The sequence below is a fragment of the Perna viridis genome, chromosome 14, assembly GCF_037379345.1.
Source record: "Perna viridis isolate PV_CMFRI_1.1 ecotype Kerala chromosome 14, ASM3737934v1, whole genome shotgun sequence".
NCBI lineage: Eukaryota > Metazoa > Mollusca > Bivalvia > Mytilida > Mytilidae > Perna > Perna viridis.
This window is the reverse complement of record NC_142458.1, coordinates 33328968-33447508: the sequence shown is the minus strand read 5'-3', so window position 1 is coordinate 33447508 and position 118541 is coordinate 33328968. Positions and strand designations below refer to the sequence as shown.

Here is a 118541-nt window from a genome sequence, read left to right as displayed (position 1 = left end):
CACTTTCTTCCGAAAAATCAACATTTGAATTAACCTTTTATTGTTAAGAGGTTTAAACGTTGAATTAAATACGACTGCTATTACTAGTCCAGAGTATACAGATTCTTATCTATGTAGATTCATTGATCTCTATTGGCAAAATATATCTTGGTACTCCTTCTGAAATATTAAGGTCATGAACCGCAATTTGTAAAGGGGCAAAATAACTAGGGTCGTATGACTAAGGCCATAGCAATGTAATTTAGTGTTATTTTTTTCTCGTGATGTGTGTAGGTAGGAGATATATTATTCAAACGCATTTTAGATATACAAATGTAAGATACTCATTTGATATGGAAAATGAACCAAATATTGCAATGGTTGCTGTCAAATTGACATAACGTAGTAAACACTGTATTACACTGGCAGGTTTTGAAAATATGTTGCAGGAATAAATAATCATACTGGCATCGACTGCCAGGCTAAGGCGACACATCTAGAAAAAGCTCAGTTCAACTGCCAAAACAAAATCGGTGTGAATGATGAAAACGTCTGTACATGTGTGTAAATTTTATTATCCATTTATGGATCTGATACCCTGAAATTCTTATTATTCAGGTGAATTTGATGTTACAACAAATGTTGCTTGCGCATTTGCAATGACGCTGTACATACTTTTATCAATGATGTATTGTCCTTTGACCTTGACAAAAAATAATGTATGCTTTAAGACAAATTTCGCTCAGTTTACACAAAATATAGTAAAAATAGAGTAAAAAATGGAAATAAATTGATTTTAAGGGTAGTACAACAGGAGAAATCAGACTGATATGTATCTGGTAGTGCTTTCAAATTGATAAACGGTGACATTTTTACAACCGAAATCTAATTCTGGACAAACAAAACTTACAACAAATTATTAAACTGGCCATTAACAAACAATACACAGAAAGTAATAAAATAGCGATATTTTTACAAAGAAAAAATTTCCCTATAGAACCTGAGTTAAAAACATTCAAGACATGAATATTCTTTAAAAACTAGAAATTAAATGTTGATTTCCTAACCGTTATTGGTTAACCTAGGTAAACACCGATTGGTATAATTATCGTTTTGTGCACTGTCATTGGTATATTGTTGACATACAATTCAAATATTAAATATTTTTACTTCAAGTGAACGGAGCACAAATAAATACAAATAAAAATATTACATGGAATTTGTAAAAGCTTGAAATGGTTCTGATTTTTGGACTAGCTGTAGTACAGCTCTATAATGGAGGATGAATAAATCTGGTTTGAAACTTTGTTTTTCCTTTTATTTTCAAAATGTTATTTTAGAACAAACAAGAATAATAAAAATACATACACATTTACATGAATAGCATGCAATATTGAAATTTTGAATCTCCTAAATTATGGCAATAACGAAAAAATGAACAGTACAGTGTGATTCAAGAGTTTTGATTACCAATGCAAAATGATTAAAAAATCTATAAAAACAGTTAATAAAATACAAAGATCGGTAAATTTCGATTGCAACTCTATCCTTGTTTTAGACCACCCAATACACTAATAAAATTTTTACAATGTAACAATTCTCCTACTAAACAAGTTAATAAAATAGGAAAATACAAGATAAAAAATAAAATAAATAAATAAATAAATAAATAAATAAATAAATAAATAATAATAATAATAATAATAATAATAATAATAATAATGATAAGAAATGAGAAATGAATACAAATAAAAATAAAAACAACAGAAAAAAAATCAAATTAAAACAAACAGATCAAGACAATACAATGCAAGACAAAAATATAACTCTACATTATGCTATCAATAACCAGTCATTTTATTCCCAATATTGATCAGTGTCCGGCCAAGGTTCTAATATGAATTACATTTTTATAGAACTGTGATTTACATATCCATTTATAATGCTTAATCACTTAAAAGTTGCTTATTCGTTGTTTAGATTAATCTTCGTGAGATTATTTTTCTAATTTCTAACGATTTCTTTTGAAGAAAAAATGTAAAGGTTCCGTATAAACAAACAAAGCGCAAACAATATTTCCGAAATTTCTGTTTAATTGCTGATCTTGCTTTAAAAGTTTGACGAGAGTTTCTACCCTGGACTCGACTTTTAATGAGCAACTTATGGGCGGTTATTTCTAGAATAGCAGAGGACGCTTACCCTACCGGTGCACCTGGTCCGTTCTTCCAGTTTTAAGTGGAGTCCCAGTTGCTTATTTGCTTTTTTTTAATTTGTATATATTATTTTGGTTGTTTTATATTCTTTGTTGTAGGTGACTCTTTTCCATGTCTGGATTACATTCTTTTGATTTCTGCTAGAATCTTGATTCCTTTGTTTCTTAGGTGGTCTTTACGTATTGTATTTTATGTTACAGATCACAAATTTTACTAGAGCTTGCAAAGACAACACGTATTTGTGTACTGTTCTAAAACTCTGACATTTAAGCAATGGTAAGAGTAATCAAGGGAACCAAGGTTATAGCGGTAATCAAAAGAATGTATTCCAGGGACAAAGACCAGACATGGAAAACAGACATACACAACAAAGAACATAAAGTAACATAAAATCATACATACAAAGTAACAAAAGTAAATGAGCAACTCGGACTCCACTAAAAATTGGGAGCATGGACCAGGTGCACCGATAGGGTAAGCGTCCTCTGCTTTTCTAGAAACACCCGCCGAGTTGCTCATAAAAAGTCAAGTCCGGGGTAGACAAACGAGGAAAGGAAAACTATGACCCGTTGAATAAACCAGTTTTCATGGTGCTGATGGATACACCATAATGATCCGCGAGTTCATGATGACGACCATAAAACGTCTGTAGTGATGACTTCAATCTTATAGCAACATGACCATGTTCCAGAAGCCTATTTGTTAGAGTTCTAGCGCGATACAAAAAGTCTGCGTAGTTTTGGCAAGCTCTGGCATAACGTATGAGTTGTGATATGAACACTCCATACGCAGGAGCCGAAGGGATGTTGCCACAGATGAAAGGAAAGTTGACAATTCTGAATCAAAAGTCATCACGTTTGTCGTAAAGTTTGGTCAATAGTTTTCCTTTACCATCGATTTCTAAGTGTAGGTCAAGATATGATGCTGACTTCACAGTGTCTGTAGTATCCTTTATCTCAAGTTCTTTTGGGTAGATGCGATGTATCAAATCCCCGAAATTAGGATTGTTTAAAGATAATACTTTATCTATATAGCGGAAATTGAGATTAAAGGATCTAGCCAAACGATATTCTTTCTTGCTGATCAGATCAGCTATAAAGTCAGCCTCATAAGAGTGAAGGAATAGGTCAGCAAGTAAAGGAGCACAATTTGTTCCCATTGGAATGCCGACCGTTTGTTGAAAAACACGTCCACCACATTGGACAAATATGTTGTCGATTAAAAATTCCAGCATTTTTTATGCATCTTCCTCTGTATATTTGGAAGATGATTTGGAATTATTTCTTACAAAGTATGAGGAATCTCTACCAAGAACTATATATTTGTATCTAGGTGTACCATCTTTTTTGGAAAAAACAACGATGGAAAATGTTTTTAAGTCGGATTTTAACTGAGTGTAGGGAATAGAAGTATACAGTGTTGAAAAATCATAGGTTTTAATGCTATTATATTCAGATAATAGTCTCTAACTGATTCTTTCTAAAAGATCTTTCGAATTTTTCAGGATGCACATTGAATTAATACCACTACGGGAGTAACAAGTGTTGTGGTAGGACTGCAGGCCCTCTTTGACAGTTGTGAGTATAGAAGTTAAAACTTTTGAAAGAGGTTTGGTGGTACATTTTGCAGATCCATCTATGAAACGTTGTTTGTATGGATTCTTGTGAAGTTTAGGAATCCAGTACATAGACGGTTTTCCACAATCTCTTCTTTGGAGAGAGTGGTAGCAGTACAGGTCTTATCACTGCTAGTATTTTCTACTCTGATAATAAACCTTGGATATAAAACGTTTTGTAGACAAAAACAATGTTGTCATATTAGTAGACAATGTTTTTGCTACATCGGCCATGACTCCTTTCCCGTCTTGGATTTTTGTCAACAAATTTTATTACATTTATGCTATTGTGACAAATTAATGTTGCATAACAGAAATAGTGGTTACTTGAAAGAGTTAATGCACGATAAACGAACGCTCCCAGCGTATATGTGTATATGTGATTGTGTTTTATTTTGTATCTATTTTTATTTGTTGATCTTCCTCATCTCTGTTTCCCCCTTGCCCGTTTTTGTCATGTATATGGGCGCTAGTACCTCAGAAAGACCTTCTGTATTGATGCTTGGTATTTATTTGCGAATATTAACGACACAGCCATTAAATCATACTTTCAAAAAGATGGGTAAAGCATGAAGATTATAATTAATTAAAGTGAATCAAAAAGATTCAAAAGTTTTTTTTAATATTTTTTTCAGTAAGTGATCTAAGTTAATAAGAATTACATTTGATCTGATATCGATGTTTCCATTTTCAGAAGAAATGATTGTTCACATCAATTTCTTAATGTTTTACGTTATTGTGTTAGGTAAGTGCCATTTATCAACCGGATTTTGAAATGTTTTAATATTGAAACTGTTTTATTGTAAAAATTGATATCATTTCATTTGCTTAATTGAATATATATAGACACTTTCTGTATGTTAAAAGGGGTTATATTTCTCTACACTATTTTCTAGCTAATGTTCGTTCGGAAGATACTTTTATGAATAAATACAAACGTAAAGCAGTTTTGAGTATTTGAATGGAACTTTTCCTTTTTTTAAGATATTCTCATGATCAAATGAATTTAATAAAATATTGCCCTTTAATAACCTTTTTCAATTTTTATACAAGTGCCATTACTGCCAATGGCGGAGCAAAACATTCCAAAAAGGGGGCACTGACTGGACTAAAAATTGGAACCCTTTCTAAAGATTTCCACCTTTATTCCACCTGTTTACTATAAGTTTACATAAGCAATTAAATGTATATGAAATTCATTCATGGCCTTCTATTGAAAATAAACAGAAAAGCAAATCGCCTACATATGTCACAGACACACACACACACACACACACACACACACACGAGAAAATATAGACACCACAGGGGCAACAAAGTTGAAGTTATGCATTATCATGCGGTTATAATAATGTGCAACCTTTTTAAATATAATGAATGACAACAAAATAGGCAATGTTCTTGACTTTACAAAATATGAAATAATATAGTATACAATTAATCTTTTGGTAGATCCGACTTTCTCACCGCTTATCGGGTGGTTTTACTTCTAGAGTATTCATCAACCAGTAGTCAGACTTGTCTGACCCCGAATTACACTATAATTTATATACCCTATTTATGAAATCTTGCAGTATTCCAAATTTAAAAATAGGTTAAACACTGAGACTTCATTCCTTGCATTGCATATGGTAGAACCTCTTGGTTATGTATCTGGCTTCCTCCTTCGATAGTTTCGGTTTTGAGTACTTCTTGTATACAACTAATATTTTGATTATGATCATCCTAGATATTTGATTTTAATGCTGCTGATAAGGGGGTTTCTCCTTGAAACACACGTGTACAGCATATCGAAAATTACAATATATAAAATTGGCATTTTTTGTATATATCACAAAAAACTATGAACTTTTATTCAAATGGCTATGTCGGTGTATAGAAAGGAGGAGAAGCTATGAGCAATTCATATTGTTTGATGTGTTATATCATTATTTAACAGTTGACAATAACTTTCCATCTCAGCGTTCCTCTCTCTGCATGTGGCCAATAATGTCCCACTTATTCCACACACTCCATTTAACGCGATCAAACGTCCATTAGTCTATTTGTTGGTAAGAAATCAATTACAAATTAATATCCTATGACCTATAAATCTTCAATGAAAACATGTTTTATTATAAGGTGTTATTGCAATGCACATTTTCACACCTTGTTGATCAAGTCCACCTTGACTTTTTCAACTCGTGTTTACGTCTTAATCCTACCAACCAGACAAGGCCGCTATGTGTTAAGCTGATTTCACGATTTTGTTTATTGATCTTTTTAATTTAATTTGTGCACTTTTCACTGCTATATCCATAACTTCATAGCGTGATGATTTTGCACTTGTTTGTGGGTGGCTTTCGTTTATATTAACGTTGCATATAATCGAATTACTTATAGTTCAGCCTGCTTAATGTAGTGCATAGTTATATAGCAAAACAATAATCTATTTCTGATTACTACACACTAAATTTCAATAAAAATCATTATAGCTTTGAAAACCGTAGAAAAGTTTGCCTTAAAGTTTGAAGGACAAACATTTTGTAATAACGCTTTTATTAATTTCATCTTAAATAACACTGTATAACTCCTTCATAAATGGACAATTATCAATTCTTTTTCTTTAAATTCTGTTTCCTTAAACTATAATATCTTATTTCTTACTCATGACTCATCAGTTAAGAATTAAAACTGCATCATATATTTTTAACAAAATTTGCAGTATCAAAAAAGTCCCGAAAAACATCGTGGCACCATTTCTTGTATTGAACACGGGAAATTTAAAACAAGTAAATCATACTCTGACGTGGTCGCTCTCATCACTGAAGTATGATATCTAGATAATGTCTAGATATTATACTTCCATGCTTTCATAAACTCGTCCATTTCGATCGCACAAACATAGCCAACTTAAATAAATCTAACATTACCATCTGTATTCATTGGAGCTTAGAGAGACGATATTTCTTGTACGTTTTTCTCCATTGCCGGGAACAGAAAACTCTCCCTCCTGTACGAACATCTAACGTTGTTTTGCGGTACTAAACTATTATTACAATTACGGGTACGTTTGTTTTGGGTATGTGACGTATTACCGGACACGTTTATCAAATTATCAAAGCGGAAATGATTGTGAAACCGGACATATTTGTGACAAATACTTTGAACAGACAGAACATGAAATTATAAGGTTGAAACAGTATATTTCGTGAGTAAGTAACAGGAATTATGAATGGAGATAACATGAAAATTATATGATGCCCTTATTTCTTTAATAATAGACATTAAGTGGACTATTGTATATTTAGATAAATAAATTTAGATAAACAACAGATACCTGGAGACTAATGACGGCACAGACGTCTGGACACTGTTATGAATGAACCATACCTGTTATTTGCATAATGCGTTTCCTCCATGTGGTGGTTGTATATCTAGTATTTGAACATAAACGTTGTCATCTCTACTGAAATATTTTGTATTTCTCCCGTGTGTTCTTACAAATGTTTTAAACAAATTGTTAAAAAATTGTATTGGATAAAACAAGGTTTTAGTATATAATCAAACTAAATAACCTTCCGAGGAAGAACAAAATTATGAATTCACACGACAGGTGATCTGAATATACAGGTTTATTCAACCCAGGGTATTATCCTAGCATTTTAAGATACTGTGAAAGTATTTTAGATCGTGGATACCATTTTTTTTATTAGGGAAGAAACACAAGTCTGTGGATTCGTGAATTCGTGGTTTTGAGGTTTTCTGTTAACACATCTATGAAAGTCTCCTTTTCGTTGTGAAGCAAATTTCGTGGTTTGGCCAACCCACAAGAAACACGAAAATAAGTATCCCACAAACAAAAGTAATTTCACAGTAGGTAATGGTTATTACGAAATACATGAATGTGTAGTCTCTAAAGATGGTATACACATGTGTAAGGTTGTGGACAAAATACAAAAATCATCAATCAGTGATACAGCAGACGGGTAGTTACATCCAAACGGTACAGCATACGATGATAATGCTGTCTAATTTATGTTAACTTACACTTTGTAAGAAATTGTTTACACAACTTACAACTTTAATTAGATATTAGATTTCTTGTACCGCGCTAGAATTCTTACAGTAAGGCTTCTTGAACTGGGTTGTGTTACTATAAGTTTGAAGTCAGTAGTTTTATGGTAGTCATCATGAACTCATGGATCGCTATGGTGTATCCATCTGCACCATGAGACCCGATCTGTTCAAAGTGTCATTGTTTTCCTTTCCTCTTTCTTCTACCCCCCCGTAATTTACTTTTTATGACCAACGCGTTTGGTGTTTCTAGAGAAGCAGAAGATGCTTACCCTACTGGTGCACCTGGTCCATGCTCTCGGTTTTTTGGTGAAGTTCGAGTTGCATACATACTTTTGTTGCGTTGTACGTATCATTTTGTTAAAAAAAACAAAAAACAAAACAAAAAAACAAAAACAAAAACAAAAACAACAACAACAATATCAACATCAGAACAAAAACGATGGGAAAACAACAATGAACAATAGAAAAACAAGCATAATTCAATTGAATAAAAAGTTTACAAATGTTTTGTAACGTCAAAAACATAATACATGAATGAATATGGAAGCCAGGAAGGTTGTTGAAGCTTTATTTTTAGATAAAAGCACATTAATATGATTATTCTATTTCTATGATTTTCTGTTTCTTTTTTACTTAAATTGTATATTAAAGCAACCATTCAAAATATCCATGTAGTTAGCTTTGAACAACGTGTAAACTTCAACGCGGAGCGGAATAAAACCATGATATATTGACATGAAATATTTTGTCATGTCTACTACTACTCACTTAAACTCGTGGGGAATATCAAAACATGTTACTTACGTGGGAGGGTGGACGGAAGTCAGAAGGCTCTCTTATCAAATACATGTACTTAACTGAGAAGGTGGTTGTAAGCCATTTGGTTCTTTTATCAAATACTTATATTATGTATACAAAATTATCTGATGGTTGGTGATAAATATAAAACAAGGTTCAACATGACATTTTCTAAATATAAAAGTACAACAACTGTATTTTTCAACAAAACTGTGTAAAAAATAAGGAAAGAAACCTTGCATCTATTGGAGAATTCAAAGAACAGTCAAATCAAAAGCCACAATAAGACAAACCTATTGCACAAAATTTAAAAAAAGTAACGACTATTCAAAACCTAATGAAGCATAAAGAATGTCGCATCTCGACAAAACCAACAAACAATAATTAGCAGTCATACATAATTTAAGTCCAGTTACATTATTTTAAAAATAAAACCGAACACTTTGATTTTCGCTTAAGCGTTACAACTATGTATTTTTTGTAACCAACTATGAAGCATACATCCAATACTTAACTTGTCGAAATACGAATTAAAATATCAAATTTGCATATTTATGATTAGCGATGTATACATTTTTACACTTTTATATTTTTACGGTACATTTTATAAGTCTATTTAGCTTTCCGTATATTTTTATTTGTTTTCTAAAGTACAAAACACTTTATCGAAGTTATAATTTCAATACATCAGGCCCCGTGCAGGTCCGGGTGTTAAAAGAATAGGCATGCAGCAGCGCTAAGCTTGTCGTAAAAGGCGACTAAATAGTGCTAAGAACCCTAGCCGGTGGCTAGGGCGCTTTGCCCACAGAGCAACTGGGGTGTATGCCCCAGGTGGTAGAATGGGTACCCCTGGCGTGTTACATGCTGGGGTTGTCAGGCTATAATACGGAAAACCTGACCGCAAACCATAGTGGTGCACCGTGTTTGGAAAGATGTCACGTTCCTCGCACGTTAAAGAACCCTACTGTGATATTCTCCTGGAGTAAGAACCATAGGGCTCCGCCACAGGAGGCTAAATTGCCCGACCCTACCAACCTCTCCCTATTTCCAGTGGCAATCAAAATTTGTCGACCCCATTGTCCTTGTGTCCCATCTCTATTTCATTTCATCATCATTTCATGTTCATTTTATCATCAATTTCATGTTCATCGTCTGAATATAGCTGAAATATTGCTGCTCGGACGTTAAACCCTAACAAACAAACAAACAAAATCAATACATCAGAAATGACAGGAAACTTAAATAAACTATTTATACAAATGACATATTTCTTCATTAAAGTTCTCTGACCACGTGTTTGTTTTTGTCATTCATGATTTCTATGTCCTTTTCCTTCGATGAAGTATATCAAACAACAGCTTTAATCAAGGTTTGACTGCAAAAAATAAAAAATAAAAAAATCTAAAAAAAAAAAAAAAAAACAAAACAAAACATTATTCTAATATCTCAGTAGTCTTTACGAGAACAGGAGATCGTGAATCCAAAATAACTTGGTAGACACAGCTTCGCCACCAATCGCGCAGAGTTACGACGTTTTTTCTCGGAGTTCACCTGATTTGAACGACACAACTTGCTGCTGGGTGTTGCTTCTGTGTGACATTAATCCGGTCTTTTCGATCAGTCGAAATAAATTCTTACTCAAGATTAAATAAAGTATATGTCAAAAGACTTAAATCAATCCATTAATCAATCAACCAATCAACTATCAATATTTCAATCATTCACTTCATCATCAAATAAACAAAGTAGTTTTGATCAATATGAATGATGTTGCATAAGGAACCTTTCATTTTTTCCGTAAAAGCAAACGCTATTCTCTTGGTTCAAATTCAAAATCTGTATATGTACCTTTTTTCATTATTGTTTTCATTCCGATAGTAAATATTAACATTACCCTAAATTTCAATATCGCTATACATGTGGTTGCACCTATGTTTCCTTGAGGAAAGACGTCATTACAAAATATCCACCTTTCATGTGGAAGAAAAATAAAAATGTTATTAATACAAAATTGAGTATTTACATATATTGGTGAGATTTTATACATTTTCACTATACTACAGTAGAATATAAATCATGATTTGTAGTGCCGTTTATGGTATTTTAATCTAAAACTTTAAGGGTGCGACTCGTTTATATTTTCAATTGCCTGAACCTATCATGAACTTGGCCGGGAAACGACCTACGTACTCGTCATTTATTTGCTATTTTAATATCTATACAACAAAGATTGATACCCAAAAAGTAATTAAAAGCTAGAATTGTTTATTGAAATTTACTAACACAGGTGGCATGACTTTTACGTAACACATTTTATGATTGGTTGCCAAAGAGATTAACATGAGAAAGAAAATGGAATGTTTTGGGTAAGTGAATCTTAAATAAGGGCCTCTACAAAATATTAGTATTACAAAGTAAAACTGAAGTTGTAAGGTCAATTCAAAATACACAAGGAATGAGCGAACGACTTATGAAACGAATGTCACGCATACGATATAAGTTAACATTTGCATGATATCAGACAGTTTACGTTTGGGTTTCTGAGTACTGAACACACGAAAGAACTACAATCAAAAGCTAATCTTTCAAATTCAATGAAATATAAAGCAGCATGATTTCAAAACACATTTATCAACGAAGAAAAAAAGCAAAAGGATCTATCAAACCTATGACTTAGTCATGTACTTGAAAAAATTAGAACGTATCTTTGTCAATCAAAATATATTTGTGCTTTCCAAATAATATTTATCTGTTATGCATTTCCACTAAATTATAACTTATTGATAGGAATTCCTTCCTGTAGCTCTAATTACATGCGAAAATCTCCTCTTTCAATTTATTTGAAACGTTAACATTCGCTTTTCTCAAATATGGAAGTGTATCCGTTAAGGATCCTCCAGGATTCTCCTCTGACACTATTTGATCAATTGGAACCAAGCTCGGTATTACTGTTCCGTAGGGTATTCCATTCCGGGGATTTTTTATCCGTCCGTCGAAAATGGCATGACCGCCGTGGCTAAAAAAACATAGGTGGTAAGACATTTTTTAACATACACTTCAAAAACAGTCTAGTTTAGCAAAATTCTACCATGGGTTAAAGTATTCAGCAAGATAAGATCTATCTGTGGTCAAATGTTCGTGTAAATTCTGTTCAGCCATGTTGGATTTGTTGTTTTCGAAAAACCTCAAAGGACACTCTTTGGGTATGTTTAATTTGTTTTCATAATACAACTGAATTTTTAAAACTACATATAACGAAAACTTAATCACTTCCAGTATACACTCCCAAAAGCAACAACAAAAAACTACTGGGATTGTCATTAGACGCTCAGAAAAGGGTAAGCATGCCACTCGCATTGCAAGTGCGTATAATCCGCCATATAAGGATCACGTTCTGTGGATTGCAAATCCAATAAAAGGTAGAATTAAAACAAAAACGTGTTGCAATTGTCCAGTTGTTTCCTATCCTATCCATATTAATAATTAACTTTATCTTGTTTACGTAGAACTTACAACATGGGACATTTCCTCTTGCAATGGTTCGACATTATCGGAGTAACCATTTGCACCAAAAGAACAGATTTGTTCACCGTGTCTTAATTTTCCTTTCCAGATTCGTCTATCCCAGACTTGACATTTTGAGCAACAAGGAAAGTAGAGGATGCTAAACCTACCGGTATACCTGGTCAATGCTTCCATTTCTATTGTGTAGTTTGTGTTGCACATTTACTTTTGTTTTTTTTTTGTAGGTGTTATTTGATTCATGGTCTTTGTTTTATGCATCTTTTTCTCTGTATAGTCTTTATCCTTGAAATATAATCATTTGATTTCTGCTCAAATTTTGGGTTCATTGATTGCTCTTACAAAAACTGATCTAATGCATCCTTAAATTAGCCTTGATACTGTCTGAAATTAGAACACTTCCCAGTTATACAACAGTACGTTGACCACTACCCATCAGGTGCCTAAACAAATAAACACGATAACAAGAATCATTTAAATGATTTATATTTTCCAATAAATCGATGTTTTTCAGCTCGATTAATGACTGAGATTTTGGACATGGCCACTTTTTGAACTTTTGACGCAGGTACAATAATATACTTGTAAATCTTTCTAACAGCATTATATAACTTAGGTTTTGAAGGCCACACAAAGTCATTTTACGTTTTGTACATATCCGAACAAGAGACCATAATTACACCAGGGAACATTATATCCACAACACAAATTAAATAAAAAAAGACATAGGTATAGAACACTTACAGAAATAAGTATGGTTAATATACATCTGCAGGGAAAACATTTAATGCCCCGTTTAAAACATCTGTCCTTTTTCTATAATGATGTCAAATCTGTTTTTCAATAAAAGAGGAAAACTACCACATTGTGTGCAAAACTCTTTTCTTATGGTGGATACTGTCACACCATAACGATCAATGAAATGAAGACTTTTAAATATAAAATTTTGGGGCAAAGAAACACAAAACAATAGAACCATAAAAAGCCATTACAATGTATGGAAATACAACAAAAAAGGCAAGAAATTGATTATTATGTGGTTCATATGTTTTGACATCATTCATCAGTTTTCTTTTCCTGTATATATGTAAACGTCATTGTCTGATATCGATTTGTAGCGTTCTGTCACTTTTTACAAAGTTTCATTTTTTTTAAACAGGAATACTAATGCTGGGCCTGAAAAATGTTACAAGTCATAAATGAGATCGTACAGTAGAGTTGTAACGTATTACAAAATTGGATTTTGAAAATTAATTATTCTGTACCTTTTTGTATAGTTGAAATTATGGAATAAATTTGGGTGTGAGATAATTAAATATTCGGAGAGTTATTACTATTCTGGTTTGAAGGTTTTTAAAAACTTTAAAACCTTATTTAGTATACAGTTGACAAAGCAAGATGACTTCAGGAACGGTTATATAACTTGATAACTTTTCTTTACAAATTTAACTAAATAAAATCAGCATTTAACTAAAGAGGGGACTACAACATTGTGAACAAAAATCTGTTATCATTGTAGAGATTGTCACACCATTACGATTTTGATGTTGATCGTAGAACGTTTCAAAGGAGGGTAACGTTAACTTTATGTTATGGCGAAGACACAGAGGAAACAATAAAAATATATAACAATGAGCAAATGGTTGTACCAATTACTCACCAAAATATAAATCCTAATTTTTGTACGATGATCCACAATTTTTAATGACAGTGGATGTTATTTTTGTTCCTTCCATACAAAAAAATAAAAAAAAAAAATAAAAAAAATAATAAGAATTAATTACTATAAACGGAATTTTAGAGCCGATTACTGTTAATCACACATGGTTAATCGGCACCCAGTAATGCGACAATGACAACAGTAAGTTATCCATTGTACAGTATATATGAATATATAAGTAAACAATCTCCACTACTGTGATAATGACTATATATCTTTTGTTGGTTTACATTTTTTTCTTTGAAAACGCCATGCACATTTCGTTTGTTTTATATGAGGCAAGTGCAAGATATAGGAGGACGAAGTGGAATATATTGACTTGTTAAAATGCAATTATACGTAAACTATAAAGAGAAAATAATTTTGTTGTTGTTAAAAATTAGTATAAAAAAATCTAATGATATATATATATATATATATATATATATATATATATATATATATATATATATATATATATATATATATATATATATATATATATATATATATATATAAACATGTGAAGCTAAATATTTATTATAGATCCTCACTCGGTATTACATGTCAGGCTGAAATCGTACTACCAGTATATAAATAAAGTTGTGACATAAACAATTCTTCAAAATGCTTAACCATAATTATGATATTTATGATGTTTTGTAATTTTGAGATAACTTACAGGTAATTACATACTCCAATTGGTCATCTTTTTACATTTTTTATACCACACAAGTAAAAAAATCAATTGAGACACACGGATAACTTGATGTTTAGAAAAAAAACGCACAAAAAATATAAAGCGATTCAATATGTGGTTGTTATATATTGACATCATTCATTACTTTTTTATTTTCTTTACTATGAAAGTCATTGTCGTTATGACCGTTGGTCGTAAATTATTGACATTTTAACCAAGCTTTGTTTCAATCAGAAATGTGGATCATGATATATACTAAAAGTCACAAATCAGACCGTAAGGTTGTAGAACGATTTGATTGCATTTAGTTTATCCTAATTCTGTACCTTTTATCTAGGTTGAAATTGTGAAATTAATTTGGGTATACAACAGTTAATCAAAAGGAAGTTGATATCAATTATGTCCTAATGGGTTTTTTTAATGTAAAAAACCAAAACATTTTAATTACACAGTTCACAAACAGGAATGTCAGGGATGAAGATATAACTTAATTATATTGTTTTACAAAATGAACAAAATGAAGTAAATAATAAATAAAAACAAGAAGTGCATGTTATGAAAATAAAAAAAGTAGTTTTTAAGTATTTCGTCAGTTGAGGAAGGCGTCAAATACCTTACATATTCTCGTATTGTTACGTCTTCATTTTTCGCATTGACGTATTACCAAAACATATGAGGTCACTTTTTAGTCCCAGCAAAATATAAACAAAAAACGTCAATGTTAATAGTCAATATCTATGTTCAGGACAAAGACAACATCATTTCGCATTATTTTCACAAGAACGTCACATGTTTTTCATTAATTTAGCTAATGAGTTTGTGAAAGAGTTCCCGTTGAATTCCCATGAGTCGAGTCTTAACGTAAATTTCAGTTGAATGTTCACATACATTTTACGTTAAGTAAATTCCCCGTAAAAATCACCTTGATTTCAAGTCTAGTTCGTGTGAAATTTGGTCATATCTTTGCTTCAAATACACTGTTATGAATAAACTTTTTATAGTGTGTCTTTGTATAAAAAGCTATTTCCAGAATAATACTTTGTATACTATATCTTCCCCGTGCAGGCCCGGGTGTCAAAAGAATAGGCCTGCAGCAGCGCTCAGCTTGTCGTAAAAGGCGACTAAATAGTGCTCAGAAACATAGCCGGGGGCTAGGGCGCTCTGGGTTGTGTGCCCCAGGTGGTGGAATGGGGGTACACCTGGCGTGTTACCTGCTGGTGTTGTCAGGCTATAATACGGAAAACCTGACCGCAAACCATAGTGGTGCACCGTATTGGGAAAGATGCCACGTTTCTAGCACGTTAAAGAACCCTGCTGTGGTATTCGATAGGAGTAGAAATCTTTGCACTCCACCACAGGAGGCTAAATTGCCCGACCCTACCCACCTCCCTTTTTTTCAGTTGCAATCAATTTTTTTCGACCCCATTATCCTTGTGCCCTATCCCATTTTATCATCATTTCATGCTCACTTTATCGTCCCTTTCATGTTCACCGCCTGAATATAGCTAAAATATTGCTGCTCGGGCGTTAAACCTCAACATTCAATCAATCAATCAATATACTACATCTAAATAGCGATGATATAAAATGAAAAAAAAATATGATTATAAACATTATAAGAGAAATAAAATGGTTGCTGAGTGTGGGAAATTTAGCTTGAAAATCTTGAAAAATGTATTGTAAACAGTGATGTTTTAGAAGACATGTCGACCTTTCAAATATTCATTACTAATATTTGTGACACTAGATAATTATAGATGGAACTGTTACGGGTTTCCTCATTGTTCACTGAAGACCACTTGTGGCCTTAAGCTGACGTTTTTCATCTCGGTGTTTTTTTTTATCTTTTTGACACACTCCCATATCCATTCACCATACAATATTGATTTTCTAAAATTCTTTAAAATAATAAAATATAAAAAGACACGAACTAAATCGCTTATATTTTTTAAGAAAGAGATGAATGATGTTGAACTTTGATATGCTTGTACATTTGCCTCGGTTGACAAGCATTTTACGAAATGGTGCTAAAATACCTCTATACTTGAATAGATTATAATTCTTACAATGAAATATCAAATATCAAACAATTCAAATTGATTTTAATCATGTTAATGAAGCAGTAAAAAAAAAAAAAAAAAAAAAAAAAAAAAAAAAAAAAAACATTCGTTGGGATATATAAAATTGCCCATTTAAACATTATATTACGCAACATCATTAAATTCACTGACTCTGCCCAGATTTTACTGGAGTCCGAGTTGCTCATTTACCTTTGCTACTTTGTATATATTACTTTGGTTGTTTTATGTTCTTTGTTTTGTTTTTGTTTCTGTTTTCCATATCCATATTTTTCCATATAATATATAAGCTCCGAACTCCAAAGATTTTATTCCTCTTTGGATATTCATTGACCCAAAATCAATAAACCGCCGATTTCGTGTAAAAAAAACATGGTTTTTTCATTTTTCTTATGCAGTTAAGCATGTTTATTTTTTTTTCTGATTTTAATCTTTTATTTTTAGGGGGTCAATTGTAGTTTTAATACACCTTTGTGTTTTTTAGTGTTCCTTAGATCGTTTTATCCAATATCCTTTTCCCCATTTTGCTTTCAGAATTGCCAATTTATCAATGGCATTCAATGCTTTGCAATTCCTTGTACTACATTAACTATGCAATTATTAAATATAGATGTTGGTTATTGATACTGAAGTGAAAGTAATTCATACATTATCAGAATATCAAATTTCATAATTTTATCAAAACATCTAGAGTTGTCCATTATTAATGTCACTTGATTTTATCATATGACTTTGTATACTTCTCGCACTAAATGTAATAAATATTCTTCTTGAATTGACAATCCGTTTTGTAAATTCATAAATGCTTTGAATGGTGAATGAATTTGTCACTTTGTTCAATGCCTACCACAATATAAACCAATGATATTACAATGAATCAGCATATGCATTTGATAAAGGACCTATGACATATACGGTTATCATATGTATAAATACAGAAATGACTTTTATTAATTTATATCATGGTCTAACCATCGTTTTGTATAATTGTTTTGTAACTGACAAAAATGCACTAAATTTTAAATAGATCGAATAGACAAAAAATAATTTCGCTTTATCTATTATTATTCTTTCCAAATGAAAGTCGTTGCAAATGCATTGAATCAGCAGAACTAATTGATATAGCAAAAATTTGTATCGTAGTTAGTTTTGCATTGATGATTGAAAGTTTATTTTTATTAATTAAAATAATTCTCATTGTACAACCATGTTGGACAGCATCGCAAACTACAACAAAACATAATTAAAAGAAAAAAGACATAATTCTTCAGATAGATAATGAAATCGTTAGCAGCCTATCTGGTTGTACATAACGTCCTATACAAGTTGATTACGTGAGGTCTTGATTTGTATAGATTTGTGTGATACCTTTATAAGGGATAATGAAATTCAACGCAACATCATCCTGCAAAAATGATGGACCAAAATTGCCAAAGATATCTTGAAAATGACTGGGGGAGCAGGGAAATACCTTAGTTAACAATTAAACCAATGGATGTCACGCATAACCTTCAAATTGTTTTGCTTGCATCGAAAGCGTTTTTTTTAGAAACAATCTGTCTCCGATAATCACTTAAAATTTGAAAAAAGAAAGTTGTTTTCTTCATATTCCCACTAAAAAAAATATAACTAATAGAACAAAAGCGGTTATTGAATCTGCCATATTCCTAACATAAAGATGGACCAAGATGAATGATATCTTATTAAAACCAGGCGTTTTATATACCAACTGAGTTAGCGTGTTTTAAGGAGCACCTTTCTGTTATTATCTATTATGGGATTTCATTCGATTTTCATTATAATTATACATAAAATCAAATGATACGGAACGGTGCACTGAAGATATACAAATTTGTTCCACCAGATTGGCACAGAATTGTTTGAAAGTTGCACCATTTTTATATTACACTAAGGTGATAAACAATGATTACCATTTCTAAAGTATCTCGTATGTCAAATGAACATTTCTCATGCCTTCTAACTACAAGACATATACTTTTCTCCCATTCTAATCTATTCTTAATGTATCATCTCAAGCAGAATAATTTCAACCACTTTCTAAATTGTACCTATGACGACATACATGTATGCATTATTTAGCTTCATAACGTAAGATAGTATAATGGCACCACAAACTCGTTGTCATTTGGTTATTATAAAATGTAAAATTAGTTGTTTTAGCCTTTGAAAGTGATAAACTGTGGTCTAGAAAGGCAGGTGGAAAAACATCCGTGGTCATTCTTTGATCATGTTTTTTTACGGTGTTTTAAATTATATAAAAATGTATTTGTTCCTGCGATACTGGTTGTGTATCAATTTATGTAGTCTTATTTGTTTTTAAATACATGGAATGACCTCTCATCAGCAGCATCGGGACAAACTTAATCCAAAATTGCATTATATTCACAACAAAACTTTGAGAAAATAGGCGCCAACGCCAACATCAAGACGTTGTACCATATGTAATAAAGGGATGAAATTTCAGTATTTCTAGTTTTCGATTGAGTAATACCTAATACTTTGGTAAATAACCTAAGTTATAATACGAGTAAGACAATTCTGACTACTAGGTATGGCATGGTTACGTGTAAACACTTCTGTAATGTTCGATCTTTGCCTTAGTAATAGCAAATAATTGACACTTCCCATTAACGATTGTATGCAAAATGATAAATTCAAAATATCTTTTAAAGATCTCCATTTATGTTAACTACAATAAGACCTTAAAGAAAATTTTAAATGCTCCCACGGAAAAGGGTCAAAGTTATGACACACTAATTTGGTAAACGGTTTCTTCAAGATAAATTACAAATTATGTCAATAATTCATACATTCAAAACAGTATTTCATTTCAATTGAAAGTCAATGCCAAAAGAGTAAAGATACGTTTACCCCCATTGTAGACCTTCTGGATGGTAACGTGTGTTTCGTCGTCAGAGTCACGTGAACGTGATATTAAAACAAATATATTAGTAGCACTAGTGCTAGATGGAAAAAAGTACCACTTAGTCTGTATGAAACGTTAAAAAGTCCCTGCTTTATACTTTTGTCATCTTTCTTGCGTGAATAATAAATTCTGAAGTGAATTTGACAAAAAAAAAAAAATAACGGTTATGAGTTTTAACCCCAAATTGCGTTTCTTGTTTTTTTATTCTTTTTTTTTATTATTTTTGGTAAATTTAGGGAAACTGGAATATTTTTATGTGTGTCTAACTACAATAACAAGACAATCATTAGGTAACCTATTAATGTCTTTTTGTAATGTGTCAAGATGTTACAAGCAATGTACTGGATACCAACACCCTTGAAGTATACATGTGTTTGACACACTTGTGCCCATTGAGTTACAGAATGCACGATATATATTGCAAAGTAACATGATGAAAAAAATGCAGTCATCGAAAATAAAATCTAATCTTAGTCTTATCATGTCGATACCAGTTGTAGCCCTATAATTAGGCTTACAACGGGTGCATCTTAAGTTTATGTGTATTCATACATGTAAAATGCAAATGATGAATAAAAAAAGAATATATGTCATATCATATTTTTGTCTGGTACAAAAGCTGATCAAGTTGTGACAACTCATCGCATAAAGAATCATGAAGAGAAGATATATTTTAATTATCACAATTAGCTTTATGTTTCACTTTTAAGATATTTGACTCATACTACTAATTGCTAAAACATAGCACCCAAAGGTCAAGTCACGGTAGTGGTTGTATATTTGTCTTATGTTTGGATTGAACTCATCATAAGAAACCTGATAGTCATTGAAATATATGTCTATCTATAATTTGTCTGACATTTAAGGTTCTTATATTACTTACCATATTAAAAGCTCCATTAATTATAGTTCCAAACACGTTTTGACTTATACTTGCTCTCCTCGGGTGCTTTTGGGATGACTTTGTGTTGATAGAAACATCTATTGTCATGTTTTACTATTTTTGAAAGTTAAAACAGTCACGTACAATTATCATTGGAGAAATAGTACAAATTAAGAGTTGCCAATGTAAAACTGAGGCAACCTAACAATACCAATGACAGTTAAGTTGAAAATTAGTTTAACCCCAGTGCGTACTGTGGGTACCACAGTAGCATTGTGTTCCACGAAATTTGGTTGATCATGTGTTTATCACTTTTTACCTGGTCTGTGGTCTAATGAGCTTTGAAGCACGTCATATTAGAATAAACATTTCAGCTTGCCAGTCTGGGTTTTATAAAACTATCAAACTGATGTTTTCATCAAATCCTTGACCTCAAATCTTTGATTTCAAGTGATTTGATTGGTCAGTGTTTGAGTTCAGAAAGGATTTGAAAAAAAAAATCTCAATATAAGATTTTTTTTGTGAAACCAGGTCCTGGTAGTATTGGCCAAGTTGATGACCATTTTTGTAGATTACTTTAAAAACTTAAATGTACATTTATGTCTTGATACTTTTTTATCACTAAAAAAAGCGTTCTCATTTCCATTAAAACATATGCAACAGTAAGAACCTAACGTTGAACAATATTAAAGATGAAAAAATATATAGAAAAGGAATAACTTTCAATATATGTAAAATTATATTTTACTTGTCGGGGACATCAATGACATCAAACCTAGAGCCTTAGGTACCAAAATGATAAACCACGACGCTTAAACATATCTTGTTTCTATGACTTTCGAATAATTATTTGAATCCAAAGAAGTTCGGTTTATGATAATCACCAGCACAGAGTTGGCATGTGCTAATGGTACGTAACCCACTGGCCTCAATAAAAGACACTCGTTAATTAACTGTAAGTGTTTAAATAACTATTTAAAACCTGCAATTGTATACAAATATATATATCTTGTAGATCACTTTTGTATCTGATTTCAGTCGAAAATGTGGTAGTGAGTGACACAAACTACACGTGGGCCTGACAAAATAAATAGAAATCGTCGAGTATCAAATTTCTAATATAAGGTCATATATATTTTAAATATGAGCGTTATAAAGTGCCATGATTTATAGTACTGTATCGTAACTGACTGTGGCAGTATTGCGAGTGATAAAAATGAAACAAAACTCTGTAATTGTTGTCTGTAATAATGGCTTGTTCCATTAATATCTTCTGTGAATATACTCATGTCATCTGATAAACCTTTTCACTTCCATGATTACATGATTACATGATTCTTTGATTATATGATTCCATGATTACATGATTCAAAAGGTGTCGACTCTTATTGATGAAATACAGATTGTCCATCATTATATTTCATTTCATCTGTATTTCATCAACCATGAAATACAGATTGTCCATCATTATAGCCCCGTGCAGGTCCGGGTGTTAAAAGAATAGGCCTGCAGCAGCGTTAAGCTTGTCGTAAAAGGCGATTAAACAGTGCTCAGAACCCTAGCCGGGGGCTAGGGCGCTCTGCCCACAGAGCAACTGGGATGTGTGCCCCAGGAGTTGGAATGGGGTACCCCTGGCGTGTTACATGCTGGGGTTGTCAGGCTATAATACGGAAAACCTGACCGCTAACCATAGTGGTGCACCGTGTTGAGAAAGATGCCACGTTCCTCGCACGTTAAAGAACCCTACTGTGGTATTCTCCCGGAGTAGGAACCATAGGGCTCCGCCACAGGAGGCTAAATTGCCCGACCCTACCCACCTCTTCCTATTTCCAGTGGCAATAAAAAAATATTGATCCCATTGTCCTTGTGTCCCATCCCTTTTTCATTTCATCATCATTTCATGTTCATTTTATCATCAATTTCATGTTCATCGTCTGAAAATAGCCGAAATATTACTGCTCGGACGTTAAACCCCAACAAACAAACAAGCAAACAATCCATCATTAAATCTGACTTGGCCGTTTTTCAAACCTGAGCCTCTTCACGATGAGAATGGAAAATATCTTCACATTCAACTTCCCAAAAGGGAATAGATGCTGCAGAGGTGTACATTTTCATGATAATTAGTTTCATGTCTAGATAAGCATATTTTGATTTAGTCATTGTACCGTTAGTCTTATATACAGAAGTTTATCTTAATTATGATTTTAAGTGGTTTCTTATAGGAAAGGTGATGAAGTACAGTATCATGTTACCCATGTAGGATGTTGTTTTAAGTAGTTGTCAAAGTTTTTGATTTATTGGAAATTGGTGCTGAATTTGTGCTAAATCTAGGTCAGTTATGTAAGTTATGTATGTTGTATTCCCGACAATATGTTTCGAGGTTCCGGCCAATGGTCCGAGGTTATTGTGAATTATTGACGTTAGTATAACTTGCCTTAACAGGAAGTCCACGTGTTCCGGACAATGGTCCGAGGTGCCGGACGATGGTCCGAGGTCGTAGATTGTATGTTTTAGTGTTACTTGCCTTTACAGGAAGTTATCGCTATATGGAGAATTCCTCGATTGTTGATGTCTGTTGTGTTGCTCCCCTGCACCATATGGATACCATCCGTGTTAAGGAATTTGAGAACTTTCAGATGATAACTTGATTGAGCGCACCGTATATGTGAGTTTTCGTAATTTTCTGATGTCAAAATAAATTTTCATCCTGTAACATGTACTTTATGTGTAGTCGTAATAAACTGTTGATTAGTGACAATTCTCTTTATTTTGAAACCGCCTGGAATATCAGTGGTTAAAACATACCAGCCAAGAGCTTTGCACATACTCGGCCGCCATGGCAATGCTATTAACATCAGCAATATTCTTCATCGTAAAGACGTGGTTTCCAAAATTTTCAAGTATAAAAAGACATTGCATAATCTAAACATTGAGCAATACTTTAAGTCCCCTCTGACATGTGGCTGTGCTTCTTCTCTCGTTAATCACTGTCCTTCTTGTCATGTAATTACCGGTGATTTGAATAACATTGAGAATGAACTCCTACTAAAGGTAATTTCTCGTGGTCAAGAAGAAATAAAATTCAACGATCGTAAAGCACTTGAATGCATTTTCTCACTACATGAAAAATATGTTTTCTTCTTTGTGGATAAAGCTTTAAACAACATCGTATTTGTATGTAAATCCCATTACCTCCATTGCCTTGTTTAGGAATTGGGTATTGATAGTAACACCCCAGGTAATGCTGCATACAAACGTACTTCTTTTGAGTAAGATGAAATCTTAATCAACAATAAGTCATTCATGTCTTCTCTCAACATCCATGCAAAATGTGATGACTTACTTTATTTGTGCTGAATTCCCAAACTTCATAAAAATACATGCACAGAAACGTATATAGATGGATCTTCGTCTTGCTGTACGAAGGAGACGTCAATTAACCCTACAAAAAATATTGACCACAGTGAAGGATGGACAGCAAGCTAGTTGCAATACCACCTACACTTGTAGTTGCATTTACATGTATCGTATTTAAAGATTCTGACGATTTACTTCAAAACCAAACATCCCGCAGTTTTTCGGAAAATTGTTCTCTTCAAACTTTTGCCTTTTTTCTCGACACTTTACACTTCGTTGCCATATGGTATCTTGAAATCTCTTTTTAAAAGGGCTTATTTGTAAATTCGAAAAATTATGTTGTTCTTGATTACAAATCCTCACATTTTTTTCTAAAACATCGCAGATCAATTAAGTGTGCTAAACAGAAAAGTAGGTTTGCAACATGCTTATTTTCCTTATTGATACCATATTTGTCACATTTGGAGGAGCTTTTATTCAACAACAATTTGGCATTCCAATGGGCATTAACTGTGCTCCTCTCCTTACCGATTTGTTTTTATATTCATACTACAATCTTTTTTTTCCCGAAATTCGTGAAGAATATAAATTTAAAAGGTTCTTAGTCCTTTAACTTTACTTACACATATATTGATGGTGTATACCTATCCATTCACAACCTTTCTTTTGATAAATGGCTACCTTCAATATATCCAAAAGAGCTCGAGTCAAGGGAGGCTACAGACACGATTTGTTCTGCATCTTATTTTGGGACCTACATCTCGAATTTGACAATAATGGTCATTTTTGCACTAAGATTTATGGTAAAAAAAGACGACTTTAATTTTATACCTTAATGTTTAAATGTCATAATTGATTCGCTATACTAAAGCAAGTACCTCTCTCATTTCCTTGAACGCCATAAATATTTGCGTAACAGACTCCTGAATCAGGGGTATAAGGAAATGCGTCTACAAAATGGCTCTTACGAAATTCCTTTTTAGATATCAGTTCTTGGTTGTAAAATACTCAGATTTTTTCCTGAAATAATGAGTAATGATTGTTACGGTTTGGATCACTTCTAACCTTCTTTCGATTCTGTCACGATTCGTTGTCATAGAACAGTTCTAAACTAGAATATGTGAAACCTTATCAGGATCTGTCAAAATTTGTAACAGTTTTCCTGACAGGCTCTGACAGAATTTAAGAAAGGTTAGAAGTGACCGCAATTGTATTTGTAAATTGTTCCTTGTGTGGATGTAAAAGCTGGTTTACCGAATATGACGAAATAGCATGCAAATGCAATGAAAGAGGGAGGTTTAGCGCACTATAAAATTCTAGATTTAACCCATTATTTCATTTGAAATGCCTGTCAGGACTATTGCGATACCAACTGTTCCGGTGGTGAAATTTCTATTTTGCCAGATTTATTTTTAACTTGACTTAATTATGGATCGGATTTGTATTCGGTAATTTTGTTGTTAACCTCATCTTAATACATGTACTTTAATTTCGACTTGTCCATTATAAAAACTTAAACGGCACTCGAATGAAATGAATTACAATGCTTCTAGGAGCTGACTTAACAGGAAAGACGGATATGACGTCAATGCCGTATAAGCGATAATATTATAGATACTCATACGCTACAGATTATTTATGATCTCTCGTTTGATGCTACATTTACATTTTAGATAACTTTCCTTAAATATTGAATCATAATAAAACAGAAACAGTTTTTCATCCTGTAAATTTGCCAAAGCAACAAAATTCGATACGAAATTATCAGTTTTAATTCCTAACATTATATTGTTTATACGTTGAACAGCTGATGTTTAGAAATCCAAATTATTGAAGGTAACCGGTCTGATCTGGTATTGACGGTCAATACCGAAATACCGCTACATATTGGTACGTTATTCTCATTATGAAGAAGGTATTTGACATGATTAATGTAGGATGTTTCAATGCGATAAACAAAGATAAATGATGATAATATCACAAAATATGGACTACACTTGTATTGCAATATATGGACAAAAAAAAACTGTTATTGCGATTCGCCTACGGCTCGAGTAATATCAGGTCTCTTGGTCAATATCTGCTTTTTAGGATTCCCCTCGCAATGATTAACTATTCTGTGAATAGCTAATTATTTTAAGTTACATACCACTAATTGAACCAATGAGCATTTGGAACGTAAGCAAAAATTATCCGACGCAAGTTTTAATGAATGCACTTGTGTTATGTTGCTGTGGAAAAAGTGTACATCGTGATTAAATCTCCAGAAGTGAGCTTGTGTTTGGCAGGGAAATATATTTTCTTTATTCCTACTTAAAATCGTCTCTGTAACTTACTGAATTAAATATTTTGTATGAGTTCTGCATGAAGACCCCTTTTGTGAAATGTAGGAGAATTCCTATTCTATTTTTAGCTCATTGTCTTCTAGGAGACGCTGTGGCACTGCAAGGTAGTAAACCCCACATATTTTCAGGGCTATTAGTGTACGCATTCAGCTTTCAGTCTTCTTCAGGTTTAACTTAAGGTAGAAGCTCCATAACTCATTGAACTTAGTGAAATTAGCATTGAAGCCCATGGGAAGTGACATTAGTGGTTTGTAGCCTTAAGTCACAGCATAGTTTTCAAATGTATCTGTTCCTCAGTTAATAATGCAAACACCAATTTATTACGAAGTGGGCTCGGATCTGTAAAAAAATAATCCATGATATTTTAGATTTTTTATTTTTACTCCTCCGTTTGAAATTAAAATGATGATTCTTTATTTGCCCCATTATTAGCAAAGCTAATTTTAAATATAAAATATTGATTTTGTTTGCTGTTGAAATGTTGTGCTTGCGCGATATTTTATATATTCTACGTCAAATCCCAATTATAATGAAATAACAGTGTTGTTTTTGAAGAAAACCGCTCATTTAACTTAATTTTTGACCATTGCATCCATGATAGATGTCCTTGAACCCCCAAATTACAATGTACATATATTCAAAACGAGTTGAATGAGTGCTTCACATATAGTTTGTGCAAAAAGAGTTGAATGAGTGCTTCACATATAGTTTATTTACCTCGTATTATTAATATATCTGTATCAACTGAATAGCCTCCCATTACTTTGTAAACGTTCTAATTTCCGGATTGAGTTCTGGTATACGAATATACGTCATTCATATATCAACACTTACATGTTAATATCATGAGAATTTTGTAAATGTTTGTTTTTTGAACCGTTGTGACCTCAAAAATCTTACTTTCAATGTCCATAATGTTCCGCATCATACTATTGACATACGATTATTTACTCAAAATGTACTGTAGATTTCAAATAAAGGAACATAACTTTGTACATGATACTGAATAACAATAGAAATTATTGGATTTTGGACGTGCATTATTTCCTAAGAACAGACAGATTTGTATGATTAATTATAAATTTCATCATATAGACCCGTAATGTAACTTTATGATAAGAATAAACATGTGTAGCCTTTTTACGGGTGTATCACATATTACAGATTTTGCATGATTCTTACAAACACTTTTCAAATGTGAAAAGACATACCACCAACAAATCACTTATTTTCAAACATATCATATACAGAAACTTTTATGAAATCGTTTTTGGATGGGATACATGTATGAAAGCCTAACCTTAAATTATATTAATAAAATGTTATCAAAAAAAACGATTGGACTTGAGGTGTCCTTAATACAGAACATCCTATCTGTGTCGGCAGTGAAACTGTTTACGTGACTCATGAGTAAATATTTTCATACGAATTAAATGAAACTTTGATTGTATGTTTATATTTTACAGTGTCTCTTTACATTAGACATGAAAAGATTTTCACACCTTATGTAAAACGGATAGTCTTTTGACAATTAATGTTTTGATTAATATTTATGTTTTTCCCATTTGTTTACAAGACCTCGTAATTTGAAAATAGGCCAGAAAATATGAAAAAGACGAAATTATAGCTGAACATGTTAAACGTTCAATGATTATAGTGTTACCGGGAATAAGATCAGATTCGACATCTATTATAATAGAGTAAAGCAAGTGTTGAACGCAATCGTGAACAGTTTTCGTTACCGTTTATTTCAATCTTGAAACAGTGCAGATGGTCAAAAAAGTTGCGCAAGTTTGAAAATATGCATGTACATGTACATTGTAAATACCACCTGAAAGACCCTCAATTGGTCTCCCATTTTTATCCCGAAAATCACACTAACGAAGAGCACAAGTGTCTTGAAGGGAAAAAAAGAATTATTATTCATCCTTATGAAGTAGACAATTTTTAGGGTGCATTCTCTACATGTTTCTAGTGGAGGTCCTTACTCATCTACCCATATGTACTACTTGTTTTTATCTGTTGTTTTCATGGTACGTATACGTGTGTGTTTACATTGTTCACGTGTATATCCCATAAATTAAATTTTTCGATAATCTTACATTTCATTTCTCTTAAAATTTACAATTAATGTATGATCTTTCGCTTCATGCAAAGACTGTTGACTACTTTTTTCAGCTACTTACTGAGAAAATGTACTCCTTCAATGGTCGGTTTAGTATATTCACAGGGACGTACATATTTGCATAAATGCTCTAAATTTACTAGTGACCCCTTGATATATTCATCGATTTATATGGTTATGTTGAAAATTGGGATTTTTGCTACATGTCTTGAACTTTAAATTTATATGAAGTCAGCGTGCAGAGAATGTGGACAACGACCAACCAAAACCGATGCCGATTTCAGTTCAAGTCCGTAAGGCCATTGGGAACGATTTATCATGAACTTTCACGATTTCATCTTCAGTTCTTCCTTCCTTTTGACTTTATCAAAATATATATGGTAGTATTCTAACTACACCATTCCGATATATGCACATTTAGCTCGTATTCATTCCAACTGCTTGGAAGTTTACAGTATCTAGTACAGATATTTTGCTAAAGCGAGCTATTGGTAATTACAATATATATATAGGAAAAAGAAGTAAGAAGTATCCGAGTTCAGTTTTCTTTTGTTTTTTGTTTTAAGTATTAAGACAAATTGCTCTAGATTTTAAGCCACATATTATATAATTTCACGTTATGTTGTGTCTCTAAGTATCAATGCGAATATGGAAACAGTACCGACACACTCTTTCAATTGGTGAATGGGGAAAGCATTGTTGGAAAATCATGTCAATATTTCTCATTCAAACTATATGAATTTCATTCAAGAATGTTTTTTCATGACTGAACAACTTTCCCAAACACCTGTACAATACATTCAAACTTTTGAACGTCTTTCGGGACAATATTAAATATCGTCATAACTTTTTGACCATTCTTTGTTTATTTATACTCAATGTTAAGTATTATGAATCTTGCCTTTTATTAAATAGTGCCGATTCATCACCAATATTTAATTTAATATTAACATACATGAACATGTAGTTCTGATCTGGTCAACTGAACTACTTTGTACAAGGGAGGTTGTTGATATGGATTTATGTTAAATGCATGCGACATATTTTTTAAGTATAGTAAATTTAAAGAAACGTGTTTCCTTCAATGATACATTTCCTTCACAGAAATTGAAGAAGTCCATGCACTTGGAGGCTTCGCCAAGTAATCCCCGCTCATCAACTTCATGGTACCGTCGAACATTTACATGTATCTCCCATTTACATTTTGTACCAGAAAGTATTTCCGGATTCCTTTTTACAGTATAAGAGAATCTTTATACTCCACGGGGTCAAATAAAATTAGAAGTTGATTTTTCTCAACAAGGTAGGCATTTTATTTTCAAAAATGGAGACATAGAGACATATTGAATGATAGATAATATGTATGAGGGTACCTCATTTAATATTTTAGTTCATGTTGAGACATTTTTTCAATGGTAATTTCAGTGGTAATTTTCCACCTAACTTGACTTGGAAAAGTTCAAATATCTATTATTTAGTTTCATTCATAAGCTAAGACACAATGTTAATGTTATTTAACACACAGAAGCTTGTTTAATCTACAGTTTTCTGAAAAAAGGAAATAACGGGGGATACAGAAGAAATTCTGAAATTTTGAAAATTCCCATTTTTCAAATTTATTTTAACTGTCATCCCAAAATGAAAATCTAAGTGCCTGAATTGATCAGATATGTTGGAGACAGCATTACCTTAATTATAAATGCCTATAATATTAGTTTTGCGGTGTCGGTATGCTGTGAATGAGAATTCTGTTTGATGTTGAGACCAGTTTTCTAGGGGCAGGGCTATTATCTTTAACATTTTTTGAAAATCCTTTCTTGAGAATAAATTAGTTTTTCGTGGTTTATTTATATAGAAAATTGAATTATCTATCGAATGATATCAAATTGTAGACATTTTAGTTGAGCAATAACTTGTAGGGTAGAATTTAAGTGACTTTTTCGGAAAATTCGAAAATCCTATTTTTCACATTTCATCAAAAGAACCGTATAGAAGTATAAATTGTGATAAAAATAAACAGACAATACCAAATAAACCATTATTTTTTACTGAAACATAAATATTCTAGGGGTTTTGACATTGAAAAATATGACAGTTTAAGCGATTTTTCGGAGGGATATGGGTACATTTTTTTTCATTTTACCCCAAAACACGAAGTGTTACAGCAACTGTTTTGGTACCATTGTAAAGTTCAGACATTGGTCTACATTTTGATACCTTTGGTTTAGTTTGTCCGTATATGCTATCCCAGGAAGGCTTAGATTCGCAAACTGAGTCACAAAAATCTTGACTTTTTGACTCAGTGGGGTACAAATATACTAGGCTTATACTGATAAAGAATCCGAGAATGTTTGGCGACAAACTGATTTGGTAATAGGAGGTACATGTACATGTAAAAAGGTACCTACAAATCACCAAGAAGTTGATGAGTGTGTGTGTGTGGTGCGCGGTGGACCCTCCCAGCCCATGGACTAAAGTATCTTGAAGAAATTCAAAATATGTTGTAGGCGAGATAACTCTTGTTCGACAAGAACTAAAAAATCCTAAATGCGTATTAAGTGCATAAGGTTTCGCGGAGTAGTGTGGTTGAATTAGATGCTAGATGAGGACCCACCAATCTGGGATTAAAACTAAAGATGAGAATGCACCTTATCAGGTTCTGTTTGCACATTTGAAGGGACATTAAGGAATGTATTACTATTCTGAAACTTCGCCGAGGTTAGCAAGTAAAATTTTTATCGTTTCAGAATAAATTGGTCTGTTGAACAAAAAAAAAATCATTTCGTTTTGATCATTCACAATACCATTCATCATGCATTTGTTTTTTTTTTCTTATACCTACCGATCGTTTTACAGGGGCAATCAACATTTCACAGAAATTAGTACGCCGACAATTTGGAAAAAGAATAAATTTAAACACAAGACACATTTTTACAATTACGCACTAATCTTGTAACACCAGATTTTAAGTAGCAGTTCTTATGAAAACAGACAAGAGGTTATTCATGCATGTCAAAAACACAGCAAATATTTCTAATTCAATAATGGTTATAGACCACAAAACTGGTCTACGTTTGCCATTGGTTGTTGCACTTATGAGATAAAAATTGTATAGATGGTGTATAAAAAATTGGCACTTTGCAAGAGATGTCGTTCTTGAACAACAAAATATTTGAACATTTTATATTGAATTTTATTTTACTTATTAATCAAAGTGATTCTATAAGATTATATGTATATATTTGATAAAAATCGTTGTATGTTGCAGAAACGTATTAAGAAAAAATGTTCGTTCTATCATTTCATACATTTATGTTTGATATGGTACACCATACATATCATCTTTTATCTGTAGCACTTCCATAATTGTTGATCACGGTAAAGGTCACGGTAAAGGTCACAGTAAAAGTCATTGTACTCCTTCAAATCAAACCTTTCAAATGTTTATTTTATCTCAATATTTTATTCTCTTTTGCGCGGTGAAGTGTTTTTTAACAGAATGATCTTGGAACCGGCATAATTTTTTGTATGCTAGCATTGTTTCCTAGAAAGAGTAATCAAGGGAACCAAGGCTATATCGGTAATCAAAAGAATGTAATTCAGGGACAAAGACCAGACATGGAAAACAGACACACACAACAAAGAACATAAAGTAACTAAAATCATACATACAAAGTAACAAAAGTAAATGAAAAACTCGGACTCCACTAAAAACTGGAAGCATGGACCAGGTGCACCAGAAATCAGCAACACAAAATGAGATACCAGTTTGGTATAATATTATATTGCATGGTATACTTTACATTTCATGCAATTAAACTATTCTATACAATTAACAAAAAGAAACATATTCAAGTTATATTACCTTTTGTATTAGCTTTGTCATTTAAAATTGATGGCATGACTGAATATACACCATAAAAGATATTTAATTGTTTTTTTACTGTAGTGGAAAGCTGCATTTACTTCGACGAAACAGAACTGTACGCTACAATGTCACACAACGTACACATATTTACGTCTGATCATGTGATAAAGTGTTTTGTTACTTACGTTTGTTTGTTTATTGGGGTTTAACGTCCGAGCAGCAATATTTCAGCTATATTTAGACGATGAACATGAAATTGATGATAAAATGAACATGAAATGATGATGAATTGAAAAAGGGATGGGACACAAGGACAATGGGGTCGACAAATTTTGATTGCCACTGGAAATAGGGTGAGATGGGTAGGGTCGGGCAATTTAGCCTCCTGTGGCGGAGCCCTATGGTTCCTACTCCGGGAGAATACCACAGTAGGGTTTTTTAACGTGCGAGGAACGTGGCATCTTTCCCAACACGGTGCACCACTATGGTTTGCGATCAGGTTTTCCGTATTATAGCCTGACAACCCCAGCATGTAACACGCCAGGGGTACCACATTCTACCACCTGGGGCACACATCCCAGTTGCTCTGTGGGCAGAGCGCCCTAGCCCCCGGCTAGGGTTCTGATCACTATTTAGTCGCCTTTCACGACAAGCTTAGCGCTGCTGCAGGCCTATTCTTTCAACACCCGGACTTGCACGGGGATTGTTACTTACGACTTGTTTGTTTAATAATTTTATAAACTTATAGAATGTATCTGTATTTACTTATTTACCTATGTATTTTTTGTGATTTTACTGGAAATCATTTCCGAATCTAAACTCTAATCAGGAACATAGTCAAAGTACTGTTACTTCCTTGATCACTTTTAACAATTATAACGTATGAATTATTGTGAATGAAAACTTCCTTGTTTGAAATTCATAGATATGTATTTAGGATTATATTCCCGTTATTATTTTTCTGCTTTTATCGTTTTAAATTTCAAGGTAAGACACATTTTAAACGATCGCTCATTTTCGTATACAAATGAGCACATTGTTGTTTATGAAACTGAAGAAACTATGAATCATGTTTATGACTGTTTTCATTCAAAAAATGGTTTCTACCTATATACATATATCGCAGGGATAACTAACCCAATGCAGGGTTAATACAAAATAATACAGTATATTTTCAATTAATACGTATCGTTAAGTTCGTCCTTCTATTCTTAAATTGAAACAGATTCTTAAATTTATTTTTACAATATTTTCATATTTAGGTAAATGATTAAGTGACCTAAAAGGTAACAAATGTATTTCCCTTCGGAAGGTTTCGAGGTTTCACTGTTAAACATTTCTATTCAAAATAACTGCTAACTGCACGATAAATATTATATATTTTTTCTACATATATGAAAAAGATACGTCAGAATATATTCATTAAACAATCATCACAGAAAATTTATATAACAAATATGATGTGTCGTCTAGTATAAATCTGTTGAGACTCATTATTATATCTCATTGGCCATATACGAAGTTTAAAGGTTGAACAAAAATGTAAACAATCTGGTATATACATACATTCAAAGGAAAATTTTGATTCCGAAAAAAGGGATAAAACATGAAAACATTTAAACAATTTCAATACACTGCAGTAAGTGTAGACACGCTATAAAATATACACACTTGATTTATGTTTACATTTAAGTTCAGTTTATGTTTCTTTTGCTTTGTTCAAAATAACACCGGGAAAGTCCAATACTAAAAATACACATTTATTACACCCCTCAGATATATTTAGCTTCTAAAAAATTCCGAAACATAAAATATCCATATCAGGATCATTGTATGTAATATTTCAAAATTTCCTATAAGTGGGCATTGCTGAAAATGGTTTACACAAGAGCGTAATTCGTCAGTAGGAAGATATTGCCCCCTCTTTCAAATTCAAGTTGGGAAAACGACTTGCACCAAACATAAAAGTACATTTTCTTCATTAATATGTGATGTACAATTCTTTCTTTTTTTGGCGGGGAGTCTCTTGTTTTTTTTTTAACGTGAAGTTTTCCTTGATTTCGCAATAAGATTTTGTACCCTTCTGTGTTAAAAGGTTGCTGCACTGTATAATACTTCTTTTTCAGACGCTTACATATGGTACCACAGATGAATTCGCCGATAAGAGTGCTATTAATTGTGAAATAATAGAATGTGGATCTTTACACATTGAAACATGTGCCTTAAAATGTCGTCACGGTTTCTTTCTTATTTCAACATCTCTTTCTTTAAAATGTTCGGAAAACGGGAAACTTTTAATGACAGATGGGCAAAATATAACAACAATATGCTCAAAACATTGTCCAGAAGGTTATGGAGAATTTGTTAATGGAACTGCAAATGTATGTCTACAGTGCAATGACACTTTCAGTTGTAAAAATAGTATACTAAAGTCTGCTCGTTACATAAATGGCAGTACTTCAGATCATGTTTCAAACGAAAGCACAAAGGCAACAATTGCCTTGGTTATTGGGTGTTTAACCTTTGTCATCGTCATTTGTGCTATTATTTTTTATTTATACCGTAGGACGCGAAAACGAAAACAGAGGAGAGCTAGACATAAAGAAAATGTAAGATTTAAGATATGTATTTACATTTATTTATTATTTTATCAATAAAAATATATATTAGCAAGGATTTTAACCTGTTTATAAATTATAAATAAATATACATGTTAGCTTATATTATGTTAATTCTATATAATACTTATCTAGCAAAAACAGAATGTTTACAAAATATTAGATTTAAAAAATTAATTAGAAATTGAATGAATTCAAACACGAAAAGAAAAAACACTTTCTAAATCAGAAACACTTAATATATTCGATCGAAATTTTAGCTTTTCTCTTAACAGTAAATGGGTATATTACCCAACATCAGCCAAAATAGTTCTCTGTCCGCGTAGATTTTGTGTGAAGACTAAACAATTCCTTAATTTGAGGTTGCTCATATGGTTCTAAGAGCCGCATACCTGTCTCTGTTTTCTTCTGAATTCAAGTCTTACTATGTCAAAATATCAGCGAATTGGAAATACATTTTGTTGATGAGTATCACGATAAATTAGTTATTACGCTTCCTTATACAACTAAAACAAGATATGGATTTGAATACACTTTAGATAGCGTTAATTTTTTTTCGTAAATTCATAAAAACGACCTTGTAGTTTAAGCATTATTTTGTGCCATTTAAGTCATTACTTTATTATGATTGGAAGTAAAACACACATATATTTTGTGACCACAGCTGGTAGATATACTAATATTTTACTGATTTAGGATGTATCGGTAGAGGTTGATACAGATAAAGATGACAACGTGGATAAAAATTTTGACATATTAAACAAAAGGAATGGGAGTAAAGCGTCAAGTAATAGATACGTTGCAGATCCTACTGTAAAGGTAACTCAAATTTATTCTATGTTACATAATTGGAATTGAAAAAATTGCCAACTATCGTCAAATGATGTAATATTGGGGTATGTCCGTTTATAGCAATTTTCGATCCTTATACTGAACATTTTAGCTTCCCAGCTGAATATAATTATTGTCATTTGTGTGTAAAGAAAAAGACTTTGCCCAGTCAAAATATGTTTCAGCTGTTAAAACAATTACGTCTCGACAAGACATCACTAAGTATCCTTTCTATGCCAATTTCATAATTTCTGCAGAAATTAAGAGGTTTGTTTGTGGTTTTGTCCACATGCTTAACACACTAAATATGTGGTCACTGATTGGGTTTTATGGTTAAAATATCAAAGTTGTTGTAGCATGTTGCCAAAATCTCTTGCAAAGAATATTTCATGATATCGAGTGTTTTACCCAACTCGGCATAATTTACACATTTTGACGTCAGTTTGCACTAAGGTTTCCATGTAATTTGTTAATGAACGGAACGCAAGACAGATCAAGAATAGCCTGAAACGATACATGATGAATATATAACAATATCTCTTCAGTTAATTCAAAGAGTAATCAAGGGAACCAAGGTTATAGCAGTAATCAAAAGAATGCAATCCAGGGACAAAGACCCGACATGGAAAACAGACAAACACAACAAAGAACATAAGTAACTAAAATCATACATACAAATCAACAAAAGTAAATGAGGAACTCGGACTCCACTAAAAACTGGGAGCATGGACCAGGTGCAGCGGTAGGGTAAGCGTCCTCTGCTTTTCTAGAAACACCCGCCGAGTTGCTCATAAAAAGTCAAGTCCGGGGTAAACAAACGAGGAAAGGAAAACTATGACCCGTGGAATACATTACAAACCGTTACAAAGGTACTAAACGTAATTTTGTCTTTTACAAAAACTCTTCATGACAAGTTGATATTTAATGTTCAAGCCAAACATTAACTTATCAACTCCATTATATGTCAAACAACTAATCTGTTGGTTTCGTTGATTACTCTCTCAAAATCAAAAGACATTGTTTTGCCTATTTCATTGATGTTTACTCTTTTCATTAACAGCTAAATAATAAAAACAAAAATAATGAGGCATATGACTATGTGACAGAACGAGTAATTACAAGAGAGCATTATAAAGTTACCGACGGCTTACAAGAGGATATCTATGAAGAATATGAAGATCGTTCCTTTAATTCCAATGAGGAGGTTGAAGATGGGATATATGTTAATCATGCATTTGAGAAAGAGGAAGAAAAGAACACTGTGATCGTTGGACATGATTCGACTTTGACCAGGGTAAACATTTATAACCAAGGGGGTAATATTATTCCTGTTAAATGTAATAACGTGAATGTAAACTGCCAGTATATTCAACAACTCACAGCTTGTAACAATATTAATATCAATGTCAGTATTCAGGAGAAAATGTCATCAGACAAAGAACAAAATGGAGCAAAGAAAAACAAAACTTTATGATTGATCAAATTCAGTATTTTAATTTATATGTTTTTTTAAAGGGCATGAAGTAGAAATAGCATGGAAATATTTATACATTATAACATGGCATTGCTCATATTATATACATTATCAATTCTTGGTCGTGATATCAGCCCGTTAGCCTAAACGCTCTATGAATGATTTTGACCGTGAGATGAAAATGGGTATGATATGATAAATTCTATGTTATGATGTTTTTATTATATACTTAGATACTAGCAAACATTTTGATAATATGTCAAATTTAATACAAGAAATTTCCTCTATGTGACTTTTACATGTCAACAAGAAAATTTAATGTTTATCTGGACCAGTAACTTTATTTTCTTTATTTGTAGAGGTTTCATTTGGTGAACGTATAATGCAATTATTTTACCTCCATGTCCATAGTGCACATAATTCATGGCGTTTACTGGGGCATCTTTTAATATAACGTAGGAACGAGACCAATCAAAACAAAACAAAATGGAATTACTGATTAGGCTTGTGATATAAACCGGAAACAGTTTATATAATCCGGAAGCATTTGATTTCATAAGTTTTATCACACAGTCTAGGCAATTTTTTAGATTTTATAAATCATTCTGTTAAATGAACACTTACTCAAGGGGTGTGATAACACATTTATTTTCTTCTAAGTATATGATAATTATGTTAATTTTTATTTGATGAATGGTAAGATCATTTATTACGGTCTGGAAGGATGACAAATAAGAAATTATTACAGTATTGATTCATGGGTTTTTTTACGAAAAGAGTTGAAAAGTCAAGGAAAGGATAATAAAAAAACCGTGCAGAGTCCATTGAAATTTTATGCTATAGCTGTAAATAAGTTATAGTCACAAAACACTCACATTAAACATTAATACACGTTTTATACCAATAAAACAACAATTAAGGACCTGGGGTATCCCCAAAATTTTACCATAATTCAATTTTAAATTTGCACATGATATTACACTAACTGAGGTATATATCATTTGTCAAATTGTTAAGAAAATTCACCTTGTGCATTTTAAACAATAAGGACTGAAATATTGCTATTTTTAGAAATCTGAATCATTGGCCAAACTGAACCATATCTGGTATTTTAGTGTCATTTTGACAATATATTTAAATTAATAACTGAATATTAAGTCAAATTCATTTTAAAAGGATAAATATATATCTGATTTAACATGACATTTTATTCTGTCTATTTTGTAGAAGTGATACAAGGCTTTTAATCTACCAAAATAACAAAAAAGGGGGCAATTTCAAGCTTTTTGCAGATATGAACTCCTCTATTTTGCAAAGAATCCACAATTCAATTTTCGTACAAAACTGATATTGTATGGACTATTCATATGCAAATCAATATATAAATTTTCAGTAAAGTTCACCGTGTATCTTTTGAAAAAAAGTTTTAATGATTGTAGGGTAAGGCATGGAACAAAATGTTTAAAATCATGTTAATATTAAAAAAGCTTACCAAATATCAAATTATGATGACTTATATTGATGAACGAGCATTGCCAGCTTGACACAGCTTCAGTCATATACTGTTGCAAATTTTAATGAAACACAAATATTCATATTTCTGCATGAAGGGACAAACTTATATGCTAAACATAGTTCAATGCTGTATACTGTTGAACAATTTATGTTTAAAAAATGCAACAGAATGAAAACAGAAAGTCTGAACTTATAAGGAATTATGATAAAGAAAATATATTTTTAACTCTAAAAAGTTCAGAAGTTATAAAACTGGCAAGGTTCATGTCATGACAGAGATTATTTTCATATTTCAATTTGAATATTTTATCTACAAGAATCTTGGTTTGCAATAGAAGGTAACATTTACCCACCTTATAAAAAAACCTCAATATACCATTTGAAATATTTAATGAATACTTCAAAACAGCAGAGTTACTGGAGGCTGGCACCTTTGACTTTGTTTTAGAAGTTGAACCCTTCCTTGGAGTTATTCCCCTTTAAAATCGATATCACTTTGAAACTTGCATAATCAGGAGTCATTCAAACGCTCTAAAATCCTTTTAATCTCGACCATTATTAAAACCTTGGACATGTAACAAAGCCATTATTAGAACACGCATTTTTAAATACATTTATTAACCAACCAACTAAACAGAGGAAACATTATAAATTATTATATTATCTTTTGTTTTATTGGTATAAAACGTGTTTTAATGTTAAATGTGAGTGTTGAGTTTTGCTTCTAGTACTCTTCTTGACTTATTTAGATCTGTTGCATAAAATTTCAACGGATTTCTTCTATAGCTATCGCTTTTCGGGTTTGGGTTGTTGTACATTCTTTAACTTCCCTTCAAACCATACAAATTAAGTAAATACAGCTGATATTAACAACTTGTCAACCTTTAATCAGTTTTCGCATGGAATAATTTTCTTTGATGGGTACATTTTCTATGTCGATAAGGTAAGTTTCTTTCCTTTGCGTTTTTAACTATTCGCGCTTATATCCCCAAATAATATTGAACAGGGTATTAGCTCATGCAACTTGATATAAAGTGAGTCAAATTGCAACTTAAAATATGTTTGTATGTTGTTTTGTGATAATATTGATTTTCTCCTAACATGGTTGTTAGTATAATGTCTAGATTTGTAAATTAGAAAATTGCAGAGCTGTGCATTTACATCGCATTTATGACATAACTTCAATTGCATATTACATCTACGATACTACACAAGTGCTGCTCGTCGAATATTTAAGGAACACTGAAATTTAGATAAAAGACATATATGTCGCACACACCGTGCAACAGATCAGAGTGAAGATGTTTACAAGTAACATGTTGACAGATTTAACTTTTATTTGTCGACAGTCTTCATTTATGTGGCATCGAGCTGCAGTGTCAAGGAACAACTGTTGAATTTATATAAATCAAATATAAAAAACAATCCAATCCACCTATAAATATTGAAAATGCTATGTACATAGTATGTGTTATTTTGTCAGTAACCGCTGCACATGATTAACCCCTTTTAAGAATCTCATGGCTCATGCACATTTCAGAATATGTGAAGCCAAACGCCTATTAAACAGAATTACAAAGTAGGAGATATACATTGTAGTATATCAATGTTAAATAAATTTCATTTTTAGCAACTATTTGATTGTTCCGAAAAAAGCAAGGGGTATTTTCATCGTCTAATTTGTTCGTATAATTACTGTCGTGATTTAATTATTTTTCGCTGCATATAAATTAAACGTTCTTATGTGAAGCAACTCATCCGTTAAATCCTTGTACCTTCCACATACTATTTAAAATAATTTCTTTTGTATACTTAGTATTATTGAATATACCGGTTTTTGACGGAATATTTTTGATAGAAAATTACTTCTTTTTTTAAATGTCGCAGATACAGTATCTGTATGGGGAAATCTCTCATTCTATGGTATATGGAGGATGTGGAATGCGGATGGGGATTTCGGATGGGGAATGGGAATTTTGAATAGGGAGGCAATAGAAATGAGTTTTTAAAGTATCAACTGCTATGAAATATGTATTAAATTTAATTAGAAAATACAGTTTAAAAGAATTTAAAAATATATAATTTAATTTTGTAATGTAAATATCTGAAAAAATATGCAATGGGGACTCTGGGTGGAATGGGAATTTTTCTATGGGGAATGGGGATGGTTACAATGGGGAGTGGGAAATGGTAGGGGTTGGTACATTATGTAAGTGGGAAGTTTGTACCATTTAAGATCTGTATGTTGAATAAAACGCCACTTATTACTACCTTATTTCAGGTTTTGATAACAATGTTTCAGTTAAGATTATCTACTGTTATTATCTTGATTCATACAACAAATCAATAAACGACGAGAAGATGTTATTCAACATTATAAATTAAACTAAATGTGTGTTTTCTTAGAAGTGATTTTCTCAGTGTAAAGAGAAAAATATGTATTTCTGTTTATATAAGTCTCAAAATTTTGATTTTGTTGAAAATTCATACGTGTAGACTTGTCTCAGAAGGACCAGATAAAGAATACTGAACGGTATTATGTACTTATTGCTCTGATAACTACAACAACACAAGACAGGTTACGTAACTAACTGTCATATCTAAATATAACCAATTCATGTATAATCGATTTAAAGTGATAACAACCTAAAACGCCATAATCACATGGAAATCAAACTACTTTTTATGAAGCTTTTCATATTGTGTAGATAATGTTTCGTATTGCCTTTGTGTTTCAGACAGTCCGTTAAATAATACTAAAAAATAGGGAATAATATTTCCCTTCATTTGTAAAATGTATACATTTTTCAAACCCTTACATGATGGAGATAAATAAAAATGATAGGTATTCTTTCACATTTTGTAATAAAACCCTGTAGCTATGGTATCATAATTAAAAACGATAATCATTCTCATTGCAAATTTTGGGCGCCTTCCCACAAATCAACTGTCAAACTGCAGGTTGTCTAAAATATAAGGCGGGAAAAGTACGCAGGCATGGTGCTGTAAAAAAACAAGTAAATATACCTTTTCCTGCTCATTTAAATTCTTAAAGGTACCAGTATCGCATTGCATATCCCTGAGCGGATGTACGTCAAAAAATGAAGGCTATGAAAATATAGTACATTTTCTTTTTGCCTCTCAACCAACTAATGATTTGTCAAAAGATATGAACAGTGACTTATAGAATAGAGCAAACATCACACTTTTAGATGACAAACTTTTTCTTAAAGAAAATCATATAACATAATAACATAAAAATGTTCCACTGAAAAGGTTGGTTTGATGAATGCAAAATGAAAGAGAAAGTAGAGAAAATTGCTATTTATAGTTCAAGACTACTTTTCTGTCCGATCTTCGTGGACTTACCCTACTTTTTTTGCGGAAATTTTTTTCACATGTCCTTAGAAATGCTACACAAGTGAAAATTTTATTGAATCAATTTAATATTATTTTTATAAAATCCTAAAAATATGCACTTCACTATAGAAGTCTATGGGAAAATTAATACGATACTGAGACCTAAAGTTCGTAGGCAGCTGGTGTAGACAAGAGAACCAATTCCGGAGAGGATATGAATCTTCCCGTGTAACTTAAAGCATGCCATTTACTGCTTTTTATAAAAATTGCAGTATTATATACGAGTGCTCTTTTGCCCACAATCAATATTTTTACCAAGTTTCACCTTTTATTTTTAAGTTTCAAGCGTAATCACAAATATATTTCAACGTTTCATGCCGTAAGAACAAAGGTTACAAAATTATAAATACAAAGTAACAAAGGTTTCTGCTTTTTACACTGGCATGCGATATGTTAGAAAGTAAGCTATATGGAATGCCATCCTGTAGTAAAATACCTTAAATATGGAAAATACTCCTTATTCATATTGGACATAGTTTCAACTAATGATCTAATGTCTAATGACTTTTCCCTTGTATCTTTTGAAACGTCCTTACATGTACATGGCAATGTAAGACTTTGATGCAACAACTACAATTCTGACCACACAAGAAGCACGCTTTAAGGGTAAAATATATTAATATCAATATTTGTTTCTTGGATTTATTTGCATTGTTAGTCATCTTTCGGAACAAGGTTGATTTAAAAGATTAGTACCACCGGAAAAAATAATTGTAACGCTTACACAGTTCGGCAAAACTTTGATTACGAAGTATTGTATAGGAAAGTTTTCCCAGATTTATTTACAGACTTTTTTCTTACACTATTAAAGTGAAGGCCTGTTCTTCATTAAATCCGTCATTTTTTGTCAAAAGAACTTTGCTGAGCTTTCCCTATTAGTCAGTTTAACAAGATATGATCAATTCGTCTTTGGAAGGCCTTTGATGGTTTGGGTTCTTTTTCCATTGTGTTATAACTTTGAACGCCATATTCCTGAAGTAGAACAGAACAATATTCCGTTGGCTAATGTTAAGCCATATAACCCTTGATTTCCAAGATATACTTCCTTTAATACAGAACGTTTAGAAATATTCACAAGGCAAACAACGTTGTAATATTATGTCGCAAGGATTTGAACGTCTATAGTCACTACATCACAAGGGTTTTATTGCACCAAATGAAATCAAATAACACAGATGCGTCACTGTCACGAACCTGGTTTGGTATAGTTTCCATATAACTACCGATAATAATTATTTTAAATCTTTCGAAGTGCTGAATGTTTGGTTTTTCGTTAGATTTAAAGTTATGTCATTTAAGGTATCGTTTTCTACAAGTCTTCTGACCGGTGTCAATTTCCTCTAGTCTCAAAGATAGCGCTCCATTCCATGGAGTATCTGCAAGTCAGTCCAGTTCTTCAATAAAACCTCAAGCTTTCTATTAATTTTATCATTTGTCTCTTTCATAGTCCTCATGGCTGATGAAGTCCCCTGATAGGAATCACTTGCCACTTTTCTTTTGGCTAAAATGGGTATTTTTAGATTCTCACTCAGAATATTGATAATGTTAACTAGATTGGTCCTGACCACCTCTAAATATTCGAACAGCTCTTGTGTTTTCTCTTTTGCTTCCTTATTGTTGTCATTTATGCATTTATCTATTTATTATATTTTTTCAGCATCAACTAAGCGCTGTTTTTATGTCTCGCAAATTATCTGAATCTCGTATTTCATCGGCCAGCTTTGCAATAAAAGTGACAAATTTCCAACTTTTATGATCATCAATGCACTGTGGACACAATATTCTGTCATGAAATTGACACTATAACTGGTACTGCCAGTAATGGACTTCACATCGCCCATTAGGCAAAGTCATAGCTTGGGTTAATTGAAGGTGCTAATCTATCGGCATAACAACATGGCACCTGGATATCTTGTTTTGCATTCAGAGAACCACTGACTTGATGATTTTGTTATACATTTTTGATTATATATTGCACCAATCGTTTGGTTTTCCGCCATTTTCTAATATGATTAGGACCTAAAAAATCAGGACATCGTTATAATATTTTAAATACAGTACTAGTACAATACAATACTAGTATCTTCTGATGTATAACCTACACGGTAAGTGAAAGATATTGAAAAGTAAAAGCACCATTCCAATAAGATTGTGATACATTATTTCATGTCAAAGAGTAATCAAGGGAACCAAGATTCTAGCGGAAATCAAAAGGATGTAATCCAGGACAAAGTCCAGACATTGAAAACAGACAAACACAACAATGAACATAAAGTAACTAAAATATTACATACAGATAAACAAAAGTAAATGAGCAACTCCATTAAAATCTGGGAGCATGGACCAGCCGAGTTGCTCATGAAAAGTAAGTCCGGGGTAGACGAAAGAGGAACGGAAAACTATGACGATGAACAAATTAGTTTTTTATGGTGCAGATTAATACACCGTAACGATCCACGAGTTCATGATGACGACCATAAAACTTCTGTAGTGATAACTTCAATCTTGTTGAGACATAACCTTGTTCCAGAAGACTAATAGTAAGAAGTCTGCGCGATACAAAATGGCAAGCTCTGGCATAATGTTGTGATATAGAAACTCTATACGCAGGTACTGAAGGGATTTTGCCACAGGTGAATGGAAAATTGTACATTTTCTACATTCGACAAACATAGAGATCATGTTAGGCTAATATTGAATCAACTCTGAAAAAAAGAATGCTACAAAGTGAGAAGATTTTGTCTTTTTTTTTCAATAATAGACAACTTGATTTTAGGTGTGTTTAATAGTGTAACATTTTTTCCACAGTTGCCAGATTTTAAAGGGAGAGGGTTGTGATCACGCCAAAGTACTCCCGTGGTATTCAGGAATTTCTGGCATCTGCATGTCCTGTGTCGTTTTAACATTCAGTTGTTTTTATGTTACATGAGTATATAGGCACAAATCGTTTGCTGTACCTGTGTATAATGATTTTTTTGTGGGGGGGGGGGGGGAGAGGGGTCAGCTGCAGCCTGCCCTGTTTCTTCGTCGTTCATTGAAAAAAAATGGGTGGCTTTGGGCTGATATTTTCATTCTGGTGAGGTTGTTGTCTCTTACATATATACCATACCTATTCTTGTTATGATGTAAACAAATGATTTTTCCGACCATTTGTGAAATTCTTCTTTTGATATGCTTTAATAGAGGTATCAATAAAAAGAAATGCTGTGTTATCAATTGTACATTGAAGGAGTAATCAAGGGAACCAAGGTTATAGCGGTAATCAAAAGAATGTAATCCAGGGACAGAGACCAGACATGGAAAACAGACATACACAACAAAGAACATAAAGTAACTAGAATCATACATACAAAGTAACAAAAATAAATGAGCGAAAAGTGATTAAATGTGTGGTTTCTACGTACTTTCTATACAATATATCGACCTTGCACTTAAACAGAAATTACGAAATTGGTCATGCAATAATTTTTTTTAATGTTTCATTTTGATTTTGTAGATGTAGGCATATGTGTTTAAAATTAAATGAACACAGTATCAAACTACCGAATTAGATCCTTGGAATTTTCTCCCAAAGATTACAAGAAATCTTGAATCAACGCCAAACAAGCTTTGAATAGCTCAAATTTGAATATATGTAATCCTTCAAGCTGGGTGACCTGAGTAATCACGAGAACCATGATTATAGTGGAATCAAAAGACTGTTATCTAGGGACAGTCCAGACATGGAAAACAGAAACACACAACAAATAACATAAAATAACCAAAATTATACGCACTAAGCGACAAAAGAAAAAACAACTCGAAATCCACTAAAAACTAGGAGCATGGACCAGATGCACCGATAGGGAATTCGTAGTTTTATTTCCTTTCTCATTTGAAATGTTTTAAAAAACCTGTTTTATCTGATGTGGCAGATGTTTACTTCTTCCAGTAATAGGTTCAAAAGACTATTCTAATAATGGTGCTTTTTTTTATTTTAAGCAGAAAAAAATCAGACTTTTGGGGGAAAAATGAAAAATTTTCTACCCACTGTTGATATAGAATAGACCAATTTTAAATTAATCTGATTTTTTTTAAACCATACAATTCATACATGTTACTTGATTGATATTGCTTGTACCATGTACAACACTCGGTAACATACTGTCATCTGTTGAATTGAACTTCAGTGTTGCAATGAAAAGCCTGTGAATTGTAAGGTAATGATGTATCTTAAAGATAACTGCAAATACGAACATCCATTTATAACATATTTAAAAGAAATTTAACATTGTGATATATGATGGATTTTTTAAAATTAATCATTAATCTACCTAAATTTGTATTGATTTAAGACAAGAAACCCTCCTACCCAAAAGTGCTCAATTTAACCATTAATTTCCCTCTTACAAAGCTGTATGTCTAAAACAAATAAACAATAAAGCATAGCGTGCATGGATGTGAGAAAGTTACATAAATTTTATGTATAATTATTATTTTTCTGTGCATTTTTTCAATTTTCAGATGACATAATAAAAAAAGTCTTAAATAAATAAAACTTACCTATTTCATGATTCTTCTTAATAATACATTGTTCGATATTTTGTTAGGCTACTGTAAAGTAAAACCCTGGGTAGGCAAAACCACTAAATTTGGTCCCCAACGAAAAGGATATTTCCTTTGATGTGTATACTAAAAATCTCAAAACTACGAATTCGTGAATCTTGAACTTGTGTTTCGTCCCTAATCCACAAAACTTGGTATCCACGAATTTAAGTACTTTTATGCCAAAGATGTTTCTGAGGGGTGTGTTCGTAAAAGTTTGTATTAATTCGAGAGATTATTCTGCTGTACCTCGTTCATATAGAAGAACAGATTTGCCGTTTGAGTTAAAATAATTTCTTAGTACCAGTTTTAAACGCATGTCTCCTCTAAACAGACTCTTTTGATGCATCTCACTTTATACCATGAATTGACAATGCACGGAAAATACCTGTTGTGGATATTCTGTTATGAAACTCATTTATCGACTTCCATTGTAGGTAAAGGTTTAGCATTCAAATTCAGTTAAAGTGCCCCAATAGGGACGAAAAAAACGGCCAGACATTTTGAAACTGAAAACAATTCAAATGATTTAATTAAAAAAAAAAGTTTGAATTGCAAGAAAACGCATTAGATAGTTCTTGATAAATTGAGCTATGTCCTGTACGAAGGTTTGAACATGTCCAGTGTATTTTGGTAGTGAAATACGTTACTTCTGGACACCCATGTTGAATAATAATAGTTTCATCATACAATTATTCAAAACTACGCTTCAAATGATATCATTCGATAGATAAATAATAAATAAAAGATGCTTTATATTTTATAACATCTAGTAAAAAAAATAATAAAACAAAATGAAATTGAAAACAAGTTTCCTTAATTATTCTTTGGAACCATAATAAGTAAAAGATGAAGGCCAATTTAGCGACCTATTTCCATTCATACATCTTTTAGATGGTACATAGAAAACAATTGTGCATTCAAATCCAATTGGAATGTTTATAATTAGCTTAACGGGAATGAACGACTTTGTAACGTAATTCACTTATAACAGTGTAAATATAATCTATGTCTTTCTCATGCTGTAATCGGAACACATACCAGAATTGGAAGGTTAAACACGAAAACCAACTAATTGCAATATTTGGGCAAGTAATATTACAAAAAAAGTTTGTCATTTTTATACACGCCACGTGAAGATATATAACAGTCTTTTGTGGCATGTAAGGAAGTGATAATGGTACAATTGGTTCGATTAATTGTTTAACATATTATAACAAATATTTCTGGTATACTTTCAAAACATAAGATGTTTGATCAACGAGTAATCTTCTAGCAGAAATAATTATAATGTCAAAATTAAAAAGTAACGTAATTCGCAGAAACAACTTTTGGCTGATATTGAAACGTCACTTGAAAGAGTAATCAAGCTAGGCAACCAAGATTCTAGCGAAAACCAAACGAATGTAATCCAGGAACAAAGACCAGACATGGAAAGCAGACAAACACAACACAGAACATAAAGTAACTAAGATAATACATACAAAGTAACAAAAGTAAATGAGCATCTCAGACTCCACTAATAACTGGGAGTATGGACCAGGTGTACCGGTAGGGTAAGCGTCCTCTGATATTCTATAGAAACATCCGCCGAGCTGCTCATAAAATGTCAATTCCAGGGTAGACGAAAGAAGAGGGAGAACTATGATACGTTGAACATTCAGTTTTCATGGTGCAGATTGATACACCATAACGATTCATGAGTGCACGATGATGGCCATAAATTTTTACGGGAATGTTTACATCAGGAACGCCTTTACAATTATTCCCGCGTCACAACTTCCTTTCTAAAGATGCCCGTATGATTGGCGATGTAACTGATAATGATTTATAGTTAATTTGTTCCGAAAACAGTGTTTTTCACCCGTTTAAAAGAAATTTCCGTAACGTAATTCACTGTAACGTAATTCATTGACTTGTGCTTTACCAAGGATGTGAAAAAAATATGTAGCACCTGAAAAATTTGTTTAAGAGTCATTTATGACTGACATTGGTGTGTGTATAATAAAGAATATGAAAAGTCTGCTACTACCATTAACAGATGCAAGATCGTAACGTAATTCACAATTAAATGCACATTTGGAAAAAAACGATAAAAATCATGTATTTTTCAATAAAAACATTATCCTTTACGTGTGAATCATTCATTTTCTTATTGTGTATTATTTTATTGTATTTTTTCCTCACATAGACTTACCATATGTGTCAGTTACATTTTCATTACAGCGACAGGAAAATTGTAACGTAATTCACTGTGTTTCAAGGGACATCCGTATTTTGTGGAAAAAAATCAAATCGTTTTCGATGTAAAAATAACTGCTAAAATTCTGTTTTCTAGCCATTTTTCCCCTAGAAAACTTATTGGGCGTTCTTCATTTGGAGTATTTTATATTTGTCTATGTATTTTTATAGGGGAACCGTAATTTGTGACATATGGTTTTCGTCGATTGAGTCTTAGATATTTATCGTTTTGTTCAGTGAACCCGATCAATGCTCCGTAAACTATGTTTTTATAATCGGCATAATCCTGGTAGTAAATCGAACCCAAAACTATAACAGGAAATAGCTTTTTGTCTTTGAAAATAGCTTGTGACTACGAAAATTGGCTTTGGCGCACTTTAACTGAATTTGAGTGTTAGATGTTTAATTTGATGAAGTCACTCATCATAGAAAGCATAGAGGATATTAAAACTGTTAACCAGAAATAAACGAAGAAAATACTGGAAGTTGGCTGTAATGCAGCATATGGGGGATTAAATAAATACTTTTGCATCCAAGTTTCGTTCATTGAATCAGATACAGAAATAACACCCGCATTGATTGTGAAACAAAGACTGCATTTCTTGTTTTTACCAACATTGAACAGGTGGATTGTCTAATTCAGAATTCGAACCAGTAAACCTTTTCACCATCTTTCAAGTGAACATTTGGCATTGATAGAAGTCAATTGATAATATCTTATTTCAAATGTCATGTAGAAAGTGGAAGATGGAGTAATATAACATGTAATTACAGACTGTTATCATCGTTGTTTTGTGTGTTGTATCAAGGACTTAAAAAATATTTTACAGCTATATTTAACTCCTTGGTTGTATAAGCAGAAAAATAAACTCCAAAATACTTCAATCAATATCCATAAGTTAAAATTGTGTTTGGTCTGCAATGTCATATCATTAATTGCTGTATCTTTATTTTCGGAAAAGCTAAAAAAGTGTTATTTCCCATCCAAAGATATTCATTTTAAGCAATGCATGGTGATTAAATTTCTGAAAGACTTTATACATTTTGCAAGGTTTTTACTAATTCTCCTTCAGCCTGTTCTTCATTCAAATTACATGTACCGTTATTTCTTTACTCTCTATGGTAAAACTTAGATTTCAACATGCTCGCTAGTAACTGACTAATATGAAATTATTTGCTTTGGTACCTGGTCCATGCTCCAAGTTTTTAGTGGAATCCGGGTTGCTCATATATTTTTGCTTCTTTCTACATGTTATTTTGGTTATTTCATCATCTTTTTGGTGTATGTCTATTGTTCCTGTTTAGTCTTTAGAATATATTCTTCCGATTTTTGCGTGAATCTTAGTCTTATAACTTTTTGTAAGCTTATAATGATCTGGAGATCTGGAGAGGGTATGTCAATTAACTGCTTAATTATTCCTTTGTGCTTTTGTGTAAAGTATAATCAGTTTCTTTATTTTTTGTTTTAACAAAGGATTCAGACCTTATTGAACTATATTTTGGTGTGTCAAATTGTGATCTATTTCCCACAGTGACCAAATATAAAAGGGGGATGTGATCACGATGAAGTACTCTAACCCCGCCTCATTTCTTGCACCTGTCCAAATCAGGAATTTCTGGCCTCTGTATTATTTCTTTGTCACTTTCAATTTACTTTTTATGTTGCTGGCATATTTTGGGGGCAATTATAATGTGTATAATGTTGTTTTGGGGCATGCTGCAGCCTACCCAGTGGTGTGAGGGGTTTCGTCATTCATGGAAGACACATATGTGGCCTTGAGTTGACATTTTTCATCCCGGTGGGGTTGTGGTCTCTTTGACATATTCACCATATCCCTTCTTGTTATATTATATGTATTTGATGTTCTGCACCTCTGTCTGCCATTTCTATTAAAATATAATTCCTCCTGTACACCTAGGTGTCTTTTGGACAGATCAAGAGTTAGAAAAAAATGAAGTTTATACCAGGGGAACAATACAGAATAAAAAAAAGTAAAATAGACTGTGATTCTCCACAGAGTACAAAAAAAAATACTTATTCAATAGATGTTGCAACTAATTGTACAGACAAATTTATTTCAATGTTTATTATTAAAATCAGTATTTGTAAATAATAACTATAAATTGTAGGTTGCTACATACATGTAGTAAGCTCTGTAAACAGTAGACCTAATGGACCAATGTACGTCCAATTATGGATTGGTATTCCTCAAACACTCTCACTATTATTCATTTAAAACAGGATCATTAACAAATCGACTGATTTTCCTTCTCTTTTAGTACTTCATTTTAAACAAATTTATTAAGATTAAGTAGACAAACACTTTCTGTAAAAAAGAAGATTCAAACTAAAATCAAAGACCAGATAAAAACATATTGGTTAAAAAAAAACATACCATAATATGTATAATGTTTTATATATATATACTGTATTCATGGTTCACTAATTTTGCCCGGAAACCAATGTGTGAAAAATATTATCTGCAAAGTCGATTATCAGCACTATGAAACAATAATTATAGATTAAAGCTACTAAAGTGTCCTGGACAACCCAGATCCTTTCCACTACTGCTTACATTATTTCAGTTTAGTAATTTTGTTATTACCCATCATAGATATTAGCATACCTGTGAAAATAAATCCATTTACAGTATCATTTTATACCTAAAATGTTTAGTAGTTTAAGGGCCTATTAGTTTGTACTGAAATTTCTCTTTAATTCAATGTACAAATTAGACAAGGTGTAGTTATAAGGTGCTATGCATCATAAAATTACAACTACCTTGAACGTGGTATGCATACAGTTGTTTTAATCCATCCCATAACAATTACTTAGATTAACACTGGAACGTGGTATGCACACAGTTGTTTTAATCCAACCCATAACAATTACTTAGATTAACACTGGAACGTGGTATGCACACAGTTGTTTTAATCCATCCCATAACAATTACTTAGATTAACACTGGAACGTGGTATGCACACAGTTGTTTTAATCCAACCCATAACAATTACTTAGATTAACAATAACAAAACAGTACATTCATATAAATCAACAATATTCATTATAACATTTGTTTATAATTGTTAGGCTAATGGATCATCAAAAATGTCATCAGAAGCTGTGGCAGGTTTCTTTGTCTTTTCCTTTTTAACTTTGGGTGATGGTGATGCATCTGCAAATATGTCATCTAAAACAGAGAAATTTTTATTTTATTTTACTATATGGGCATTTGAAAAAAAAGGTGAATAGAGCAAATTATAAAACAGATTTCCATTTATCAAGAAAATGCAAAATAATGTTCTTTTATTTAAATTTTGAGAAAAATTAGGAAGCAGGTAAACTCTGTTAATTCTTAAAATGTGGAGAACTATTAAGGGTGTAGCTAAAGTTGAAAAAAAAAATTGAAAATGAAATTTTTTTGTTAATATATTTTGAATCTGATAATGAAGCAAATTGTGGGAAATTGTAATTGAGACAAAGAAAAAAAATAAAATAATTTGACTAAAATCAATTTATACTCTACTTGACAAGGGAGCATCATTTTATTTTCACCTTTCCAACAAGGTACCTTCAATCATCTGTATGAATTCACTGTGTGTTTGACAATGTAAAGTAATTTTCTAAGTTTAACAAGAAGCAATACTTTCTTAATAGATTAAGGAATATGACTTTGTTAAAAAAAATCCAGACAATCAGATGAAATGACCATTTGAAGCTATAATTATTCCAGAGAAAGTGCAATATAAACAATTATCAAACTTGTCCTGTATTTTATAGTCCACAAGATACTGTACAAGTTTATAAAGATTTGGTTAAAGTAGCAGTCTTTGTAAGAATCATGCAAAAAATATGTGATACACCCTAAAAAAGGTTACATAATTTAATTTTTGTAATTACATGTATATTGTTTTATGGGTCTATATTATGAAATTCATTCCAATCTGCCTGCTCTTACTATGAAATGTGTAATTATTCATTCAAATCTGTCCGCTCTTAGGAGATAATCAATATTGAAAATCCAATAGATTCTATTGTATTTGGGTGTCATTTACAGAGTTATCTCCCTTAATTTAAAAATCTACAGTGCATTCTATATAGTTTTTATCTCCTAATAACATGGATTATATAAAAACCAAATGTTAATTTCTGTTTACTATGACAATTCAAACAAAATATCATAAATAAAACTATTACTATTTACAACTATGTATCACATTTTACATGATTCTTAGCTGGAGTGCTACTTAAATACACAAATCACCCTGAAAGTGAAGAATGTGCGTAGTCTAACTGCTAGATCTTGTGTAACAAAAGTAGTCCAGTAAAACTAAATGTACATTAAAATAATTAAAAATGCAGTAACTGGATTACCAATAAACAAAACAATAATTATTTTCGATTTTGACAATATCAAGAGGAATATCTCAATTTGTGCTCATGGGCTTGTCGATATATTCCAAAAGATATTGTCAGGATCAAAATAAATAATAACTTTCATTCTATATACCTCAGGCACCCAAGGGTGAGATTTCAAGTTCCCTAAAGAGCCTCACCTTATTTGTTTGCATTAACAAGATGTCATCAAACATTCTATTAAATTTTAAATGCTGTGTATCTCCACATGGCCAAAAATAGTATCTCCACATGGCCAAAAATAGTATCTCCACATGGCAAAAAATAGGAATATTCTTGTCTTAATGTGAGTATAATTATAATCTATAGAATAGCTGATACAGAGGGGGGGTGCAGGAGGTTGGCACTTTTATAGATACAGAGGGGGGTGCAGGAGGTTGGCACTTTTATAGATACAGAGAGGGGTGCAGGAGGTTGGCACTTTTATAGATACAGAGGGGGGTGCAGGAGGTTGGCACTTTTATAGATACAGAGGGGGGGTGCAGGAGGTTGGCACTTTTATAGATACAGAGGGGGGGTGCAGGAGGTTGGCACTTTTATAGATACAGAGAGGGGTGCAGGAGGTTGGCACTTTTATAGATACAGAGGGGGGTGCAGGAGGTTGGCACTTTTATAGGGAAAAATTTGTCATTTTCATGTGTAGAATTGCCAAAAAAAATGGCAAATAATGTCCTAGCACCCCTTTTTCTTAGGAAACTTGGCTGCCCCCTTTCGAAATGTCTGGATCTGGCACTGCTTTAACAGCTTACCAACATCATCTTTAAATATACTTTTCTTGCCAGTGCTTGTTGTTTTCTTCTTTTTCTTCTCCTTAGGTTTGGAAGCAGGGACATCAGCAAATATATCTGTATCATCCTTAAACAAGTCTTCATCTTTTGTAGTCACTTTCTTTGTCTTTTTCTTGGTTGTTTTAGAAGCAAATATATCGTCATCCTACAATACAAGGGACATCCAGTTTACAACTGATCTTCAGTTGATTCTCTAGGTATGACAGAAATTGTTTGAAGTTCTTACAATTGGCCATTCATAAAAAGAAAACAACTGAAAAACTTGTGAGCTAATGCCTTGTATTCAAACTTTAGTAAATAGAATTCCCTCTCAACTGCTAATTTTGTGACAACTAATTTGTGAATATATCTTAAAATATCTATATAAAAAAAGATGAATTACTGAAATATTGGACATGACCAATAGTTACATCCCTTGACTGTGATAGGACATTAACAGTAACTAAATGATGGATCTATGACTTAAGTGCTAATAACAATTGGCCATCAGTTGAGAGATTTATCATCCACATTCCCCTGTAAAGTCAAGGATAAATTCAATGTAAATGTTTTTGTCTTAAGGACGCTTTCCCTACATCCCTGTTTTACTGAAAGTACTACCAGTAAATTAATATAATTTTATCAGAATGAAGTTCTTGTGCCTAAGGAGCAAAAAGGGACAAATTATTGATCTTATACCAAGACATACATCATCTATTACTGCTTTTTCTTCTTTCTTTTTGACATCTACAACTTTCCCTGACTCTGTAGACTTCTCATCTGAGGATGACTTTGGAATGGCTAAAATAAACAACAAACTAAATGTGATAAGAAAAAATGACAAAAAAACATTGAAGTTTATAGAGAAAGCTTGTACAAGTCTGTGAGTTGTGTCAGGTAATCTTGGAACAGAAAAAAAAAGGAAAAATATACATACATGTGTATCTGCAAATGTTCAAGTTCATAATGGTATGATTTACATGTGCAAAGACCCAATGTGAACGTTAATCAGTCAGCACTACTAAAGTTCACCTATGCGTCAGGCAGAATTATATAATTACTTATATTATATTCTTAAATTTCTAAATAATGATGTGCCATTAGTGATTTAAAAACCAACAGAGGTAACTGAGGAGGTTGGAGAAGTGGAGAAAAAAAGGGAGGTAATATGTTTTTAATAAGATTCCACTATATTGACCTAAGAAAACATCAAAAAAACAAATTCAAATAGATTCTTCTTAGTGATGAGTGGTTTAAATCATTTCTCTTCTCAGGAAATTTAAGTCAAGATTTTCAACATGCGAGCTAAAGTAAGCATGCTAAAATATTTTTTACCATAGAGAGTGGAGATATAATTCATAATGAGAATGCTAAATAAGCTGAATGAGAACTGTTTTCTTCCATGAAATTTGTAGAAAACTAGGAAATTGTAATATGGTTTAAAAAATCTTTTGCAGAAATCAAATCACAAACTTGTACATGTACTTAAAGTCATGTACATTTTTAATCACTGCCTTAGAGTGGGAGAAAAGTATCTCATTTTATATGTGTATGAGTTCCTGAAAGATCTTAAGGTGTTTTGAAAGTTTGTCAATATTAGTCATACTACATGCATGACTCATCTTGGAGATTTTCTTATTTTACCGAAAAACATACATAATCATTACATAAAATAATAACTTGTACATGAACAAGACCAATATATATTTGTGCATGCATTCACTGTCATTTATATGTCAGCAAAAGTGTTTTCAATATGTATATGATCACTAATTGAATTAATCAAAGAGCTTTGTGGAACAGCATGCCAAATTATGTTCACTTGGGGAAAGTGTGGACACATAATAAGTAATTGATACACTTAAGCAAAGGAACTTGCCATTCATTATGAACACAACAACTGGTTTGGATATAATTTGCCAGAAATCTCAAATTCAATCAAAATCTTAAAAATCCATCCAGAAATAAAAAAGTTAATTATTTTGGGTGTGGCCCCTTAGCACCCTTATAATTCAAAAACCAAAAGAAATATCTGAAATCTGATTGATATAAGCAGGCAGGGACTCCAATAAGAAAAAAAAGTCCGAAATTTTACCAAAAATAAAAAGGTTTAGCCCCTTTTATCCCTTATAACTCAAACCATAAGAGATATCTGAAGTTTGGTCAAAAAACACAAGCAAGTAATTTCATAAGGAATCCAATAAAAATATTTCAAAATTAGACCAAAAATAAAAAAGTTGATTTTGTTAGGCATTGCCCAATTTTGTATCTCTTTAACACCAAAACTACCCTGTAAAATGTTTAAAACTGCATTTCAAAAGGAACAGATTGACATCTAAATCATACATTGGGATCAACAACAAACTTTTCTCATAAATTCTAATAATAACACTCATTTTCCACTTTTTACCTCCTTATTTCTAAAAGGGGTGGTGCTATAACCTCCAGAAACAAAAGGGCCCTCCGCCATGTCCCTAGGAATAATGAGTTAAAATTTCCAAAAATTGGATAAGTTTTATTTTAATTCATTAAAATTATCATAAATAAACTAAAGTTAACCAAAGTCAAAGAACCAAGAACAGTGTGATACCATTATTTGATCGAAAATTTTTTTTTGTGGTTGTAACACTGTGTATTACAAACTTTCATGTGTAATGTTCTAATGATGGCATATACTAAGAGCTGAAAAAGAAATGATCAAACTTCTCAATAATAGTAGATGCCAATCTTCAATATGTAAATAATCAGTGTGCAAAGTTTGAATAATATTGCCTATACACATTTTTAAATATAGATAACACAAATAAGATACTGTGAACAATAATGTCTAAGTTTAGCATGCTCAAATGTAGGAAAATAATTAATCAAACTCTCCTTAATCGGTTGTGCACATCTTCAACATGTATTCAATCACTGTGCAAAATTTGAATAATATTGCTTAAATAATTTTTGAGTTTTCAGACTACACAAGTGAGTACCCATCAATATGATGTAAGAATTGATGGAGGGACAGAGTGAAGGAGCTACTAGATCTGACGACAATGTTAATGACACAGGTAAAAATAAAAAGTATCCCTTACCACTATCTTTTTTAAGTGATGAATCTGCAAAAATATCATCGTCCACAACCTTAGCTGGTTTATCACTAGAGGGCGCTGTTTTATCTTTCTTAGAGGATGATGCAAAAATGTCATCATCGTCATCAAAAATAGTCTTAGATTTTGACTTTGGTTTCTTTTTAGTAGAAAATATATCATCATCATCATCATTAACTGGTTCTTTCTTTTCTACCTTCTTAGCTGGCGTTTTGGCGGAAAATAAGTCGTCATCAAAATTAGATGATTTAGAATTTTTTTCTTTGGCACTTGGAGCAGAAGAAAATATATCATCTTTATTGTTCATAATGTTACTTTTCTTTTTCTCTGATGGTTTAGAAAATATATCATCTGTTTTACTTCCAGAATCTGTAGAAAATAAATCATCCTTTATTGCATTAGAGTTATCCTCCTTTGTTGAGGCAGTTTGACTGCTAGATTTTGGAGGACTTTGAGTTTGTTTTGGTGGGGATGTACTGAACATATCCTCATTTCCAAATAGGTCTGATGTTGGCTGTGGAACTCTATCATTCTCAGTTGTAGGGGGTGGCATTTCATCAGCAGGAGGGGGCGGGGACTTCAATGCATTCTCTACTGCCTCGGGAGAGAAATGTCGGCTATGTCTACTCGGTGGCCTCCTCTTGGCTATGCCTTTGACTCTGCCCTGTAATTTTGTTACAATTATTATTAAACATTGTGGGACACAAAAAATATTGAGAAAACAAATAAAACAGACATTTATTATACAACAATTAGAATATTTATTTTTTCATAAAGGAAACAAATTCAGTTCATATAAATTGGATCCATGTGTCCTAACCATAGCCTACTGATGGATATATATTCCTTCCCTTTCTGCAGCCATAGTGTTAAAACAATTCAAATATTAGTTCTTTCATTTAGCCCATACAGTTTTAAGAAATCATCTTTTTCTGGGCAATGTAACTGAATAATTTCCTGTGATGTAAAAAAAAACCAGCAGGTAAATGACATGTTGTGAATACTGGATGTATTAAGTAGCAGTCTTTATAAAAATCAGACAGCAGGTGAATCATGCATGTAAAAAAAACCACAGACACACTCACTTTTACTTCTTGTCCGGAACAGTTACTGATTACTTAATCAGCTTTAATATTTCATTTAGTTGTTGTGTGTTTGAGAAAAAAAAAATTATATAGATTGTACGTGAACTTGGCATTTTCCAAGATTTATTGTTCTTCATTTTTTTTGGTTGATTATAGTAAGATATGAATGCATGATTTTCTAAAAAAAAAATGCAAATCTGAATATAGAAAGGGATATTGTTACGTAAAAAAAAAATAGCATATGTTGACTGAAAACCCATTATTTGTTTGGTGTGTTTTTTCTACGCCAGGAATCACTTTAGTATAGGCAGTGTCTGAATTTTACATGGACTGGTACTTACATCTTTATCATGTAATAAACTTGGAAATAAGGGCTTTTAACTTGTACAATATTCTTAACAGTCATTTACCGATCCTAAATCAATCCTCTGACTGATCTGATTATGATGTCAATATGTAACATGCCAGAGGATTGGTTATCTAAATTTTGTTTATTAATAGGAACCAATGATGTAATTATATCTTGACATCTATTTCAAATTAATTCATGTTCTGCATCTTATTTACAAAAGCTAAGTTTTTAAGACAAATAATTATTTTAATTCTGCATATTCTAATCTAGGATAAATGTACAAAACCAGAAAACAAAACAATATATTTCAGAGCAGAAGTAAAGGAATGATAAAAGCCTAGAATTATCTGTAAGACAAATTACAATGATCAATGAAGGATTGAAAAAAATAGCTCCTTGGATAAATTTAGGAACTGGAACATTTTTCGTATTATAAAATTTGATGCATTTTTAAACTAGCCTACCTTATTAGCACTATGTAATGTTTTAGCTTCAGCTGGTTTGTCAAATCCTACAGCCTCATTATCAGGTTTGTCACTAGGTGGAGCTGCTCCAGGCAACAGGGCTGCAGGGTTTATACTAAGATTCATCTGGAAATGGAAATAATTTGATAAATAAATTAATTCATAATTTTAATTCACTAGTCCAACATTGAATTGCAAAACACATGAAACTACTGTAGACCTGGAATGATTTGTTTGGGTGGTGACTTGTCACATACTTATTTGCACAGCAGGTCATTTCCTGTCGGACTGAAACAGACACTCAGTGATTCTATGACTATAGGTTAAATTGGTATAGATTGCTATTATGAAGACTTTATCTTCTATTAATGAGCAAATGTTTCATTTTCCTGCTTAGTGCTCAATTTATTTGTCATTTTCACGTGTAAAATTGACAAGAAATGGTAAATATCTTAGAACCTCTTTTTCTGAGGAACCCTGGCTTGAACCCCGCCCCCCTTTCAAAGTGAATAGATCCATCCCTGCTTGAGATGTATCAATACTAATTACTTATACAATAACAATTCAGACACACTATCCACATATATGATAATCATTTGCCATTGGACACAACAGCCACACAATATAAGTAGCCATAGAAATTACATATAAGACAAATTACATTTATAACTGTGGAAAAGGGAAAAAAAGGAAAAAAATATGTATTAAATAAAACAACATTAAATTATAAAAGCACAGTGCCACAAGACACACAAACAACCTGCCCAATAAGCTGATACACACAGTGAATTAGATGCTGATACAAATTGATATTGCACACAAAAATTGTAAAGTTTAACACCATAAGAGGTGAACAAAAATATTACATATTTATCACAATAGCTTAATTTGTAAATTTTAAGGCTGATATACATTAAAGGTAAACATTGTGTACCCTGAAGTAGCAAAAAATAGAAATACTTGCAGCTGTAAAAATTAGATGTACCTGTAATTTTCCAATTTTCCCACTTGACTTGGGAGGTGAGCTTGGAAGTTGTGATGGCAGTAGCTTTTTAGTCTAGCAAAGACACAAACATGACAAATGCAAACAAAATCTAGTAAGCAAAATATACTAGTTAATAATACAAACAAAAACAAACAAACTGAAGAAAAAACAGCAGAAGCAGATGTATGAAGTATTTCTATATGAATGGGTATACATTTTACAAAAGAAAAAAAAAATGTAATCACAGTAAACTTTTTAATCCACAGGCCTAAGCCATATTTTGGAAATATTTTTACATGGATATGACTGTCCTTACAGAGGATTTTTACAAGCCTAGGGCTTCAGACCATGGTTAATTGTGAAGTAATATAAATACAGAATCTTTCTTTGCATTCAGTCAGTTTAGTATCATATTTCTATGGACATGACTAACAGTTTCTGGTGAAAAATACAAAAAATTAACTGTACCCAAAAGAAAGACTCTGCTTCTCTCATTTTCAATACATTTAATCCCTCATTTTAGATCCCAAGTTTAATTAAAATCTCATTTCTTTATGTTCTGTAAACGCTTTTGTCATTAATTATGTACAAATATCTCCTGGCATTCATGAGATGTCACAAATAATTGCCCCCATTAATGCTGGAGAACAACAAATTAAATATTAGCTAAATATCATTTCCATTAACTGCCTTTTAACATCTAAGGTTTATCTACATGCATTTAAGCCATAACAATGAAAACAACACACAATCAAGAGAAAAAAGTTGGCTCAGTAATCTACAGTAAACTTACCTCATCAGATAGTGGTGATGATGGGCTTTCTGGCTCGGTAATCTACAGTAAACTTACCTCATCAGATAGTGGTGATGATGGGCTTTCTGGCTCGGTAATCTACAGTAAACTTACCTCATCAGATAGTGGTGATGATGGGCTCTCTGGCTTGGTAATCTACAGTAAACTTACCTCATCTGATAGTGGTGATGATGGGCTCTCTGGCTCGGTAATCTACAGTAAACTTACCTCATCAGATAGTGGTGATGATGGGCTTTCTGGCTCGGTAATCTACAGTAAACTTACCTCATCTGATAGTGGTGATGATGGGCTCTCTGGCTCGGTAATCTACAGTAAACTTACCTCATCAGATAGTGGTGATGATGGGCTCTCTGGCTCGGTAATCTACAGTAAACTTACCTCATCAGATAGTGGTGATGATGGGCTCTCTGGCTCGGTAATCTACAGTAAACTTACCTCATCAGATAGTGGTGATGATGGGCTCTCTGGCTCTGAAAATTAAATAAAGCATAACTTAAAACCATAAGCAGATTTAGTAGGTATGTGTACCAACTTCTTTCACCTACAATTTTCAAATACACAACATATGCTTTAAAATCATTCATTACAAAGTCACAAAAGATCAAGACAATAGAGGATGGAACACCAGGGAAGGTACAGAGGCATTACAGGTTACATGGAGAAGAAATCAGAGTAAAGGATATAGTATTATATAGATAGCAATGTTTTATTGAATGTTCCCAGTGTAATAAATTTCGATAATTCACACTGTGAAATAAATTCAGTAAGTTATTCTCGGACTTTCTCCAGCCAATACATCACAAACTTTGATATTAATCCACCAATCACAGAATTTAAAACCTTGATAAATTATGAAAAAAATCTATACAATAAGTAGGATAACTAATTGTTTATCGTGAATAACCAAAATATCACTCATGCCAAGAACCCTTGAGGATTTTACTCACATGGAACAAGCTCTGCACACTCATTAAATAGAGGCGTTCTTCTGCACTGCTAATAATATTTTGGTTGTTTACTTTTTCCAACTAATTATCCTATTATTATATCTGCCATTCCATCATGTAGGAAGTAGATGTTTTATCAAGACAATACAATCTTCTATTCACAAAATGCATACAAAATTTCAAAGCTTTCTCATGACAATCTTCCATAATTTAGTTGATTAAAAGTTAATGGGAAGGAAAGATGTAGGTTAGTTCAGAAGTACAGATAGTAGTCAAATTTATCATGTTATACCAACATACCTAATGTCTACAGGTATACATTATAAACTTACTATTATTGCTCTCTTAATGAGTAGACAATGAAAAAGTATTGGGTTTTACACTAAAGCTATACTTAAAAAAGGAATTAAAATTTATAGATTTTCTTCTCCACGTTCATATAATGCAGCAGAATGAGACACTGATCATACAGAATTTGATACATAACAAAGGAAATGTTTGTGAGTAGACAGTGCTCTCTAAAGATGTTCTTTGTCATACAACTTTTGTTTAGTTGGTCATTTTAACCAAACTTCACTGCCTAATGTGCATACCTTTCTCAGATTGACTTTCTTTCCTCTGTTTACTAACACCAAAGGGATCTGCTCCACCAAACATGGATACTGCTCCTGGGGGCCTCTTTTTGACTGGTGAGGATGCAGGTTGGTTCTCTGATTGGTCAGGTACGGTTGAAGAAGAAGTGACCATTGGCTCCACTGGTGGCAGTTTGGGTTCTTGTTTTGGAGTTGGAGGTTTATCTTTTGGTGCAAAGAGGTCATCATCTTCATCACCTCCAAACAAGGGATCTAGAGAAGAGCAACATTAATATTATCCATTCAATATTGAAATACATGTTCACTTAAGGGTCATGCAAGAAAAGAAAAGGAAAAAAGTCTTTATTTTTTGTGTACTTCCTTTACACCCTAAAATCTTTCAGAAAGTGATATCATTGATAAAAATACACATAAAGTTTAATTTACTAAAAAAAAAGAACAGATATGGTGAAGCACAACAAATTCACCTTTGTATAACCTTTATAGAAATAGTAAATACTTTCAGAGATCACCAAAAAGTCTTTAATAAGTGTAAACACACCTTCAAATATGCTCTAAATGTTCTACTGAGAAATATTTCCTACAGATTTTGTTCACTATAAGTCACAATACAATCTGTCAATGTTATGTTCACTTTCCCAACTTTCAGCATACTTTTATAAGGTTTGTAAGTCTCATTCTAGTTTCAGTTTCCCTTCCGGAATTTCCGATGTAGAACATATTGAAATCCAAAGAGCAATCTGCATTTTATTGTTTACTTCCGCGAAATCAAAACGCTGCATTAAAATGCAAAATTTTCTATTTTATGCTTTTCTTATTATTTTTATCCTGAAGAACTAGATATTTGTCATTTTTTATCAGTATTTTTACACGAAAGAAGATATTTTGCTTTTAATATTGAACCCATTGATGTGTTAATGACGAATCTCCATGCATTTGAATGGCAGACAAGGACTCACTTGAAATCACTGAGTCACATCGAGACTTACATACCCAATTGGTTCTCAGATTACTAATGGGGTCACACTTGATGCATTTACACTAATAGATCAGTTGACATAAAATATGGACTCATCGTCCTCTGCAGGATTTTTAGGTGGACCTGTACTTAAGTGAATAATTTATAACATGAAGCACCATATTTCAATATAATTTTCCATGCAAGAGGACAAAAACAAGCCAATTTCATGTTTTAAATGTCAAAATATAACAATATACAAAATATGTCAAAGAAATAATATACAAAAAAGTCCCCTATGTTAAAAAGACAACAGAGTTTTGAAAACAAGTATTTTTTTAACAAATGGGAAAAAAAATGGCACCATTTTTGAATTTTTGTGCAAAATGTGGAAGATGGTAGTGTGGACAGACAATGGTATACCATAGGTCTCATTAACCACTTCTGAGTCAAATGGCCACCCCCCCTCCCCCCAAATGTAGTACCAAAAGCACATTAAACCTAGATCTATGCATTGTAAGTGCATTATTCGTGTGTATTCTGATCAAAAGTAGTCAAAATAGTAGATTAAAATCATATTTGCAATTTATTACAAAAGTGTATGAATATTGTTTACATGTGTGAGTAATATGCAGATCATAATATGTTGTGTCTTAAAAGACAGTCATATAAAAACTGAATTTTTTTGTCAAAATTAGTTAGTCATTCAGAACATATTAAAGTACAAATCATCTGATATTCCAAGATTAGGAGATCTGAGTTCAAAATTATTTATTTAAGGTTACTGTAATGTGAGATGGACACACATATACCTTTTGTTTAGACAAATACAATATTTTGATAATATCTGAAACTAGATTATACTTTTTTTTTTACAAATTTGAAAATGTGAAATGGTTGTAGCTTTAATGATTAAAACTTGCGTAATGGTATTTTTACAACTGATTTCTAAATGAAATAGAATTTATCTGATATTTGTTTGAATGAAGTGGCAATTATCTGTAATATTATCCAATCAAAATGACAGTATGTTAATATAGTAATATTTCACATTCCTCATTTTCTGTGAAGGTTCATTGATTTTCATAGATCCCATTCTAAATGCATTTGGAATATGATTTTAACCACAAAGAAATAAACTGAAATCTTTAATTAAGACTTAACTTCTCACTGCAGACAAATATGATATACCTTTCTTAGGAGAAGGTTTATCCTGTTTTTTCTTCAGTGCACTAGGGTCAAATCCACCAAACATTGACACACCTCCTACTGGTTTCTTGGGTTTAACTGGTTCCTCTGGAACTTCTGGTGGCTCTGTGGAAAATATATCTCCCTTCTCTTTTGTCTCCGATTGCTTTGGTGCAAATAAATCATCATCATCATCTTCATTGAATAAGCCATCACCTATCATGAAACAAATGAAGTTCAAATTTTCTTGCCAAGAGTGAACAAATATAAGCATATATGCAAAATCATTGTAAGCATTATATGAATTTGAAACAGCTGCTTGAGGGAAAAACTCTAGCAGATTCATGCCATACTAATTAAACAAGAACATTCTAAAGGTCATTTTGTCTTCAAAAATTATTTATAGTGATGATCACCTCACCTTTGGCCTACTAACCTTTGATTTGTTTCTTTCCTGAAATATCCATTCATAACTATATAAGGAAAATAAAGCTAAGTGTCAGAAAGCAAACTTTTAAGCAAAAAATAAACTTAAATAAATTGACCTTGTCCTCTGACCTACCACCTAAAAACCTAAGGTACCTTCCCAATTAATCTACATCTTAAGCTGTGCAAGATTTATTAAATTTTTCTATACAAAAAAACAATTTGAACATAAGTCATAGTGCTTAGTTCTAGATAATTATATATTGCATGAGATATAACAAAATCTAATACAAACCTTTTGGTTTTGTTTTTTTCTCCTCTGCTTTCTTCTCTGTTTCTTTGGCAGCTGTCTTTTCAGCTGTAGGTTTAGGGGAACCAAACATGTCATCATCATCTTCAGGAAGAAGTGATGATTTGACACCTGGCTTCTTTCCCTTGCTTTTTGAAGCACTGCCAAATAAGTCATCCTCCTCCTCATCTCCAAAGAAAGAACCAGCTGAAAAAGAAAAAAATGAATTGATTCCTTTAGCTTTCCTGAACAAACTTATGAATATTAACCATGCTTCTACAACTGGTTTGCCTGCATCTAAAAACTACAACAGAAATCACTGACCTGAATCTATCAACTACAGTACACATTAGTAACCTGTATCTATCAACTACAGCAGATACAAGTGACCTGTGACAAACAACTATAGCAGAGATAAGTGACCTGTGACAACCATCTACAACAGATACCAGTGATCTGGCTGTGTCAAACAACTACAGCAGAAATCAGTGACCTGTGACAAACAACTACAACTGATATCAGTGACCTGTGACAAACAAATACAGCAGACACAATTGACCTGTGACAAACAACTACAACAGAAATCAGTGATCTGTGACAAAAAACTACAGCAGAAATCAGTGACTTGCATCTTTCAACTACAGCAGACAACAGTGACCTGTGATAAACAACTACAGCAGAAATCAGTGACGTGTGACAAACAACTACAGCAGATACCAGTGACCTGTGCCAAACAACTTCAGCAGAAATCAGTGACCTGCATCTATCAACTACGGTAGATACCAGTGACTACCATCAAACAATTACAGCAGATATCAGTGACCTGTGTCTAACAATTTTAGCAGAAATCAAAGACCCGCATCTTTCAACAGACACCAGTGACTTACATTTTTTAACTAAAACAGACACCAGTGACCGTCATCTTTCAACTATAGCAGACACTAGTGACCTTCATAACAATCACAGTAGACACCACTGACCAGCATTTATCAACTACAGCAGACACTAACAACTACCCCTGACACCATTTATAAATGTACATCATTTTTGTCGCTAGAATGGGAAGCATCTTGTATGTGCGATCCCTGAAAATTTCCTACCAGTAACTGCTTAAGTCTAAGTTAACTGTGAAAAACTTATAGATTGTTGGCAATAATTTCTTTTCAGGTAATAAGTTACATATTACACCAGGAAATAAATAAAGCAGAGCTGGGCTAATATGTGTGATACATGATAAGGACATTTTTGTGGTTTAAAAGATCACTTAAAGGGAAAAAACTAAGCAAACAATTTCTGACAAAAGCAAGTGTGTGTCAATCAATTCATACAGTTTTACAAAATAAAACTCTCAAATCATTTCTTAGTTATTATAAGACGTTTTGATCACAGGGAGGTCATATGATGTCAAAACACAAAAGACAATGCTAAAAAACTTTCAACTTTCTTTAATCACCTGAAGGTGGTGATGGAGGTGTTGGTTTCTCTTCCTCTGCGACCTTTGGCTTTTCTTCAACTTTGACCTTTGGTGCTTCCTTTTCCTTTTCAACCTTGACCTCAGCCTCGCTTTCACTCTTTGTACTTTCTGACTTTTTCCTGTTTCTCAGAGCAGACATTGGGTCCATTCCACCAAACATGGACACACCACCAATGGGTTTTTTCTTTGGTGGTGATGTTGCCATGGTTTCCTGTGACGATAAATATAAATAGCATTTTAATAAAAAAAAATTACAGTACATTTATATAAATATTAAGGATAACATCAGGTGGGATAAAATTTAATCACCAAGGATGTGAAACCTATCACTGGAATTTTTGTTGTATTTATAATGTTAAATTCTGCATTTGGGTAACACATATATATTTAAGTACCGACTAGAGATCTGAGTGAGCCAGAATAAAAACTGAGGACCAATAAAACTTTTTTCACTCCATTTCTACATTGAAAAAAAGCAACTGGTCATAAACATACTGTGATACTGAAAATGGTTATGATGGTGAATACAATTTGAAAGCATGTTCACAACTTTAACTTCAGATCACAGTTATTTATATTCTGTAATCCAGACAATTAATCAAAAGGGCAATAAATCTTGATGGTAAAAGCAATGAATTTGACTGATATGGTTCAATGTGTTTCCAAAGATACGACAGAACATTATGTTCCTTTTTTATAATCTAGAAACAAAAAGTGTGCCTATTAACAAAGAAATACTGTAAACTGTAAAAATTTTCGCGACAATTTATTTTTTCACTTTTTTTGTGATAAGACTTGTAATGCAAAAATAAGTCTAGTGTGAATTCTCCTTTAAAAACATCATAATATGAAGTTGGAAAGATGGCAAATTAAAATTGAGCAAAAGTAGATTGATCTAAGAATTACAAAAAAGAGGGTGCAAAAATTTCACAGGTTACAACAAACTTATGGAGATTAGAATATTACACTGTATACTGCAACATGTGGAATAGGAATAACCATTTATTATATATATATTAACCTCACTGGTGTCCTTGACCTCCTCTGTTACTATGACATCAGACTTTTTCTCTTCTACCTACAATACAAAGTTACTAATGTGAAATGTCAATACCTATACTCCTGAATATACAAAACATCTGCAAAACTGACCTGGTCTTCTAAACAAATAAACACAACACCTGTAAAACTGACCTGGTCTTCTACACAAATAAACACAACACCTGTAAAACTGACCAGGTCTTCTACACAAAGAAACACCACACCTGTAAAACTGACCCGGTCTTCTACACAAAGAAACACACCTGTAAAACTGACCCGGTCTTCTACACAAAGAAACACAACACCTGTAAAACTGACCCGGTCTTCTACACAAAGAAACACAACACCTGTAAAACTGACCCGGCCTTCTACACAAATAAACACAACACCTGTAAAACTGACCAGGTCTTCTACACAAAGAAACACCACACCTGTAAAACTGACCCGGTCTTCTACACAAAGAAACACACCTGTAAAACTGACCCGGTCTTCTACACAAAGAAACACAACACCTGTAAAACTGACCCGGTCTTCTACACAAAGAAACACAACACCTGTAAAACTGACCCGGCCTTCTACATAAATAAACACAACACCTGTAAAACTGACCAGGTCTTCTACACAAAGAAACACAACACCTGTAAAACTGACCCGGTCTTCTACACAAAGAAACACAACACCTGTAAAACTGACCCAGTCTTCTACAGAAATAAACACAACACCTGTAAAACTGACCAGGTCTTCTACACAAATAAACACAACACCTGTAAAACTGACCAGGTCTTCTACACAAAGAAACAAAACACCTGTAAAACTCACCACGTCTTCTACAAAAACAACTTTTCCATGATTTACTGCTTGAAACATCATAAGCTCACTATACACAGGAACAATAGCAACACATGTTTTTCGTATGTTTTGAAAACACCAGAAAAACATATGTTTGTCATATGTTTAGGACCACCCGATGAAAAACATTAAAACCAGTGTTCCAGACTTACAATGTATTCATGAAGAACAAGTTGACAAAAATCAAATGGTATCTATGTATTTCCCAAATATATATAGTTTCATGTTGTTTTTTTTTTTAAATCACAAAAACATATATTCACCATACTGGTCCTAAACATATGTTTCCATATGTTTGAAAACATACAAATTTGACCCATGCAGGACCGTAACTGATTATTGCAAATATGCAAACCACTTTCCATTTACATAAAGAATATATATCAATAGTCCCCGAGTCTTGGTGACTCAATAGTCTCTGATTAGTCCAAGTGACTCAATAGTCTCTAAGAAGTCCAGGTTGAGTCAATAGTCTCCTACTCCTGGTGAACCAGTGGTCTCCAGGTTCTGGCAAGTCAATAGTCTCTGAGTTCTGTTAAGTTATAGTCTCTGAGTAGTTTTGTCGAGTCAAAAATCTCCGAGTAGTCCTAGTATGTCAATAGTCTTCAAATCCCCGGGAGTCAAAAGTCTCTGAGTCCTGGTGAGTCAACAGTCTCTGAGTAGTCATGGTGAGTCAATAGTCTCTGTGTAATCCAGGTAAATAGTCCCCAAATCCTGGTGAGCAAAAAGTCTCTGAGTCCTGTAACTTGATAGTCTCAATACCCTGGTGACTTAAAAGTCTCTGATTTCTGAGTAGTCCTGGTGAGTTAATAGTCTCTGAGTAGTCCTAGTAAGTCAATAGTCTTTGAGTAGTCCTGGTGAGTTAATAGTCTCTGGGTAGTCCTTGTGACTCAACAGTCTTCAAATCCAGGAGCGTCAATAGTCTGTGAGTCCTGATGACTAAGTAGTCTCCAAATCCAGGTGCGTCAATAGTCTGTGAGTCCTGATGACTAAGTAGTCTCCAAATCCTGGTGCGTCAATAGTCTGTGAGTCCTGATGACTAAGTAGTCTCCAAATCCTGGTGAGTTAATAGTCAAATAGTGGAAACTCTCATGATCTTTTCTTATAATACTTATCTTTTATATCATAAATAATAAGTCAAACTTTCAAGAAGATTAACTGAAAATGAACCCTTTATTCCAATTATACACAAATTAAACCTATTCTCATCAATAGACAGATTTGATATTTCATACACCTTGAAATTTTATCAATAAATATCTTCCAAGTTTCACCTTCAAAGTATTTGTCTATAAATAAACTGTAAACAAAACAGATTCTAACAACAGAGATCCAATTCATATCTCTTATTTTATCAATTCCTGTATGTAAACTTTACATAAACAATTGTCTATCTTTATTTCACAGAATAATGATGTAATTCAAGTTTTAATATAAAACATTCATGTTTTTGCCTGCATCATCCTCTCTTAGAGATGTTAGACAATTGTAAATTAAAGTTCTCATAGTAAACTACAAACTAAAGGCATAATCTAAGAATACTTAACAAGCCATTCACATGTAATGTACTTGTGAATTAACAAACCATTCACATGTAAAATACTTGTGAATTTACAAGCCATTCACATGTAATGTACTTGTGAATTAACAAGCCATTCAAATGTAAAGTACTTGTAAATTAACAAGCCATTCAGATGTAATGTACTTGTGAAGTAACAAGCCATTCACATGTAAAGTACTTGTGAATTAACATGTCATTCACATGTAAATTACCTGTGAATTTACAAGTCATTCACATGTAATGTACTTGTGAATTAACAAGCCATTCAAATGTACAGTACTTGTAAATTAACAAGGCCATTCACATGTAATGTACTTGTGAAGTAACAAGCCATTCACATGTAAAGTACTTGTGAATTAACAAGCCATTCACATGTAAAGTACTTGTGAATTAACATGCCATTCACATGTAAAGTACCTGTGAATTAACAAGCCATTCACATGTAATGTACTTGTTAATTATCAAGCCATTCACATGTAAAGTATTATGACTATACAATGATAAGGCAAAACACTTGTTATTCAAAATGATTGATTGGTCCATAGAGTGACAGATTGACATTTTGGTTGCTATCATTTGCTTAGTCTCCTGCTGGTACAGTCTTAGGCTCAAAATACTGTGAGCATCTTCCAGAAAAGAATTATCTGTTCTTCAAGTGGATTAAAATCATGTTAAACCTCCTGACCTGACATTAAATACTGTCTATCATCCACATCTACATGTACATCCCAAACTTCCTTTATATTTTTATAAAAATCCATTGAACAGATTAGGAGGAGTAGTACTAGTGATCATATGAGATTTTAACATGTAGAACCCATAAGTCTGATTTTTACATGCATCAGACAACAATTATTGGCCTTCTTGATATACTTCACATGATATGGGTTTAACCTGCCTTTATAGTTTCACTAAAATCAATGGTGCAATTTCAAAAGGATCTGCTCTTACTTGTATATATGTTGATGAGCTACAGGGGCAAATCCAGGCACTTGAAAAGGAGTTTTCCTATAAAATAGAGGGGGTGACCTACTACACCCCACTTGATCCACCAAAGCATGAGCTACCAAACAGAAGCATCCTGATCACTATATATCATTAAGGAAAGGGCTATAATAAAAATGTAAGCAAACCTGGAGTAGGTCTATAAATGTCCTTCCCACTTATTATGATTACAGTATTTTACAATGTCACTGTAAAAGAACTTGAATAATTGTTGAAGATTTAAGTAGACATAAAAGACAAGCATCCTGTAATGTTAACTTTCCAAATATACTTTACATAAAATATCTCAAATTAAACAGGTCAAGTTCAATTTAGTTTTAAGCTTCAAACATCACCTAAAATTAAAATGTAAATGAATATGTAAACAGATTAAGACATTTCCCTTCGCTAAAATAGAGTGAACACTATACCTGCTGAAAGAATCCTTTCCAATAATAGCTTCACACAAATCAGTTACATGTTCTAATTACTGATATAATGATTAACACAGTCCAGCTATGGATGTGTACCACGAGTGCTACTACTTGTTGTTTATATTACTGATTAGACTATCTGGGAACATTACTATAGAGGATGTTATGCTGTAGAGTAATATAATCCCAGATGTTACTTCTGTTTATTGATGATGGTAGGTTGTAAGACAAGGGATGTACATTTTGGCTTGGACAGGATATCAGTCATACGGCTAGGTGAATAACTGAGGACGACAAATATCCACCTCAGGCTTATTATTGACAGAATATGCTTAGATCTAAAAACTTATTCAGATTTTTTTTTTAAATCGACATAACAGCTAATAGCTGCTGTGATGAAAGATACAAAATTAGAATTATATTGTATCTATGACAGATATCTGAAAATCTGACTAATCTTGCTTATAGTTTCAGAAGCACTGACTGGTTGGAGTAAATCTATAATCAATAGTCCATACCATTTTTTCAAACATGCCACAGAATCAGCTGATTGAGATAAAAGTTCATTAGCAGTCAGCTATATGTGTTTTATTATTATGAGAAAAGCACCAGGAGTCATTCATTAATTGTAATTTATCACTGGGAAGGATCCAAACATTTGAGAATCTTTATCTTCCCCCAACTAAATCTACAATACTGACTAAATAGTATTAGTTTCTTTTCTGTTACTATATTCATAAACAAATTATTTGCCATCTTCAGAGTTAAGTGGAAAGTCACGATTCTCCAAAACATCAGTAGCACTTCAATTATATGATTTAATTGAACAGTTCAAGTAGATTTAACACTATACTATAAAGAAATAGAGGCAGATTAGACTTCAAGATTATTTTTTACGCCATATAACTGAGGATTTCCTCTTCGGTCCCCTTAATCATCAAAACATCTGCATTTGTGATCATAAAACAACTGACTATTACATATCTAATGCATAATGTATAGATTTTTATCTTCTTGTTTTATTGACACAAAGGTCAAAGGTTGTTTCTAAGGAAGCTTATAATGATTTCCATGGCATGTGCATTTGAGAATCTACTTAAATCAGGCTAAGAAAATATACATTTGTTTTAAAGTATGTGTCTAAACTTCTTTACAGTAACAGTTTCAATTTACGACTACTTCATACATAGCTATATATATAGGTCAAACTAAATAAAAATCTTCTTTGGTATACCTAACACATAGTTTGTTAAACCTTACAAGCTTTAAAAAACAGACTTTTAGAATGTATAAATAAATTTAACAGCAAATAATCTTTCTCAAGACAGAGCTTAATACAACTGCAAAGGTTGAATCCAAAATTGCCCAGAATCTGAGTGATCCCATTATGGCCCCTTATTCCCGAATGGTTCATCACAACCTCAAAAATCCATCCAAATCTTGCTTTGGGGGTGTAGTGTCTTGTGATACAATTTTGAAGAGATCCCTTTCCTTTCACTCAAGTCATCATCTAGAAATCAGAAAAAATTAAGTGTTTCTGACCCCTTTGTGGCCTCTACTTACTAGCAACAACCCCAAAGAATAATCCCACTCTTTGTTTTTGGTATGACACCTTGTAGTAGAATTCAAAAGATATCTATTCACTTTTGCTCATGTTAGTGTCAGAACATCAGGAAAATTCAGGTTTCTGGACTCTTATTTTTAATTGATTCAAATCACGACCCACAAAAAATATACCTAGCTTCCTTTGGTTGTATGGCATTCAGTAATACAATTTCAAAGAGATCCAAAGTGAAGTAATTGTCTTTTGGCATCATGAAAATTATTGTTTCTCTTACATACAATTCCTAAACAGTTCAAGTCAATGCCAATCTGAACTTTATGGTATAGAATATTGTGGAACAATATCATCAATATTCTTCTCCTTTACTAGATTTACATAATTAAATTGTGTGAAATATGTATAATAAAAAAAATCTAAATCCCTTGAGCAGTTTAGGAGGAGTTTTACTCAAGAGGTTTTATCAAGTAAAACAATTAATTTGGATTATCTCCCTTGTGAGTCCTCAAAGACCCAACTTTCTTAATAAATTTCATCAAAGTCCCTTAAGTGGTTTAAAAAGGAATTCCACATCAAAAGAGATATGGACAAATGGTAAAATTTACAGATAAAATTATTGGGTGATTCCAATAAACACCCTAACTTGTGTTTGCAGGGGGTATAATGAATAATAGGTATGTAATTTATACAAGTTTGATTAAATATATTTTTATGGCCACTTTTGAACTATAATTCCTAAACAGTCGCAGACACATTCCAGGACATCTAACCCAACATTCCTTTGTTAAAGTTTGATACAGATCAATAACTAACTAACATGGATTAATAAAGACATAAACAGAACTAGAAATACTAAAGGGAAGCTCACAAAGAGAATACTCCTAACTACAATTGCAGTTAAAGTTCATTTATCTTCCCTCTCTCTGACAGTAACTATAATCCTTTATGCACATCTACATATAATGTCAAACCTTGCTATAAAATTTCACACAAATTCCATGTGAGGGTTTAAAGGAGTTGCCCTTATGAATTTTTAACATGTAAATGTCTGAAGATGGATATTCTTCCTTTTGAGTACTCTGAATGTAATGATATTCCTCCATCCACAAATGATTTCCAAGTTGGTCCCTTGCACGATTGGAAATTAGAAATTAGAATGTTTAATGAATGATTTAACATATTTAATCACATGTATAAGCATATTATCTTTTATAATTGAAAATTTGATGTCCTGAATTGGCAAATCTGTAAATTTTCTATCAAATACGACAAAAAAAAAAGGCATGTTTTTAAACATTTTTGCAATCTTTTAGTGCCTTCGCCAGCTTAACCTAAAGTTATTGTTTATAATTTCTACATGCCACTTAAAAAATGATAGGTATCCAGATCAGTTGAGTGACCCCCCTGGGTTTTATTGGTGGAGAAAGATCAGTTGAGTTACCCTTGGGTCTTATTGGTGTATCCAGATCAGTTGAGTTATCCCTGGGTTTTATTGGTGGAGACAGATCAGTTGAGTTACCCCTGGGTCTTATTGGTGAAGACAGATCAGTTGAGTTACCCCTGGGTTTTATTGGTGGAGACAGATCAGTTGAGTTATCCCTGGGTCTTATTGGTGGAGACAGATCAGTTGAGTTATCCCTGGGTCTTATTGGTGGAGACAGATCAGTTGAGTTACCCCTGGGTCTTATTGGTGAAGACAGATCAGTTGAGTTACCCTTGGGTCTTATTGGTGAAGACAGATCAGTTGAGTTATCCCTGGGTCTTATTGGTGGAGACAGATCAGTTGTGTTATCCCTTAGTCTTATTGGTGGATACCTTTGAACAACATTAGCAGATAAGATTGGTATTTCCCCCAGTTAATTTTTGCAGATTTCAGGCTTCCATAAAACTGAAAATTGATAAATTATTGAAAATTTAAAACCATATTGAACAAAATTAATCATCCATTCAACAGTGCATATCTCATTCTTGTCATTTACTTCAAACTGATTTTTTTTCTGTAAAACTCTTTCATGAAAAGAACAACCAGCTCAGTAAAAAACAAAACACACTTAAACAATATGTCCCTAACTGGAAGGTGAAACAAAATCATGATAGTATATTAAGCATGAAAATAAATTTTGCAACTTTTGAAAAGATAAACCTTTGTCAGATTTTTTTTTTACATCTATCAAGTGTTTGTGATTGTCCATTGTTCAGATATGCCAACCACCTCCTTTTATCTACAACAACAAAGTAAATCAACCACCTTGTTTTATCTACAACAACCAAATAAAACATACAATGTATGTATTTTGGGCAACTACTAAAATTACATCCAATTAGTACATTTATAAATCAAAAAAAGACTTCTTGTATTTAACAATTTAAGTAAGAATCTGTACTTTTAAGAAAAAAAAAAAACCCAAAAGTTTTGTTTATTTTTCTAACAGGCTTAAAGTAATGAGTGAAAAATGTTATGTCCCAGTACGATATAGAATCATTTTAAAAGACCATTACTTTGTCCATGACTATAGTGCTTAAACTTGAACGAAATAAAAATAAACATATTTTTCCTTCTCCTATTTAGGCCCCTTTTATTACATGATCAAAGTAAACACAGAAAACCATTTAGATAAGTATATCATGTATATATGAAAGGTCTATTCCAAAGGTTTTAAAACAGAACCTATCAGAATTGGTCAAAAATTGTAATTTTTTACTATTACTAAATTTTACAAGAATGCACACTGGTCCATAATCTGTGACAACATCAGCAATCAATCACAATCTTTCATTTGTGATGAGAGACCTTGTGCTTAAATTTCATACTCAAGTTACACATGAAAACAATGTGTGTACAGAGGAGAATGGCACCAGAGCCTAACCAGTAAAGATATAACAAATTTCTGCAGCGGTATAAGAACCAGAGGTTAAGTCATCCATCAGTGTCATCCAAAGGAACTAAATGATGTCAACAAATAATTGAAGAGGACTCCATTTCATCACTGTTTTACCTGGGGATGGCCATTTATATCTTACTCCTTACTAACGCTTGGGGTAAAATAAGGTAACCTATATGGCTTTATATATGATTGACATTAGTCATATTTTTATCACTGTTTTACCACAGCTTTTGTGATTTTCACTCTAAACTTCTTTGAAGCATGTCAGATTAGAATAGACAGTATACACTTTTGTCCCTCTATTCATCAAGTCCACAAATTTAGTTACCATTGATAAAATATGTGCAGAAAAATATACTATATTTATTGCCATATCATATTGATGCAATTTTAAGCAGCCATGTTTATGTTACTGTCATCAACATATATTTTGGTTTATACACAATGGCAAAAATATAGCAAATCAAGCAGTTGTTGAGGTTTTAACATGGTATGTTAAAGTTGTGTTATCTCCCTTTGCATGCCTTGGCCAAAGATTATCTTACTTAGTATATTAATAGGTTCAACAGGTAGACACATGTCAATGCAATTTACAATGTTATATAAAGCCATTAGACCAATACTGTTTTTGAATTCTGACATGACCAGGGTTTTGCATAAATTTTGCTGGAACCAGCCAAAAACAGCTATAAACAGGTCAAAACTTAAAAATGATGCATACAGTTGTAAATTTAAAACTCAGTAATAACAGGCCAAAAGTATACTTGGACCATGGAATTTAGCCTCTGGTCGTTTCTTAGGGAAAACCCTTTGAGGACACCAAAAAAAAAAATTGAAAATTACTGAAGTCTATGGATATTGTTGTTTTTCATCTCATAAAAACCAAAGGCTTTGTTTTGGTTTTACTATTACCATGATGACAGTAATAAAAGTTACAAATACTCATCAACTAAAGGTTCTATTTTTCTTTTTGTTTTGGGGCACCCAGGACAAATTGAGTTATTGTTTTAGAGTTAAATGACACTAAGATGTAATTTGAGCATGATATTCCCGCAGATGAAAACTTTTAGAATAATTATATTATCTCCCTTGCACTGAACATTTGACAATTAAAGTATTGTAATCATACATTGTGTTTCCCATATTATTTAAAACTTTTTCCCATGTATGTAGAGACTGAATGTCAATTTTTTCTACTGATTTCTGAAGTATTGAATGTAATTAATAGTTAAACAGTATCCAACTTCACACACATTTCATTCCATTTCACCATTTTCCAAAATTTTTAAACCTGTCCAAAGTTAATTGTCATTTACATTCAAAAACTATTCTAACTGAGTTATCCTATACTGTAATTATATATTCAGCTGAAGAAAATAATTTCCTTGATGAACATAAGATTTTTCAGAAACTAGACACTTTTTTTTTCAACTGAATTTTCCTGCCAATTTTACTTGGTTAAAATCACACCTCTTCACTTCCTGTTCATTAATCATAAAACATTTAAGATAGAATTAAGATTTTGACTGATAAGGGTGTAAAAAAGAAACTTTCTTAACAAATTTGATATTTTTGACACATTGCTGCAAGAATTAAATTCCCTAAATGAGTTTTTTTACTAAACATCTTTCAAGGCCAAAAAGGAGTCCCTCAAATCTTCAGTTGGATTGAAGACTAGATCTTAAGTTTAATGTAATATTATTTAGCTGAATAATTGCCAGAAATATATTTACTGGTTATAAAAGGGGTATTGAATGACATGACAGGAATTAAATTTGGACTATATTTTCGTGTAGAGTTTAGAAATAGTGAAGAAGTTCCAGGCATGGACCAGTGACATTTTGATCCTGAAGGATATTTAGTTGTATCAATGAGAAGCCCATACCTTTGTTTTGGATCCAAATATATCAACATCAGGAGTCTGTTCTTCTCCAAACAACAGGTCATCATCCTCAAATAAATTCATTGCTTTCTTACTGCCTCCTGTCTTTGCTGGGACCTACAATTATAAAGGTTAATATAGCAGTGAGGAAGCCTCAGTGTAATAGAGGGTCAATTTATCTATGTCATGAACCAAACGCACCAGTGTAACTTTCAATGCTGAGATTCAAAATAGAGTAACAAGTGGAGGGGGGATAAAATTTTCAATAACATTGGCAACAGGGTAACTGTTAGGCAAATCTCTTGCTAATTCAACTAATCTGTATGACAAAAGAAACAGAAACAGTTTTATCTTAAATAATCCCTACACCATAGTTTCTTGAAGATTAATCTAAACAAAAAAACACCCTTTCTTCATTTTCTTGGGGTGGAGATCATCTCCACACATGTCTAACACTAATTTCTGTGAGAGGATGGGTTTATTTCCAAACACAACCTATCTTGGTATCTTTGGGAGGGGCAGGTTTATCTCCAAACACAATCTACCTTGGTATCTTTGGGAGGGGCAGGTTTTTCTCCAAACACAACCTACCTTGGTATCTTTGGGAGGGACAGGTTGATCTCCAAACACAAACTACCTTGGTATCTTTGGGAGGGGTAAGTTTATTTTCAAACACAACCTACCTTGGTTTCTTTGGGAGGGACAGGTTGATCTCCAAACACAAACTACCTTGGTATCTTTGGGAGGGGTAAGTTTATTTTCAAACACAACCTACCTTGGTATCTTTGAGAGGGGCAGGTTTTTCTCCAAACAGGTCGTCTTCCTCTTCATCATCAAATAAAGAGATCTTTGTCTTGGCAGGGGATGTGGTTTTAACAGGTTCTGGTGTCTTCTCATGTTCCTAAAAATACAACCTGTGCATACTGAATCAAGTATTGCTAATTCTATTTACTGATTAATAATTCTGGTATTATTGCAAAATAATTGAAAATAAATTATAACTCTCATTATTGACTTAACTGTTGAGGTATTTATTTGTTAAAGTTGAAAAAGTAAAAAAAGAATTATGGAAAAAAGACAATACTGCAAAAACTAATGCAACATACATGTACTAAAGTAATATCCCATTGTTAGCTATTTTTTTTATAAATTCTAAAGACAATAAAGAGTTCAATTAACTGACATAAATCACAGGAAATATATATTATAATAAATTATGACCTTTAATTCAAGGTCAACAACACTGATATAAAGATAAGACATAAGTCCATTTTTTTTTAACAATCATCCAGAAACAATGAAATGAGAGTCTGACAAAGAGATCACTAAATACTCCATGGTTTGTTGAGCAGAGGTATAGAAATATTTTTTATATGCTATCAATTTACCTTAACATTACTTTCACTTCTCTTCTTTAAAATGTCAGCTCCACCAAACAATGATACTCCTCCGACTGGCTTCTTCTTCTCACTAAAATACAACAATTGTTTGATAAGGATAAAAGCATATGCAAAAAATATTCATCCATAAATATTAAGATTAATTCAAACACCTAATTTACCAATTTACAGTACTTGTGTGTAGATCTAAGCACCTAAATCTTACCAAAGAAATTAAATTGTCTCACCAGTATATTATGAAAATGTTTTAAGTAAAAACAGTGCTAAAAATTACTGCACTTGGCCACATTTGGTCAGGAGCTGTAGAAATTTGAAAATGATATAGTACAAATCTATAAGTAATTCTGGGAACATTCCTGCAAATAAAAGTATCTAATTTTTACCAAAACCATTCTAAGTCATTAAAATATTTTTGAAAGGACTAGCATTAAAATTTACTTCTCCAACCCAAAGTTAACAATTTGTCAAGGACAAAACACATACATTGGGTTCAGTTCAACCAAGGTGTAACTTAATATATGCTTAATGATTCATACCTGTCCTTGGGTTTGGATGGTACCCCAAACATATCGTCATCATCATCATCAAACAGAGAACCAGCTCTTGGTTTAGAATCTGCTTTCTGGAAAACAAGATAAACTAGTACTGTTACCAATTAAACATGCTAAAGAATGCACTGTTTAGCATTTCATGACGTTTTTAGACTGCAGCTGAATCTTTCATCTTTTTTCTCCTACATGTATTTCCAACTATCCATTATCATGCACTTCTCAGTTTACATGTATGATCAGATTAAAATCTACTTAAAACAATACTAGAGTAAAGACTATAAACAAAACCCTGAGACACAGCCCAATTCTTTAACATTGAACCAAATATTGTATTTTTGTAAGGCATCAATTGTTCTCTAACTGGTAGGTATGTGCCCATACAGTAATAAATGGTTCATGCCCACACAGTAATCAATGGTTCATGCCAACACAGTGTTAAATGGTTCATGCCCACACAGTGTTAAATGGTTCATGCCCACACAGTAATCAATGGTTCATGCCAACACAATAATAAGTTGTTCGTGCCAACATAGCAATAAATAGTTCATGCCCACACAGTAATAAATGGTTTTTGTCCACAGTAATAAATGGTTCATGGCCACACAGTAATAAATGGTTTGTGCCACACAGTCATCAATGGTTTGTGCCCACAGTAATAAATGGTTCATGCCCACATAGTAATAAATGGTTTGTGCCCACAGTAATAAATGGTTTGTGCCCACACAGTAACAAATGGTTCATGACCACACAGTATTAAAAAGTTCATGCCCACACAGTAATAACTGGTTTCTGCCACAGAGTCATCCATGCTTTGTGCCCACAGTAATAAATAATTCATGCCCACATAGTAATAAATGGTTTGTGCCCACTGTAATGAATGGTTCATGCCCACACAGTAATAAATGGTTTGTGCCCACACAGTAACAAATGGTTCATGACCACACAGTACTCAATGGTTCATGCCCACACAGTAATAAGTTGTTTATACCCACACAGTAATCAATGGTTTGTGCCCACAGTAATAAATGGTTCAGGCCTACACAGTAATACATGGTTTGTGCCACAGAGTCATCAATGGTTTGTACCCACAGTAATAAATGGTTTGTGCCCACACAGTAACAAATGGTTCATGACCACACAGTATTAAAAAGTTCATGCCCACACAGTAATAATTGGTTTCTGCCACAGAGTCATCCATGCTTTGTGCCCACGGTAATAAATAATTCATGCCCACATAGTAGTAAATGGTTTGTGCCCACTGTAATAAATGGTTCATGCACACACAGTAATAAATGGTTTGTGCCCACAGTAATAAATGGTTTGTGCCCACACAGTAACAAATGGTTCATGACCACACAGTATAAAATGGTTCATGCCCACACAGTAATCAGTGGCTTGTACCCACAGTAATCAATGGTTCATGCCCACACAGTAATCAGTGGCTTGTACCCACAGTAATCAATGGTTCATGCCCACACAGTCATAAGTTATTCATGCCCACACAGTAATCAATGGTTTGTGCCCACAGTAATAAATGGTTTGTGCCCACACAGTAACAAATGGTTCATGACCACACAGTATAAAATGGTTCATGCCCACACAGTAATCAGTGGCTTGTACCCACAGTAATCAATGGTTCATGCCCACACAGTAATAAGTTATTCATGCCCACACCGTAATCAATGGTTTGTGCCCACAGTAATAAATGGTTCAGGCCTATACAGTAATACATGGTTTGTGCCACAGAGTCATCAATGGTTTTTGACCCACAGTAATAAATGGTTTGTGCCCACACAGTAATAAATGGTTCATGCGTCAGTTTTGTTTACATGTATTGGGTCTTTATTAAGTTGATTTTTGTTAACATTTCTCATTGTAAAATGAAAGAGATTGATAAGTAGTTTGCATATACTTAGGTTGCAGGGTGCTTATTTTGGCATAATTTAGCAGCATGTCTAAAAACATCAAAATGAATTCATCAAAACATTTACTATGGGCTGTAGTACTTAGTGCACCACTTATAAAATATCAAAATTTTTGCATCAAAACAGCCAACTTTTTACCTTATTTTAATTTTAAATGTTTTTAATGTAAACATTTAGCTACCAATAACATATTTAGCAGTAATTTTTCATTCAATATTTTACTAGCTTTTTATCAAACCTCATATAAATTAGCTAACAGTTAAAATCTGAGAGACATTCGAAAGGAAAGCTATATATCTGATAGAAATACCTTTTTTGGTGCAGATTTGGCAGGAGTTGATTTTGGACCGCCAAACAAATCATCTTCATTGTCATCAGCAAAAAGGGAACTTGCTGGTTTAGCTTTGGACTTACTACAAATAGATTTATAAACTTGATTCTCTTTTACCTTTATCTAATACTCTGTAACACAAGACCTAACAACTACTTCCTTATTTTAGGTTATAACCAATGCTATTCAGGAGGAACACAATCCACAAGACTTGGACAATATTCATAAAATATCCTAAACATTTTTGCCTAGAGTCCTATACATACTAAAAGCACCCCTGTCATTTTCCTTGATGATTCCTTGTATAAATCTACATCAGGACATTAAAGAACTTTTGAGTATTTTTCAGTTTCTATAAAAATCTGACACGAGGAGATTCATGAGTGTTAAAAACTCACCTTTTGTTTCTAACTAAAAAAGCGTTACAGACTGCATTCAATCTTCAATCCACATTTCTAGTCTTGTTTGACATTCAGTTGATGCATTTTCAAGATAAATATTATCTTGAGTGTGTATGAAATTGGCATTTCACAAGAGTTATTGTTCTTGATTTGGATAATTTAGTAGTTTAAAGTAAGAGATAGTCTTCTCAACAATACAGATCTAAATAGAGAAAGGACTTTTATTATGTTAAAATATTGCATATGTAGACCAGAAAAGGCATCTTTTGTTCAGTGGGTTTTTCTGCTCCATGAATCATCTCTACCATAGGCAGTGTCTGAATTTTATATGGACTGGTACTTAAATGATTCTTTGAAATGAATATCCTCATTAAATGCTTATTTTCTAATGACAACACACAAGGAAGATGAAATTCCAAATTTACCCACCTGTCAGCACGAGGTTTAGATGGGGTAGAAAACAGATCATCATCATCAGCATCATCATCAAATAAGCTATTTTTAGATGAGCTCCTCCCCTCTTTCTTCAGTTTATCCACCTGTTTTGAAGATGCTGTAGAGGAGGCTGATGATTTGATGCTAGAAGATCGTGACTTCTCGCCATCAGACCAATCATTGTCTTCCTACAGAGAATAGAGAAAAAGCGGCAATAAAATATACACTAAGGAGACTAGGATATTCATATTTTATATAAGTGTGATTTACTTTTTTCACCTATGAGTGAGATAAAGCATTCAAAGTTTGTGACATCATAAAATATTGGGGTTTTTTTGGCATCTTAAAAATTCAAAGGAATTCTGCAAGCAGTGCATTCTGTTAAGCATCCTTATCACAAAAATTAATTTTTAAATTGAAGAAAAAATCAAACAATATAAAAAAATTCAAGACTAGAAAATCTCAGACACCCTCAAACCTCTGGTAAATATCATCATTGGCTGTCTGAGATTGCCATTAAGGTTTACCTCATCAGAGTCTTGTCTTTGTTTCTTGATAGCAGCAGCCAAAGGATTAGGTCCACTACCAAACATAGAAACTGCCCCTGCTGGAAGCTACAACGGTTTTTAAAAATAGAATAACTACTGCATCACATTAGAAATAAAAATTTAAATAATGATATAAAGCACATTTAAGTGGCTAAGGAAATTATAACCCAGAGGAAACGCTATCAAGTAAACCCAGAGGAAACGCTATCAAGTAAACCCAGAGGAAACGCTATCAAGTAAGGTCAAGTTAACATGGCTCCTAAAGGATCATTCTTCTTGAAATGTTCAGGTCCTGCACATATAATATATATCTGGACAAAATAAGTGGCCAATTCCAAGATTTGAAAAAAAGAGGCACCAACCCATGGCCAGGGCTCAAAATTCTTCCTCAAGAAATACAGGGTTGGAATTGAAATATCTTCACTTGTTTTTTATAATACAATTCTAAATAACCAATTTGCTTGATTGCTTGTTAAACTACATTGCTTACTAGGTAATAAGATTATGATGAATTTTCTATTTCATATGGGGAATGAATGGATTGGCCATTTCTCTTTGAACTGCCTATGGAAAGTGCAATGCTTAAGGCAGACATGCAAAACACTAAATAAGCACCAAAAAACAAGGACTTCTTGTATGCTTTTCAGTAAATCATATAGTCAGAGCCTAAGCAAGAAATTTTCTTGGGTGCCTAATTTGATATTTTACCTTATAAAAAGGCAAATAAAATTTACAGTCCTTACTTTTCATGTCCATAGATACGCTTTACAGCAGATAACTAAGAAATGTCTAGCCTTAAATTTGGCAAGCTTTTATATTCCGATTCCCCAAACCATGTGAAAAGTTTCTGCTTCCTTACCTTCTTCTCTTTAGCCTTCGATTTCAGTGGTTTTTCTTCTTCCTTTTTAGTTGATGCAAACAAATCATCATCTTCTTCCTCGCCAAATAAATCAGATTCTCCACCGGAGGGAGCTGCTGATGATTTCTTAACTTCTATAAGAAAACATTTGTACTTCAAACTGACTTTTCAACCACTTAATTAAAAAGAACATGTGAATTAAGCATATTACTTGTATAAGTCCAGTCTCTTGGACATGGGCAAAACTGAAAATAAAAAAATGCATTTTTGAGTCCATCTGGAATATATCTGACCTAAATTTCAGCTAACAAATTAAGATTCTATGTTTTGTATTGTTATGGTTCATTTTGTAACTTTCTGTATTTATGGATCAATTCTACAGCCCAAAGATTTGAAATTTCCAGAAGAAATACAGAGAAACCTGTTTGAACTGAATCCTTTTTTGGCTCAGGAATTTGTTCACTTAAGAAAGGTATTTATTAAGACATGTTCAAAATGTATTCTAACTGATATGAATTGATTCCTAATTTTAACAGTTTTCCAGTTTATATAGGGTTGGTTTACACTGATTTTACAGTACTGTCTACATACCCTTCTTCACCTCAGCACCTGATGGGAATAGGTCGTCATCATCCTCCTCATCAAACAGTCCCCCTCCACTGGATTTGACAGGAGGAGGTTCTTCTTGTTTCTTCTCCTTCTTTTTTGTTCCTGTATCAGCTGTAAATAAAACAATAGTGTCAAGATGAACATATGCTCACTAATGATATCAATGTAATCTATCTCACAGGAAGTTAATTTGATTGTAGTTTTATGTCTGATGGCAGATATTTCAATCATTGCCAACAAAAATGTGTGATCAATCACACAGTCACTGGTCTGTTCTATTCGAACCCAATGAATCAAGTTTTTTTAAGTGAGAGCTCACAGAAGCAGATAAATAAATGTTCAGTATAAGTCCTTTCATTTTAAATAGGCAAGTTTGTAATGATAATAATTATGGGGTATACAGAAAAAATAATTTGGTCATTGAAATGAGACGTTTTTGTTAGCATTTACTTACCAATAATCAGATCCTAGTGCAACAAAACACAAAAAATTACCAAGTCTAAGAATTTTCCCAACTTCTGGTGAAATCATAAAATTCCAAAATGTTACTGTTACCATAGACGTTTATAAGTGTTTGGTGTTAATAAAATTCAGTGGCACCAGGACAAAGACATTACTTCTTTACCAACCTTTTTTCTTTGGTTCTTCCTTTTTGACCTCATCATCAAAAAGACCTCCCTCCTGTCAAATGAAATAAATAGCTACAGGGAAACTTGCATTTAAGCCTAGATGTTACAAAATAATATTAGGTTATTGCATGAAATTTGCAAAACATTCCTGTAATACCCATTTCATTGTAAAGCCCAGTTAAACAGTTTGTTATCAATGGTGCCATGAATTTGATGCCATAATTAAACCAGTTCAATTCAAGTATTTCTCAACATTTTTATGTTGGAAATGATAAATTTGTCATTGATTTTGTGGAAATCTACACCATAATATAAGAGGTTTAAGAGGTATGAGTCATCTGATTCATCAGAATGTTTGAGAAACAGTCGGCAGGTACTGATTGATATCCAACATTGTTTGTTCAAAGATTTTACCTAGGTTTTAGTATAAAATTAGCCTTTACACTATTGGTTTCTAAATAAGCATCAATAATGAAAATGGATTATAATACAAATCTCTGCATTACATCTTCATCATCATCAAAGAGTCCTTTTTTGGTAGAGAATAGTCCTCCCTTGGAGGCAAAGAAAGAGTCATCCTCATCTTCTTGTATGGAGGTAGGAAACAGGTCATCTTCTGAAATTGTTAAAATATGTATTATGTTACCTGTATATTACCAGAAGATTTTAATCACAGTCACCTGATCAAATCATAACATGGAACCTAAAGGCCCAAATAATTTTGTGTTTCTAGATAATCAAGATATTCAGTGTTTATTCTGATATATTAATTTTACTATGTATGTTCATATTCTATTTCATTATTTGAAGGATGTTGGTTCTTTTCTTTATTTTGGCAATTGTTTGAATGCAGGAAAAACAGCATGTCAGGTACTAATGAGTGGAGAAATAGGGTCACTACAAACACATATCTCTTATTTAATCTTAATGACTTTTAATGGAGTATCATGGTAGTATACTAGTATCATTGTATGGTTAAATAATAGTAATTTTCTTCGTACCATGCATTTTTTTTTTCAATACCATAAAAATGATGGCACATAATTTTGGTAATACAAAGAATTTCATGTAAGAATTTTGAAAGCAAAATGCAATATGTGAAGTGAAACATATTACTTTCATATAAAGCTCTTCTAAAACAATGCCCCCATTCCCACCACAGCAAAGTAACCAACTGGTCAATTTATAAACAGTGTCATTAAACAGGAAATTAACTATCTCAACATGGCATACTTATATAAAGTTGTTTCCGATGCAGTCGGTAAAGTTTCAACGCTCTTCCATGGAAAAGCAAGTCACCTGATCAAAATTCTGTTTCCAAACTGGCTAAATACTGATAAATTAGTGGCTTTCAAAAAAACTGTATCGGAAATTGAAATTGCATGCCATGTGTTATTTCCTGATGAAAATTATAAGTAAAAAGAACAAATTGTACTGCGTCTGCTATCTTTTTTTTTAAAGACAGTACTTTTTTTCAAAATATCAAATGACTGCAATAAGTACTTGCAGACAAGACTAAACAAAATTTAGGAAGGATGAAGACCCAAAAAGAAATGATGAATTGAAGGACAGACACCACGATCAATATACATGTATACCTCCTGCAAAGCAAGGGGTATAATAAAGTTAAACAGTTCATACCATCTTCCCGTTTCTTTGGTTTGGCTTTCTCTTTTTCTTTCTTTTTCTTCTTTTTGTGGCTGCTTTCAGATTCAGAGCTTCTTTCTATATCAAAGTACATAGTGTTACAAAGATTTTTGGGGGGAGGGGGCAGAATTGAAAAAGTGTCTAACTGTAACAAAGGGTTCTTTTTTACAAGGTAATAATTTAATTTATACATGTGGCTAAATGATTGCAGTCAGTTTGTTGATCCAAAGCCACAACATTCAATAAGATAACTTTTCAAATGCACTGAAAATTCTGTTAAATTAACTTTTTCTAGTGATTAAAGAACGTGTGCTCTAGTTTTACAGGGCAAGATTTTCCCTGCCTTTTGTTACCTGTTTTAAGAAATATTCCTGCTTCACTTTATTTCTAAGCAACTTAAATTAAACATCAATTACCCACCAAGTATGTCAACTTAACAATTCTTCCACTTAACATTTTTTTTTCAAAAACAGTTGGTTTAAATAAAAGATGTTTTGATCATAATAAATACAGCTGTACTAAGCCATATGGAAACATGGAAAAGATGACGAACAAAATGGAGCTTATAATTCCTTCCTTGAAGAAGGGCTTAGCTCTAGAAATGAACAAAAATTTCTCAAATCAATTTTGAGTTATACTACAAAATGTAGATGGATGGACAGATGTACAGACAGTGGTATACTTCAGCATATGTTAATATTAACCTGCTTGGACTTCCTCTGCTTTGGGTGGAGCTAAGCCCAGCTTTGATGCCAGTTCATCAGCAAATCCTCCAACCTTTAAAAAAATACATGTATATCACAGACAAGAACTTTTCTAAAAAGACCTCTAAACAAAATTCAACTTCTAAAAATGTACATAATATATAGTAAAATCTTTTCGTTAGGTTCATGGATCTGCAAAAATAAAATAAATGCCCACCAAAACTAAGGTTATTAAGATATTTCACAGTTTTCTCCTGTAAACTATATCTATGAAGGTGAAAATATAGACAGCAAAACTTTTATACCCCTATTAATAGAGCAAAGTGTGAAATTACCAAGTACCGGTATACAGTATAACAAAAAAGTGCTGCTCTGGCCCTAAATAATCAAGATTAATGTTAATCTGATAGACCTTACAATCATCAATGTTGTGTATGTATAAAAAATCATGTTTATTTATATCATTCTGCTTATATAAAACCTAAACAACAGTAAAAGAACCTGTAAGTATTTAAAAGATTTATATCCAATGAATTCTGACAAATGAACACATGTCCAGGTACATTTGTACTGATGATTGCTGTTTGCAGATAGTCTTAGTTTTTGGGATTACATAGCAAATTGTAGTGGAGAAAAGTTTCCTCCATTTTTGTTTCATGCTAAAACAAAAGCACATGTGTACACCTTGCATGCTACTATTTTTACCTTTTGTTCTTGTTCCTCTTCATTGTCTCCCTTATCCATTTCCTCCTCCACATCAGATTCTTCTGTTTCCTCCTCATCACTGCTGACCTTTTCTTTCTTAGTATCAAACAAATCACTGCCATCAGAACCAGACTAAAAATAAAAACCGAACTATAAATAGATATGAATAATCAAAATAAAAGAAAATAGCCACATTCAAAAGGTAAAAAGAAACTAAATACAAATAAAAAGTGATAAAACAAACAAAAGGAAGCCCAATTTTTTTTATGATTTACGGCCTTCATCAGGGACAGACAGCACTTGCTAAGAGAAAAAGACATCAGCTGCCAAACCCAACTAAAAATAAAAACAAATATAATAAAACCAAACCAAGTGTAAATAGATACTGGACTATAAAAAAATATTTGGCAATCAATACATGTAGATAACAAAACTATTGTAATTTGTAAATGATCATGCAGGAACAGTCATTCTATCACCACTAGGTACCAAGTGCTAACTGAGGCAATGCTGAGGGTAATAGTTGTAATCCACGGATTATGAATATATCATTACCCACATGAACATTAGAAAAATGTTTTATTATACTGAATCATTATAAAGTCTTCATAAAGCATAAGTTCTAGAAAGGCATTTTTTTTGTTTGTCATCTTATGACAGTGTATAGATGTTAACTTTGCACAGGAACTTTGAATAGCAATTAAAAAACTGAGAAGAAAATAACATAAAATGTCAGTACAGCACTTTTACCCTGGACATCTGTAAAAATAGTTTACCAGGTAAACTAAACAATCAGGACCATTTGAATTAATGTATTAAAATGTTACACATGATTAACTATGAAATAAACGCTGAAGGACAAGAAATTTATTCACAAAGGTAATGAAGAAAATATTAAAACTATTTATGCCAGAATTTGTATATGTTTACCCTACCTCAGATGAATTTTTATGTATTTACCCTACCTAAGATGAATTTTTATGTATTTACCCTACCTCAGATGAATTTTTATGTATTTACCCTACCTCAGATGAATTTTTATGTATTTACCCTACCTAAGATGAATTTTTATGTGTTTACCCTACCTCAGATGAATTTTTATGTATTTACCCTACCTAAGATGAATTTTTATGTATTTACCCTACCTAAGATGAATTTTTATGTATTTACCCTACCTAAGATAAATTTTTATGTGTTTACCCTACCTCAGATGAATTTTTATGTATTTACCCTACCTAAGATGAATTTTTATGTATTTACCCTACCTAAGATGAATTTTTATGTATTTACCCTACCTCAGATGAATTTTTATGTATTTACCCTACCTCAGATGAATTTTTATGTATTTACCCTACCTCAGATGAATAAGTTCTGGCTCTAGGTTTTGATGTTGGTTTTTCATCTTCAGATTCACTGTCTGATGAGGACTGAAAAATACAAAAAAAATCTATTTTAAAAATCAAACCACCACAGCACAAATATACAGAAATACTTCCTTTCAATAAAATTTTCTAACTAAAGAAAGAAGAAAATTCATATTTTTGAGATTTCCTTATCTCATATGCAGGTCGAAACAGAACTTGTGTGATATCCCATGAAACTTTACACAGTATATGGTAAAATAAACAGTTAGATAACACTCATATCTTACCAATGTGTGTTTTAAGTTTTATACAAAAGATATTTAATTTGGAAGAAAATATCTGGTGATTGATTATTTCAGTCGCATTGACTGATATAAAGTGGCATTTTTCACATCTGATTGTGATGTATCACTGGCCACTATGATTCATTATGATCAAATGTTAAATGTAGGTCATTTCAGTTAAAAATTTTCAATTAAAAACTGAATAAAGTGAGACACTGAAACAAACACCAGCTTTTTTTAATGAAAGAATGGTAAATCTCAGACACCATTGGGTAAGATATAATAGCTATTTAATTCAGGTGAGCCTTGTTAGAGAACGATAAAATCCTCAGGTGTCTGAGATTTTCCTATCTTTGTTTATATTTTCTAGCTGGAACACTGTCTTAACATGTCAGAAACAATATCTAAAAAAAAAAAAGATAAATTGACCCAGCCCTAATTTGATGCTATTTCATGTTTAAAAAGACACAAAAATATTTGATAAATCTCTATAGGGCAGTACTCAATGACAACTTAATTAATACTGGTAGAAAGACAGTACCTCTGGCTCTGATTCTGATTCTTTTTCAGGTTCACTTTCACTAAGTTCTCCATGGCCAATTTCTTCCTCTTCTGAAATAAAACATGAAGTTGTAAGTGTTGTCATGTATACCCCACTTGTACGGGAAGTTGACGTAGGACAGATTCATTTAAAAGCCACATACTAACTTTGAAATATATCCATCCATTGAGAGCAGAGATAATTAAGATGAAATTGAGACTGATGGAATGACAGACAGACGGACTGACAAGTTGATTACAATATACAAGTACCATCTACCCCTAGAACATGTTGAATTGGGGTATAATATGCAGTAAAACTATTGTTCAATTTTAACTGTATATGTAATTAACTAGATGATTTTCGCCAAGTTTGGTTACAATTGGATTAGTTTTAACAGACATTCTTTCAGTGGCCCAAGATCCTCTCTAGATTGCACAAAAAGTGGGTGGTTCATAGGAGTACTCAGATCAATTGAGTTTCAAATTATTGCCCCTTGTTGTTTTAGACGAGTTGACATTTGAAGATAGCCAATCAGAAGCTCCATCTATCCAGTGACACAAAAAAGTGAAAAGTTTATAAAGAACCTTCCATCCTTCATTTCTAGTGAGTTAAATTAAAATTAACCTAGAAGATTATGACCTAAAAAATATAAAACAAACACATGTATGACCTGATTCCTCCTGAATACCAACACAGTCATCACTCATAAACACAGGTGTACCAATTAACAATGGCAGTGGTCTGTTTAGGTAGAGATCCTGGAAAATAAACACAGGTGTACCAATTAAGAATGGCAGTGGTCTGCATAGGTAGGGATCCTGGAAAATAAACAGGTGTACCAACTAACAATGGCAGTGGTCTGCTTAGGTAGGGATCCTGGAAAATAAACAGGTGTACCAACTAACAATGGCAGTGGTCTGCATAGGTAGGGATCCTGGAAAATAAACACAGGTGTACCAATTAACAATGGCAGTGGTCTGCTTAGGTAGGGATCCTGGAAAATAAACACAGGTGTACCAATTAACAATGGCAGTGGTCTGCTTAGGTAGGGATCCTGGAAAATAAACACAGGTGTACCAATTAACAATGGCAGTGGTCTGCTTAGGTAGGGATCCTGAAAAATAAACACAGGTGTACCAATTAACAATGGCAGTGGTCTGCTTAGGTAGGGATCCTGGAAAATAAACACAGGTGTACCAATTAACAATGGCAGTGGTCTGCTTAGGTAGGGATCCTGGAAAATAAACACAGGTATACCAATTAACAATGGCAGTGGTCTGCTTAGGTAGGGATCCTGAAAAATAAACACAGGTGTACCAATTAACAATGGCAGTGGTCTGCATAGGTAGGGATCCTGGAAAATAAACACAGGTGTACCAATTAACAATGGCAGTGGTCTGCTTAGGTAGGGATCCTGGAAAATAAACACAGGTGTACCAATTAACAATGGCAGTGGTTTGCATAGGTAGGGATCCTGGAAAATAATTCATATTTACTTTGAAGTTTCAAGTATCACACCATAAAATATATAAATAAACAAATACCGTAATTCAGAGCTCACAGTCATTCTAAGGTCATGGTACAATGCAATGTATGTCATATACATAATAGGGACAGAGCATCAGCAACATCCTACACAGTGAAACTTAACTTAACCTTGAAAAAATCTTAAAACCTGTCTAAACCAGTTCTTTTATATCAATTAAAATGTATTCTAAATCCTGGTAAATTGAATGCCTGTCTACTCTAAAGGGTGTTTGATTTAGACAGGTTTTACTGAAACATAAATGTCTTGAAATGGATAGGTTGGATATGACATAATCTGAAAATATTTCAGAAGTAATTCTTTGAATTTCAAACACAGACACATAGTGTTCTGGGCAAGATATGTGTGACGTAACAACATGGCAATGCATTATTAACAAGTCAAAATATTTTTTTTAGTAAAAATAGCTCCATCCCTTACAGGCGTGTAGCTGAGGCCAAATTGAAGTGTAGGCAAAATTACGGCAGGAGGTCTGGGGCTGCTTAAGGCCTGGTAGGGTGTCCAGGGGGGCAATGCCCCCGAAGCTCCGTGGAGATAGTGTTTTAGAGCATCATTTATGCCTCTCCTGAATGTATTTTATCTCAAAAAAAAAAAAAAAAAAAAATTGGCAAAATTAAGTGCAGGCAAAAGCTTTTTTGCCTAACGGCAGCTACGCGCCTGCCTTACAGGCAAAGTCTCAAATCATATTATGCACACTTGCTGCTATGATCTAATAAAAAAAAAAAAAACAAAACAAAACAAGTGATGTTACCATGCAATATTCATATTGAAATTTTTGGGCCAACTGAAAAGATCACCAAGAATTGATACTAATAAACAGACTGCTCTAATTAATGTACTTTTAACTACTTTCATATCTGTAAGCAAATAAGCAGCTCACATCCAAAACTTGAATTAATAAACTCAGAATTAATTATTAATTTGGAATAAGATATAAGGTGGTTGTGGACAATAATAAACTGAATATAATTTTACATGATATGGTTTGATATGATATGTTTCAAAAAATATTTCAAAACATATTTCTGAATGTGTCTAACATTAAATTTTGATTGTGAAAAAATAAATTATACTACATTAATTATTATCCAATGCTGCTGATTTAAGAACCATGTCACAAAGACCTGTGGAAAAAAAATATCGAAGGGAGATAATCAAAAGCCTGTAGATCACTGAAATAAAATATAAATTGTTGACATCTAAACCAGTTTAGTCCAGAATATTTCTGTCTTCATGTTTATTCACTTTTGTATTTATAAATCCATGTAAAATAAAAAATAAAACTTTTTGATTAAAAAATATGAAGAAACATTAATTAAAAACAACTTTGATAATTTTTATCAGGTCTCATTTGATATAATTATACTTATAACCTTCAAGTATGGTAAATTTTGTAATGATATATATTTATCCTAAAGCATTATACTAATTGTCATGGTCTGATATGCCTATTGGCTGAAATGTCCGGCGTTCATAAGGAATTATTGGTTGTCATGGTCTGAAATGTCTTTGGATTGAATTGTCCTGCACTGGTTAACATTATGGTTCTTAAAATTTGCGAAACGTCTTAAAAGATTTCTTTATTATATTTAGTTTTGCTTCATTCTATTTCATTTTGTAGTTTAATTATGTTTTTATAACGATTAGATTCATTTTATAAAATAGATTAGATTCATTTTATAAAATTGATTCATTTCGATTTTTTCTTTTATTATTTTCGTTTCGTTTTGGTTCGTTTTCACTTTCGCAAATTTCATGACCGAAGAATTATGAGAAATATTGATTACGTAATTTTCATAAACATCTGGGTGCCACACTGCAGATTATAAGGCCAACCCTATCTTGGAAAAGCTAGGATTCCATTTGTATTTAATCATCAAAACTAGCAAATATTTTCCGAGACTGGTTTGGCTCTCAATTGCACATATACAAGTATACGCAAATGAAGCTGCTATTATGCAGTTTTTCAGCTTCTGAGAATGCATGTACAAACCGGATACTGATGCTTTTTCTTGCCATACGTATACAGAACCAAGTTGATAATACAACCATAAACGCTGTGTCACAGTAATATTTTGCTCCACAATGATTGTTTTTTTATGCAACTCATATCCCATGTAAATCACATAAAGATGATGAAACTACTCAAACCAAATTAGAACACCATTTAATCATTATTAATACAAAGGATTTTTTCACTATTCAAATTTCTTCATTTACAAGTAATGATTTTAAACAACAACCTTTCTAAAGTCCCCATATATTAATTTATTATAATAATAACTTTGTGAACAATCATTCAACCAATCAACAATTCTTGTTCTTGTAAAGAGAATTCTAATGCTGTACATTTTAATGGTATTGTCTTTCTTTACTATATTCTGAGCTAACTTTCAGTAGTGGCGAGTATTTTTTCATTGGATATCTCACTTTGTCTGTATGCTGTATGTAGAGATATTCCACGAAGATTTTTGGATTTATTACTGAGTGAATTTTATGGTGTGTTTGTTTCCATTTTATTTTTGACCTCACATTAGAGGGTAAAGGTTAAGGTCTAATAAAACTAGTTTAATCCTGACATGTCCACAGTTGGGAGAAGTTGGTCATTAATGTTTCCATGTTGTTATTTACTTGAATTGTTCATTTATTTTGAAGAAGTGTCATCATTTTAATTACTTTTGATATCGTGCACATTAATAGCTTTATACTTGAAGGTTTACACTTATTTAAGACCTTTTGGTGATTTCTTTAAGTATTTACTATTTTTATGAACGTTATACATAGGTGCATTTGTTGCACTTTATCATATCTGTTCCTTTTTCTATGGCACTATCAAACTTCGCAAGTCGTATAAAAAATTATTGAGACCATGTCCAAAATTCTCAAATTTTAAAGTTGCCCTTTGCTTTGTTATTTTGTATTTTGTCTATTCAAGCCAATAAAGATATATATATAGATATTTACAAAACATGTCAACTTTTCTCATTTCGTTATTAAAAAGTAAATTTTGAACATTATTGCTATTTTAGGTTATTTTAATATTCTTTTTTGTGTAAAATGCAGCCAGAATAATATTTGCAAGATATTGAAAAATTAAAATTGATTTTTTTTATAATGCATACATTGCATCATTCTAAATAACACCAAAATAAAATTACTTTTTTGGTTTCAATTGACAAAATTACAATAATTAATGCATGCATATACTTTGGATTTCAAAGTAATTTGCAAATGTTTTGTTTATATTTAAGGTGAGTTTATCTTAAAAAAAATGTTTTAGAATACATTTCAAAGTGTTCAAGATTTATATGAATCAATCATGTGATCATAAACTTCCTGCTTTTCATACCTTTGGTTCTAAAATTGGGTCAACTCTATAATTAGTATCATCATCGTCCTCTGAGTCTGAGTTGACCACATTAGAGTCTAATGCTTCAAATGCCTCTTCGGTGACTTTAATTCCAAGCTGTAATGCCTCTGATACTTTTGGTATTAGCTCGGCTTCCCTTTGTTCTCTGGTTTTTTCCTGCAATAAATCAAGAAAATCATAAGTAAGCATACATAGACACCCCAGTCATTGTCCTTTTCCAAACTCTGCTATAAACCTAACTATATAAAGTAATGTGAAAACAAATTTGGGGTGACAAATAGTTCAGTATTTTTCCTACCACTCTATAGGGCTAATGTATTGGGGGGGGAGGGGGAGACAATTTTTTTTTTACCCCACCATGCATACAATATAAGTGATTACTTTCTTTCATTGTTATGGCTAACAACCTTAAATAACAACCACCCATCAAATTTAAATAGAGGTGCCTCCCAACCCCCTCCCCACCAAAATTAATTCTGGAATATCGCTTACACACATCATCAGTGAGCCTACTTAGGAATCCCCAATTCCACTTTCTGCAGCTAACTTAGATGTAACCACACATGAGTTTGGGATATCAAAAGGCTAGGAATACTATTCTTTACTAACATGACATAACTGACCTTTATAAAAGTATGAGTGTTTTACTGTAGCACAAACATTTTACAAACAATTTACATGCATACTTAGGAAGTTTCATAAGTTAGGTGGCTGGTACAGACAAATACATCAATGCAAGAATATGCAAAGCCTACCAAGCCTTCGCAATGCTGAAACCAGTGTGGAAATCAAATATGCTTAGCAAGAACACAAAGATAAAAAAGTTAAATAGCAATGTTAAATCTGTCCTTTTCTATGGATGTGAAATCTGTATACTAACAACAGGACTACTACACAAAGTCCAGGTATTTACCAACAAATACCTAAGACACATTTGTAAATTTTGGTGGCCAAAATTACTGGAGTGTACCTAACAGGAAACAGCAGATGTCTAGATAAAAAGACCAACATGGCAATGGATTGGTGACATCTAGAGAAAACATCAGACCAGTATCACCAGACAGGCGTTGGACTGGAATCCACAAAAGCATAGGCAACAAGGGCGACCTTTGCAGAGCCAGAAGATAAGTAGGCTGAAGGAATTAGAGCAGACAGACAAGACCTGAAGCAAAAAGAACTGCCAAGAACAGTGTGAGATGGAGAACAATGGTAGCAGTGCAATGCTCAACAAGAAACAAAGAGGACCAAATCAAGTAAGTTGAACACAGCTATTTTCATAGTGAAAATAACTACCATCATCTTCCAGTTCTTACTCCAATGATTGTGGTATGGTATATTACCTGAACACAATCAATAACATAACATGACATAACTCAGTGATTCCCATGTGACTGGTACATTCACCCATAGGTTTGCATGTTTACCTTTTTTCAATTAAAAATAAAGATGCACATATACCAGATATTTCTTATTGAGTTCAAATATGAGATCTCTGCATATATTTTACATTAGAGTTTTAGAGTTGGCAAACCTAATTTAAATGAAAGGTAATGAATCACAATTTTCTCTGAAAACACACAAGGGAGCAGTAATATTTATTACACAAGTACACACATTTTTGCAACATAATAAGTAAAAATAACAAATGTACATTTTGATTGTGTTGGAAAATAACATTTTAAGGTTTCAAACAATCTTACATATGAAGGTTAAAATAAGCATTAATCTTATCAAAATTGTAAAGTTTTGTTATAGGTTTAAAGAAATGCCAATTAATGGTTCTGACATTATTTCCTCGAAACCAAACATTTTTTTTTTAGTTTTGATTTGTCAAACTGGACATGCTTTTACTACAGAATAATTTGATTGTACATTGTACTCTTTTTGAACTTGATGTGAACCCGACTGAAATCAGAGTGCAAGTTTGAAGAAAATCTATGCTATAACTATTGCAAAGATAAGTCAAGGACCCCACTATATAGATAGTCAAAACAAAGTTTAAACGGCATGACTTCCACAAAATTTTAGAGATCTCATTCTGTTCAATAGTTTGAAATTTTGATGACAAAAAGATGACTGATGAGCAGACACATAAAAGCATACATTACACTTTCCACCTTTGTTGCGTGTGGTATTATAACAAAATCCCCTAGATGTGTACCTGAGGTTCTTCTTTCTGTGTTTCTTTTGTTTCCTCTTCATTGCTTACATCTTCATCATACACTCTCTACAAACACAGGAAATTGGATTGAGTTACACAATAAAAGTAACTATCTAATACAGGGTGAAATATTCAACACTAGTTCTATAGTTTTGATAGATAAATTTTCAAAATTAAAGCATACTGTGAAAGTACTTTTATGGGTAAAAATTTTTGTGTATTCTTGAATTAGGGGTTTTGAGGTCTTTACTACACACATCTTTGAAAATTTCCTTTTCGTTGGGAACTAGATTTTGTAGTTTGGCCTATCTACAAAAACCATGAAATTTGGTACCCCACAATCAATAGTACATTGACAGTAATAATCTGCTGGCACTGGACAGGCTCATGAAATCTGTGGTGGGGTAAGGCTCTTTTGAATAACATCATATTTATTCAGGGAAGCAATTTGTACCGATGAAATTACAAAGGTATCCAAACTAATCATCTGCTGGCTATGACCTCTAAATGGTCTCTAATACTATACAGTAAGGAGAGCTTTTTTTCAGATTGGTCAAAAGGTGGAAAATTTAAGAGAAAACTGTTATTATTTTTTTTGTACTACAGACTGTAAATTCAGAAATTATTGCATTGTTGCAATGTCTTTATTTTTGCATGTTTTTTTTTTTTTTTGTCAACAACATGTATTTGGAAGTTTACAGTAGATTACAATTTTGTTTACAGGTATATTTATTTGTTGGTTTTCATCACATTATTAAACTCTTTTATAGACTGCAAAGGCAGCTGATTTAACACAAAACTTTATTTCAAAGATTTTTCTTTATTGCTGAAAACTTCTTTAAGAAAGCCTTACAATATACTTACATTTTCAACAAACTGAGTATTAGCCAACATGATAAAATCATTGAACACATTGTGTACCCTTACTCCTGTCATCTATAAATAGAATTAAAAAAATAGAATACATACAGATCTCAGTGCTTGCCTTTATCAGTTAGTGTGGTTCTAGTAAAGACAATTTTGTCTAGTGTAATAACATGCTTTTTTTCATTGTTGTAGGCTAATGGAACAGTGAATTGTTTTAATTGATAGTGTAGATGAAAGCTAATCATTGAAATTTTCAAGGAAAGGACAGAGATCTAACTACAAACAAATCATCAAGATAAAATCTAAAACAGACAACTGAATGATGAGGAGTGACATACTGATAGAGGGATAGGCATCACCTTATATGCTCTCTCGTATGACCTCTATAGAAAAAAACATTAATAAATGAATGAGTGAGGAAGGCTATATACATGTATTTTCTGTCTACTGGCCCCACATAAACTGTACAATTTGTGGCACCTGTCTTTTGAGTAAAACAAATACAAATATGATCACCTGATATATGTACATTGTATGTATATAGTTATTTAATGTTCATTGGCATATACATGTACTTTTATCAGTCATTCATTCTTCTGTTTTGCTTTGCAACAGTCATTTTTTTAGGTCTTTTGAACTGATGAAGTTTTAAAATACAACAATGTAAAATAGACAAAATACTACGGGAGAAGATCTCTGTTAATGCATATTGAATTGTAATACTGTGGACTGTAATAACTGATTAATTCTCTTCTGATATTTTGCCAAATTATTGCTGACAACCAAGGCAATTTAATATTGTTACATGTATACTACTCTCAGCATGAATATTTCAAATCTCCCCAGTGAAGAAAGAGAAAGTGACATCACAGTGTTTCCAACTAATTTCCCCAGTGGAGAAAGAGTAAGCGATGTCACAGTGTGTCCAACCAATCTCCCCAGTGGAGACAGAGTAAGTGACATCACAGTGTGTCCAACCAATCTCCCCAACGGAGAAAGAGTAAGTGATGTCACAGGGTATCTAACCAATTTCCCCAGTGGAGAAAGAGTAAGTGATGTCAAAGTGTGTCCAACCGACAAAGTGGTTATAATTCTTCTTTCTACATACATGTACCAAAATGTACAAAATGACTTTGAAAGTTTAATAACAGTTCAGTTATGTACAGAAAATATAATTGAAATGTATCAAAATAAAGCAATTTTATCTCAGTTCTGATAGTCAATACACACTGGAGCAACAGTTGACAAAAACAGTGATCCAGCTGTGCAGAGTGGAGAAATTAAAATTCGGTTGGACACTAGTATAGAATGTACCTTAGTATCATGTAGTAGACCATCTACTTCTTTTCCTATTTCATGCACCTTTGAAATCATCTGATGGGAAAACTCCTGCAGATGCTGGAGCAGCTGAAAATATTAACATTAAATACAATATTGGTTTTCTAAGCAAGGATTTGAATTAACACAACAGTTATTCACACTTATTGATAAAAACAATGCTTTAGGCATGCTTAGTACATTTAATCAGAAATGCACTGTACTCCACAAGAATACTAAATGCACATTGTACATGTATGTACATTTATACACCTTTTCCTTTTTTGTTTGCCTCGATGAACAAAGTAACATACCGGGTAATGTACAAACACAACATACCAGGAACCTTATAATCAAAATGTTTGAATATACATGTATTCCTGCATGTGAATGTCACAATGTGTGTTATAAATAGCACATGGCAATCATTTTAAAGGTAAGACTGGGTAAGAACTTGAATGTCCTTCCTTATGGTAACCTTAAAGTAAATGAAGGTAAAATAAAACTAAACAATGCAATCTGTCTAATCATACCCCAGCATCTCCTGCCAAAGACCAGTTGTTGGCATTTTGTCTCATCTCAGAAATAGTCCAAGGCTTCTCCCAAAGTCTAGGTCCATTGCTAGGGGTCTCTGTGGTAGCTGGACCACCAGCCTACAAAATAATTCAATTAATAAAAAAAGAAGGTGATTAGTCAAGCGTTATTAGTGTACACAAGATATCTAGAATCTTGTTTCCTGATAACAATCTTTCAGTGGCTCAGGCAATTTAAAAAAATCAGTAAATAATAGTAATGTATTCTAGTCTGCGTATCCAGTACTCCTCTCTTTCCCTTGAATAGTTTTTACTTAGAACGGGACTGTTCGTAGGATGGTAATTTTTTTTTCTAAAATACGAACTTTCATGGAGAGGATTGAATGATCTTGTTGATTAAAGCACATACCAAAATGTGTACCCGTACCACTTTCCCCATACCAAAATACCATTCTGCCGATTTCAGAATTCAAATTCTTTCAAAACATTATCTAAGGTCATAAAATAAAATCTTAGCCTCTGAATGTTTTCAGATAAATGCGATATTCAGACTGGAAGGTAAGAAATATTCAATTACAAATTTGGTACAGTAACTTCCTGTTAGGCAGCGGCTGCTCATCCACGCATTCGTGGTCGGGGAGCCTCTTCAGGCTAATCAACCACACATCCGGTATGTGTCAAAAACATCATGACGGAAACGTCTGATTCATTTTAGAAATATTGTTGAAATATATCTGCACATGTACGACTATTATTGGCTTCAAGATCTGTGTTCACATTTGATAAACTGAAGTTCTCTATTTGTGTTATAAACTATAGTCAGACTGCATATTTGATAGTAGGAGCAAGCCCCTGTGCTTGAAAATGAACAGATTTTATGTTGGTCAGACACAAAACAAGTCACAGAAGTTATGATGATTGGTGCCAAAGTCAATGCATCGTCTTTTCTTTACCAATGTTTTAAAAATTTGTAATAAAATCTTGGATGAAAATTAAGTTAAAAAGTACTTCAGTGCTAATGCATGGGATGTTCTTCAAATTTTAGTTTCTACGAAGAAGGGTCGATCTGTGTAAATGGACATGCTTCACATGTAAGGAGAAATTGCCTGATCAAGATTACTGTCTGGAATGGCAGCATCTTGATTTAAAATATGCCGGACTGAATCATGTGCCAAAAGAATCTTTCTGGATGTGCTTAAATTTAAGAAAGTCTTTGAAGTTTGTTAAATGTGTATATATTATTGTCTTAGTTTTGAATGAGTTTAAATAGATATTTGCAACATCAGATACGATTTAACAACTTTTATTGTATTTGCATCATTTTGTATGCATTTGTACGAGATAAATTTTGTACAAATTCCACATTTCTAACATATAAATGAGCATTTCCGTCTGGATTCCATGAGTTATTGACTCAAACTGTATGAATGGACGATAAGTTTAAGATGCTCTCATCCATGAATGTGTGGACAAGCAGCCACTGCCTTCCCGTTACATGTTTCAGGACTTAAGAGAACATAAAATCGACTGATTTTGAAAAATTCATAAATGTTATCAATTTATTTTATCTTTGATTTAAAACTTTAAGACCAAGTTTCAGAATAAAACTCTTGATAATAATAGAAAAAATATAATGATTTCATACATGTGAACCTAACGGCGGTAGTTCAATTCTACCGGAATTAGAACCTTCCTACCGTTCTACCGTTGAAACAGAAAATCTACCGCTTTGCGAACATTATACCGTAAACAAATTTTGGACGCCATTTTTTTTATTTACTGAAAGGAAAAACCCGAGAGGATCGAATAACGACATTTCCGGTTGATCTCGGGTAGACAGGAGAACTGTTAATTACCGTTAATTAGGGTCATAAACAGTAATTTAGGGCTTTAGTGGTTATCGACAAGTCGTAATTTAAAAGATGTGTGATGATTATATAACAACAGGTGATGATTGACAATTATCCAAAGTTTTAGTGGTACATGCTTAATTGATTAAACAATTTATTACCGACGATTGGGACTGGTGTAAATATTGATGCAGGACATATGATCTTTTGATGGTTATAGAAACATTGACCATGCATTCACTGAAAATGACTCAAAGAATGGCTTGTTTTTTTTATCCAAGTCAATGGAGGAACTAAGTGATTTTTTCTATTTGGAGCACTCTCACGACCATCAACCATCAAAATGCTGAAACGTAATATTGCATCTGCAGCACCTCCTGCCAAGAAAGCAAAGTACTGTTCCAAATTCAATGCTGTGTGAAGTCAAAGTGGTACCAAGCCAGTAATGACTATTTGAAATGAAATCATGCACGTAGTGACAATTTTTAAATGAAAACTATTTAATTAATTATAGTAGATATATCCAAGGAGCTATATATACATTGAATTGTCAATAATAAATAAAATCATTAAAATGTCCAAGTGTTAATCCATCAAAGAGGTCTTTCCAACTATTCAAATAGAGTATTCAGCATTTTTTCTCATGGAAACAGACTTAAAACAAGGTTTTCTATAAGTTTCACACATATTTGACTTGTTGCGCGGTGAAAAAAAAACGTGGACAAAAAACATCCAGTTTTCAAACCAAATCTCCAGCTGAAAAATGACAAATCTCCCGTCTTGAAGGAATGACTTTATCACACGTATGTGATTTGGGTATGGGGAATATGGTACGGGTACTGGTACGAGTAACAAATTTCGGAGTGAACCTATTTGATTGTGACTTTGTACACACAATGACATAGTTATACATGAAAATTATGTCTTGGAGTTGGGTGTTCTGATTGATCAAGATGAAACTTATCACTCGAAGATCAGATTAATGTAAAATCAGACAACAGAGTGATACTACCTCTTGCTCCATCTTTCAAGGATTTCGGGGGTGTTTTCTTATTTAGATTTTTGTCATTTCCTGCGGTTTGTCACATGATAATTCCAAATTATCTACCTTGGATTTGCCGACTCGTCCCTAAGTAAACTCGCCCATCGTAAGAAGCACTCCACATAAGAATCATGTAACCCTTGTTTTTAAGATATAAAAATTATATAGATTCAAAATTAGGAGTATGGTCTAAAACGTGTAACCCGTACCCGTACCAACTTTTTCCCGTACCAAAATAATGTTTTGCTAAAATAATCATTCTTACGATATGTTAAGAACTGAAAATCGCATGAGGTGTGGAAAAGCCCGTTTCTAATCAAGAAAATGATGTATATTTTTTTTCTAATATTTCTTGTTTGATCGGTTTTCTTAAGTCAAAAGGTCTAAGAGTAATCAAGGGAACCAAAGTTATAGCGGTAATCAAAAGAATGTAATCCAGGGACAAAGACCCGATTTGGAAAACAGACATACCCAACAAAGAACATAAAGTAACTAAAATCATACATACAAAGTAACAAAAGCAAATGAGAAACTCGGACTCCACTAAAAACTGGCAGCATGGACCAGGTGCACCGGTATGGTAAGCGTCCTCTGTTTTTCTAGAAACACGCGCCGAGTTGCTCATAAAAAGTCAAGTTCGGGGTAGACAAACGAGGAAAGGAAAACCATGGCCCGTTGAATAAATCAGTTTTCATGGTGCAGATGGATACACCATAACGATCCACGAGTTCATGATGACGACCATAAAACTTCTGTACTGATGACTTCAATCTTGTAGCAACATAACCCTGTTCCATAAGCCTATTTGTTAGAGTTCTAGCGCGAAACAAAAAGTCTGCGTAGTTTCGGCAAGCTCTGGCATAACGTATGAGTTGTGATATGAACACTCCATACGCAGGTGCTGAAGGGAAATTGCCACAGATGAAAGGAAAGTTGACAATTCTGAACGAAAGGTCATCACGTTTGTCGTAAAGTTTGGTCAGTAGTTTTCCTTTACCATCGATTTCTAAGTGTAGGTCAACATATGAGGCTGACTTCACAGTGTCTGTAGTATCCTTTATCTCAAGATTTTTTGGGTAGATGCGATGTATCAAATCTCCGAAATTAGGATTGTTTAAAGATAACACGTCATCTATATATATCTAAAACGTTTTGCAGACAAAAACAATGTTGTTTTGGGCTTTGTCTGCTGGTACGATAAAATATTTGTCATGTATAGTAGACATCGGGGTCTTTAAAAACCGATGTAGCCTTGGCACTCATTGACTTACTTAAAACTTTCATTCGTTTCAAAATTAAAGACCTCACACCTTTAACCACTCTGACAGAGAATCAATGTCTTCTTGTTCTCGTTTATCCATTTTCTTTCATAGTCCTCGACGGCATTCATAAGAATTTTGAAGTTATAATTCCAATTTATGGACCGTGGTTCACGGTACTTGGGACATTTAGAAAGAATATTACGCAGAGATTCGTTTTCGATGATGGTTAAATCTCCCGTAACGACGTGACCAGATGGACCATATTTGAATGGAGAGGTTTTGCAAGAACAGTTAGGTGGTTTAGCCTTGAAGTCCTCAATCTCGAGGTTCTGCAATAGCCTTTTATAATTGAAAATATTGGATGCAATAGGTGAAGTATAGGAATATGAAATAATTGGTATGGATTTGTCTTTGAAATATGGGGAAATTTTGTTGGTAACGTTTTTGTGATGGAGGATGTTAGCCAAATTAATTGCATCTATACCTTTGTTGACAAACGGTAGTGGAAGAAATGGTCGTTTTTCTTCATCTTGACTTTTCACACAAACTGGTTTAAAGAGTCTGTGGAAACCAATATCCAAAATGATGACAAGTCTGTATAATGACGAGGTGGGGTCAGAAACAGGAGTGTCAAGACTTGTTTTGTAAAGAGAGTGTTGTAGAGTAAGAGGTATAGAATATAAGTTTAGTTCTAATGTGATGAAGTCCAAGAGGTTTTTGTATGAAAGGAAGGAGACCATCTATGGAGACAACATGTAACTTAGTTGACGTATAGTGGCGATGGCCATGACTCCTTTTCCGTCTTGGATTTTGTTCAAATAAATCCATCACATTTATGCTATTGTTACATTGGCTTGAAAGGTTTCCTAAACTTTTGATGTTGTCATTGCATCCGTAAGGTATTGCAGTACCTAGTCTGCGTATCCAGTACTCCTCTCTTTCCCTAGAATAGTTTTTACTTAGAACGGGACTGTTCGTAGGATGGTAATTTTTTTTTTCTAAAATACGAACTTTCATGGAGAGGATTGAATGATCTTGTTGATTAAAGTGTTGATAAACTGTCGGGACTTTGGTGGTATTATCCCCATATCAGCAAAGAATGGATACGATCTTTTCCAGAACGAAAAACAAAGTCTCATAAACAGAGTCTAGTGTGATTTTATTTTATCTTCAATGAAAATTATGATAATATCATGATGTTCTAATGTCAAAGATGAATTAAAATTGTACAGATAACAAAAATACTGGACTTTGATTATGGGTACGGGAATTTCCGGTTACACATTTTAGACCTCTTGAAAAGAGAAAATAGAATAAAATAATTTTTTTTTCGACTAACATTTCAAATATCATTAAATCTAGCCTAACTATCATATCATTTTGTAAATTTGTACTAACTTTCAGCTGGAAGTATATCATGTAACAATGAAGAAATTGACAAAATAGTACTTGGGTACGGGGAAAAGTTGGTACCGGTACGGGTTACACATTTTAGACCACACTAAAATTAAGGGAGATAACTCTGTAAATGACATTAAAATACAATTGATTCTGTTGGATTTTCAACGTGGATTATTTCCTAAGAGCAGAAAGATTGGAATGAATGATTATGCATTTTATCATATAGACCAATGAAACAACTCAATAACAAAAATAAAAATGTGTAGCCTTTTTGGTGGTGTATCACATATTACGGAATTTGCATATCTTATTCTTACAAAGACGACTATTTAAATAACTCCACTCGCCGCATTATCCGAGTCTATCGGCTGATCACGTGCGGTTGATCTGACACGGCGACCATGCATTATTATAGGTCGGTTCTTCACAAAAAGAAAGAAAAGAGTCTATCTTATGGCAAGTGAAAATCGCCGAAATTATTGAAAATAAAAACAAATAGAAATAGAAAAAAAATATAAATATCATAAGAAATATGCACTAGACTTAACAGGTCTGTACTTTCATTTTTTAAATGTCATCATTTGATTGCTATGGCAACAGATTTGTTTCCTTAAGCTTATGTTTTATGTCGCTCTTTTTTTATTACTGTAAAGCCTTTCAGACATAACGCGAATTGAACTTCTATGATAATTTATTCCAATTGTAAGTAAATTGTCGGTCAAAAGCTCACTAGAGCCTAATATGTTTACAGTTATTATGTTTTCATGCCGACTCTAAATAAAACTTACTTACTACTTAGGCTCCAATCATTTTATTACGGGGGGAGGAGACTTCGTATTTTATGGTTGAGGTAGATAAATTCTTGTCTTCATAACGTAAATCCTGTTTTGTACATACTCACAGTAGAGGGAACTGACTTGGATGATAGACTTTATCTTCTAATATATATACGCAATATTTATTTTTAGTAAATTATTAAATAACCCCCGAGCCCGCGCAGTTTCACCTTGATATGAAAATGGTTGGTGCCTCTTACATCAGTGGTGGCATTTACAAGGTGACCCATACCATACATTTAGTTATGGTCGAATTTTGCACAATAGCAAAAGTAACTTGAAATTTTAGCTGCAAATTATATATCTTTATATTGATACTTTTTTTACATAAAACTTCTAGCAATGTTACCCATTGTCAACAGAGAAACTTGAGAAATTTGATAATAATGAGGCAAATAACAGAAAGACAATTCAGAAGACCATCCATGTTGGATATTCATAGAAATATGTTTTACAGCTACATGTATTAAACCCACCGCTTCTCCGTTTCTCCGTGTAAAAAAGTAACATTGATGTATCGATATACATGTTTGTTTTGTTGAGTGATCTACAACATTAATATCTACATGTGTCCGGCTTGTTTGCTACCACTGCTGATTTGTTTCTTTATCTTACAAATAAATGAAAATTTTAATTGTAGCAAATCGTGTTCAAAGATAGCAGTATTTGGCCAAGTTTTCAACAAAGCTTGATTCGATCATCATCTCAATCGTATTTATCCAAAGGAACGTGCCATTAAGGACAATACAGACTTGCATCAATATGTCTCGTATCTTGACCGTTTCTTAGAAATTAAAGAAATCGTAAAGGATTAAAAAGCTGACTTAGTTTTGTCGATATATTTAAACTTTAACTTACACATTGTCTATTCTGTATTGTGATTTTTTTGTTAAGTAAGACATCGACGAAAATCAGCAATGATATGGTGTTGTTGGAGTAGAGAGATTTGTAAATTCTGGTTCCATCTTTCTGAAAAGCAAGTCCACAATTAATAGAGTTTGTTCAACCTTGTAATTTCAAACCCGAATTTATGCCCTTCATGTTTTGAAGCTAAGTTCAACATTGAAGACAATGGATTAATTTGTTTTGGGAACGAATCAAAACCTTCTGTATTGGTATACAACGACTGTATAGAAATTAATGAGGTTTTGTTAAACATGTATTTACGGGTCATGTAAATACTTCTATCGGCTTATTGTTGCTTTATTGATTCCGTTTCTTTCCTTTTTGGGTATCCTTTCGAGAACTAAAGCACTTCAAATTAGCAACAGGTTGAAGTACCAGTACATGTTTATTGCTGAACTATAATTTTTTGCGTCCATTTCTTAAAGGGTAAGGTACGGTAGACCGGTAGTGCAATGACTTCTATAAAATTTCACGTTGCAAGAAATTTCTCACTTCCAACTTGGAAATGAGAAATGACTATTTGAGAGTGAGAAATGTCAACTTGGAACTGAGAAATGCCTCGCATCAATAGGGAAATGTGAAAGAATTCATGGCACTACCGGTCTTGCATAGTTAGGACCTCAACCATTTAAATCAATCAAAACTTTCTGTTTGTAGTATGAAAGATTGTAATAGAATTTTTATCCTTTTATATTGTTTTCTAATCCTAATTTTTAAATGATTCCATGAGTACATAAAAAAATAAATCCATTCTATTGTGATGTGACACATTGTGGTATAATATCAACGATGAATACACTTGTACTCTAGTTATTGTTTGAATATCAGGAAAATGCCTGTTGTTGGCTGTATTTTTGGTCTGAAACTGCTCAAGCCGCAATCCTCAATAAAGCATTCCCACTCATCTTTTTAAAGATGTATAGCACCTTGTGGTATAATTCCATGTTGACGTATACTCAAGTTATTGTCTGGAACCCAGATTGTCTACTAACGAGGAGGACGACGACGACTGCACCAAACCATTATACGCACAAATAAAAACAGTTTACAAGCCATCCCCTTATAATTGATTAAGTTATCCAGCTAATATATCTAGAAATGCTTGAGTAGCCCGATACAGCAAACCTATAAATCATATTACTCTCTTCGTCAGTAGTTATGATATCAGTAACTCGATTGTTATTTCTAAAGGGAAAAAAAGAAATCTTACCCTACCGGTACATCTGGTTCATGCTCTCAGTTTGGGGAAAATTGTAGTTTGGTATATGCTTAATTATAGCCTCTGCAAACAAAGTTTGGGGGTAAATAGGTTTCACCCTGTCTGTTCATCCGTCCTTCCGTATGTATTTCTCTATGTACAAACTGTTTTCTAGGAAGAAGCTGGTAGCATTGTTATGAAACTTTGTGGGATGTAATATAACCACACTGAGTTGTGCATATTGTCAGGAATTTATGTTTGACAAAATTGAAGAAATGATGGCTGTTGAACTTCGGCTTTTTAGCATAACTTAGTCTAATGCTTTGTCCACAACTCCTCCTTGACTAACAGGATTGTTATGAAACTTGATTGAGATTTAGATTACCATATAAAAATGTGCATATTGTCAAGAATTTATGTTTGACCAAAAATTTTAGAAATAACGGCTTTTAGAACTTCGGCATTTTTCAGAAAAAACTTGATTTGATGCTTTGTTCACAACTCCTCTTCAATGACTTGTAGGATTGTAATGAAACTTAATAGAATGATAGATTATCATATAGAAATGTAAATGTTGTCAGAAATAAGTAATATTCTGTTATTGTGATGTCAACAAGAAATGGTACCGATTGCTGTATGGAGTTCAGTGTTTTAGAAATGGCAACAATTTGTTTGTCAAAATTGTGTGATCTATCTACCATAAAAGTTGTGTCTAATATGAATCGTATGACCTCATTGGTCCCTAAATTTACAGGGTTCAACAGGCTGCGGGGAGTATTGAAAAGTCTGGTAAAGGGACAATGTATAGTTACTTTAAATGTATTGTATATTTCCTGTCAATGTAACTTTCTGTTTTATCAGCATTGCATAGTATGATTTTTTTAAATAATTGTTGTCACTCTGAATGTGGTTGAACTTGATCTTTAGTATGTACATACATGTTATGTTTTTTATTTTTGTATTTCTGGTCATTCATAATTTATTAATATAATATTTAACAAAACTTGTCGTATTTTTCGCGTTCTTGTGAAACGTGCGAAATAATTTCGTTTAAAGAACGTTTAACAAGTTCTGTGAGTAACATGTGAGATATTTATTACACATGGTATTGTATACGTAAGTTGTATGAAATGTTGTTTAAAGTATATCGTTTTATATGAACAATGGGCTAACCATAGACACAAAAATCCAAATTTGATTCGGTTCAGTTTTTGACGGCATTTACTTCTGAAACTTAATCAATGTGGTTAAAGAACTTAACAATTTGCCTTCCAAGGCATGAGATACAATTTATAATTACACTGTTAGAATCATCATAACAAAACCTTTAAACACGTTTAATAAACTCAGTTGAAATTGTCCCACAAAATAAGTAATTCATGAATACCGTTGTATAACATGCATGTATAAGGTCCCTTTCTGAGGACTAAACCAGCACATTTGAACCATCACCACTAAATTCAATACCATATCCTCCATTTTGTGGTATGAGAGCTTGCAGTAAGATCAGGTAACAGTCGCGGTCGTATACAAAATGTATAAATATTTTAAGTGCATGCATTTATAAAATCATTTGCATCTTTGACTTGGAAATAAAATATGTTAAATAGATCATCTAACTTTTGTATCGTCTTTTTTTCTGCTAGATTCCCATTGCCGTGCGTTCCTACAAACGCCTGGATAGATCATTCGTAGCTGAGCATGGAATCTATTTGGAGTTTCCATTGTGTGTATATTGTACGAGTAGATTTCAGTTCTATGTTTTTTTTTATCAAATGCATTGTGGGTTTCCTTTATTTGTCTTGTACCTTGTCAGTGGGTTCGTTTGATTCTTGTCTTTGTTATGTTTTTGTTTAAATACAATTTTAAATAAACAATTAAACGACCCAAAGTTAGTGGCTAAAATGCGAAAAAAAACAACATACTTTTTGTCATCGAACAGAATTTAATAAAAACTGTTTTTGTATATGAAAAATTCGTTTGGCCTCTTTGAAAATTTCATAATCTGAAAACAAAGCCTCCTGGATTTCTAAGTCATCTTCAAAACTATAGTCATCGTCTTCCTCGGAGGATAGATTTTCATCGACGGTTTGATGAACTCTGTTTCCAGACAAAGCACGATTAGAGTTAAGTTCTTTTTCTCTACGAGTTCTTTCTTGATTTACAAAATTGCACTTTGAGAATGGTAATTTGAAAGAAGCTTCGAACATCTTTAAGGATAGGTCGAATTCCTCTGTTAGTCCTATCACAGATATGAATTTATGCAAATTTTCTACAATGAAGTTTGTAACTTGCGTCTTATAATTTTTGATAAGATTATCCAGTATTAAGTTACTTTTTGTCCAACAAGAGATATGTTTAGTTATGTCTATTGAAATGTTGTACTTTTCAATTATGTCTACTTCACAAAATTTGGGAGACAACAGAAAATGTTTTAATAAAACGTTGCCTTCACTTATAATCCAATCTCGAAGTGGAGTCTCCCGAGCGTCGCGTAATCCGCATATTTCATCGCGAGGCGATTTGCAACAATGTTTGTGACTAGAAATACTTCTTTGTAAAGGGTCTCTTAAAAGTATCATATATGAACACTTTTGATTAAGATTTTGGCACATGCCAACTGTATACATGCCTCTGTGAATTTTAAATTTGTTTCTGAATGTATTTGAAACGGATTTCCTAGATTCCCATAAAAGTCTGTTCTCACTTGTCATCAGTGGAGACATGGCCAAATCATTGGAATAAGAAATGTTATTCAAACAATGTATAATATTTTGTCCTCCACTTCTAGGATGGTGGATAAATACCAAACTGGAGTCACTAAACCAATTTTCCGAAGAAATTCTTCCGCTCATGAAATAGTTTGGCATTAAATTTTTATGCATCCATGACGGCATAATCGTCGAAGAATCGAATATGCTTGTAGAATAGTTTGTGATGTGACTAGAGTCTTGACTTTTTCTGAAAAAAAAGATAGTTGAAACTACATTTGAATGTTCAACCATTTTATGATGAGTAGGACTTGTACACCCTAAATTCACACTTCAATATAGATTCAAAGTAATGTTACAACAGTTACTGTTCTTCAAACGATATAACTCATTAGAAATAAAAAGACCTAAGCGAAGTTCATTGCAATGTTCAGTTCACTGATTTTATGATTTTAGGTAGATCTAGAGGCTATTTTGAATACTGATGAGAGATTGCAGCTGAGATTTATGACCGCAATTAATGGCAGATTTGGGTCATCTCAACTACTTTTAAAGATTAACCCTTTTCCCCTATTTTGATAATTTAATTTGATTTGTAAGAAGCTTTCTGAATGGTTGTTGGCTAGGTGTCTTTGAACAAACCCAATTATTTTGTGTAACTACGTCAATCGGTCCAACCTATCCCCCCTCCCCAATCAAACAAACAAAAAAGTAACGTTGAATATGCATGTGGAATTTGTTTATAAGGAACAAATTCTTAAAATATTTCGGTTTGAATCCGTTACAAAGTAAATTATAAGGATTTTTTCTAATTTTTGAACAGGTTATACGAAATATATAACTAGTTTACATTTATTAAGCGCTTCGCAGTCAAAATTTAGACACGCTTCTTAAATAAATGCCCATTACCTTGACCACATACTTATCTGTTGTCAATTATAGTTGTGAAAATTATGTAATGGAAAAACAAAAAAAACAAAAGAAAACAAGCCATCTTTTATCAATGCAAAATACTTAGAACTTGAGATTTTGAGATCCAATCACATTGTCAATTATGTCATAAAGCATTGCCTTTCTTAAATGTGGACGATAAAATTGCTTTTATACAAATAAATTGGGCACATGGAGGTATTGATGTACTTACTTTGTTTCGGTTTTGTGAAGATTACTATGTTACTTTTACCAATACCAATTCAAGTCTATATATATAGTAGGTTCTTCTAATGGGGCACTTGAAAGCAAAGTAAGAAAATTGGAAATCACACAATTAAGACCAAGACAAAAAGCAAAAAAAAAAACAAAAAACAAAAAAAACTAGACGGACGACCAAAAGAAAAACAAAAAAAAAAAGGATAACAAATACAGGAAGATAGAACAACCGTAAGAAAGGGGGAAAAACAGAAAAAACTAATTGCTGTAGTTGCGTTAAGGTTGGACTATGTATTCATAATTGATAATCAAATATCAGTGGATTTGGAATAACTTTGTGATAAACACTAGTCTTTGTTAATTTTGTGTATTTATTTGTTTCCAACAAAACCATCAACGTTTTATTCATAATAGCCTTAATCTACCAGTACTATAGGGTTATTGCATGAATACTGGTGAATATTGTCCCGAGCAGAATTCTATATTGAACGAGCTTGCGAGTGCAATATAATATTCTGCGAGGGACAATATTCACCAGTATTCATGCAATGACCCTTTTATTTTATAGTAATAAATATTTCAGTTAGCATTATACTAATTTGTTGGATATAATACATTTGACAACGTTGTATGTGTTTTATTGCACTAGTTCAAATATGATGCACAAAAGTATATGAACTATATAGTGCAATATGAATTTATGAATGTTTGATAAATTGTAGTAAAATTGAAAGGAATGCATTTTGTGTTTGTATTATTTGAAAGAAAAATGGAATCACAATAACTGTCACCAAACACGGAAATATGTTGACCCATATAAAGAGGTCATTGCCATTTTTATAACAACCTGTCAATATCCCATTTAGCAATTTTTTAGCAGACGACAACAGAGCAATAAACTTAAAAACGTAATCGGAACGCCTCCGAATTTTTCCGGATACGAATGAAAGTTTGCGTGCAAATTGAATAGGAAAATATTTAATGTTTAGTAGGCATTGCCTAAATCAGCGAGCACTGTGAGCTTTACCATACATGTACGAATCTGTGCGAGATTCGTAAAAATAATAAAGGACATTACAAAGAGGGGGAGATTAACTTAGATTAATTACATTCTGTGTCAAATGCAAGCTTGATAGCCTTTGGTGAAATTGAATATGATACAAACATATCACTGACTTCATGAGTTATGTCCCTTACACTAGGTCTACCTCCTTAAAGGCATCTCTAGCAACATCCATTTCAGTTTTGGCCTGTTCTTGACAACAGCAACACTAGAACAGCGGAGATACACGGATGTACATCCACGTGTTTCCCGAAGTTTTTATAAACAAAACATTCACTTCTTTAAATAAGTAAATAAAATGACAAACAAACAAAACGATCAGAAAAGATGAATTTATCTTTATTGAAACGTAATATTATCCTTTATTTTTTTATTTGTTCGATTGAAGGAAATTATGAATTTTCTCCGTAAGGTCAGTCACTTTTTGTTACTTCCGGGACATTACTTTTTTTTCGTTAGTATATTGGGGAACCTTAAGGGAAATTTAGAAAGTACACGTAATAACGGTAGAGCTCACACCGCTCGCTATTACTATATTACATAATAAAATACATTAACAAGTCAATTAAAGTTATATATATCAAAAATGAAAAGAAGATAAATTAATATTGGACATGGCAATGTTGGAAACACCAAAAGGATAGCATAAGAAAAACTTAAACAAATAGTAAACCACAAATAAATCAACAAGTGAAAATGAGAAAAAAAGATCAACAAAACCCAATTTAAACAGGAAAAAGCTCAGGTGCCTTTAAAGAATAAGTACCCCATGACCCACACCCCTGCTTGCCACTCACCCACCGTCCCGAATGTTAAGTCGCTAAAAGAGAAAGGATAAATATTATGACAAAGTTCGATCAGCTGAGATATCGGTGAATTGTACTATATTGACGACCAAAGGACCTTTAGAATTACGACCTTTATCTATATTCTTTCCATTCACATTTGCGTAAGCCGTTGAACCTTATCTAGAAAATCAATACAATGGTCGCCATTGCTACATAGCTGCTACAAATCATAATGCCAACAAATATTAAAAAATTATTTATTATTCTATCAAACATCTGCATTACAGAGTAAAAGTCTCTACATCCAGATAAATAATACAGCGAGACTTATATCAATCGACGTATGGGTTTGAATATTGCACCAAGAAACCATGACATCGGTTTAAATTGGACCCCCTATAGCATTTATTCGTTTACTTTACATATAGAAAACAAATTTAGTGATAACGAAGTTATAATGCACTCCAGTACACCTTAAAACATTTATTTAATTTAACGGAGATTCAGATATATATTAGCCTTTTTACAGTCTAGAAGTCAACCAGTGTAGAAATGAAGTATATACAAAATCATTCTAACACCCCTTTAAATGTTAAATTATAAAATAATTTGTAAAAGATTAAAAACCCATCAACTGCACAATGAGCAAATAGTAATCTGATAAAATGTATTAAAATTATTGAATGTTTGACGAATGTTTAAACCATCTACGCTGGGGTACAAAAACTTCATTATTTTCGTTTTCCAGACTCTATACAACAGCTCCACGCATGTTAATTAAACGCACTGAGTGACTCGTGTCAATCACTCAGACGCTTGTTTATATAACTACTGCCACTCTGACACTGACAAGCGCCTAACCAGGTACTGACAGGTGAGGTTAACAGTGAGGTTCTTGACGAGTGTGTTATTTTGTTTAGACTTTAAATCTTTCCTTTCATATTATTTATTAGTTGTATATACATGTGTACTGTTTCAAAAAGAATATGAAAAGTCAATTTAAGTAGGTAATTTAATGGCAATTTATTGATAAATAAGTTTAAAATTAATGGTATTTATATAAAAGCTTAAATAAGGGGTATAAACCTTTCAAATTTGACATGCATTACAACTATTTAGTAAAAAAATGTATGCAGTTTTGTCAAGCATTTTACATATTTCGAAAGTTAGTTACCAATTTTCGTTGCTTATGTGCGTTTCATTATACATGAAGTTTGATTCCAAACAAAACAGAAACAACTTTCCAATTCGTTTGTCAAATTCATGAATTGAAGAATCTACGAACTGATAATTGTTCCCTTAACCACGAAAAGTTGAACAGACGAATTAGTAACTGAAAATTCACCCCAAACATGATTGCAATGATTACTAGTAATTAAAGTGTCTTTTTGAAGCAAAAATAACTCCATTGCAAATCATTTAACATTTGTTGTTTCCCTGATTACTTTATCTCTGTCTAATAGGCAGAGACCATTTAATTATTGTCATTGTAAAGACTGCTGGAATCTTTTGTTATAAATCTGTCGGCGAGAGTACTATTCTAACCTGTGAACCTTTTAATATGACCTATTGCTCCTCAAGCCTAACATGTAAAATAAAGTTAGACCAAAACCATTCCAAAAAACCAGACAATTACGCCTTATCACCAATACCTTAATATAATAGGATTTCTCCAAACACCGTAATACTGATAATATCGAGATAAAATTATCATAGTTTTCAACTATATTCATGTTATGATTTAATACATTAAAATATACCTTTCGTAAATTACTAATCACTACGTTGGCACACATAAGGACAAAACAAGCAACAAGAAGCAGAGAAATTCACACACAATTTAGCACATGTTTGTTAGTTATGTATGAAGTTTGTCTTTACAACGTAATTTACGGAGAAACTAGTAAAAAACCTATCTATTTGTGCATTCTCGAATAACCAAGCGTTTTCGTCTTAAATTACATGAAATATATTAGTTTAAAGTACAGACAGCAAATCAATCAATCAATCAATCTTTTTCTTTGTTTTCGAGTTTCTTATATTGTTAAAACCAATGATTCCCTCATTGGAACTATTCACAGAAAACCGAAATTAATTGATTGATTGATTGCTGGGGTTTAACGTCCGAGCAGCAATATTTCAGCTATATTCAGGCGACTGAAATTGATAACACAGTCAAAATACTTACACATTTCGTGCAATTTTTAGAACTCGCTCGCCTCACACACAGAAATAAAAAAAAACTCAAATGGCAGATAGATAATTATCTACTGTTTTATATGAGTACAACTAATCATTGTCTGCATGATTTGAAATGTGCTTGCTTATCGGATTAAAACACAAATATTAGCATTCCCATCATGTAATTGTGTTGGTTAATTGACAAACTAACGATAATTAACACCATCGTCGTTGTAAGTGAAATCAAGGATAAAGCGACACCCAAAGGATTTTGATAATGTTACGAAGTGGAAGCGAAAGATCATGAAAAACAAAATACAAAGACTAAAGTACAAACACACAGCCTACAGTTGACCGAGACACCACAAAAGCATGCAAGGCCAACGGCAAACACTTTGCCCTACAATATGGAAAATCTTCAACAGATTCCTAGTGTCATGTCTGCGGTATTTGACAAGAGTAATCATGGGAACCAAGTTTCTAGCGGAAATTATTAAAAAATGCAATCCAGGGACAAAGATCAGACATGAAAAAGAGACACACGCAACAAAGAATATTAAATAACCAAAATAATACATACAAAGTAACAAAGGTAAATGATCATCCTGGACTCCACTATTAACTGGGAAAATGGACCATGTGCACCGGTAGGGTAAGTGTCCTCTGCCTTTCTAGAAACATCTGTCGAGTTGCTCATAAAAAGTCAACTCCAGGGTAGACGAAAGAGGAAAGAAAAACTGACACGTTGAACAAATCAGTTTTCATAGTGCTGATGGATACACCGCAACGATCCATGAGTTCATGAAAAGAGGAAATATGCCGCCTATACTCAATATGATTGCAATTTGCTGGTACCATTATACCGGTAAACATATCTATCTATATATAATATTTACATTTCACTTTGGAATATGCTGCATCTTTTCTTTAACGTTTTTCTTGTATCATATCTTTGTTAACTATATCAATCAATAACAGTTTGTAATGGTAGTGGAATATATCTACAACATCTTATTATTGGCATTAAGATCAAGAGCTTGCTTTAAATGCACCATATGCATCGCTTTGTCGCATCGCAATTATTTTAGGTGCGTTTTAGGGATGCGAAAACCGGGATAAAAATTAAAGCGACACATATCCTCTGTCTTAATCTATATTTCTTTGATCTACATTTTTTTTTCATTTGTATATGGAAATTTTGTTTTTGTAACATTTTACATACAAACCCGCCTCATAAAAACTCCGTCTGGTTCCGTTGACTAATTAACGGTTGATCAACATTATCCAGAGTGACAGCTAATTCATATAGCTGTCTTTCTGATATATTCAACAGAGGAGATTTACTGCTTAAAATGAAAAGCATTTGCAGACATCGCACCGACCACAATTTTTTGCTGGGATGTATGAGGCACTATAACTAAATGGTAATCTTAAGACTTCCTACAAATCTCCGTTATACACGTTTTCTATTAAAAACATGATTTCTAAGAAAAAATACT

General features: G+C 32.7%; 3 protein-coding genes and 1 long non-coding RNA gene across 6 annotated transcripts in view; 1 reads left to right on the top strand and 3 right to left on the bottom strand.

Annotated features, from left to right (window-relative positions):
- Nucleotides 1–22515: 22515 nt before the first annotated feature.
- On the bottom strand, nt 22516–26533 carry LOC148599059 (uncharacterized). Its single transcript, XR_015918507.1, has 3 exons — nt 26190–26533; nt 24732–24873; nt 22516–23938 (listed from the first exon to the last, which is right to left on the bottom strand). It is a non-coding gene; the product is annotated as an uncharacterized LOC148599059 (long non-coding RNA).
- A 6486-nt stretch (nt 26534–33019) lies between these two features.
- LOC148599058 (uncharacterized) lies at nt 33020–41020 on the top strand. Its single transcript, XM_088561068.1, has 4 exons — nt 33020–33178; nt 34318–34800; nt 35506–35628; nt 36701–41020. Exons 1-4 carry the CDS (start codon nt 33119–33121, stop codon nt 37112–37114), a joined length of 1080 nt encoding a protein of 359 aa, XP_088417194.1. The 5' UTR covers nt 33020–33118; the 3' UTR covers nt 37115–41020.
- Nucleotides 41021–50946: 9926 nt separating this feature from the next.
- On the bottom strand, nt 50947–103628 carry LOC148599057 (uncharacterized). 2 transcript variants are annotated; one of them, XM_088559931.1, is made up of 35 exons: nt 103518–103628; nt 100656–100775; nt 100120–100212; nt 98803–98874; nt 97939–98004; nt 95757–95933; nt 91532–91619; nt 90859–90929; nt 90025–90096; nt 88670–88801; nt 87965–88037; nt 87255–87338; nt 86120–86229; nt 85614–85665; nt 84967–85095; nt 84376–84509; nt 83496–83582; nt 82963–83156; nt 82112–82214; nt 79862–79947; nt 79314–79395; nt 78701–78826; nt 77929–78042; nt 67750–67806; nt 66708–66939; nt 65261–65461; nt 64543–64755; nt 62394–62645; nt 61289–61323; nt 60040–60111; nt 59055–59180; nt 57139–57817; nt 54768–54859; nt 54041–54224; nt 50947–52065 (listed from the first exon to the last, which is right to left on the bottom strand). In XM_088559931.1, the coding sequence occupies exons 1-35, from the start codon at nt 103527–103529 to the stop codon at nt 51962–51964; spliced, it is 4524 nt and encodes a 1507-aa protein (XP_088416057.1). In that variant the 5' UTR covers nt 103530–103628; the 3' UTR covers nt 50947–51961. The 2 variants fall into 2 exon arrangements, with proteins under 2 accessions (XP_088416057.1, XP_088416058.1); XM_088559932.1 differs by lacking the exon at nt 60040–60111.
- Nucleotides 103629–111075: 7447 nt separating this feature from the next.
- The window catches only part of LOC148599056 (uncharacterized), a 14210-nt gene continuing 6744 nt past the window's right edge, over nt 111076–118541 (bottom strand). Inside the window, exons 1-2 of one of the 2 annotated variants that reach the window (XM_088561303.1) lie at nt 113006–113133; nt 111076–112111 (exon numbers count right to left, since the gene is read on the bottom strand). In XM_088561303.1, the coding sequence (XP_088417429.1) occupies nt 111082–112047 (966 nt within the window). In that variant the 5' untranslated portion in view covers nt 112048–112111; nt 113006–113133 and the 3' untranslated portion in view covers nt 111076–111081. Of the gene's footprint in view, nt 112112–113005; nt 113134–118541 lie in introns of those variants that run through there. The other variant, XM_088561302.1, reaches the window with a different exon arrangement.

What these genes read in the sequence shown, in the direction of transcription:
- LOC148599058 (XM_088561068.1), top strand. Translation starts at nt 33,119, where the DNA reads ATGTATTTAGGATTATATTCCCGTTATTATTTTTCTGCTTTTATCGTT. An exon ending in TTATCGTTTTAAATTTCAAG is followed by an intron (nt 33,179 to 34,317) that starts GTAAGACACATT and finishes CTTCTTTTTCAG; the next exon opens with ACGCTTACATATGGTACCAC. An exon ending in GAGCTAGACATAAAGAAAAT is followed by an intron (nt 34,801 to 35,505) that starts GTAAGATTTAAG and finishes TTACTGATTTAG; the next exon opens with GATGTATCGGTAGAGGTTGA.
- LOC148599057 (XM_088559931.1), bottom strand. An exon ending in CGAAGGCTAAAGAGAAGAAG is followed by an intron (nt 83,583 to 84,375) that starts GTAAGGAAGCAG and finishes AAACCGTTGTAG; the next exon opens with CTTCCAGCAGGGGCAGTTTC. An exon ending in CATCACCACTATCTGATGAG is followed by an intron (nt 60,112 to 61,288) that starts GTAAGTTTACTG and finishes TGTCTTTGCTAG; the next exon opens with ACTAAAAAGCTACTGCCATC.